Raw genomic sequence first — 144,179 nt, forward strand, 5'->3', positions numbered from 1 at the left:
ATCAGAAGGTCGGTGGTTCGAATCTGTGTGACGGGGTGAGCTCCCATTGCTAGTCCCAGCTCCTGCCAACCTAGCAGTTCGAAAACATGCCAATGTGAGTAGATTAATAGGTACCACTTCGGTGGGCAGGAAATGGCGTTCCATGTAGTCATGCTGGCCACATGACCACGAAAGTGTCTATGGACAAACGCTGGCTCTTCGGCTTTGAAACGGAGATGAGCACCGCCCCCTACAGTTGGACATGACTGGACTTAATGGCAAGGGAAACCTTTACCCTAAGTGGGGGGAACTCTATCACATGAAGAGGCTGGGTTGGAGTTTGGGCGAGACAGAATGAATATATATATATATATATATATATATATATATATATATATATATATATAAATAAATAAATAAATAAAAATAATTCCACACACTTTTTCATCTCTGTGCCACCTCAGAACAGAGACAATCTATATTGTCAGTTTTTAGCAATCATAGCTGGAAGGGATTCTGAGGGGTGGGCAAAAAGGGAAACACAGTTTCCAGTTGCATATTAGGGAAAAAATGCTAATAATAAGAGCAGTTAGATCAGTGTTTCTCTATGTTGACTATGCTGGCTGGGGAATTCTGGGAGCTGAAGTCCACACATCTGAAAGCTGCCAAAGTTGAGAAACACCGAGTTAAACATTAGAACCACTAACCCAGGAGACAGTGAACTTCACTTCACTGGATGTGTTCAAGCAGAGGCTGGGCAGCTATCTGACTGGGATTTTTAAAATTTGGATTCCAATGCTGAACAAAGGGTTACACCTGAGGACCTAAATGGCCCCTAACAACCCTAGATTATATGAATATTCCTTTAATGAATGTGCTATTGCTGTGAATTACTTGATCTGTATGGAGGATAGTAATACCTTGACCAGGCTGGTGATCTAATTCATAAGTTTCCTTATGGAATCACCAGTGGGATGGTGATTTTAATCAGGAAGAATGATCACATTGTGGAATACTTCTGACAATTTCTTTCTGCTGGAGGCAGATGTACCCCCTTAATTCACTCAATAATGGTGGTACATAAACAATAACAATCACTTCCTGTTCTTCCTGGATGTTCCCCAAACTTCTTGTTTGTTTACCGTCTCCAAACAACATATATGCTTTGAAAGAAGGCACCAAAACACATGGGAACAGAAAGCCAGCACATCTGAGGTTTTCTGCAACAGGTTCTTTATATCACCAATTCTGCGAGTAGATTGTGGTACCATGTTTTCAAGATGAGGCCAAGAGAAAATAATTTGCTTATAATGAGTCACTTGGTTAAAAAAAAAAAAGTTGAGGATGATGTGTACTTCATTTTCTAGCAAATTAACTATAGATCCATACTGCCATTTGAAAAACAGCCTATGGATATAGATCGAACAGCATCTGTGAATCAATTGAACTGGCTTTCAATTTTATCCTTAATAAAACAAGATGTTATTATGCAGTGAGTTGTCATTAAAATATCTCACAGAGGAAGAATCCAAATACAGCAATGACATTAATCAGTTACAGACATCTACTAATTTGATCTGCTAAATAAGGATGCATTTAACTAGGAAGGCATGATATCAGCTTGGTAAAAGATGGCAGTTTTATTGACTCTAAGGCAAAAAGAAGCAGCTGTGCTCTACCTTTTAACGTAAGGAAACACTGATAAATTGCCCTATTTATTGCACTTATGATGCCTGTTAATTGCATTGATAGAATTATAGGGCAAAGAGAGACTCATAATGCTTTAGTGCTGTCCAGGGAAATGATAAGTACAAACACGCTGACCTTTTATTGGCTAATGCTTTATTCTGAAGCCTTTCTTCCTCCAACAATTGCCACAGCTAGGTGACAATGAACCAACAGGATCACTGAGCAGAGCTGCTGTTGTAAAGGGCTGGGACTTTCGGCCCACCAGCTAAATGAAGCCTTCCATCTTCTCAGTCCATGTTTCTGGAGTATTCAGAGAATAGGTGTTTTCTGGTCCTGACTGTGTTCCTTCTTGGGACTCAGTCTAGGTTATCAACGTTCCTTCAGTCACCCTGACTTGCCACTAGACAGCTGATGAAGGAAAACCAGTTCAGGTTAGACAAGGATGCTGATACCATTGATTTGTTATGATATTAGAGTTACCATATTTGGGTGGAAAAATCCAGATGACCATGAGATGGCAGCCAACAGATGCAGCTTAGATATGGAAGCCCTATGTTATATAGTGAATACAGGAAAGAGTCCTGTTCTTGATTCTGCTCAAGTCTGGCTCTGGGCTCATCCACTTCAGGCTCAAATTACATTCCTGACAGGTTTCAATTAAGACAATACTGATTTTGACAGAAAAGTGGCTCCTTAACTCTGTTGTAAAATAAGCAGTTCCTTCTGATAATAGAAGGAACCTAAATGACAAACCAACTCTCTGGCTGCATTTTCATTATTTGCAAAATCATGATTTGCAGTTTGTTGAACATGTGGTTTTGAAACCACAAAGTCTGGGTTCATGTATAAAGAAATGTTTTAGCTTAGTGTGATATGAAAAACCAGTTATAGCAATCAGCCAATATAAAACAAAAAACAGAACTACATATATCCTTTACCGGGGCTGCCTATGGGTGCACAGGATTTGGTGAGAGACATAATGCAACAACAACTCTTGATTTTTTTTATTTATAGTTAAGCAAGCAGCAGTTCCAACTAGCTTGCCCATCTCCTTCTTCCAGTTGCCTGATGAACAGGGCCACCTTGCTTTTAAAACTGCCTTGCAGAGAGAACTTTCCTTCTGCACTCAAGATTACAACCTAGGTTTATTGTAATTACATGTGTTTGCAAGGTATAATGTTCATCTAACATTTATGTACACAGGGCTAGTTCTAATTACTCTAACTGCATCCTACTTTAAGGGCAAAAAAGAACTACATATATACTGGTTGGCATTCTGTCACAGACTGGCACAGACGTTCATTCTCTTGGCTGGTCTTCCATCATCTTCAATCCCTTAGGAAAGAGGCATTGATAGAAATGGTCACTGGCTTCAAAGTGGTGGGTACAACTGGGCAATTGAAGCTCTGCCCCTTTTTATCATGCATCACATGAGGGGGAGGGGGCTTCAGTCACCTGGTTTTGTCTACCATTTGAAGCCAGTGACCAACACTCCTGCCTCATTTTATTTATCTTTGTTGAATAGAAAAAGTCTCATGGCATGTCCTCCTCTTTGTCTACAGCACACTCTTCTGACCGTTCTCTCTTTCAGGTGTCTTCCACTATGACAGGAACAAAGCAAAGCTTCAGCAGTGTAACATCATCTAGCTCCACCTTAGCTGCCAGTCACTGCACTTTTTCCATCCCAGTTCTCTTTCCCAGTTTTCCTGGAAATGTAGGACTCTTCCTTGAATGCAGGGGTGTCCTCAGAGGGGTCATAAAAGTCAAAGAGGCATCCACAACCATGCATTTGACCCCTCCCCCCATGAATGCAGCTGAGTTTACAAAGCATTATTAGCCTTTCATTAACCATTTCTCCTACACCATCACCAGAAATTAATTAAGCAGAGCCGTGCTTCTTAACCTCAGCAACTTTAGGATGTGTGGACTCCAACTCTGGGGAATTCTGGGAGTTGAAGTCCACATGTCTGAAAGTCACTGAGGTTGAGAAACACTGAACCAGAGACTTAAAAAAGACTTCCTAGCAGGCCTTCAGTTTAAGATGTAGAAGTCTTTCTGGATCCTTTTAGAAATTACAATTCTCCTCATCCCAACAATAAACAACCAATCCATTGTTTCCCATCCAGCCCAGCAATATTTTTGTCTTCCCTAGGACTGAATTATAAATCATGTAGGGCATCAAGGCCATTCATTCTGAAAGCAATGATTTATAGTTCTCCTGAGTGATTTTCATGTCATTTAGACAATTTTTTATAAAATAACATTTTGCCCTCAGGAAAATAACCTCTCCTTTTCTTTAACTATCTTCACTACATCATTTCCCCCAAACTCAATACATTTTAAGGTAATAATCCTCCAAACCACTCTGACATCTCTGTTTTAGAATCATGTAATCATAGAGTTGGAAGGGACCTTAGATATTATATAGTTAACCCCTTAATTAATCCACTAGAATATCTCTGACAGATTTTAGGGATGTTCTTCCTTGTTAAAAAAAAGTCTGAAAATGAGAAGTATGTGGTTTTTTTGCAACCTTCAGTTGGACTAACATAGCAGCCTTTCAACAGTTTTTAGGAAGTTCCTGTTCCATGAAAGAGGCCACTAAGCTATAGCCATTGTTTAACCCAGTGCTTTTGTTAGAGCAACCTATTAGTTTTAATACAGTAATGTATCTGTTTTATAGCCACCTATCAGTTTTAATCCAAAGGCACAAATAAAAGCTGTAATTATCCATTTAATTGATTGATACAATTCATACTTGCAGTTGAGTTCAAAATATATTTTGCTTATCTATAAACAATTTTTTCCCAGCATTGATTTCAATGTAGCCATCTTGGCATTCACTTATACAAACTCTTCCACTGTGCTCCCCTGCCCAGAAAACATAGATGTCTGTCTTCCTGTCTTCCTTTCTTTATTCCTACATTCCTTCCTTGGATTAAGGTTGGAGACGGAAGGCTTTAAAATGCCTGCAGATTTTATGCCTATGTACAAAATGCTGTTTCTGATCCATCCCAATCAGAAAATCAGCTCCCTATGTATGTGTAATGAAATAACTGCAAGACCTAGGCACAACCAGTATTGTTAGTATGCTTCTAAACCAGATGTGTGGACTTCAGCTCCCAAAATTCCCAAGCTAGCATGCTGGCTGGGGAATTCTGGGAATTGAAGTCCACATATCCTAAAGTTGCCAAGGTTGAAAAACAGTGGTCTAGACCATGTAATCAGAGCTTAAATGCAAGCCCTCTAAAGGGGTGAGGTTTCTACCATGACACTCTAGCACCAGACACTGTCAGAAACCACCTGGCAGAATTTGACACAGACAAACATCCCTGTGGATGCCACTGGATGTAATACAATCAGTAACAATCAGCTACCCAAAGTCCTGTGCTGACTCACAGAGTGTGGAAGACATTAAGTAGGTCTTATAGATCAGCGGAAGAAAGTAGGGTGGAAAAGTAAGTAAAAGGCATCTTGCAGAGTTGCAACTTACTGAGAATCTCAAGGAACCTAGCAAAGGCTGACTATTCACGAAGTAGAAAAGGCTGGTTTAGGCTTTGATAGAATTAAGCACTATCAGGACCTTGGAGAGCATGGTACAGATTGTTGCAACCTGGTTGGCTACAACACTCTGCAGGATCATGCCTTCTGGTCCTTTTAATTCTTGACTGCTCTTTCTAGAATCAGAGTTTTATCAGAAATATGAATTGAAGATTGGCAAAGGCCTGACCCAGGCTCCCACAGGCTTCTATCAAAATGTAGCATGAACTGTGTCCTGTTATTTAGCTAGCATGCTGTTGTTGTAGAAGTGTTGGACCAGGATCAGGGAAACACACTACCTTTAGCTACAGAAATACATCTGAAGACGTGTCCTGTCCCTATTTCTCTATAGAGGACTGAAAACATGCATTAGAGCTGTGCAGCATTTTGGTTTTGAAGACAAAAATATGCTTCAGAACACATGGGAATATGTATGCAGCCCCTGTCTGCAATTTCTTACACTGCATTTTAAACTTTTTAAAAAACTTTTTTAAAAAAAAATCTTTTAAAAAGAGATTTAAAAATGGCAGATTGTAGGGCAGGTACCTGATCCTGGAAAAGGCCCAGCTGATTTGAGGAGCTGCACATGTAGTAGATGCTTCAGTTGGATCCCTGCATGCTTCAGAGCACCTGCTTCCTTTCAAATTGTAAAAGCTGCACAGACCTACTAAGTTTGTTGCCTTGAGAGTCTGCTGGAAAGGTTGCTCTGGGTTCCATCTACTAGAGACTTCCATCTGGTGGGACCCAGGAAGAGAGTTTTTCTTTTGTGGCACCTGCCCTCTGGAATATCATCACCCCTGAGATCAGACTTGCCATAACCCTGTTGGCCTTTTTCAAGGCATTAAAAACTTGGTTTTGTCATCTAGCCTGGAACCCTGGTAGTATGGGTGAGCCCATGTCATGGTCAATTTGAATGTGAGACATTGGATGTTTTTGGCAGCTATTCTATGCTATGGATATTATTATTGTTTTTTTTAATGTTGGTTGTTTTATCCTGTTTTTATTTTGTTTCTAATGGTTAGCCACCTATATATGAGATGGGCAGCCATATAAATGTACTAAATACATACATACATACATACCTGCTGAAGATGGAATATAAACCTATTGCATAACTCCAGTGAACAATAATCATAAGGGAGGTAAATGCTAACCAATAATAGTACTGAATCTACCTTCTAGGTTGTGACACAGGCCCTATGGAACAACCTTGCACCCTGCTTCCCCCTGAGAGTGGCAAGACCCTGACCCTATTGGCCTTCTGGAAGGCCATGAAGATCTGGCTCCTCTCTCAGGCATGAGGGCCAGAATATTAGTGGAGTCAAATATGTGCATTTGGTGTTGTGAATTGATTTGAGATCCATTGGTTTCTTTACTATGATCATTTTAATTGTGTTTTGTTTTCCTTTATATTGCTTTATAAAAATGTTTTCTATGTAGTGTTTGTTAGCCACCCAGAGTTATTTGTTGAAGATGGGCAACCATATAAATTTCTAAATAAATAAATATGTAGTAAGAAGAAAGTAAAATCTTGGAGATATGCAGAAAATCACATTCATGTGGAAACAACTCAGGTGTCTGTGACTGTACAGTATTTCTAAGGAAAGCATCAAAACCTTCACAAGCTGTCTTTGGACCAAATCCAGCATCTTGATATGAGTGATGTGTATAGAATGTAATTAGCCTTGTTGATGGGTCCTCACACCTTTGGACACTGCTATATTACTATTTAAAAGAGGATGACTCCTTTCAACATCCAAACAATAGGAGCTGATTGGCCATGAGCAAAGCCTTAGAGAAGCTGCAGAAGCTTGAGGAAGATTTATTGCACTACCCTGTAATTCCCAATATTAGTCTTTAATGTTTGTATTACTCTTTGAATCCCCAAAACTCTTTACAAAAGTGTATGTGGTTTAATGATCCTCAGAATATGGCAGATTTATAAGGATTCATACCTATGGGGTAAGAACATCCAAAGAAGAGTCTGATAGTTGTGTTGGTGTTTTTTCCCCTGTGGAGGAAGGCATGCTAGAGATTGATGGCTTTTTATAATATCCTTTTCTTTATTGAAATAGATGTAAAATAGAGAAGTAAAAAAAGAAAATAACAGGTAGTATGAACCCCAATCAACAGTAACATTCTTCATACCTTTAAGGCTGCTATAGCAGTGTTCCTCAACCTTGGCAACTTTAAGCTGTGTGGACTTCAACTCCCAGAATTCCCCAGCCAGCGCTTCTCCCCGGTGAGAAGTGAAAAATGCTGAGAGTTACTAGAGCGACATTTGGAAGGCAGCATATTTCTTTTTCCTGCTTTATGTTAATATACCAAATCTGTTCATGCATCATAGCAGGCTATGGCATATTTAACTATGTTTTGTGGAACAAGCCAAAAGTGGCTAGCTTAATGTAATACACTAAGAAATAAACTATGTTTAACAGACCAACATTTGTAATTTATTTACTAATTTGAAACATTTATATAGCCACCCATCTTATCCCAAACTCTGGGTGGCTCCCAACCAACAGTTAAAACAGCATCATTGTACTATATATATATACATACACACACACAGAGTATATCTATTAAAACCACAAAGAGTGAAAACCTGGCACCATAATAAACTTTAACAAGCAGTCCACCACAAAAACTCTCATTGATCTCACCCTAACCTAGCACTTGGGGGAAAAGCCAGGTCTTAAGTACTTTTCCGAAGACTAGGAGGGTAGGGGCCTGCTGAACTTCAAGGGGAAGGGTGTTCCATAGGGCAGGGGCTGCCACAGAAAAGGCATGCTTCCTGGATCCCATAAGATGGCAATGTTTAAGGGAAGGGACTAGGAGTGTGCCCACCCTGTCTAATCTGGTAGGACCAGTAGATGTCCTTAGGGAGAGGTGGTCCTGCATATAACCTGGCCCTGTGCCATGTTTGCAAGGTGGGCGGTCACCTACATTGATTAAAAGACTGAATTCACCCAGCACACTAAGTCAAAACCTATTGAAAAGCATGATATCTTATTGCAATATATGCATTCTGGTTTATGGCTTAATACAATTTGTGAACCTATTTATTTATTTAGTTTATTCAATTGGTATCACTGCCCATCTCAAACCAATGACTCTGGGTGGTGAGCAATCATAAAAACAATTAACAATAAATTCAATACAAAAAGAAATTAAATACATATAGCAGCCAAGAGATATTATAATCCATCGGTGTCAGCACAACCAGGAAACGGGGCCCTTCACACACTTGAGACCCCAGGCCTGGGCACATAGCCAGGTCTTCAAGGCCTTACAAAAGGCTAGCAAGGTCAAGGCCATCCTAATCTCAGGAGGGAGGAGGTTCCAGAGGGCAGGCACTATGGCAGAAAAGGCACATCTCCTGGTCCCTGCCAGCTGACATTCCTTGGCTCATGGGAGCCAGAGCATGCCCATCCTGCTGGGCTGGATTGGATGGGTAGAAACAACTGGGAGAAGACAGTCCCTCAAATAACTATGGTTTATGCAACAAACTATATTTAAGAAATTGTAGTTAAAGATGATGTGTGAATCTAGCCCTCTGACTGCAATGATTCCTTGGAGGCTCAAACAGAAGGAGGTCTTCCCAACACCATAAACTCATCCTACAGAATTGGCTGCTATGGTTTGATCTGTTTCCTTCTGCAAGTAAACCATATGCACCCTCAGCTTCTCCAGTTCAATTGCAAATGGCATCTAAACCTTACCAGTTATAACTCAGGATGTGCAGCAGCTGCCTTTATAAATGTAATGGATAGAATTTATTTTTCACAGATCTTTGTTACCCTAAAGAGACTTCTGCAGTATACGACAGCTTTTTCATTAGTGGACTTCAAATCTTTTCTCAAAAGACCAAATAGAAGTGATAATCCATTTTGTTTTTAATTAAGTAGTCTTTTAGTCTGCTTAATTTGGTATGTAGATGTAGGTGTAGATGCGAATCCCATGTCAGGCGTCCTTTATTAGCAGAATTAAATTCCACCTGGTTAAACCTCCCATCCAATTTCACAGGATAATAAAAGAAGGATCTCTCTGGAGGTTTGGGATTGGCTTTCCAATGATCCTACGGTTCAGAAATCAGAAATGCATAAATAATTGCAGCCTAAATGACATTCAATTGTAATTAAGGTTAATTGCAAAGAATGGCAGCGCATATCTTCTAGTAAAATCCACTAGTATTTTAATATATGAAATGTACCTGTTCTATAAAAGGTGAAGAATGTATTATTTTATAGTCTAACTTAATTAGGTTCATCAGAAGAAAAGGGGTAGGAAATTTATCTGTTAATAAAGAAACCTCTTTCCCAAAGACTTATTGTTTATTCATGCATTCATTTGATACCATGTCTTCCAACTGTTGCATACTCAAGGCAGCTAACATAAAATATAAAAAACCCAGAATATACAGAATACATAAAGTTAAAACATACTAAAGTGACTTTAATATAAATTATCTAAAGTTAATGTTAAAAGCAATTAGCAATCAAAAGCCTGGTAAAAGGTACTTTTTTACAGGTTTTCTGAGTGCTGAGTGAATGGGGGGCCAAATGCAACTCTCAGAGGAGTACCTTAGCTTGAGAACACTGGAGAAGGTTGTCTATCATGTGCCAGAAACATTGGCCTCTGATATCAAAAGCCTCTTTAGAAGAGCTTGTTCTGGAAAGCTGAATACTTAGCAGTGTTTCACAACCTTAGCAACTTTAAGATGTGTGGACTTCAACTTCAACTCCCAGAATTCCCCAGCCATCATAGCCAAGTTTGAGAAACACTGATATCTAAACAGGTTCATAATGTGAGAGGTGGTTTTAATGTTGTGATTGAAGGATATATCTCCATTTATAGTTGGATTACAGCTTCCATCATCCTTCACCACAAGCCATAGACCATTTTGACTAAATATGGTAGAAGCTAGAACCAACAACAACTGGAGAACCATAAGTTGCCCTCATTGGACTTCATTAGTGCAAAGGCACTGCTGGATCAATCAAATGACAACTATACCCATACCTGGAGTCTCACCAACCCTGGAGCCAATCCACCTCCTGCCATGTAGGAAAACCCAGCTAATGAACATTTGTTATTTATTTATTTATTTATTGAACTTCTTGACCACCCAATTCATATGCAATGATTCTGGGTGGTTTACAATAATAAAAATAACATATCATTAAAATCCATTACACAAATAAATATAAATACATATAAATGTAATATAAATATCAAAATACAAATATAAAGTATAAATACAAGATGGACCATCTAGATCTTACTGTTGGCACCATCACTGTGCCAACCACCTCCATGCATGGCTATCACCCCTCCCACCCCACGCCACGTGGCATAACCAGGTTTTAACCCCCTTCCTGAAGGTCAGGAGAGTGGGGGCCTGTCTTACGCCCAGGGGTAACTTATTCCAAAAAGCGGGCACGATGGCAGAGAAGGCTCTCCTCCTAGACCCTGCCAACCAACAATCCCTCATGGACAGGGTCCGTAGCATGCCTTCTCTACCTGACCAGACGGGTCCTCAACATCTCTCCTTCTATTGGCTCAGTTTAAAACATCTGTAGCCAACAATGTGACTTTCACAATTTGAATGTAGAAATTATTTGATCAAAGATGAAAATCATGCATGCACAACAAGATCTTGAGATGAGGAATCTCCCTGAGTTCAGCATCCCTTACAGGGGGCCAAGAGCAGCATCAGGCTTTCGAGTGGCATGCCAGGAACCCTACATTATAAAAACTAGACAAGAATCAAACAAGGGGTTTGTTGTATTTACATTTATTTAAATATAATTGATATGATTATTTCCAGCCATATTAAAAATTAATCTCTCTTCCATCACATTAAAAATTACCACTTAGACTATTTTCAGAGGTCTCAAGGACCTTACAGTTTCAGAAATTGTGACCTTCAGCTATAAAGGGAACGAGTGACTCTGGAGGCCCATCGCTCCATTAATGCTCTGCAGCTTTACATTCACATCAAACATTATCTTTCCTCTTCCCTCCACCCTTTTAAACCATTTTTCAGTTGTCTTTTATCTGCTGTCTTTTACCTATCATATTTCATCCTACTGATTTTACAGGTCTTTCCCCTGGGCTGACTTAAATGGCCTGGTTCACACATAGCACTAAGCCACATTTTGCTTACCCATGGTTTGTCAATTAAACCACAAGTGACAATATATGTTCTGTGAAGCATAGGCAAAAACAAACAAACTGCATTATGGTCTAGAGTGATATGTCTGTTTGTTTTCACTTTTAGCTACTTCAACTTGTTTTTAGTTAAAAGCAGCAGAGAAAGCCAGAAAATGGCTATACAACAGCGTCAGAACAAATAAATAACCCAAACGTTGTACATTCGGATAGAAAACCATGGAATCTGGAAATAATTCATTGGTCCCAAGATACCAGGTTTAATATTGAAATGTCAGCATGGAAATATTTATGCTAACTGGCTACAATATTTTTTTGTATATGAACATTCAGGGGAATGGTTTTAACATAAAAATGAGGTATTATGTCACATTAGTGAAGATTTATAATTTGAACAATGCTTATAGTTCAATATTTAGAAATGTAAAAAAAAAAAGATGAAGAGAAAGAGAAGGTTTCATTTTTATAGAGGGTTTGTCCATCAGCAAAAGATTTTGGAGAAAGATTTTTTTGGGGAAGGATATTGTATTAAGTCTCATCTTTGGCAACACCTGCCTAGCATTGTCTAGGTTTAAAAATTAAGCCTGGTTAGACTAAGATGGGAGTCCACCAGGAAAACTGCATGTTATGTCCATATAATCACCAGCTGGAGGGCAATTTTATCTGTTTTTACTTTATTTTATTAAATGTCATTCTTTGCTTTTTATTATATAACCATGTTTCAAAACCAAAACTGGATTAAAGCTTGCTAGTTAGAAATCTATAGATATACAGCTTTAAGGCAGTAATGAATAGTATTAGTAATGCTAAAGAATGAGTGATGAAATTATGTAATTCTGCAGTAACGGCTGCTTAACTATATCAGATACTGTTGGGTAATCCTAAAACCCAGGTCTCCAAGTGTCCTTCACTCGCTATCCCTCCATGATTACTGAAAACTGAAAGGACAATTTCCTGCCTCTTTGAATTGGGAAAGACCATCGAATTGAAAATTGCTCTGTAACCTCCAGAATAACATACAGTAGTTAAAACAAACAAGCAAACAAAAACCTTCAGAAAAATCCCAGTCACTGTGGTCCTGCCTATCTTCTTGACTGTAATGGTTGGACATAAAAACACTGACAGTATGAGAATACAAAACGTAGCAGAAAGCTTCAAACCTTCTCTCGTTAACTTGTTGTTGTTTATTCATTTAGTCGCTTCCGACTCTTCGTGACTTCATGGACCAGCCCACGCCAGAGCTTCCTGTCGGTCGTCAACACCCCCAGCTCCCCCAGGGACGAGTCCATCACCTCTAGAATATCATCCATCCACCTTGCCCTTGGTCGGCCCCTCTTCCTTTTGCCCTCCACTCTCCCTAGCATCAGCATCTTCTCCAGGCTGTCCTGTCTTCTCATTATGTGGCCAAAGTATTTCAGTTTTGCCTTTAATATAATTCCCCCAAGTGAGTAGTCTGGCTTTATTTCCTGGAGTATGGACTGGTTTGATCTTCTTGCAGTCCAAGGCACTCTCAGAATTTTCCTCCAACACCACAGTTCAAAAGCATCTATCTTCCTTCTCTCAGCCTTCCTTATGGTCCAGCTCTCGCAGCCATATGTTACTACGGGGAACACCATTGCTTTAACTATGCGGACCTTTGTTGTCAGTGTGATGTCTCTGCTCTTAACTATTTGATCGAGATTGGTCATTGCTCTTCTCCCAAGGATTAAGCGTCTTCTGATTTCCTGACTGCAGTCAGCATCTGCAGTAATCTTCGCACCTAGAAATACAAAGTCTTTCACTGCCTCTATGTTTTCTCCCTCTATTTGCCAGTTATCAATCAAGCTGGTTGCCATAATCTTGGTTTTTTTGAGGTTTAGCTGTAAGCCAGCTTTTGCACTTTCTTCTTTCACCTTCATCATAAGGCTCCTCAGTTCCTCTTCGCTTTCAGCCATCAAAGTGGTATCATCTGCATATCTGAGATTGTTAATGTTTCTTCCAGAGATTTTAACTCCAGCCTTGGATTCCTCAAGCCCAGCATGTTGCTTGATGTGTTCTGCATACAAGTTGAATAGGTAGGGTGAGAGTATACAGCCCTGCCGTACTCCTTTCCCAATCTTAAACCAGTCCGTTGTTCCGTGGTCTGTTCTTACTGTTGCTACTTGGTCGTTATACAGATTCTTCAGAAGGCAGACAAGATGACTTGGTATCCCCATACCACTAAGAACTTGCCACAATTTGTTATGGTCCACACAGTCAAAGGCTTTAGAATAGTCAATAAAACAGAAATAGATGTTTTTCTGAAACTCCCTGGCTTTTTCCATTATCCAACAGATATTGGCAATTTGGTCCCGAGTTCCTCTGCCTTTTCTAAACCCAGCTTGTGCATCTGGCAATTCACACTCCATGAACTGCTGAAGTCTACCTGGCAGGATCTTGAGCATTACCTTACTGGCATGTGAAATGAGTGCCACTGTTCGATAGTTTGAACATTCTTTAGTGTTTCCCTTTTTTGGTATGGGGATATAAGTTGATTTTTTCCAGTCTGATGGCCATTCTTGTGTTTTTTTCCAAATTTGCTGGCATATAGCATGCATTACCTTGACACCATCATCTTGCAAGATTTTGAACAGTTCAGTTGGGATGCCGTCATCTCCTGCTGCCTTGTTATTAGCAATGCTTCTTAAGGCCCATTCAACCTCACTCTTCAGGATGTCTGGCTCTAGCTCCCTGACCACACCGTCAAAGCTATCCCCGATATTGTTATCCTTCCTATACAGGTCTTCTGTATATTCTTGCCACCTTTTCTTGATCTCTTCTTCTTCTGTTAGGTCCTTGCCATCTTTGTTTTTGATCATACCCATTTTTGCCTGAAATTTACCTCCGATGGTTCTAATTTTCTGGAAGAGGTCTCTTGTCCTTCCTATTCTATTGTCTTCTTCCACTTCCACGCATTGCTTGTTTAAAAATAATTCCTTATCTCTTCTGGCTAACCTCTGGAATTTTGCATTTAATTGGGCATATCTCCCCCTATCATTGTTGCCTTTTGCTTTCCTTCTTTCTCTAGCTACTTCTAGTGTCTCAGCAGACAGCCATTTTGCCTTCTTGGTTTTCTCTTTATTTGGGATGTATTTTGTTGCCGCCTCCTGAACAATGTTGCGAACTTCTGTCCAGAGTTCTTCCGGGACCCTATCTACTAAGTCCAGTCCCTTAAATCGATTCTTCACCTCCACTGCATATTCCTTAGGAATATTAGTGAGCTGATATCTAGCTGATCTGTGGGTCTTCCCTAATCTCTTTAGTCTGATCCTAAATTGTGCAAGAAGAAGTTCGTGATCTGAACTACAGTCAGCTCCAGGTCTTGTTTTTACCGACTGTATAGATGTCTGCCACCTTTGGCTGCAAAGGATGTATTCAATCTGATTTCGGTGTTGTCCATCTGGGGAAGTCCATGTATAAAGCCGTCTCTTAGGTTGTTGGAAGAGAGTGTTTGTTATGCAGAGTGAGTTGTCTTGGCAAAATTCTATCAGCCTATGTCCTGCTTCGTTTTGTTCACCCAGGCCATGCTTACCTGTAATTCCAGGTGTCATTTGACTGCCCACCTTAGCATTCCAGTCTCCCGTGATGAAAATAACATCTCTTTTAGGCGTGTTGTCCAGTAGGTGCTGCAGATCCTCATAGAACTGCTCTACTTCAGCTTCTTCAGCATCAGTGGTTGGGGCGTATATTTGGATCACTGTGATGTTAGATGGCTTGGCCTGAATTCAAATTGAGATCATTCTATCCTTTTTTGGATTGTATCCAAGCAGTGCTTTAGCCACGTGACTATTAATTATGAAGGCTACTCCATTTCTTCTGTGGTCCTCTTGTCCACAGTAGTAGATCTGGTGGTCATCTGATGTGAAGTGGCCCATTCCAGTCCATTTCAGTTCACTGACGCCCAAAATGTCTATCTTTAATCTTGACATCTCACCAATAACCACATCCAATTTGCCCTGGCTCATAGATCTTACATTCCAGGTTCCAATGGTGTGTTGATCCTTAGATCATCGGATTCGCTGTTCACCACCAGCACCGTCGGCCACTAGCCGTCCTTTCGGCTTTGAGCTAGCTGCGTCATAATGTCTGGGGCTAGTTGAACTCATCCTCTGTTCCTCCCCAGTAGCATTTTGACCATCTTCCGACCTGGGGGTCTCATCTTCCGATGGTATACCGACATATCTCTGGTTGTACTGATCCATTGAGTTTTCATGGCAAAAATACTGGGGTGGGTTGCCATTACCTTCCCCAGGGATTGCATTTAGTCTGACCTCTCTGTCATGACCTTCCCGTTTTGGGTGGCCCTTCACGGTTTAGCTCATGGCATCATTGAGGTGCTCAAGCCCCAGCACCACGACAAGGTAACAATCCTTTGCTGAAGTCTCTCGTTAACTGGTCACCATTAAAAGTTATTTGGGGATACACTGGATTTCTATCCTTGAAGAGAGAGAAAAGAAACAGCTTCTCCATTTAGGGGGAGGATACAAGCTCAGATGGCCTGTATTGGAAAATGAGGGAGGGAGGGAACCAGGTTTAGTAACTGATCCTAAATAGAATGCAAAAATGCTCCTGACAGGGAGCAGAGAGCACCCCACAGCTCTCCTGCTACCTAGTTTCTATCCCATTGGTTGGCATGGGGGTCTGCAGGATCTTGCTCATTTCATCAAATTGATGAAAACAGTCTCACACCAGAAGTTCCATTGCTTTCATATGTACAAGTGATGTCACAACACATCATGTACAAAAGGGCGGGGCTTACAGTGCAACACTGATATGGCTTTCATCATTCAGAACCCCCTCCCAGCTGCCACCACCACCACCATCCCCTAATGCTGTTTACAAGGGGGCATACGTTATCAGGAGAAAAAGCCTGAAAGAAGGAAGGAAACAAATGCTAATTCTTTTCTTCTTTTCTGACCTGTTGGCATGAAACTAAGCAGGGCTGTGGGTACGACAGATTCTTCATCTTCATGTTTTTTTTTCATACTTCCTGTAAGATTACTAACACAATGCTGAAAGAAATGGCAGCTGTTGTTTATCAGACTGCAACATGCCTTAGCAACTGAGTTCACACATCATATTAAAACACTGGATGTTTAACCATAGTTTATTAAAGAAACCACCACCAAGTTTACACAGCATGGTAAGTCATAAATCTTTGTTTATAAACCATAATGATGGTAAGGGATAATGAGGGGAAGCCTGAAAGATTGCAGTTGGAATGCAAGAGGAGTGAATGAAAAAGCACATGAATTAATGAATGAAACAAATGAAAGAATACGTATGTTTTTTGTTTGTGAAACTAAGGCTAAGTGGAGGGATGTAAGATGGCTGGTTTCTGTGAGTTGGGGAATACATGCCTGGAAGTGAACATTTAGGTTTAGTTGTGAATGAAAGGGCTGAAATATATGTCAGAAAGGGTAATGTCATTTAGATTGTGGTTATGTATAGAATAGGAATTCATATATAGTTTGTGATCATTGTATGCTAAGCTCCAGTGAATAGTGTCAGTGGAAAAAAAATCATGTGTTCTAGGAAAATGTGCAATGTTCTGAATGTGTGTGATCCGGGGGAAAAGATATTCTACTCAGTGACATCAGTGTATGCATGGAAATGAGATATACAGCAAACATGATTGGCCTTACAGAGATCCAAGAATGAGTATGAATGATTGCTGAAGCTTAGTAAAACATCTATTAATTTTGAACAAGTGATTTAAGCATAAGCCTGTTCATGTGTATACATGACAAAGGAAGGAATCTAAATGCATCATCGACTCAACTGTTTAGTGGAGAATACAAGGGTTGATGAAGGATTATGAATGTGGATCAGATAACTTGTTCTAGGGTCAAGGAAACGGATGTGAAAGAAAAGGAAAGAAAGCAAAACAAAAGTACCATGATTGCAGGAAGAGAAAGTACACTTCTTAGGAAAAGATTAGATTAATCTGTCAACAGAATGAATGGAAAGTGGATATAGGAAAAGAGGAATGAAATGAAAAGAATGATATTACAGACTGCCACAGAAGTGGATGTAATTATACTAGTGGGAAGTATGAAGAAGGATGCCTAGTGGAATTAACATAAAAGAAGCTGTGGATGAGGGGGAAATGCATACAGGTAGTCCTTGCTTAAGAACCATTTGTTTAGTGATGGTTTGGATTTATAATGGTGTTGAAAAAAATGACTTATGACTGGTCCTCACACTTATGACCACCACAGTGTCCCTGCAGTCACGTGATCACAATTTGGGTGCTTGGCGACTGGTCTGCATTTATAACCATTGCAGTGCTCTGTGGTCACGTGTTTCCCATTTTTAAACTTCCTGGCCAGCTTCTGGCAAGCAAAATCAGTGGGGAACTGTGTGATTTGCTTAACAACTACATGGTTTGCTTAATGCCTGTGGTGATTCGCTTAACGACCACCGCAAAAAAGATTGTAAAATTAGGTCAGGTTCGCTTAATGACCTCTTTGCTTAGCAACCAAAATTCCAGTCCCAATTGGGTTGTTAAGTGAGGACTACCTGTATAAGAGAACATTGGCTGCAAAAAAAAAAAGAAAAGCTGTGAGAAATATAATAGATACATACTATAAATAGATAGATGCAAGGAATATAGTAACAGAAAGTAAACAATAGTTAAGATGAAAAGAGGCAGAGAAAATTCAAAGTCATTTTGATGGAAATGAAAATAAAAATTGCTCTGGAAATGTGTGAAAATGATTAAACAAGGAAGCTTCCCCAGAGTGAACGAAATTATGAATAAAAGTTACGAAATTATTGGGAGAGATGTGAAGTGAGGGAGGCTGAGATCCCAAATGATTTGCAGCAAATGCTAACTAGATTACATTGAGGTGTAAAAAGTAAAGTATCAAAGACCATAGTAGTTATATTTGACAGGGAAAATGGAGCGAATTCTTGGAAGTTATATATAAATAGCAGAGAAGCTAGGACAAGTAGGCAGATGTATTATTTAGACTTATATCTCCCCTTTTGTACAGAAGGACATGTTTTTAGGAGTCATCTATAACATACACTGTAAGGACTGCAACTATAATAAGCAGGGGTTAACACCAGCCAAACAATCAAGCAGAAAACAATGCCCTAATCAAGGAATTGCCAAGGAGAAAACCACACGCCCACCAACACTGGCGGGGCAAGCTACTGTATCTAAACAGGGAGCAAACCCCACACTCACTAGCACTGATGATGTTACCTAGTTGGGTAATGAAACCTCTGCAAGCAAACAACCCAGCTCAGAGAGCACCAAGGACTTCATGGATAAATCCTGTGTTGACTCTCTGATCAATCAATCTGGATCAAATCTTTTTGCCTTTGAATCTCACATTCAGTTGAAAACCTGCCATGTTTGCCTTTCAGCTAAACCTGATCTAGATTGAATCCTGCAACCCTAAAATGCAGGACCACTTCATATTGCAATGCTATGCTATGGGAATATCTTGCAGTATGTAATAGGCCTGTGCAGACTGCAAGCAAGCCATCCTGGTGGGATGCCTTGGCTGGCTGAGACATGTCATTCTTCCTTGATAGGATGAAGCATGAGTCAGTCACTCTTGAGGAAGCAACCCGCTAGAGCTGTTCTGGTCCAGCTGGCGGTTTCATTTTGGGTGAAATGTTTCTCCACATGCGCTAAACAAGAACTATGTTAGCCAAGTGAAGGGAGGCACTGTGGCCATTCTGCTGGAGGGAAGCTGGGTCCGGTAGCCCTTCACTTAGTTCACCTCCCTTGAATCCCTGATGAAGTAAAGGGAACCTGCGAAGATTTGTGAGCCCTGCTCTATGATGCAAAGTATTGACATACTTCAGCCAAGGATCAATATTTTGAAAAACATGGATCATGTCTTTGCTGCAGTGGAACTAATTCATACAATAGCATTTTTAAAACGTTTTGATTAAAACACATTTTAGAACTGGAGCAGTGCCACACAGAGAAAAGTCGGGAGCCTGTATATATTGCATTGGCCCAACAGAACTGGTTTCCAACCCTGACAGTTCATGAACATAATGGAAGGATCTAGAGGTCTGTCTCACTGAAGCCATTAAACTAATTGGGTTGCCTCCAAAGAGCTTCCAATCAAAATAATTTCATTTTGGTGATAATCTTGGTGGGGAGATCTCTTTTGTTAAGCTACTGCTGGGTGGTCCACTTTAAAAAGAAGGGTGAGAAGGCTGAAAGAAAGCACTGGCTGAGGGCATATCATAAAGTGGGAGCATCAATTCATTCTTAGAGATAGCTGTTATTCCCTTGAGATGCTCCTAATTTCCCTCTTCTTTCTAAATACATCCACTCTTTTCCAAGTGACCAGCTGCATAGAGGAAGAGGGAGCTCTTAACAGAGGTTTGAACTGATGTCTTATGTACCATTTTGACGTTGGCTGAAGGGCTTCATGTGGCTCTAGAAAATTACAGTACAAGTACAGTAAATCTCTATCCTCTGTGTAACTTCTCCAATAAGAAGCCTGAGCGAATGGCAGCATCTGGCTGGTCTCAGAAGCTAAGCAGGCTTGACCTTGGTTAATACATGGATGGGGGACTTCAAGTGAGTTTGAGGGCTATTCAATAGACTGAGAAGCTGAAAAAAATTCCAGGAAGAAGGCAATCGCAAGCCATATCTGTAATACTGCCAAGAAGACTTCATGGATGCAATCACTGAGAAATACTGTAAACTATATACTATTGGAGAGCCAGTTTGGTCTAGTGGTTAAGACACCAGGCTAGAAACTGGCAGACCATTAGTTCTAGTCCTGCTTTAGGCACAAAGCCAGCTGGGTGACCTTGGGCCAGTCACTCTCTCTCAGCCCTAGGAAGGAGGCAATGGCAACACACTTCCAAAAAACCTTGCCAAGAAAACTGCAGGGACCTGTCCAGGCAGTCTCCAAGAATCAGACATGACTGAATGGATTAAAAAAAAATACTGTTGAAGTATACTACTAGAAAATGGATTGTTTTTATAAGTAAGCAGGCTTAAGGCCATGATATAAATTAACGTAGAGAGTGTGTGTAATCATGTTGCCATCTTTTAATTTAATGTTATTTTTTCAGTAATAGTAGCCATTAATTATTGCCAATTCTGGATATTTTGCTACTTTTTTAAAAAATGCCATTTTTTCCCATCCAAGACAGCCTGAGGAGGAAAACATTTTCATTGATGAGAAAGGGTGAACCTCACTTCCACAAGGGCTATGATCTCAATCCCCTCTGCCTTTTTTTTTTTTACACCCAAAAGATGTCATGTCTTGTTTTGTCTAATTCCCCTCATTTGCATAAAGCTGAACCATCTTGAACTTTACTCCAAGCAAGTGAATTGTCCAGGATGGGCTATTTAAAAAATTGCTTTGGTTGCCACCCACTTCTTTCTTCACAGCTTTATTAGTATCAGAGTTAAATACGAAACAGAGGGGAAAAACCCAATGTGTTCCATCCCACGCCCTCGCCCAGAACCTACTGTATGTGTTTATAACACCTTCATATACTAGAGGACACTTCAGAGTTAAAAATACATCGTTAGCAACAGGGCTAAAATAGTATGCTGGGAGAAAGAATCCAGCCCATTGCTTAGTAATCTCAAAACAAGAATTTACTTGCCCAAACCACAAGAAAGAACAGTTGCTTCTCCAGATTAAATTGTAGCAGGGGTACTGAAGCCCTGTTTGTTTTGTGGTTTATTCATTCAATTGCTTTCGACTCTTCGTGACTTCATGGACCTGTTTACACATTACCAAAACCAAGTTGTTCAACCCCCAAGTACTCTAGTTATAGTCAAAGCCTGTTGGTATCTTGGACAGAGAAAACCACTGCAATATCACTATATGCACAAAGTCTGTAGAATCCATTAGAATATTGTTGATGGGTGTGGTATCTGGAGCCCTCACCTGTTGGATCATTAACACCTGAATGGAGTTAGATCTTCTTCATTGGTGGACATAATGGTCTTTAATATGAGGACCTGCCCATTAAGACTCCCACCCAATTTAGCAAGCATGGTTGATCATAACAGATGCCTAGAATTTAGTTAACAGTATTTGGAGAAATACAACGTTTCTGTCCCTGGTCTACAGATATTATAAAAATAAAAAAGAGTGCAAGTGCACTCTTTCCTCTTTCCTTCCAGCCCAAGGATGGGAGAAAAGCTTGTCTCAAAATATTGTACATTTGTTTTTATTGTGTCAAAGTTCAGTGTTTTTCAGATAATTCCTTTGGGTTTCCTTCAAACCCAAGAAAATATAAAACAAATAAACAATGTACATATTATATATATATATATTTAATAAAAATATTTTTCCTTCATAAAGGGATTTTCTGAAATGAGGATCTGTATAATATTTCTTTTGAATTAATTTTATCATAGAGATTGTTGAAAAGCTAATAATTTAGACCTTTTTTCTCACAAGCGTTGAATTCCCACTGGAATACTCTGTTACAGGCAAGGGCATCTGTGAGGGAGGTCAAGATAGTCAAGATGGTGGCTGTGAGCCCACAGTTGAAGTCCTGGCTTTTTTATGTGTGTTACATGCCATAAGCAAAATAGCATCCATGGAGTGTGTGTGTGTATGTCAAAATTGGCAAGATGGCAGGCAGAGCATTGTGAAGCAAACATTACTCCTTTTCCCTGTGCATCAATGTTGCATGCATGTTCCAAAGGCTTGCACCCTAATGCTTTGTCTGCCATCTTGCTGATTTTGGCCACTACCCCTTGCTGACTCTGCTTGCAGACTGCTGGGAAGAAGCACAGCAGATTAATTTTGCTAAAGGCCTGAATACATTACTTGCAAAAATACCATAGATGAGTCTTTCCCAACATGCCGTCTAGGAATTATGTAATCCCAAAACCTCTGGAGAGCACCAGATATAAGTTGAGTTCAGCTTGATTTCTGGCAGATACTTTGGACATATCCCTGTAGCTTTCTTGGGAGGGAGGGGATCTGAGATTGCCTTCTTCTAGGATTTTTTTTTTTTTTTAGTTTCCCAATCCAGTTTACAACCCTGGTGTTCTCTGGTGGTTTCCCATTCACACACTAACCAGGCCTAATCTTGTTTAGATTCTGGCCTGCTACCTGTTGAGAACTTCGTTTAATTTTCAACTCATGTTCCTGGGTCTGCCCCCTACCCCAAATATTCTTTTGGGTCAACATTTTTTTCCCCAAAACATCATTAAAAGCAACCAAACTTTCCTGAAAGATGTTTTATTCATAATTATGGGGACGCAGGACATTTTCAGGAGGCTGATCCCGGTTCTGACAGCGTAACAGCCATGGACAACATTTTATCCCAAAGCAGCCACCACTGTAGGATTAGCTGTGAAAGTACAAAGGCAACAGTAGATTTGGTTATTGACTGACTGTTGAATCAGATATGGAGATACAGGAGAGGAACACATTTTCCAACTGTTTTCTTCTTAGAAATGTTGGGGCAGCATGGCAAAGCTGGTTTCAGAGCAAGGCTGATGTGAGCAAAACAGGGTGGATAAATGTTGCCCTCTATTGATTAAATGTGGAAGTGTTGACCATGGATTAAATCTCAGTCTAAATAAAGGGCTGCAAAATGGATTGGGAAACATGCTTATTAAATGACTTTCATAATCCTATTTTGCTTGGGCTAAAACTTCTTTGAAGATTTTCCTTCTTTTCTGCTTTTGTCTTACAAAGACAGAGAGGCATACTGTATAGAGAATGGAAACACCGTGTTCTGCAAATCCTACCACACCGATTCAGAATAGCCGTGATTCGGCAGAAGGAGAACCCAAAGTGGTTTTAGATATTTTGGCTGGGATTCAGTAGGATTCAGGAGAAACTGCTTGGGCTGCAAAAATATGGACAACCATTAGGTGATGGTAAAGAGAAACAGAAAACTCTGTCTCTTCGTGCAATCTGTGTTTGTTAGGACGTTGGTAAGCCAGATCTGTTCTATGTTCTAATGGTTGTGTTTCTGAAGTGTAACGTGGCACACCAGTGTGAAGATGGCATACTAACTGGACATGCATCAACAAGAACCAATTGCATGCTCAAACTGTACACACACACAGATAGAACTAGCATAGATTCTTTACACAATTACAATATATTTTGAGGTCTCCATAAATCAGAAGGTACAAGTAAATGCATTGCCTGGAGCAAAAGGATAAATGGATACCTAACTCAAAAATTTTGAAAGAGCCAGCCAAATGAAACCAAGGAAGCCATTATCACACAACTTGTGACAGTTTGCTAAGTTTAGGTGTGCTTGTGCACTCTGGCATGCTTTTTTGACCTATTGACTGTGGAACTTCCAAAGTGCCTTTGAAGATTAAAGGGCACCCTCAATTTCAACATCAACAGGGACCAAGAACACGTACTATGTGACAACATACGATGCATACACAGATCCTAAGCAATAGACCAACCAAAGCAATATGTACCAGTGCTTTGCTTGTACATCACCGATGTCTGAACTTGAGCATATTACTGCATGTGCATGCACAAACACAGCCAATCCATGTGATGTCTAGCTTCCCCATGGGAATCTTTACAGAAAAATTGTCTTCCAAGCCAACATTTCTCAATCTCTGCAACTTTAAGGTGTGTGGACTTCAACTCCCAGAATTCCCTACCTAGCATGCTGGCTGGGGAATTCTGGGAGTTGAAGTCCACACATCTGAAAGCTGCCAAGTTTGAGAATCACTGTGCCAAGCAATCAGGCAACAGCATGATGATTGGGAAATAACAGGACATCATTTCCATGCTGCACATGGTGGTGCTATGACTGCATGTTGTCTCAGAGCCATTGCACCCTGTTATGACCCGGATGGATCAGGGTTTAGGCCCAGCATTATCATCACCAGTCATCCTTGAACATGGGTAGGCCATAGCAGTGATGGGAAAAAGCCATGGGAGGGATGGTAGTTGGATTCTGTTATAACTCAGACAGTGTAAGAATCAGATAAATCTACATGGAGTCTCTTCCACTGTGAACCTCACTCAGTGGTATTGTTCAGGGAACTAAAGAAAAGCCAGAAGTTGAGTAACATGGACTCTCCTCCAACATAAACCTCACTCAGTGGTTGCTCAGGGACCAAAGGGACAGCCAGGTGTGCCATGTGGATTTTTCCTGAGTCTACCTCTTTTAGGTAATGTGAGCCAGATACTCTTGCCTTATGACTTGCTCCACTGAGCAAGTGACTGGTTCAGAGTGAGAGCCAGGAGAATTCATATCCTAAGAAAAAAACACACCCCTTCCCAATGGCCATATCTCAGTAGTGGAGGGCAGGCTGGCAGTCTTCTGCCAGTGGCCTGGAGAGTCAGGTGACAGGCTAGCCTTCAGTCCTTCCTCCCTCAATCACACATTTGGGAAGTTCAGCTCCTCATCTTGCCAACTTCTTGTGACCAAAGCATAGCTGAGACTTTCTTTGGCAAGCTATGATGCACAACAGCAAACCTTTGCAAAAGCATTTTGTCTGTGCCCTGTAGGAGAAAATGAATCGGTTGGGCACATTTTTTTCCACTACCCTTTTTACTTACCTTGGCAAAATGATTTAATGATACTGCTTTTATCTACATATTTCATAAACTTACAAAGCAATGATTCTGTTCTCTTCCTGCTCAGAGAAAAGTCAATAATGACTTTTAGGAATGTCGCAGAACAATTTGAACAATTGCCATTGCTGTCTGTCGCAAGATTGTTTCCACTAGCACAGTGTATCATTGTATTTAGATTTTATGCCTATTTGATGAAATAGCCAGTATTATGTTATTGGTTATTAACTTTAAAGTGTAATGTATACTGCTGGGTTTTATAGCTTTCTGATTGTACTGCTACAGTGGAAGACTTTATCTCATAATGTGAATAACAGAGAATAAAATTTTTCAGATTTTACATAAGGGGAAAAATAGCTCCTAGAGTCTTGAGGCTTGGTCCCTCACCTGCATATTATAGACCATCATTTTATCCACTTAGACAATCAGGCACCACTGAGTCTATGAAGAATCAGAAGTGCACTACTGTAACAATACTCAGACTGTTATATGGGTGCTCCGCTGTTACTCCATGTAAAGTAGTTAGATCATCCATGGTAATACTAAACCATGATAAGCCAGGGTACTGTAGCTGGACTGGTGGGAACAGGGAAACAGAGATTCAAGTTCAAGTTCAGCCATGGAATCTCATTGGATGACCAGGTCACCAGCCTGGTTCATATATAATGCTAAGCTGCTCTGTGATATGTTTGGTTTGACTTAGGAATAGGCAGAACTGCCCATTATGGCCTAATGGAAATAGCCATTATGACTTCTTTAACAATCCATGGTTAAAAAATCCTAACCTAGTAGTATCTATGAATACAGACAGCATTTCTCAGCCTAGCCTATATCACAGAGTTGTTGAACGCATACAATTGGAGGAGAGTGTCATGCTGCCATGAGCTCCTGGGAGAAAGATGAGATACGAACCAAACGCATAAATGAATGGCTTTGTATTATTTGCACAATCAGAAATTAGCATATATGGAGCCTGGGTTTCATGTGTTTCCCATCGCCTGCCCTCTCTCTGAACAATTGGAAAAAGAATAACCAGCATTCAGCCCCAACTGAGAAGATTCCTTGCTTATTCTACCCAAGAACTAGGTATTATTTTAAAAATAATATCTAATCAATCACTAAACAAACCCACGCTAACCCCGAGTTGTTTTGTTGTCTAACATTTATTAAATAGATCTTGCTCTGCACAAGAGTTTGCATCCTAGGGTGCTTAATTCCAGGTGGTGCAGTGGTGGAATTGGGGAAATGACCACAAGTGTGATGACATCATTACATCTGTGCCATCATCTGGTTGTCACTGCGATTTGTTATGATACTGCTAGTTAGGAGACACCTTTGCGCAGAGAAAAGAATGTGTGTAGAGAGAAGTATAAAAGTTAGGAGTGCTGCTTCTAGGAGAAAGCATTCTTGAGGCTGGTGTTTGCATGAAAGAAAATGAAGCTTTGTTTAGGAAGCAACAGTGATAAGAAAACCTGAATTACTTTAGTGTATTTACACCTAAGAGCCTGTAGTGTCTTCTCTTTTATGGAGAACGATGGAATCAGTTGAGAACCTGAATAGAAATAGGTCAGAGACAGAAGAAAAAGAGAATTAAACTGATAGGGGAAGAAAATTCCCACAGCCATAAGAGTATCAGTCAAACTAATAAGAGGCATGTTACTTAGAGACAGACAAAATAAGTGTTTTAGTCAAGGAAAGGAGATAAAAATGTGAATCACCTTCTTGCAGAGGGCTAATAAGCAGGCCACTGCTTCCTGTCAGTCAGTTTTTCTTACTACATGCTCTTGTTAAGTTCCTGTCTCTCTGAATTGTGGAGTAGGAAGGACGGATGTGCAAACAACTAGATCAGCCTTCCAAATGGATTGGGGCTGCAATGCCCACTTGCAGTCTTGACCCACCTGGAAGATTCCAGGCTGTGAAAAAGTTAGTAGGCAAGCAATCAGAGATAGCAGTATCACTTTCCCACTCTGCTGTCTGGGGAAAGCAGGAACCATTGCATGAAGGCGATGGTGGCTCTTTCTCCATCCTTTTCTTTTGCTGTTATTATGGACAGTTCCTCTAAGCAGAATCAGATGAGCAAGGGAGTTTGAGGGCTATTTCTGCCTTGCCAGCTGAGCATGCTGCAGAGAAGGCTGGCAAGCAGGTCGGGACAGCTCTTCTTTCTCTCCAGAGCACCACCCATTCGGCCCATTTCCCAGGAAGGGTGAGCAAGAAGAAGTTGGAAGAGCACTCCTTTTTCATTTGCGTTCTTGCCTTCAGAAAGAGAAAAAGAGAGGAAGCCAATGGCTCCAATCTTCTCTGAAGGCAAATATCGGTTGTCATGTCCTCTGCTCTGCTCATCTGCCCCTCCTCCTGAAAGAACACTCCATTTCCAGCATGTTCACAGACACTTATCTTAGCACCTGGGAGACTCCACCTGCTTTCATTTTTAAAACTTGTTTTTAATTAAAACAGAAAACAAAAGGAAAGGAACAGAAGTGGGAGACCAGCGTGTTGCAGATCAAAGCACCAGCCTGTAACGTAATCTTTATTCTCATGGATACTTCTGGCTCCCAAATACACCCCAGAGAATCCTTGGAAAATGAAATGGCACAAGACCGCAGTCTAGGGCTTTGTTTGGAAGTGATCCCCTTTGCCTACAAAAAAAGACAAAAGGGAGCTGAACTGGCAAAGAGCAATCTGGGAAAACTAAAGGTGGTAAGGATGAACAGCCTCATCCCTTTGCCTTCTACTAGAGTTGTGCAAAATTTTGATCCAGTCCAGAGTGGAGACATCACTGTACTTGTCTTTAAGGAGTTACTGACAGGTACAGCCAATCTGGTGTCGTGGTTAAGGCACCAGGCTAGAGACCAGGAGACTGTGAGTTCTAATCCCACCTTGGGCATGAAAGCCAGCTGGGTGACCTTGGGCCAGTCACTCTCTCTCTCAGCCCCAGGAAGGAGGCAATGGCAAACCCCTTCTGAAAAACCTTGCCAAGAAAACTTCAGGGACTAGTGTAGGCAGATGCCAGGAATCAACATTGACTGAAGGTACAAAGAAAAAAAAAACTGGGTATAAAACGTACTGTAACAGCATCCAGTCTGGAGAAGCCATAGCATGACAGTGGGGCAAGAAACATTTGGTACAAATCTGCAATCTGTCAAGGGATGCATCCACACAGCATAAACCTAATACCAACAAACCCCTTGATCGATACAGCGGGCTTGAGTGGGGGTCGGGGGAAAGGAGGCGACTGGGATGGCAACGCTCCTCTTTTGCGTCTAAGCATAACATCCTAGGCCCGATCCTCCTGGCCAAGGCGCCAAGATGATGGCGCAAGACAAAGGAGGCAGGAGCGACTGTTGTTTCCTCTAGATTGCGCACGTCTTCAGTCCCCGAGAAAACTGCCCCCTTTTTTCCCTGTGGCACAACAGGGGAGAAGAGACCGCTCTTGCTTCTCGGCTGGCCTGATCCTCCCCAGGAGGCGCCGTAGGAGCCTCTCAAGGCCTCTCGTTGCGCCCCAAGCGCGCGTTCAGCCTTCTGCGGAGTTTAGCAAGGCGGAAGATTTCGCCCGCAAATGCAAGGGGAGGGGCGGCGGGGGGAGGCAGCTGCGCTCCCCGGACCGGCACTTTCGCAGCCGAGCCCCTTCGGTGGCAGCCTGGAGGGTTTGGCAGAAGGAGGCGACTCCGCACGTGCCTGCGCCATCCGCCCGTGGGCGTGGCGCAGCGTGGCGCGTAAACTCTCTCCAGCAAAGCGAGGGCTGGAGACGAGCAAAGCGGCTGGGCTTCCAGGAGCCGGCAGAAGGAGGGGGGGGCTGCCGCGGCTGCTCCTACCGGCTGAGGCGAGCGAGTCAGCGAACTAACGAACGGGCGAACGAGCGAGCGAGCGAACGAACGAGCAGCTTCCGCGCCAGGCACCAAGTATGGCTTCGTCGCAAGGCAAGACTGAGTTGAAATTCGCCGACTGGATGGCAACTTTGCCCGAAAGCATCCAAAGCGTGCCGCTGGCAAACCTGGCCATCCCAGGTAGGAGCCGTGGTCGTTGGGGCGGGCGGGGAGGGGGCGGTATTTTTTGCTGGATGTTTGCTTTGTTTCGTTTGTGGTAAGCTGCGAGAAGCCGAGGCTTGAGTCCTGATTGCCTCTGAACACCTCCTTTGCCTTCTCGGAAAGGTGACATTGGACATTCTCTCCATGCAGCGCCTTCTAGCTGATGGGGATTGATGAACGGGCGTGATGGCGGACGGGGGATCATGACATACCGCCCCGTTTTATAACGATCGTCTGTCTGCCTGTCTAATGTCTGTTCCTCTGCACGGTATATCCCGTTCTTCGGTTTGTGCTTAGGTGGCCGCGAGATCCGAATGGGAGTCATATTGCTATCCATGGTGCTTAATATTCTCCTTCGATCTCCGAGATCGAGCTTGTATTCCGAGAAGAGAAGAAAGTTACGGCTCCTGCAACCATCTATTTATACCCCGTCTTTTCTGGACCTTTAGGACTACATAATCCATGTCTCCATAAGACCCTGGAAGGGGTCCCACACAGTGATCCGTGTGGTGAACTCTCTTTGGCTTGTTCACACATGTATGTTCTCTTGATTCATTAGGCTTGGCTACTATTCTTTGAGGACAGCTCCTCTAACTCAGATTAGACACCCCAAACCTCAGGTTTTTTTTTTTCCTGAATTGGACGCATAAGTAGGCACACACCTCCCATCCTACCCCATTCCTCTTGGTACCACACTGGGAAAGTTCTATATTTAAACCTGCAGACAGTTACCGTTATGCCCCTGACATGGGAAGTTAAGGTGAAAATCTAACTGTTCTGCCTACAAAGTTGGTGTGTTCACACATTTGCTTGATGCTGCAGTGATTGAGTAATGGATGTGCATGTTAAAAAGGTGGATGTATATGTATGTAGGGGGTGGGGTGGGGTGAGGTGGGGAGACAAGCAGTTCAACTCGATGGATACCAGATGCTAAAGTGGAAATGACTGGCAAAAGCTTTTGGGATTGGTACTCCTGACATAGCATAAAACATGGGAAATCTGCTAGTATTCAAAATAGCTAGGAACCACTGCCATTTCAAAATTATTTACTTCCACAATGCCTTGTAACAGATAACTATGCTGGGACAGGGAGATTTGAATAGCAAAATCCTATTTCACCTTTGAAGGTCTTGGGGGAAGTTTTTTTTTTTCTTCTTCTCATTTTTGTCTTACCTGGCAGGATGGCTGTGGAGATAGATTTCTATACGTTCCCCATGTTCTTGGAGAATGGGGTAGAATACAGATGTTGCCTGATTATGGTATGAGCAGTTTTTCTGCACAAAAAAGCCAGCTTCCAAAATAGTGAATTTTCTTAACACACACAGATACGCACACACAGAGGGATTCCTTGGGGTTATTCATCTGAATGATTGACGCTTTGCTTTAAAAAAAAAAGGAGTTAGTTTCATTGTTCTTCTTTCTTGCTCATCAATACCATCTTCATTCTCTTGGTTTATATCACCTTGAGCTTTTTCTGTGAGTACTCTGGATCCTGACCATTTCAGCTTTAGATCTGTATAAGTAACAAATAATTTTCATACACCTTTTAAGCAGCCTTTATGGAAAACCCTACATGTCAGGTGCATTTTAGATCCAAATGCCCAATGCACCACAGTGGTAGTAATACAGGAGGAGGAAGAGGGTATTTAGAGTGGCTTGTGTGTGAGGGGGGCTTAAGTAAGGTTCGGCCTTATGTTCTACAGTATATGATCTGGAAAAAGGATGTGCTTTTAAAAATTTACTGTGGAGTAAATGATGATAAAATGATAAAATTCAGTGTTTACTTATTTGGTGTAATTGATCAAATAAAACAGAAGAGCTAGAAGGAGATGATACATAATCATGAAAACAGATTATACTTTAAATATTTCTCTGAATTTTAGCTACTTGTATTTAATGAGGGCAAAAAGAAGACAAAACAGAAGTAAAATCAAATGGCTCCTATGAGGGGGGGGGATATATTCTAATATGTTCTCTTAATAATTACCTGATTTGAAAGGAATTTGTCTGCAAAAAGCATTTTGAGAGAAAGGGAAAAAAAAGAAAAACCCTTTGTATTCTGCAGTACAAAGGAATTCTCTGTTAATTGCTAATTGAAATCTAATATATGCTAATTGAAATCCAGTGCATGCAAATAGGTTAATTGCTCTGACATAGGAAGTGGATAGCTTGCTGATTGGAGATGTGTTTATTTGGCTAGTTAAATTTAAAAAACAAAAACACTATTATTGCTCTCTCTTTTGTGCCCTCTTTCCCATCACAATAAGTTAAAAAAAAAAAGCTTAAGCACTATAGTTGGATAACCTTTCTTGATTATTGAGCAATTCAGGTGCCAGGACTATAGTGAGGACTAAGTTTACAGTACAGCATGAACGGCATTTAACAATAAGAGATGAGGCTATCTGTGGGTGGGTGGCATTTAATCTTGCTGTTGAACAGATTCCAAACATGCCATAGCTCAGTTGTAATGTACCTGCTTTGCATGCTAAATATCTCAGTTTTGTTCCTTGATGTCTCTAGGTATAGCTGAGAAAGGCTCTAGTTTGAGACCCTGGGAAGAAATCGACAGCTGAATCTATGCTGAGGAACATGAATTGGTGGCCTCTGACTCAGGATGAGTTGCTTCCTGTCTTCCTAAAGGACCACACTAGCTTGATCCACCTTCAGAAAAAAAGCGATTCCCAGCTGAATTGGGAGCCATTTCAGAGTAGATTGGGTGGGCTCTGGACAAGAAACAAGGGGAAAGAATACATGAGATTACTCCGAATTCTTAATGGTAACCACAAAAATGTAGCTTAGTTCTGAGAAAGACTCATATCTTTTCCTTTGATGGATCTACTAGGCTTTGGGCTCCTAAGTGTAAGGGGTATATGTGTGGGAAGTATCATAACTGGAAGAGATTGGATATACTAACGGATATTTTTCTAACTCTCCTTCTGACCTTTTTGGGGTTCTCTGTGCAGGGTGAGAATTATTAGTTTGAAAATCCCCCCCAGTGCTGATTATGCCATTGTCTGGAACTGTTTGCATGTATGTATTTCCTTCTTTCCTTCAGCGTTCCCTGACCTCATCCTCTGAACATGTTGGACTATAGTACACTTCTCCTCAGAGAGGCTCTCAGACAGTGGAAGTGATCTGAAAGTGGGGTTGAGAAAAGCTTCTTTATTCCAAAGCCTCCCTTGGGATTCCATTCATAAACACTCATCTGAATTGACCTTGACAATATTGATTACACCTTTTGGTTCTCTTTCACTGAAGGTTGCAAAAGATAATTCCCTTTTTGTTATAGCACTTGTAAGCATTCTGAGGTCCCCAAGGGGTCAAACTGAGGTTATTAAAAGCAGGAGGAGACAAGAGAAAGAGGACTTAATGCATCAATACATTATATCTGTACTTATCTGGGAGTAAGTCCTTATCAGTATGATTGGATAACTGCCAAGTAAACATTTATGGGACTATACCAAAAGCGTCTTCTTCTGCCATACCAAGGGAAACACAAAATACATCATTCTGATTTCAGTTTGGGGTTGAATTTAAATTCTGAATTTAAACATGACAACTACACTTGGCACAATGATTGCATAGTTAATTATTAAAAAGCTTATTCTATCTGTGAATTTTGGGAATTATATTTGAAGGGCACCAGGAAGGCATCTTTTTAAAAGCTGTGTTATTGATATTTAGGTTTGTCTATTAAAGCACTATCCCAGGGATTTTCCAACTGCTTTGCAGAACTCTACTTTTATTTACTTTTGCCAGCAACAACCACCCTGTGAAAGAGGTTCAGCTGAAAGAGTGATTGGCCCAAAGTCACCAAGTGAACTTCCATGTTTGAGGGTGGATTAGATTCTGGATCTCAACCATTCTGACTCCAACCTGGCTCCTTCTGCTTTAGCTGGAGTTTCTACTGTGGTTAAATTGTGATGTTCATTTAGGGGGAGGGAAAGATTGTTTTCATTAAGTATCTCTCCAACTTTCCCCTGTGTTTAATTAGTCAATTAATATACTGATCACCTTAAACTTTAAATCTAGAGAGGATAGTCCCTGCAACAAGGTATATCAAATGATGCTGAAATTGGTTACTTTTTCCCAGTTTTGCTTTCATGAATGATTTTGGAAGAGAATCAGTGAATCAATGGATGTAACCATAAAGTTCATATAATGCTGAGCCTAATGTTAAGCCCAGCTTTAGTCCCATATTGTTTCTCCATGACTGAGATACTCTGTCCTTTAAGATAACTGGTATGTCCTCTAACAAAATATTTTTTTTTCATGCAAGAAAATATTCAGCAATGTGCAAATCAGCCTTTCCATCCTGTTTCCTTCTGGATGTGTTGCCCTGTAACTTCCAGAATTCCCAATCTTTGGCCACACTGGAAATTCTTGGAGTTATTATCCCATAATATCTGGAAAGCATCAAGTTAGGGAAGACAGGTATATTCTATAATGACTGGAAAATTGCTTACATTACACTCCTTTACTTCTTGTTGCAGACCAAGGGTACAAATCTATATGAACCTAAAACCTGACATATATTCAGTCTGATATTTGTGTGTGTATGTGTATCTTTGAGTCGATGTTGACTCCTGGCAACTCCTGGACAAGTCCCTGCAGTTTTCTTGGCAAGATTTTCAGAAGTGGTTTGCCCTTGCCTGCTTCCTAGAGCTGGGAGAGAAGGACTGGCCCAAGGTCACCCAGCTGGCTTTGTGCCCAAGGTGGGACTAGAACTCATAGTCTCCCAGTTTCTATCCCAGTGGCATAACCACTACACCAAACTGGCAGCAGTAAATCAGTGTACAACCTGGGACATCTACCCTATTCATCATCTGGGTCAGTTTCTTTCTGCATAATCTACTACACAGGATTGTTGTGAGAGCTATGCTTTGGCATCTTGCAGGAACGAAATGATTTTATTTTATTTTAAATTATATCTTCTATATTTTTATTTAAGTAGGAGATAACTGCAGTAAATGTATCTTTGCAAGTCCAATTACATAGATACAAAAAAGATGTTTGTCAGTTTAGGAACTTCCAAATATGTTGCTTTATATTTCTCCTCATATCTGCTCAGCATGGTCAATACACCAGTCTCCCTGCTCATTGTCACATAGGTTTAGAGGCCTGCCTTGGCTGGAGGTGATGGGAATTGTAGTCTACTCACATTTGTGAGGAAACTGGGAACCCCTGCGATCCATTGTCCTATCTAATCTTGCTAATGCTTTCTTACTATACCTTTTTCTCTTAACACATTTAATATAGTGATCATTCACAGAATGTAGAGAGCAAAGAGGATGGCCTTGAGGGAGAGAGGGAAGATCTGTTGCCATGGCAACAAGGAGGAAAACATCGCTTAAGCCCAAACAATGAAGGTATGTGTAAACTGTTGGCAGATGCTGGGAAAGCCTTTAGCCCAGGAGAGGTCAAAAAAGTCACACACCAAGCATTTCTATAAAAATAATTTATTTACAGAAAACAGAACAAAAGCAAAACATATTTAAAGGACTTAGCTCCCTTTGGAGCAAGCCTTGCTTGCCTACATTGCCGGCAGATAAAAAAAAAAAGAGGAAGTAAGAACAAGTCCGGGCAGGTTTCCTTCCCCCCCCAGGTGGTTTGCATGAAGCACGTGAGAGGAGACAATCACTTGCAACCTTTTCACCTGGCCAAAATGACTAGGCACAATAGCAGCTTAATCTGTTAGTAGGAAAACCTCAACATAAACATCTCAGACACCCCCCTAATTCACATGAGTATAAGAGAGGGAAGAGGTGAAACATAATCAGGCTTGCAAGATTCTATTACTACAGCCAATCTGAATAAAAGTAGTTTTAATCTTAACATGGAATTGATTTCTTGGTCTGATCTACATCTTGGGGCTGGCAAAGGGCATGAGTGTAGTCCAGTCATAGTGGAAACCCAGCAGAATTAAATATTTTTAGACAGCCTTCTCTGCCTAGGATGTGGCTGCATATACACCATTTTTTATTTTATTTATCTATGGTTTAGCAGCATAGACTTCTATGCTGCTCCAGGATAATGGCTTTAATGATAAACCTGGCATGAATAGATTAAGAGGGCAATCTATATACGCTAGACCAGTTCTCCACTCTCATGGATAAATTCTTTTATAGCTTGTTCTTATTCATCCTCATCAAAGCCAATATATTCCTGTGTCAGATGTTAAATTTACTGTTACAGTGGGAAGTATGTTGATATCAAGTTTTACATAGCAAGAATTGAGTTCTAACCTTGAACATTATCTGCATCTGTTGTTACAAGAGGAGAAATGTACATAGGACAAGCTTTACAGCCCTAATGGATTTGTCTTGACTGATTCAATATTTAAGATGTTTCAGGGTAATAAAATACACTTGGTTCCTGATAATTCACTGCAGTTATGTATACTGCTTGTTCTTTGGCCTTGGAATTAAAAAGAGGGGCATGATTAACAGTATACCAAAGCATATATTTATATAATCCACACTCCAAAGGTAGATTGTTCATAGCAAGGGGTAGTCTGGATGTCTCAAAATTGTAATATATTTATTACTAAAAAATAAGATGTATTGTGAATGAATTTCTTTCTTTTTCACCCCCCCCCCAATAATAATGAGATTTACAGCATCTGTTTTATGAAATGCATCTTTTTTGCTGAATATACAAAGGGATTCTTTGAGATGATGTCCTGATTGAACAATGGTGGAAAAATTAGAGAGGGAAATGAAATGCTGAAGGCACAGACAATGATTATTATCTACCAATAATGTACAGATACAAAACAGTTGTTGTGTATGATGGTATCATTCCTGCACTCAAAGTAAGCTGATGAACACATATATATTACATTAAAAACCCACTGTCTCTGTTCAAGCCCCAAGAGAAAGAACTGAAACATTATGACAAATTGATCTAAGAGTAGCCAGATCCTGATAGGGGATCCTGGAAGACTGAAATGTTATCCAACTGGTTTTTGAATATTGCTGGTTTTGATGTCAGATAAGTGACCCTTTGTTTCAACCTGCCAGATGTGAAGATTTCAAGTTGAAGAATTCTCAGCAATGGCTGTGCTGGCTGGAGAATTCTGGGAATCAAGGTTTACACATTGGGAACAGCCAATTTTTCACAAGAACTGGCTTGATCATCTTACTAAAAATGCAGGGGTGCATTTCTATGCCTATGTAAATGACACACTTTGACTAAGTAGCCAAAATTGGGCTTCTCCTACAGGAGGTGATGGCACCCCTTTGCTTGCAGGTGCCACCCCTGAAGAATGGGAGAGGTGGCCTCTGAGAAGAAAGCACTTCACCTCCAGCCCAAATCTTTCAAAAATGGCTTCAAATTTCTAGGTGGTGATGGGAGGGGGGCTTTTTTGGCATGTTGGGTGGTGGGGCTAAGTGTGGAAATGTGATTAGGAATCTTCCTTCTGCTCTGATACTCACCCTTAAAACAATCAAATAAACAAACAAACAAACAAACAAATAAAGGGACAAAACAAAAATCAACCCTGTCCCTTCCAGTAACATAACCAGAATTACCCACCTCTCTCCTAAATGCCCAGAAATTGCTATCTCTAAATCTCTCCATGTTGGGAAACAAAATACACAAGACAGTAGCCAAACAGAATGCACAGTCCTGCAGTGTTAGTATTCTTCAAAAGTTTGTTCTAAGAATATGTGGTGAGTGTAGGGGATTGTTTGCAGGATGTCCAGTTGAACATCCAGTGCAGTGTAGGAGGTTTAGGTGTCAGGCTGCAATGACGAGACCAAAATTCAAGTTTTGGCTGGATCATGAAGCTCTTGGGTTGGAGCAGTAACTCCCTCTCACTCCTGTTTACCTCAAAAAGTTGTTTCTGTGGAAACAAAATGAAAGGAGATCCAGTCCATGAGCCCCAGAGGAAAAGCAGGCTATAAATGAAATAAATAAGTTATATGATCTGTTGCCATCTGTATTCATTCTTAGAAGGGATGGAGCTGAATGGGAAAGAAATACCTGGCTGAACATGCTACATTCCCCAGTCCTGCAGTTAATGTGTGTTGGTTAAATTTTTAACATGATTTAAAACCTTGGAATATAACAGGCTTTCCTGATTGGTATTCAGCTGGGCTTATAAATCAGATCCAATTCAAAGTTTTAACAGGATTAGTTCAGAATACTAGATGCAATTCTGCCTAATGCTTGGCAATCAGCTGATCAAATTCAAGAGTCCTTCATTACAAAGGAGATAAATCTCATCAAGTTTAGGGGTACCTATTTCTAGAGAAGCTGTTGCCACTCAAGAAGAAAGGTGCTTTTCCAGCTGATTCTTTGCTGTCCTTAGTATCTAGCTGCAGAGACTTTTAAAAGCCTTCAGAAATATGATCCATTTTCATAATATGAAAACATTTAGTTCAGTCTGCTTCCTTAGAACATTGCCATCCTGTTAGTGGCTCATATAGTTGGATGCGTAAGTCAAAATTTACATCCAGATAAACAGGCTTTGAACTTCTAGATTGAAATGTTATGCTCACTTATTTAGGAATAAACACCTTAACCCAATTTATACCTGAAGTAAAACCCATGCATATTTGTTTGGAATGAAATGTTATACATTTCTTTCCAAGTAAATTTGCATAGGCTTCACTCCACATTAGATATGGATTTGGGGAAATGAAATATTAAGAGGATGAAGAATGACTGCCAAGGAATTACACATACCATCTTCCATAAGGGTTCAGTGTAAGACTTTGCAGCAGATTGTGCAAGACCCATGTACTATCTTGTTTTTATTCCCACTTTCCTTCAGGAAGCAAAAATTACTGAAATGGTTGCTTTGCTCTAGCCCTAATCAGTCATCACAATTACTCTGTGAAGTGGGATAGGGAAGAGAATATAACTAGTCCAAAATGAGTGATATGGTTGAGGGGGGACACGTACCCCCCTAATCCAACCTGCTGCCTTCTAGGAATTATGGCTCAAAATTACTATGGATGTAACTTAACACATCCAGAGGTCTCCAACTTGGATAAGCTGGCACAACTATTATACAATACCCCACTGGTTTTGAGTTAAACCTTTACAAAAAGGCATTAAGTACTCACACATTTATGGGGTTACCTTGGTGTTCCCAGTAAGAAATAAACTGCATCCCTTTCTCACCAAAGGCGATTGATGCCCCCCAACACATCTTTTCCTTCTGCTTCCACTGTTTGCTCATTGATTCATTTCTATGATGTCCAGTCCCTTAATTATCTGCTCCACTGATGCATATTTCAAGGACTTAGCAAGAACAGAGTAGCTTTGTTGCTCATAAAGAGTTTTTGCGGTAACAATAATCTGGTTGGCCCTTGTTAATCATCTGCTGGAGATTTCAGTATTAAAATGAATAAACCCAACATCAGCCTGACCCTAGTCCTTTGAATAATAACCTTCTTTCATCTGGAACTAATAAGATCAGCAATGATAACATTCACACTGAATGTTAACCCAATACAAGGACCAGTTGCTCCCAAGGTCAGAGCTGAGCTTTCCATTCTACAGCCTGGAAGAGGCTGGATAAAGATAAATGGCAAGGAGAGACAGGTGGCAGGATGTGAAAAAGTCAGCACAATAAAGAGGAGGGAGTCAGATGAATAAAGCAGTTGCTAGCTGTTGCCCAGAAAGAAAGAAAAATTACTGTAGCAGGTTGAGCAACCTGCAGCTGTATGATTGCGAGCAGCCTCTGACTAACTTCATGTAGGCCCTGGCTTCTCACCTTGTACTAAGCTGTAACTGAGTTTGTTTGCTTTGGGCTTAGCACAATGCATCAGCCCAGGTATTGTGTTTTGGCAATTATGGTTTTCAGAGGTGCACAACCTGGGGTCGCAAGACCCAGAGACCACCCAGAGATCACAAAAGCCGAGGTGTCCACAAGGGGCATCAAGTTAAGTCAAGATGGTGGCCATGACTTAATGGCACTAATACAAAAGGAGTTGGACTTAGATGGCACAGTTGAGGTTGCCATCTTAACTTTTTTGAACCCCTGTCAGTGTCTCTGCACTAAAGGTCATTACCAAATTGGAATGTTTAATGTGGCAGGGGGAGAACACTGTTAAATGTGTGGCTGCAGAATAATCATTCACTCCATTTAATTTTAATGAAGTGTAAGTGAAATTATTTTTCATCCTGACCTCACTCACTACTTTTTCAACAGTGGCCCTCAACACAACACTGGAAGCTCTAATGCAGCCCTTGGCCCAGGAAAAGGTGTGTGCCTTTTCCAGATGTGGCTTATTCAACAAACCATGACTAAGCAAGGTATGCCATAGCAGGATATAGGAATCCAGCAAAAAGTGTGGAAAAGAGGATGAAACTGGAGAATATCAGAAAGACAGAGTGGGTGGTCCCTTGCAGATCTTTTGAGATTACCCCAAAGTGGTTGCCTTCTGGTCCATGTGGATTACTATAGGAGACCCTGCTACGGGTGGAAGAGTTGAAAATACAGAATAAAACTTTGATAATGATGTGATGCCTTCTTTTCAGTAGGAACAATTCCATGTTTTCAAGCTGGTATACACACAATCAAAAATGGGTTAACTGGGAACAGTAAATTTGGTTTTAAATTCATGTGATGAATTGGTTGCTCATGAGAGAACATACTGCATTTTCAACAATTCCTGTTCATACGTTAGATATTGTGTTTGCCAAAGAAAAATGGTCATGGAGTTACTCACATTTTGGAGTGTTATTGCAAAAGATAGATAAAATGTGCTACACAGCATCGGAAGCTGATCATTTAAATATATCTTACCATGCCAAAAACTGTAATTGAAATAAGTGCAAATATTCCATGAATTCCCTTTTCATCTCCAAAAGAGTAGTCCAGATTTCACGTGAAAAAGATTTCAGAAACATGAATCATGTTTGGCAGTTAGTACAAATTGCCAGTATTGTTTATGCAATATTAACAACTTCTTGGAACACCTTCCTTATGTTAATTTCTACTGTAATTCCCAAATCAATTTTCAGATGGACTTGAATATTCAGACCAACTTCTCGTATGTGTCTGGGACATGCTGGGCATGATATCAGAACCTTGTATTAATAGGAATGTTAAACAAATAGGAATTATTTATTCTGAAACAATTCCAAGCTTTTTTTCTGCCTGAAGCTTGTTCCTACTACATCAGTGTGGCACTATCTTTCTCCTTCTTCCCAAATCAACATCTACATCTTCACAAAGCTTTAAGCACACAACTGTAGTTTTTGACTGCAATCATAATTTAAACCATTGAGTCTAATCCATTTTACTTAATCTAGTCAGTTCACAGCATCCTGAAGAAGGGGCTTTCCAGTCTGTGTTTAAATACTTGGAATACCACTGCCTGTCTGGATACTGAACTGTTCTTACTGTTAAGTTTCCCTTAACATTCAGTTGGTATCTGCCTTCCTATAACTTAATTTCATGATTTCATGTCCTACTTTCTGGAATAATGGAGAACAGATCTTGATCTTCTGTGTGACACTCCTTCAGATATGGTACTTGAAAAAATTCCTCAGTCATGTTATCTCAAAGTTAGATACACCCAGTTCTCAAAAATTCTTGATAAGATTTGGTGTGCAGACTCCTGAATGGTCTTCTTTACATTCATTCCACTTTGCTTGAATCCATCCCAAAGTGTTTTGCTGAGAACTAGGCACAGTACAGGTAGTCCTTGACTTATGGCCATTTGTTTAACGACTGTTCGAAGTTACGATGGTGCTGAAAAAAGTGATTTGTGATCAGTCCTTGCACTTACGACCGTTGCAACATCTCCAGAGTCATTTGATCAAAATTCAGACGCTTGGCAACTGGCATGTATTTATAATGGTTGCAGCATCCTGGGGTCACATGATCACCATTTGCAACCTTCCCAGCCGGCTCCCAACAAGCAAAATCAATGGAGAACCTTGTGATTCACTTAACAACTGCAGCAAAAAAGGTTGTAAAGCTGGGTGTGACGCACTTAACAATCGTGTCGCTTAGTGATGGAGGTTCCAGTCCCAACTGTGGTCGTAAGTCAGGGACTACCTGTATTCCAAATGATATTAGACCAATGAAGAACAGAGTGGAGATAATCTTCCACTGAGATTATTTTGTAAATCATAATGTATACAATCTTTTCTCAATCTAACACCTTCCAATATTAGAAGTGGCATCCTTCTGTGTTATGTTAATGTGAGAGGATTCCAGTAAGCATATTGTTGAGCTTTTCATATATGTCCAATAGGCAACTCTGGGAATAAAGTGGTGTAGAAGATGGTGTTGGAATGGCCTGCAAGGCTCTTCTTGTGTGTGTGTGTGTGTGTGTGTTTTCTGTTCTCCAAATGAAGATGGCAACCGTTTGATGAAATCCCACATTTAGTGATTTCAATGTGGATGTTTTTAAGAATAAAGTACCATAGTTTTTTTTTAGATGTTGTGAGCCACCAAAAGTCCTATTGGATTGACATGGGAAATAAGTGGAAAAAATAAATAAATGAGAAATAAATTTACCCAGGTATACCCAAGTATTACCTTCAGTTTTACAAAGAAAAAGAACCCTATTCTTAGTCACACCTAGAAGAGCCCTACTGAAAATAAACGGTGTTTAAGTTCCTCGTAAAGAACCAACTGCCACTGATTTCAGTAAATCTACACTTAGAATGACTAAGTCTGCATCTAGCTTGTTACTTTTAATTGGAGTGACTCCTAGGTAAGTGAGCATAAAATATGTAATCTTAAACTCAGTAATCAAGCTTGATCACTGTTATCATCATTTGCTTATAAGGAGATCATCCGCTTACCCAGGAGTAAGTCCCACTGAGTTCAGTGAAGCATACTTCTCTGCAGGCATTCAGTAGGATTGTATTGGAAATACTGTAAATGTTCTATATTTTGACTTCTGTTATTTATTGGCTCATTCTTCTGTAGATTTATTTACAACGGATTCTTTTTTCTTCTTATAAACCACAGTGGGAGTGTTCTTGTTTGTTCTCTCTCTTTGTCTTTAATTACACTTAAATTCTAGCTCTTTTTGGCATCTTCAGATTTCTGATGTATACTACCTCTTAGCCTGACATTTTATCAGCTTATATTTGGCCAAGATAATTTTTTTCTGGGGAAGTTTCAAGAACATCTGCTTAGCCATTTGGGGGCCATTGAAGCATGTAGAAATTATACCATTCAGCTGTTTAAATATTGCTGAAATGGTGCTTCCTATTTTAGTGTGGGCATGGAGGAAAAAACTGTTCAATTGCAGTAACTGAAAACTTCAAAATTGGTTTGCACATGGATTTTCCTCTGGGATTTTAATTTTGTTTTGTTGTTTATTCATTCAGTCACTTCCGACTCTTTGTGACTTCATGGACCAGCCCACGCCAGAGCTTCCTGTCGGTCGTCAACACCCCCAGCTCCCCCAGGGACGAGTCCGTCACCTCTAGAATGTCATCCATCCACCTTGCCCTTGGTCGGCCCCTCTTCCTTTTGCCCTCCACTCTCCCTAGCATCAGCATCTTCTCCAGGGTGTCCTGTCTTCTCATGATGTGGCCACAGTATTTCAGTTTTGCCTTTAGTATCATTCCCTCAAGTGAGCAGTCTGGCTTGATTTCCTGGAGGATGGACTGGTTTGATCTTCTTGCAGTCCAAGGCACTCTCAGAATCTTCCTCCCACACCACAGTTCCAAAGCATCCATCTTCCTTCGCTCAGGTTCCTTATGGTCCAGCTCTCGCAGCCATATGTTACTACTGGGAATACCATTGCAGGATTTTAATATGATATTAAAATTGAAGATAAAAACTAATACAAACTAAAAAATAAAAGAGTAAAAAGAAAAATGGAAAGTACAGAAAAGAAAAAAGAATAGAAAGAAATATAGTAAATAAACAAATAAATAAAAGAAAGGAAAGGAAAGGAAAGGAAAGGAAAGGAATTCCTCCTTCATCAAAAGTATAAACAATTTTAGTAACTTATAACCTCTTCAAATTCAACAAATGATCTCTTCATCCCGTATCTCATCTCTTATCTATACACAAAACCTGAAAGCCTCATTGTTCAGTCCTGGTCAGCAAAAGTCCAGCAAAACTTGATTTCTTTTAATTTTTTCTTTGCCCCTTCTCACAAAATCCTTCAAAACTTTAACATATCTCTTTTGTAATTCCAATATAGAAAAATTATCCAAATCACTCTTCTGGTTTGTTATTTGTATGTCCCTTTTAATTATTAAGACACCAGCTGGTTTCATTTGTATATCCAGTGTAGCATCTTTTTCCGTATCATTCTTGTAGCCCGACATTTTTAAATCCACATTCAGATCAGTTTCAGACTTGTCTGGTAGAACTTGTTCTGCTTCCATAAGATCATTTACACACAGTCTATCTATAAGAGCAGACATTCTTAAAAATAACTTCTGAGTCCATTGTTCACAAATATCGTTCAATAGGTCCAATGTTAAAGTATTTTGCTCCATTCTGTGTTACCGAGTTGAGTTTAAATGTTCTTCTCCTTTAATTGTAATCTTTAATTCCTTCTAGTTCCCTCTAGTGTCCAACCTTCAAAGACCCATAGTATCATGTTTTTTTTAAGAATTCCAAACAACAGCAGTTTCTCACAGGAAGGGTTCTTATGGTTATTTTCAAAATCTTATTTCAAATCCATCTGGACCCTTAATCTGTTATAACTTTCCAAAATTAACACTCAAATCACCTTTTTGCTGTTTATTCCCAAAAATAATTTTTTTCTAAGTCCTTAAACTCACACTTAAAACTTCTTTTGCTAACGATTAAAGGAAACTCACCCAGTAAATGCCATAAAACTTGCCATTCCAAAGGGTCTTAATATTTGAAAAGCAGTAAAAAAAGTAATTCCAAAAGTGATTAAGAAATGAGGCTGAGCCGAACTTTTTGTCCATACAGGCTACGTTATGACTGTGAGCTTAGTTGGAATTCCTTGACCCCGAGCCACTTGACTGACAAGCCGACTGCATAAACTTGAGGAGCAGCTGTCTGGAGTACATGTGGGTCTCTTCTTTCTCTGGAGAGATTTTGCCGGCCATGATCCAGCACCCGGCCACCAGTCTCCACCATAACATCTTCCCTGCTCCTTCAGGGACATTTAGTTCGCCATGTCTTCACTGGAAGTCTCCAGATTCTGTTCTTTTTTTAGCTCATCCTAAGCATAGAATATTCTATTATCTTTTCTGTAGCTGCTATAGTTAAAATGAACAGACGTTGGATTAAGAAGATCTGGGCTGAAATTCCTAATTAGACATGAAGTTTGCTGCTGCGTGATGTTGGCCAAGACAATATTGCTTGGTTTGGAAGTGATTGTAATTAATGATTTACTATTACATTAATTACTCTTAGGTTTATATATTCCCCCACAGTTATTTAGTGCAGTCATCCAATTAACCACAGTTTAGCATTTAACCCATCTCTTACATTTTAATTTGATTATTCTTAATGATGGTTAGGAATAGTTAAAAATAACTTTATTCTGATTATTCTTAACAGTGGCTTATTGAAACAAGTCAGTTTCACAAACGTGGTTTGCTTTGGTAAATTATTGCTAATGGTGACTACACAGTTTGTCCAGGTTCAGGCAGAACATTGAAGTGGAACTAGTTGAAAATGGAAAGAAAATCTTCCAAATTTCAGCCTCCCTGGCACAGGAGACAGGAAGTGGGATGCATGTATTTCCATGGTTTGTACTCATAATGCGAATGCACAGTTTATTATTATGGCTGAAATAAACATTTATCTATTTCTGTCAGCCTAGGATAACCTACAAGAAAATAAAACACTCCCCATGGAAATACATAGTATGAATCTGGTAAAAATATAGAGGTCTACACTAAAGGGCAATTTTCCACTTTTTCCAGATTATGTTCCAAGGAACATTATCGGTAGTGTAGAATTCATCTTGTAACAGCACATATACTTCATATGTATGGTCCAGTTGAGCTCTGATCTGATTAGACAGTGCTGTTTTTCTGACTCTGATAGTCCTGATAAACAACATATTCAATTCTGTTTTTCAGTTTCCAGAAAGTTTGGCATCCCTGAGAAAGAAGTCTCTGTTGTTTAAATGTGCTTTAGCATTTCTTTTAAATTTCTTTCAGTGATATGTTTGTTTGTTTTTTTGCTGCACATCTTTCCGTCAGTCTGCAGTCTTCCTGGCTGTCCTGTGGGAAGAATATCTTCATGATGTCTTATCACAGTATCATAACTCAATTGAAGCCAAGAAGGCTACTGATCACCGGCAAGACAATGACATAATGAAAGGCAGGGCCCTCTCCCATCTCACAGCTATGAGAAAGCCAAAAGACATTTCATGGAAACTTCCTTTGCTTTTGGAAAAAGAAAAATGAAAACTAGGTTTTCCATCAAATTGAACAAGAATACTTTTAAAATGTTGGGCATAGCATTTGTCCTGACAACTTTATCATAATCCTAAAAATGATGAAAAGGCTTTGTAACAGTACAGACTGCAATGAATAAGTGTGTAATCATGTTTGTAAGATCCTAGCTAGTCTGACGTTTGGCTATTGGCACCACCACTTTTTCTGATACCCTCCACCTGTCATTCTGGCAGGTCCCATACCTTGATCTACCAAACTTCATAAGAACTTTGCTTTCATTCCATTTCAGGAGTAAACCTCAGAGACCTATGGGCTTTGGACCACATTGTCTAAATGTGGTATAAATGTGTCTTTTCTGTCACAGCACTGACCTTTGCAACAGCAACCCCCCAGAGATTCATATGATTTTCCACCTTGTTTGCCTTTAAGCAGTCTTTAAAAACTTGTAGTTCTCCCCACCAGGCCTTGGGCTAGGTGGCCAGCAGACCCCCTTTGATTTGAAAGTGATGGATTTGGAGATTCTCTTTTCTCTCAGATGATGGATGTTATTTCAAATAATGCTTCTTTTAACTTGTGAAGCTGCCCAGAAATGCTTTGGAGTTGGGCAACTGAGAAATTCAACAAACAAACAAGCAAATAAAATGGTCTCCCTTCCCCCACATGTATCCTAGAAATTCTGGCTCACTGAAATACCAAGCATCCTATATTCATGACATCTGGTCTCCACAGAGAAATATATTTCCCAAGGTTAAAAAAAAAAAAAAGAAGAGTGATGAACTATTTAAATAAGATCATGTCATTTTTTTTCCTCAGCTAACACTGGAAACCTTTTTTTTTCCTAATGTGCTCAGGAAATAACTGGGGTCAATATAAAGATTACAGTTGAGGCAAACTTTTTCTCTCATAATATTAGAGCCCATGGTCATCCAGTATGAGATCTGGGAAAAATAAAATAAGTACATCCTCGTAGAGCAGAAAATGCACAGATTGTGCTGGTAATGTAGCAATGGCCATGAATTTGGACAGTTCGTGCAAATCCTCAGTAGAAGAAGTTATGCCTTGATCTCTGTACAATATCTCCAATATCCTACTCTCAGTATCAGTTGATGTGGACCACATAGATGAAGGTACTGCCACAGCTTTGTTGTGGCCTTTCTAAAACATTCGGTCTCCCTCTGATGAACAGAATGCCAGATTAAATAGAGCTTGGTCTGGACCAATGTGGCTCTTCTTATATTCAGCTATAAAAGAGGAACAATGAGGTGAAAATCTAGGTGAAAAAATACCCTTAGGTAGAAATTCTGAATACATTTTTCTGCTTTTCCCAAAATAAGCCCTGGGATTCCAGGAAAGTGAGCTGTTGTGGCACTTAGTACCTTGAAGTCTCTGTTGTTTAAATGTGCTTTAGCATTTCTTTTAAATTTCTTTCAGTGGTATGTTTGTTTGTTTTGCTGCACATCTTTCCATCAGTCTGCAGTCTTCCTGGCTGTCCCATGGGAAGCATATCTTCATGATGTCTTATCACAGTATCATAACTCAACTGAAGTGTGAGAAGCCAAGAAGGCTACTGATCACCGGCAAGACAACGACATAATGAAAGGCAGGGCCCTCTCCCATCTCACAGCTATGAGAAAGCCAAAAGACATTTCATGGAAACTTCCTTTGCTTTTGGAAAAAGAAAAATGAAAACTAGGTTTTCCATCAAATTGAACAAGAATACTTTTAAAACGTTGGGCATAGCGTTTGTCCTGACAACTTTATCATAATCCTAAAAACGATAAATAGAATTACATTAATCAAGGGAGGTGCCTGAAGTGAGAAAAGTGGGCAGAGGGACCTCTTGGTCAACAAGAGTTGGCTGGACTCAGGCTAGGACTGTTCAGGACCTTGGAGAAACACTGGTTGCATTCTTCTGGGTTGGCAGTGGCTTCAGTCAGATCCCTAGCCTTTCTGAGAGATTCCAGTGAATGAAAGCTTTGGGAATCAATCTGGAACCTTAAAGATCACAGCTTTGTTCATTAGCCCACATTATGAGTAGGTGATGTGAGATTGCTCCTTTATTTATTTATTTATTTATTTTTAAAAACAGGGTTTCTGGTTTGTTGTGATCTGATAAAAGAAAGAGGAATGGTCAAGGCCACTGAATACATAATCTCAGCAGGTGTGTGCTGGTGGTGTTGGATGAGTTCTGGTTATAAATTTCTATGTTAATATTCCTTTCCTGACCATTCAGAAAAAAATGGATTTGCCAAGACATTTTTTTCAGTACTTTTTTTCCTTCAGCCCCCACCCCCCACTTGACAAATTGCCTTATAAGAAGAAATCAACAGGGAACAAACCAGTCTGTCAAATGTTAGAATCATAGGCTATCAGGAATGCAAGAAGTCTCTTTAATAAGTCGTAGTCAGTGAGTTGGACTGGGGCAGCGTACAGCTATTGGGAAATAAATCTTGTGGTATTAGTCTTACAACCCAATTCCAAATGGATCTTCCATCAGGAGTTTTCCATTCTCAGTTTAATGGAGGTAGTCATTACTTCAGCACTGATGTTACACGATAAAATGTGTTGCTACTGTATGGGTATACAGTACACTGGATTGTCTTCAATCTATTGTCTCAGGACTTTGGAGGTTCAATAACCAGCAAAAGCTGTTGGGTGATTCACTGAGCAAAGGAAATATTACTGTGCAGTGCAGTTAATTAATTCAGTTTGATTCTAAGTAAATGCAAATGAAAAATAAGCTAAATCAAATACAGCTTTAACCTAGCCCTGACAACATTCTTCAAGGCAGTGCCCAGCGTGCCATTCAAAGGCCAAGTGGCCTCAAAAAAGTTGCATGCACCTGCTCAGATCTTGGGTAATTCTGTCTCTGACTTACCAGTTTCAGCATTCTTAAAAGCTATTGTCCGCTTCCAGTCTTGGTCAAAATATCTCTCTGTTTTCAAGCAAGCAGATCCCAACTGCAATGGCTGCTTGATTTTAGTAATTTTAACCTTGACATCTTAACCTTGGAATGGCAATGATTCTTCTCACATTAACAATGCAGCCTGCCAACACCTCTGCCAGTTGGCTGTATAAACTTTATTTATAGTCTTTCCTCCAAATCGACATCCTGCAACCTTATCTGAGTTTCTTGATGGTGCTATAAATCCTGATTTTTTTCTGTTAACAAGAAGTTAGTGGTATGGCCATCCGTTCTGCTCTACCACTTTTTAAAATTCATTGGATAGTTCATTTTAGGCATATGTATGCTTCAGTTTTCATAGAGATGCTTGAGGAATTCAAGCCTGGATAGCCATCCATCAGATCTCATGCTGCTTCAAATCTTGCAACACAGTTCCCAATTCAGAGCAGCTTAAAACACAAGGATAGAGGAAGTACTTTTAATGCTGGGGTGCTAGAAGAATTAGAAATTAGAATTTTTTTGGAGGGAGGGAGGCATGTTTTTCCTTCTTTGTTTTATTCCTATCAGGAGAAAAAAGTTTAATCTCTTCCCCTAAATGAAATGCCACTGTTACTGACAGTTTTGCTGGAAAATAAAACACTTTTGCCATCTGAAATGGTCATTTCTTTTTTCCCCATTTAATATATATTTCTGGCTGGCAAACTTTGTTGTTGTTGTTGTTTATTCGTTTAGTCGCTTCCGACTCTTCGTGACTTCATGGACCAGCCCACGCCAGAGCTTCCTGTCAGTCGTTGCAAATTTTTCTGAATACACAAATCCTGTACTTTGGTTATGAACAAGCAGGAGCTGTTATTCTTTATTGCCAGAAAGGCCCTAAAATTTAAAGATTAATCAGTGTTCCAGTTCCTTATACTCTGCATATGAGAGATCAGGTTTCTTCAGAACCCTAGCAAATATGGATTTCTTAAGGCTTTCATATTATGCTTGAGATCAATTTTTAAAAAGTCCCTTTCCTCCAGTCCCTTTCCTTTACTCTGGAGAGAAATCCAGAATTGAATTTTCACATAAGTTGTTCAGGTAGTAAAATGTATGCACTGATTATTTTCATGCAGTTCACTGAAGCTGAAAGCTTGCTCTTGAGTTTGTATATAATCACAGCTTCCCATTGGTGCAAAACTGGCATCAGATTTAGCTTCAGGAGACTCATCCTTTAAGCTATGTTCAAGACTGTTACCCTGATATGCTTTTTTCCAAGTTGTCCATCTGGTTTTTTAAAGACTGTTTTATCTAACCTAATGTCTTTTGCTAATGAGGGGCACTTGGGAAAGAGTAAAATGCTTTCCACTATGTCAATTTCAAACTAAGATGTCCTGAATATGTGGCAGTTTTAAGCCAGTTCCTCTGTAGATTAGCTGAGATGTATGACACAGACTGCTGTTGCTAGGGAGGCAAAAGCTTTTGAAGAGGTTGATTGGATTACAAAATCTGCTCTTAAAAATGAGATAGAGAGGAAGTGGAGCTATTCTGCCATTGGAATAATTCATGTAATATGATTTTCCGAAACAACGTACAGCTAGAATAAGAAATGGGACATCATGATTGAGAATTACTGGGTTGCCATTAACCGCTCTTGGAAACTTGATGGGAATCAAGGGCTGATTTTGTTTCTTTGGCAGTATATAAATCCAGTGCTCATTTCTTAAAAATGAACAAGAGATCTGAAGCATTTAATGGTATTATACTTTTAAATGCAAGCACAAAAATGGGCAGTAAAACAAATTAATGAGTGGTACTTGCTGGAATCTGAGCAGATGTAAGACATAGGCTAGTATGCAAAGAGCTTCTTTATTGTCTGAGTAGTATTTTCCTACCAAAAGTTAAGACAGTTAGTAAATCACCACCGAACTTAATGCATAAATAAAATGACATTAAAATTATACTTGACTAAGTTATGCTTTTGACATTTCTCAGTCAATATTATTGCTGAGAAAGACAAATGGAAAGAAAATCAGTTATGGGAGAACAAGGAGATTGTTTGCAACATGCTGAAAGGTGGACATGCATTTTATTAAATCTTTCTTTAAAACGTGCTAGTTTTTTTTATAAGGCGCTATGATGTCTAATAACCTGGTCTGTTCAGATGAAATAGTATGGAAACCAGCTTTGATGCTATTCATATGTTATCCTATAATCCAAAAAGCAGTCAAAAGTGGAACACATATATGGGAATGAGTCTAGTGCCCTCTAAACCCCACCACTACAATTATAAATTATGGGAGCCAAGCTTGATTATTTTAATTATTTACTATCATCATAATAATAGAGTCCAGAGTCATTGTTGAGATGGGCGGTGGAAAAATGTGATAAATAAATAAATAAAATAAATGTTATTTTAGTATGCATTGTTATAGATCATTACAATAATAGAATTAGTAAATTAGTGTGACTTTCTATTACTCCATGATTAAGCAGAAAAGACTTTTCTCTGGTGCATGGCTATCCATTGTAGAGTTTGTTCAGACATATCAAGGGCTTTGATGCACCCTCAGAGGTATATCAAAACCCCAGAGGGATTTTATTTTGAAAATTTTTTTTTTGAAAATTCGAACACCTCCTTTTCACAAGTGATTTGTCTTGTTTTGTTGTTTATTCGTTTAGTCGCTTCCGACTCTTCGTGACTTCATGGACCAGCCCACGCCAGAGCTTCCTGTCGGTCGTCAACATCCCCAGCTCCCCCAGGGACGAGTCCGTCACCTCTAGAATATCATCCATCCATCTTGCCCTTGGTCGGCCCCTCTTCCTTTTGCCTTCCACTCTCCCTAGCATCAGCATCTTCTCCAGGGTGTCCTGTCTTCTCATTATGTGGCCAAAGTATTTCAGTTTTGTCTTTAATATCATTCCCTCAAGTGAGCAGTCTGGCTTTATTTCCTGGAGGATGGACTGGTTTGATCTTCTTGCAGTCCAAGGCACTCTCAGAATTTTCCTCCAACACCACAGTTCAAAAGCATCGATCTTCCTTCGCTCAGCCTTCCTTATGGTCCAGCTCTCGCAGCCATATGTTACTACAGGGAACACCATTGCTTTAACTATGCGGGCCTTTGTTGTCAGTGTGATGTCTCTGCTCTTAACTATTTTATCGAGATTTGTCATTGCTCTTCTCCCAAGGATTAAGCGTCTTCTGATTTCCTGACTGCAGTCAGCATCTGCAGTAATCTTTGCACCTAGGAATACAAAGTCTTTCACTGCTTCTACATTTTCTCCCTCTCTTTGCCAGTTATCAATCAAGCTGGTTGCCATAATCTTGGTTTTTTTGAGGTTTAGCTGCAAGCCAGCTTTTGCACTTTCTTCTTTCACCTTCATCATAAGGCTCCTCAGTTCCTCTTCACTTTCAGCCATCAAAGTGGTATCATCTGCATATCTGAGATTGTTAATGTTTCTTCCAGAGATTTTAACTCCAGCCTTGGATTCCTCAAGACCAGCTTGTCGCATGATGTGTTCTGCATACAAGTTGAATAGGTAGGGTGAGAGTATACAGCCCTGCCGTATTCCTTTCCCAAACTTAAACCAGTCCGTTGTTCCGTGGTCTGTTCTTACTGTTGCTACTTGGTTGTTATACAGATTCTTCAGGAGGCATACAAGATGACTTGGTATCCCCATACCACTAAGAACTTGCCACAATTTGTTATGGTCCACACAGTCAAAGGCTTTAGAATAGTCAATAAAACAGAAATAGATGTTTTTCTGAAACTCCCTGGCTTTTTCCATTATCCAGCGGATATTGGCAATTTGGTCTCTAGTTCCTCTGCCTTTTCTAAACCCAGCCTGTACATCTGGCAATTCTCGCTCCATGAACTGCTGAAGTCTACCTTGCAGGATCTTGAGCATTACCTTACTGGCATGTGAAATGAGTGCCACTGTTCGATAGTTTGAACATTCTTTAGTGTTTCCCTTTTTTGGTATGGGGATATAAGTTGATTTTTTCCAATCTGATGGCCATTCTTGTGTTTTCCAAATTTGCTGGCATATAGCATGCATTACCTTGACAGCATCATCTTGCAAGATTTTGAACAGTTCAGCTGGGATGCCGTCATCTCCTGCTGCCTTGTTATTAGCAATGCTTCTTAAGGCCCACTCAACCTCACTCTTCAGGATGTCTGGCTCTAGCTCACTGACCACACCGTCAAAGCTATCCCCGATATTGTTATCCTTCCTATACAGGTCTTCTGTATATTCTTGCCACCTTTTCTTGATCTCTTCTTCTTCTGTTAGGTCCTTGCCATCTTTGTTTTTGATCATACCCATTTTTGCCTGGAATTTACCTCCAATGTTTCTAATTTTCTGGAAGAGGTCTCTTGTCCTTCCTATTTGTCTTGTGAGAAATGAAAATTTTCATTTTTGAAAAGAAAAAGGTTCCAAACTGGCATCCCTATACAAGCCAAAACACAGCTATCTTTTCTTTGTTCTTGTCTGAATTTGTGATGGATCTGCCAATAAAAAAAGTTCACATAATAGCAAATTGCATAAATTAGAAAAAAATCAATAGTATATTGTTGTGTACATTATTTTATATATATAATAATGTGTGCCCCTAGAAAAGCACATATTACATCTCTGCTTCACGAGCTGCATTGGATGCTAGTTTGCTTTGGGGTCCAATTCAAAGTGCTGGTTTTGACCTTTAAAGCCCTGCATGGCATAGGGCTGGGCTATCTGAGGGACAGCCGCTCCCCGATTACATCAGCCCATCCCATTAGATCAAGCAGGGAAGGCATGTAATGGGTTCCATCTGCCAGGGACTTGCATTTAGTGGGTCCCAGGAGGCGGGCTTTCTCTGCTGTGGCTCCCCCCTTGTGTAACATTCTCTCCCGTGAAATTCAGCTAGTTCCTTCCCTGCTATCATTTAGGTAGTCCCTCAAGACCTGGTTATATTGTCAGGCCTGGGGGTCTTTGGGAATGGGAGACATCGTTAGATGGCTCCACTATGACTGACATTCTCACTCTCTCTGTGGGGCTGGTATATTTTATAGTGATTTTATAATTTTGTGATAATATTCTTTTAATAATCATTTTATCTTTTTATAATGTTTTTATTTATTCACTGTTTTTACCTCATTGTTGTATGCTGTCCAGAGTCACCTTGTGTGAGATGGGCAGCCATATAAATGTGAGCAATAAATAAATAAAATAACAGAATGCTTATAGAAGAGAAACCTGTTTGCCAAAGTAATGAATACTGGGGGAAAATGAGTACAAAAATGTATCCACTAGGGAAAAAAATATTTCTTTATTTTCATTCCATGTTTAAGAGAGTCCATTAAACATTTCTTCATGACACTGAATGAAAAGAATAAAATTCAATTGTGGGAGATTTTGTCAACCTGTGAAGATTTTGCATTTCCATTATCGTTCCCTTCTGCTGGACAACTGTAATCTGAAATGGCTGACAAAAAAATCAAAATCAATAAATAGCAAAATTAAAATTCTTTTGTAGACTGGCTGTGATGATAAATTAGTTGTCAGCACCTGATCATTCGAGCATTCACACAATCACAGTCAGGATGCTGGGATTCCTTTAACTTTTTTTAATGAAGCGTAATGAACAGTACAGAAGGCAAGCTGCGAATAATGAGTTCCTGCTCAAACCTAACTTAAAATCTACATTCCCTTAGTTAGTCACCTTTCCCATGAAACCATGTCACCCCCCCTCCCATCCAGATGGTATTCCTGGCATATCTCAACCCCGTGTCCTTGATGTCTTCCATAGCCATAATAAACCCCTTCACACTCCAACTTCACACCCCCTCCCATCTGGCGACATGGATTCCATTCCTTGGAGAAGGAAATGATGGTAGATGCTCCGATAAGGGTTTCTGTAAAACCTTTGATCGGAGGGATCTGACATTAGTGTTCTGTGAGGAGAGATCAGTGATGAAGAATGTCCACTTCTCAAGAACTGCAGCAGAAGCAGATCTTGAATTAGTTACAAATTCAAGTAGTTGGTGCTAGAAGAAAACTAAAAAGAATTATCACAATTGGGTCTCTAGCGTCAATATATTAATATAGAACATTGCTTACCCTGCATAAATCAATGTTAGCATCTCAAGCAGCTGTAACTATCAAACTAGTGAAAGGTCCCCTGTGTAAGCACCGAGTCATGTCTGACCCTTTGGGGGGACGCCGCTTTCACAACATTTTCTCGGCAGACAACAGAGCGGGGTGGTTTGCCATTGCCTTCCCCAGTCGTCACCTTCCCCAGCAAGCTGGGTGCTCATTTTACTGACCTCGGAAGGATGGAAGGCTGAGTCGACCTGAGCCGGCTACCCGAGAATCCGGCTTCCACTGGGACTGAACCTGGGTCGTGGGGAGAATTTCGGTTGCAATACTGCTGCCTACCACTCTGCGCCACACAAGGCTACAAAATGGATGAAACTAGAAAGAAATAATATGGGAGCTGTGTATGGACTATGCTGTTAATGTCAAGATGACATCTGGAATTCTTAAAGCTCCCTAAATGTAAAATTGGAAAGTATATTCAGATCACTTTGATGCTGTTTTCTCTTTTTCTTCTGTGGGAGAAACACTGTAGAGCAGGGCTCCTCAACCTTGGCAACTCTAAGCTGTGCGGACTTCAACTCCCAGAATTCCCCAGCCAGCAAAGCTCCCCAGAATTCTGGGAGTTGAAGTCCGCACAGCTTAGAGTTGCCAAGGTTGAGGAGCCCTGCATAGAGAATAGGCATACAGGAAGTTGTTTAATCCCACTTGGAAGCATTGTCTTGAGTGACCCTGTTGGAGAAATGTGCTGGCAGACTGTGTAGAAAAGGAGGCTGTCCATAAAACTCTGCCCCCAGTGTCCATGTGAGATAGTCTGGTGCAGAATTAACATGCAATTCCCTGAGCTATTAAAAAAACAAATCTTCTGTCTTTGCTATCAAATCAAAGCTTTATAATGGTCTAAGGCCAGCAGTCAGAAACAGCAAAAACAAATATTACACACAGAGACAGACAGACAGACAGATGGGGGGAGGGAGGCTGAATAAAATAATACAATTTTTCAAAACAAAGAGATGGATGAGGCACATGCAGGCACAAAATTGAGCAACCCAGGAAAATATACCTGAGCAATGGTTGAACAGGAGAAGTATTTTGTAGAAGTCACGGTCTCTTGCTAGGAGAATTCTTCAGGATAGGATGGATAAAAATCTCCAGGGATTCTCTATAGAGAGAACAATAAAGGAGCGTATGGCTCAAGAACTCTCTCTGTAGCATCCTATAGCGTCAACCTGGCACAGAATATAACTCCATACAGAATATAACTGTATCTGTCCTAAAGGCACCTCTGGATTCTCCCAAAGCCATAATTCTGGGGCTGTCATGATGAGCTTACCTGCTTTAAAATTAATTATTTTTTATCAGTTGTAGACTGTCCCAATTAACAGGACTCTGGGTGGTAGACGACAAAGCAAAACAATAGTAATATATTACAGAAATGATCACAGTAAAATTGAATGGTGGTACTTTCAGGTGGCCATCCAGACCTAAACACTCTGAGCCAAAGGCTCACTGCAATAAAATGATTTTAAAGGCCTTCTGAAGAGCATGGACAGTTGGGGGCATAACACACCTCCAGGGACAACGTGTTCTGAATGTGGAGGCTGTTCCCAAAAAGATCTGCTTTAACTTTAGGCGTTTGGTGCACTTTTTTCCAGTTTTGCTTAGCGTACAGAGTGCTTGCAAATTGCTTTCTGTAATATAATGCATTTCTCCACAACACTAGGCCTGCACGTTTGTAATATCTTTTCCTTAATATGCATGTTTTAAGCTGTTAGTAAATTGCACCACAAAGCTGCGAGAGCAGGGAATTTCGAACTGTGGCTAATTTTTTTTCCTTCCACCTCCTAGTCATATCGAGTCGAGTTCTCGAGTTCCCTGCTGACAGACAATTTCAAGGGAGGATCTCAGGCTGAATCCAGCCTCTTCTATATGCAAAGCATGTACCTGAGTACTGAGCTTCAGCTCTCCCATTGTCTGATCCGATGCGAGGCAGCTCTGAAAATCCAGGCCCTGCGTTGCAGCTGACAATTTTGTTAGTGCTGAATAAAATTCTGGGGGAAGGAAGAAGTGGGGGTGGGGAGACCATCTTTAAAGAAACTATTCTTTGGGGACTGCTTTTTTCAAAACCCTCCCAAAGCAGGAATTCTCCGTGTGTAATTTTCTTTTTAGTTAGAGACTATTGTTTAGCTCTGAGCGACAACACAAATGCATTGTGCTATAATGTAGAAAACAGAGGTTGGGTGGGATGCCGCTCTCGTTTAAATACCAATTAATGAGATAATTCCTCCATTGCATTTTTAAACCTGATTTCAAAGATTCTTGTATTAAATATGCTACTGTGTAGCAGGGTGTCATTATTTTATTGGACTGCTTTACCTCCTTCCTCTGCTTTTGGCAGTTCCATATGGTAATTTCAGCCTTTGTGGGGAGTGAAAAAGCCCCACCCCAGCCACGAATGCCATACCTGGTTTCTTTTGTCAGGCTGCCTACCTGGACATACCTGAATCTCTGCTATCCTCCTCAATTCCTTGCTAATTTAAAACATATTATGCATTTCAGTGGGAACTTGACATTTATGAGTGCAAGGATGGAATTCTCTGATTTCTGTTATCTGGCACTCTATAAATAATCTTCACAGCTTCATAAGATCTTCATGAAGTTTAGTGAAACTGCAACAAATACACCGAGATTGTACCAGGATAGGACTCAGTTTATGGATGTAGACATCTACTGAGGCGAGATGATTGAGCTGGCCATTCTGTGGTCTGCTTTGACTTCTTCTGAAATGCATGTGATTTACTTTAATTTATCAGTACCATCCTTTTTCCAGGGCATTTTCAGGAAGTTGAAATACTATGATGTGCTGAGAACTTATTTTGGTAAAACTTGACAGGGATGGGTGGAGCTACACAAGGTCACAGAAGTTTTGGATTGTCTTTGGCTGATGCAAAGATTATAGAAAGAGCTACTGCCAAGGACATTAGCTCAGAAGGATATAGAAAAAGAGCAAGCTGGAGACTAAGTGCTAGATCCAAGAAAGTATCCACATAGGAAGTAGCTTTAATTAAGTCCCCATGCTAATTATTGATTGATTGATTTTAGGAGCCACCCTCCTCCATTATGAGTCTGGACAGTGCACAATACAACTTCATGACAATATAACACAAACAATATAAAAATAGTATCAAAGTAAAATAAAAAAAGCATACATATGGAAAAATAATGCTCTTTCAAGTAAACAAGTCATCCCCATAGGGGTGCTGCCACCTGCTATAGCCCAAGGCCTGGGAAAGAGCCAGGTTATAAAAGCTTGCTTAAATAAGGGCAGGTTGGAGGCGATATGAATTTTTGGCAGGTGCTACAACAGAGAAGGCCCACTTCCTGGGTCAGTCAGATGGCCCTATTTAATTGTTGTGACTTGGAGTGTGCCAGGTCGACTGGATTATATAGAATGGACAAAAACCATGGGAGACAGATGGTCTCTCAGCTAATCAGGCCCTATGCCATGAAGGACTTTATAGGTGATCGTCAGCCCCTTGAATTACACCTGGAAGCCTATTGGTAACCAGTACAGATCACACAGCAAAGATGTTACATAGGCATATCATGGCATGCTGACCACTGCCCATGCTACTGCATTGTAGATCAGCTGCAGCTTCTGAGTGGCCTTCAAAGGTAGGACCATGTAAAAGGTATAACAGTTTTCCAGATATGAAGTGACAAAAGCATGAATGACTCTCTTAAAGGTCTCCTGGTCTAGATATGGGCACAGTTGGCATACCAGATGAATTTGGGTGAAGATCTTCCTGGACACAGCTGCTACCTGCTTCTCAAACAAGAGCTGTGAGTCCAAGAAGAGTCCCAAACTGTGCACCAGTTCTGAAGAGGGAAGTGGATCCCAATTCAGGACTAGGGATGGAACATCTCCAGATCTGGTTGGTCCAAAAACACAACCACTTGGTTATGTCAGGGATGAACTTAAGCCTGTGGCTCCCCATCCAAAGCCTCCAGGCACTGGGAGAAGACTTTGACAGCTGGTTGGTCTCAGGTATGATGTATAACTGGATATCTTTAGTGTACTGATGATACCTGACCATAAACCGTTGATACCTGACCACTGGTACCTCACCCAGTGGCCACATGTAGGTGTTAAACAAAAGGGGTGAGAATGTTGAGCCCTTAGGCACCCCACATGTCAGGGATCTTTGGCTTGATCTCTTCCCAATCCCCACCAAAACTGGCTGAATCCAACCACAGAGAAGAAAGGAGAACCATTGGAACTCTGTGCCTCTCACTTCTAATCCCCATCGTTGGTCCTGGTGGATCCCATGTCAGTGATATGGACAGCCACTGAGTGATCATATGTTTTACATATGGAAACTTTACACAACTGAATCAGCCACAGAATGTGACTGTGACAATCTGGCATGTATGTTTCCTCTTTGTGTAATCCCGGACAAGGAGGGAAAGCAATTCACGGACATATTTTCCTTCCAGAAGCCCTCTTTCACACTCTCCCTCTCTCTGTATTTATAAGTGGAACTAATGGAGAAAATGAAAAAAAAAATCACCTCTTGGTGCTAATCAAGCTGAAACTAATGTGTGAGCATACACTTTTAATCCCATTTCTATTCATACTAATGCAAGACACGCTCAGAAAGGAAACAAGCATCCCTGAACTGTCCCGCAGGCATCCATTAAATTAGTTGGGTAGCAGTTTCCAAGCAATGAATTTTATTAGGATTTGGCTCGCCACCTTTCTTTTTCTGTGATTCTTCTTTTTCCCTTAGAAAGCGATGCATGTCTAGAGACTTCAGATGATGTGAATAAACCTGGCAAGTTTATTCAGGTGACTCGTACCAAAAGCAAGGATTTGTAGATATTAGTCATTTGTTGTGGACTCTTTTGGGCCCAAAACATGAAGTGGGCATCCTGCTTTTGTTGGGAAGGCAGTGATACAGCTGTGGCCTCTGTCCTCATACCTCCAGATGTTAGAATCCCTTATCTACCAGGTTACCCATCCTGTGGCCCAGGGACTGCATGTGCTTTTTAAGGATTTGGCTCCCAGGTCCTCTTCTTAGCTGCCACTGATTTTCAATAAATAGGTTAATTTATTAATTAGATAATGTAGCAGAAGGTCAATGGGCAGATCAAAACCAAAAACTATTGGTTTTTTTAAAGAAAGGATAGGGTGGCACTTAGCATCTGAGGGTAGGACAAGAAGCAATAGGTGGAAGCTCACCAGAGGGAGATCCAACCTTGAAATAATTTCCTGACAGTGAGAACTATTAAGCAGTGGAACAGTTTGTCTCTCGGAGTTGTGAGTGCTCCATCGCTGGAGGTTTTCAAGAAAAGATTGGACAACCATTTGTCTGGGATGTTATGAGGATTCCTGCCTTGGGCAGGGGCCCCTTCCAACCCTATGATTCTATGACTTACTGGCCCTAGAGGTACTCTTCTCCTGCACTTTTGAAACATTTTTTTATTGTCTGCCCTCTTTCTTCCTTCTCCCTAATGAGCTGCTTACAAAGGCTGCCCTCACCCTCCCTTATGTTCCAAGCACTTCTCCAAATTGAATTTAAAGCACTGCATATCACTTTTGTACGTATGCATACAACTGCAATGTGCACCACCTGGGATCCTACACTCAGTCTTTTTTTTTTTAAGTGATGGAAGAGGAATTTTTTAAAAATACAAACATAGACTTTTGTTACAGCCCTGCTTAGTTTTTAGATTGCAGCTTTCAGCCTACTGCCTCCAAGGCCATTCATAGGTCTTTGAGTGGCAAGCATGGGGCCATGCTCTAAAAAACAATGGGGGGACCCACAATAACACTAAATTTAATTTAATTTACATGTAATTGAAATTAAATATGGCCAATAACATTGCTCTCTGGTTGTGTATTTAATAATCCCCACCCTCTTTTCACATTAAAATTTACAGTTTGGTTACAAGACTGGGAGACTTCTGTATGCCTCTGCAGCTTGGAGCCCCCCAGAGCTGTTCATCCTTGGTTTACACTTGGGACTTAATAATTCTTCTGCTAGCATACCTTGATTTGATGCTAAGGTTAAATTAATCAATTTATTTCAACATGTGATAAACAAGCCCTGTGATCTGGGGTGGGGAGGACTTTATGGAGTGAAGCCCTCAAATCCTGCCTTGATGTAACAGTTTTCATGTGAACATAGACAGGTCCCCTGCGTGTATGCATTAACTCAACCAGGATATGTTCTCTGAGGATGTCCACCCTTAGGGACACTTCTTTATCCTCCATTCACTGTAATGGATGATATCCAGGACTTAAAATAAATTGTCTCCTTTGCTTGCAAAGAAAGAAAAGGAGGGAGAGAGGAATAAGCAGCCAATTTTCCTGCAGTGAAATCTTTAAAATCCAAAAGTTAAGAAGGGGTTGAGAATCCAGGATAGTTCTTTTCACATGACTTCCAAAAACCTGTAATGAGCAGCAAAGGTGTCCCACTGGGATTAAGCCAACTTTTAAAAAATGATCTAGAAATAGAAACCTTTGTACTTATTTTTAGCATCTGTCTGAAACAGTTACCTTAATATTATTCATTTTCTTTCTTTTTAAAAACTGGAGGATATACACCCATACACATTGTTCCTGAGAATGGTGATGTTTCTAAAATACTTATGGGAATGTACAATAATAATTTATAGGTTTAAAGTTCAAATACTACTGATTTTATGGAATAACTTTAGTATCCCTTGTAGTTATTTCATATTAATCCTGCACATTTCTCCCAACCAGAGCATCTCCTTATAGCTGTTAATTTTTGGCGATTGAAGAGTAAATTGTCTTGTGCTGTTTCAACTTCCATTCCAGTATGTTATTTATTTATTTATTTATTTGTCAAATTTTTATCACTGCCCATCTACCCCCTGAGGGTTTGTGCATGTGATAATTTAAAGGTCTTGTTCAGTAGGCATTGGGATCAGGTAGAAACACTGAGAGAAATAGAAATGTTGCATGACCAATGCACTGGGGGATTTCCAGAATCACAATATTTTAAACGCTCCTAAGGGCTATGTTTTCAATGCCAGAGGAAGCTGTTCTTCTGAACAGGGAGAACTTTAATATCTTTGAGGAGCAGCTATTTTTATGTTCCGTTTCCTGTGCTAATTATTATTGAAGTTTATTGCATTAAAAAAACCCTCTGGATTTTATTGTGTTTATCCCTTTTATGTAATCTCAACCAAAATTTGTTCTTGAGCAGATTAAAAAGTAATTAGACTAGTCATGTATCAGCTATAAAAAGAACTCCTTTCACTCATGGAAGATAGCCTTGAAAAACTTTTATGAAATTCTGTGAATTCACAGAATTTTGTGATTTTCTGCCCATTTTCTTTTTCTCCTTCATCTTCTTTGGGGTCCAGGGAGAGGCAGTAGGCAGAGAATCCCTGGAAGTCCATTTCTTCCAGTCCATTCATAGGAACTGAAAAGAACTTTGTTCATGGATCTTGGGATGTAGCTCAGTGTTGATGTTGATGTTGATGCACCAGTGAAGACAAGATGATGCTAAGTGTTGCATTTTAGTTGTATCACCTGGAGACTTTGCACTGAAGAATAAAGTCTAAAATGGATTTAATAGGAACTTAAATGGGGAATGTCTGCTTACTTCAGATACCAACTTTTATATTTGATGCATATAGTGCACAGCGGGATTTCTATGGCAGAAAAATATATGAGATGTTCTCATCACAAGAACATTTGGGTTGGCTGTTCAACAAGACATAGTTATTAAGTCGCTATGATATTCTGGTCTACAAGGTAAAATGGGCCAAAGCAAGTAGCTCCTGTTCCTATGCAGTTTTTGCAAACAGCAGATGTTTATTCCACAGTAAAAGTAGTTCACTTCTGTTTTGATTGCACATCCAGCAGCAGCTTTGCCTCTTAATTTATTCAGAGCACAGCAGGCAGGGAAACTGAGTTTTGTCTCCCTGTTTTAATTAGTTGAGTGTCTCTTTCCTGACCCCCATCCACCCCCAAAGTTTTAGTTTTTTGCTCTCTTTTATTTATCAACCTCAGGAATGACAGAAACAGAACACTCTGCAGGTGTCTGCTGAAAATCTGTATTTGCTTATAACTGGTATGCTAATTTGTGGGGTTTTTTTAATGGGGAGCCAAGAAGTGAAGCAATTAGAGTCCTTTTATTTCTACCAGGTACTTCTGCAAACTTTATTATTTTTTCCCTATAGAGAGGTGTCACATCCGAAGCCTTGTCTTATGTGACACTTTGGTGAGGTGGTTCTCTTCACACATCCTTTCCCAGTATTTTGTGCTGATTCAGTAAAGTTCTAGGCAAGGAAGATTCTTCATACCGTGCAATGATTCAAAGATAAAAGATGCATACTAATTCATAACCCACAAACTAATTTGTTTATTTCACAGTCTGCCAAACTTTGCTGATTTTTGCATTAGAATGCCAATGCTCTTGGGTAATCTTGGAATACAGAATAGATGTCATCAAATGGTATGTTTGAGAATTAATGAATCAGAAGATTTTGAGAGAAAGCAGACCCAAACATTCTGAAAGTAATCCTAATGTTTTTAGTACAGAAAGAAGAGGTAGAGTGGGTTTTGTGTTTTTGGGGAATTGGAAAGGTTTAAAGGACCAGCCTTAGAGATGGTTTAAATCAATGCTTTACCTCTTAAAATAGGCATTTCCTCAAGCCCACCGAAGTTGTATGTCCTTGTCTTAGCAGAACTAGAATGGATTTGGTGAGGGAAAGAAAAATAAGGGGGTGTATTTAATGGAGAACAAGTTTATTCATTCATTGAGGATGATTTATTGGAACATGAGCTTTGATAGGCAATCACTTATTTTATTGATTACTTGAAGTAGCATGATAATAGCAATGTGTTCATGTGGGTGTGTGCTAGAGAAATGATTGATGGTAAACAACTTCAAGTGGGGACTCATTGATTTTCCCATACTCATTAAAAAAAAAGCCTGGCAAAATTTAAGTTGGCTCAGTGTCTTTCAAGCTGATCTAATCTGAAATTAGGATCACATCTTGTCACTGGTGTAGCCAAAGTGAAGGAAGTTTTTTCTTCTTTTTGCAACTGGCTAGAGAAGAAAGGGCACCCAGATAGCTCCACCATTTTGTCCCACAAGAAGATCAGAAAAAGAAGATCACTCTGGTCCAGAACTATATAAACGGCTGTCAGTTGATTGACTTAGAACATTATACCTACTTTGAATGTATTATGAATACTTTGTAGGTATATACAGTATCCTAGAGAATGGCAGTGTACCAAATTTGTAGAATTTTGGTCTAGTGGTTATGGCGGCAGGCTAGAAACCAGGAGACTGTGAGTTCTAGTCCTGCCTTAGGCATGAAAGCCAGCTGGGTGACCTTGGGCCAGTCACTCTCTCTCAGCCCAAATCACCTCACAGGGTTGTTATTGTGGGGAAAAGAGGAGGAGGAAGGCATATTAGCTATGTTCTCCACCTTGAGTTATTTATAAAAATAATAATAAAGGGATAGAAAATAATATTAAATAAATAAATAAATAGTCCCATTGCAGGTTTGCCTGGGAAAAGTACAGCTGCAAGTTTTGATAGCAATCCTGCTTTGCCTCCATGAGACTGATTAACTTTAGAAAAATTTGCAATCCCTTCTCTAAGTTGCTTGCAACCTACCAAGTTGCCTAACCTATGGTCCGCAGTGGGCTTGTCATGGCAAAGTGGGGAGCAAAGTCTGAGGTGATCTTTGAGAGATGGCTAAATTGTTAAGGTGGTATCGTGATTTAGTGGATTGTTTTCCACTAGCTGTTGACTTCTGGCATGGCATGCAGTAATCTGTCTATAGTGTTTGAAATGTCTGTAGAAGTATATGTGTTAAAGAAGTTCAATATTTTTATCAGTTATTTTAAATTTCTAGCCTTTCAAAATAGAAACGGTTTTGTTGGGTAGTATGAAAAAAGATAAAAATAACCAATGTACTCTTACTGCTGATAAAAGTGAGCCCAAGTCAAGAAAGTGATGTTGAAAGCTACTTATCTTTTAGTAGATGGTATATGTATTTCTTGCTGAACCATCATCCAAGACAATCATTAGCCTTATTCACAAGAGGGGATTGTACAGATTTATTTCTTATTTTAGGAGGTTGTGATACTGCAAAGTTTGAGAAACCTCTACCATTGCACGCGCTTGACAACCTATAAGTTGTGGTTGCCACAACTTTTCAAACTAATTGGCTTGGCTTCTGCTCCAGAGGAAAGAGAGACCACATTTTATTGTATTTATTTATTTATTTATCTATTTTATATAGCTGCCCATCTCACAAAGCAAATGACTCTGGGTGGCATACAACAAAGCAAAAACAGTTAATAAATACATGAAACCCACATCATTATTAACTATTAAAATATCAAAAAACTATAAAAACTGAGCTGAAACAATAAATAATGGACAAAGGGATGTTAAGAATAACGGAGCCACCTCACTAGTCCACCCATCCTCTGGGGTCCCCAGGCCTGCTGGCATAACCAGGTCTTGAGGGACCTTTGGAAGCTCAGAAGTGATGAGGCCAACCTCACCTCAGCGGGGAGAAGATTCTGCAGCACAGGTGCCACTTCAGAAAAGGCCCACCACCCAGGGCCCACCAAATGTAGTTCCCTAGACAACGGAACCCATAACATGCCCTCTCTGCAATATTGCAATATTTTTTCTGTATTTGTTCTGCTGGTGCAAAAGGAACTTTCTGTTGATGTCATCCCACTTCTGTAATTCTTTCTTCCAGTTGTCAAGCTATGATGGTACCTTGGCTTGTTTCCTTGCCCTCCATCCTTTCCTGCCATAAAGGCCTTTTCTCTTCCCTGGCTGGCTTGACTTCTTCTCTTTTTCCCTGGCCCTGAAAGCCTAAGATGACAAGGTGCAGTAGGACAAGCTGAAGGTTGCCCCCAGTTTTTTTTTGTCCTGTGGCAATGGCTGGTTGGAGGAAGCCTGGGTCAGTACAAGGAGGGGACAGATGCCTGGCACCACAAAGCAGTGTGAAATGGATTAGGGTGAGGAGGGTAAACCTGGCAGCCGTGTGAAATGAACATACAGTTTTCTCCTGAAAAAGAGAAGGTCAACCTCCCTGGAAGTCCTTCGGTCCAAGATAGTTGATTTTGTGCCCAAAGTCTTTTCAAATGAACTGCTTATTCTAATTTCTGGCTTGAGGCCAAGAAGCATAAATTTTAGTACAATTGCTAAGCCACTTTAATGAGGCAAACTTTGGGAATGGATATAAATAAATCTATGTGTTTGAAAATAGATTCTGTCCCAAAAATGTATGCTGTGTTATGCAACACCCTTCCCCCAGCCTGCCAAAGGCATGAGTTATAATGGGCTTTCTTTGAACTTCACGATGCGAAGTCAGTTTTAGCAACAGAAGCAGAGAGGTGAGCTGTATTCTGAAAGTGTGCACAGCACTGTGGATTTATAGTGCACCCTTGTGCGTGCCTATGCAGAAGTGCACCCTCTTGAGTTCTGAAAGATTTACTTTCATGTAAGTGTACAGTATATAGGGTTTCAGGTGCACTTCCACTACAGATATAAATTGGTTTAATAGTTATTCTAGGAAGCCCTGAGAATAACAGGTCTGTGGGGAAAGAAGTGCGTAGGAGTAGCTACCATAGATTTCTCATTAAATGGCATATTCCAGAATTTGTGTATTATACGGAGGGGAGAGAGGAAAAGAACCATGTCAACTAAAAATTGGGAATCATTTGGAATACAGTTGAAAATGAAACCACTGACATGTAATGCAACTGTACTATTCACGAATAGATGACTTGTCTCATTCTCTTCTTATCTTTTAAAGCATACATGGGGATCCAGGTTTCTATCAAGGCTGTGATACTGGGGGTGCAAAGTGTTACTCACTCTCCTTCCCCCAAAATCTATGTGCCTGATATAACAATAGTAGTTACAGGGAGAATTTTTGCTAGGTAAAGAAAGGATGGATTGAGGCCTTAGTCTCAAGCTGTGTCAGCCATCCCTGGCTTTTTACAAAATCTTCAGGGCCAGCCCTATCATGAAACGTGGTTAGGCAATCCTTCAGATGGCATATACCAGAGTAGGACACCAAAACCAGCCTTCCTGGACTCAGTCTTTTTTTGCTGTTGGGAGGGCCAAACAGCATATGTGATAAGATTTCTCTCCCAATAGAGGAAGCCATTCTGACAGCTGCCAGATCAACCAGTTTCTATACCTGGGGTATATAGGCGTCTTCTCCTTTGCTTCAGACATCCAGGTATATGGGCTGAACTTTGAGAGGGTATTATTAATGCTTCAGTTACTATTTTATGGTAGACCCTCATACTTTGTAGGGCTGGTTGGTCAGTAAAATTAAGGCTGATTCCTCTGGTCTTTTTGCTTAGCCATTGGGTCAACAGACCATGGTTTAGTGCCATGTGTGAACTCAACCGAAATGTGGAAAGAATTAAGAACAAAATGCTAAATGCACTGGGACCGGAAAAGCAAAAGCACCTCCCTAGGATTTGTCATCCAATCATGAAAAACAACAGGAGGGAAATGGCAACTTCCACTAGACAATCACTAGGGACCATAAAGGCCAAATTTATGCTCACGGCTGATGTCCTTGTACTTGAGATCCACAGGAGGAATAGACTGCAAATCATGGAGATGAGCCAGTTGAAAGCTCTTGCAGGGCAAAAGGCATCACAGATGTTTTGATGGAAAGAAGATTAAAAAATGCCAGCCCTGGGATGCCGCTTCACTGTTTTTAACCAATTAGTATGGAAACTGACCGCTCCCCTGTCTGGATCTAGCTCCTCAGCATTTTACATGGCTAGGTGAGAGTGATTTGATTAGGGCATTGTTTTCCTCTAATCTGCCTGGCTGTGCTCAGCTACCAAGTAATTTACCCTACAAGTGATTCTTGCTTCCATTCTTCATCTGCAAGCTGAATGTGATTATTCTTTCCACTCGTCCTAATTTGTCCAGGCTGCTTGCTCACAGTTCTAAGATTCAAATCTCTAAGATAGAAGGTGAAACCACAGAGGAATGGATTCTGGGTGAATCAAGTTAGAGGGGAAGGGAAGGGAACAAAATACCCACCTCCTGTACATTTCACTGTGTTCTGGTGGAATTGATTCTGTCTATTTCAGCTGTGGGTTTCTGTGCTGACTTTCAGTTGGTAGCTCGTTTTTGGAGACCTGTGAAGCTTCCACATGTCAGGGTTGAGGCAAAGAAACAACACTGAGCCAGGAATTAAGCTCTAGTTCTTTATTGTTTCTACCATACACAGAATCTTGCCAAACTGAGTAAAGCCAAACGGTGCTAGGGAAAAGTACTCCAGGCAATCTAAGGCAGGCCCTGTCTCAGCTTCTCGGCCAGCTGCCCAAGGTCCTCCAAACTATAAGATCTTTTCTTCCCCTGGAGCACCCCCTCCTTGCTCTCCCGCAACCTCCACTGCACCACCTCCCTCCTCAGAGACACATTCCATCACACCATACTTGTATTGGACTTGTATGAAACGTTAAACTCTGCTTCAGTTTGGAATGAGTGGGATAGTGGTGAAACTTCCTAGAAATCCAGACTGGATAGATGAATGGATCAGAATTGTAGAGTGGGAGCTTCAAGCTGTGAAATAAATAACGGTAAGGTATGGGTATGTGGTCGAGATTACTGGAGCACATATCCTGATTGCTAATAATAGGTGCTCCTATCAGCACATAAGGCTGGCAAGTTGTAACGAAGAGGTACTCCTTGAAATGCTCTGTAAATTAGCCAAAGCACACTGCTCTTTTTTAATGGCAAATCAAAAATTCTTGAGAACGGGACTAACTAGTGCTCCGGGAAAGCCTATTTACAATGGGAAGAATGGTAGTGTACATTTTTCAACCAGTTTTATATCCCTGTGGATGAAATGTCCAGTCTTGTGTAGACTGTGAAAACAGCACATCTTTCTGGCTTTTTGATACACTGCCATCTGTAATGAGAAATCTGTCCCCTTTTGCTTCCAAAGCAGTGAATTTGAACACCTGTCTAATGTTCTATTTTGTACTACCAGGCCACGTTCTGCAAGAACCCTTGTATCTTCTGATTCATTTTCAAGCAGAAGGAGAGACACCACTTTATCCAGCCAAATCTGCTAGTACTTTGATTCAGTGGACAGAGATTGCTAAGTCAACAATACCTTCCAGCCAACACATCAATCAATGCGTCATGTTCTTGGTGCAGCGTTCAATCTAGCAGCATATCAACATCCCTTGTATGGGCATTGTTTTGATGGTCATTTTTATGATGGACAGCAAAGCAATTTAAACACTGTGTTGAGTACACTCACGGTCCTTAGATGGATAGGAGTTAAAGCTCCTATATAGGAAGAGTCAGCGTTTAATTCCAGAATCTTGGCTTTTCCTCTTTTTCCTTGAAAAGAGACTAGACATGGGCAGAGGCTATACATGCACATACTAAGACATTCATATCTACATAAAAATATACATAGAACCTGCAAATGTCACAATATGGACTGAAACTGTTCACAATCCATTCCTCCTTCCCTCCATTCTCTCTCAATGGTATGTCGGCATTCCATGGCTTCTGAACTTGTATTCTTACTAGCCCATCCTGAGATATTTCCTGCTTCGGTTTTGTTTCATTTTCTACTTTTGCAAGCTCTTGGGTTCTTCCGACCTGTTGATACATTTGTCTTCTGAGTAAGGAAGACACCTTCTGGAAGTAGCAGAAGGCCACAGTGGTGTGGCAGTGAACCAATGATGCAATGAACCAATGATGCAAATAGATGAGGCCTTAATTTATGTTTATGTCTCTTTAGGAATTCTAACTTTTTTGCTTCCTTCGGTTTTTGTTTTGTTTCCTTCTTTTGTTTGGTGGTTTGTAACCCCCAATTTTAATGGTATGATCATGATTAATGCTATCTTCAGAAGCTGAAAGATGCCTGGGGAAAACTTCCTTGACACAGGACTCATTACTGGGAACCTGGAGACAAAGGATTTGTTGCAGATAAACGTATTTCACATAGCACAAATGTAGACTGCATTATGCAAATGTTCACCCATCTTTCCTAATAAATGTAAAGAGCATATGCAAACTGAGTTAGATAAAACACTGCAGTTAGATAATTATAGCACAGTAATCTTACCCACTATGGAAGTCAGTCACAGCCTAACAGAATTATGATTATTTATCAGCAAATCAAATTCTGCATGCAGAGTGAATGAAATTACTCAAGACAATGTATATACTTTCTGAGAAAATAATCATTATTATTGTCATACTTAGCTCTGAATTCCTTTTACACTGAAGCATGATGCTCTGTTTCACTTCTTCAGGCTTTTGCTGATGATTAAGTTGGACACAGTGGGATAAAACCTCTGCCTGCTCTTTGCCTTTGTAGACTCCGTGCTATCAGATGTTTACAAACTTCCTGAATTTTATCATTTTAGATCATGGGGGATCATGGGGAATGTTGTCCACTTCCCTCTCCTCCTCTGAAAGTAAATTTGTAGGCATGTAGAAAGCCAGGATATTAGGATAAGGGATACATGCAAGCCTTCTGCTTGTCTTTCTTCTGTGTGCAGGAAAGTAATGTATGTGTAGATATGCACACATGCTGGCTGGGGAATTCTGGGAGTTGAAGTCCACACGTCTTAAAGTTGCCAGGGTTGAGAAACACTAGCCTAGAGTTTGGGAAAAGCTTCCATACTTGCTTTTTCATTTGTTTTTTTAATGTAAAAAAATAGGATTTTTAATATGTAAATAGGATTTTGGGTATTCAGAGGCAACTCAGACAGCTGCTTGTATGAGTTTTTGTGCATAGAAGTTCCTCTGAGAACTCAGTGTGACAACTTGAGAGCCCCAGATCTAAACACAGTTGCTTACTTTGACAGATACAATGGGTGTGTAAAATTCTATCCATCTCAAGACAATGTATTTGTATTTAGTTGGAAATACTGAAAAGTAAATATTCAACTTTCCTCTTTTGAAGCTTCAAAAGCTTTTGTTCAAAATGAATATGAAGGGATATAAACAACAGCAACAAAAACCAAAGTGGTTCTTGTTTTTTGCATTATTTCAACTGTAAAATGAGATTTGATAGGGGAGGGTGAGTGGGAAGACTCTCAGTGCAGCCGTAAGAAATGAAAATCTGCCGTCTTTTTCTTTCTTCCCCCTTCTCTCTTGGCAAGGACCCATTTTGGGCATTGTGTTACTGGCATGCTTTAATTACCCGTAATTCAAACTTTACAATAACTGCTGAGCAAAATTCTGATGCACTTGTTGTGACAGAAATTTATGGTTTTATCACCGTATGCATATGGGAGAAGGGAGAAGCTGCTAATGTATCAGTGGATAGTCTGAACATGCAAAGGTAAACAACTGAGATCCTCAATTTAGCCTCCATTATATAATTCCTGAACAGATACAGTCCTGCCAGGCACCATGAAGAGATGAACAGATGAAGAAAGGAACTGGTTTTCTTAGTGGTACAGCAAGATTTCATCTGCTAGCAGTGGGATGGAATTTTTGCTCTACTTGAACAAGCTTAGTACTGATTTTTCGGGCTAAACTCTTCCCTCCTATCCCAATTATTCTCACTTTGGCAACATTCTGTCATGTAAGATTAAACCCAAGCCAAGAGCCCTATCATTTTTTCCTCCTATATAATAGAATAATCGAAATTAGAGATATGCATCCACAGGGTAAGGGTGAGAAGAAACCACAGATTTTTTTCTGAACTTAGAGCAAAGTAGCACTGCTAGGGCATTCTGTCAGATTATTTTAAGTGGGTTGTGTTCCAAAGAGAAAAACTCAAACCTCTTCAAATATTCTACCACTGTAAACAGTAAGAACTTGCTCCCTTTTTTTTTTTTTTTTTTTGGTGCTAGGAACACAGATATAGGGGAGAAGATAATGAATTCTATCTACCATCTAACCTATGTAAAACTGACCAAGGAGATGATTTTTAGTTTTTAAAAAAGGACTTAAAATTCCCATATGAAAAAAAAAAGCAATCACACATGTTTTTTGCAATCAGGCTAAAGGTAAAAATTTCTCCTGAGCCACACTTCTCATGTTTCATGGATATCTAGATACTACTAAACTCTTGAGTCTGTCTGTTTGTAACCTTCAGTTGGATGAAATGGCATATCATAGGGCAACTATTTTTCAACCAAGGTACCTCAAATGGGCTAATTTACAGAATGCATTTACAGAATGCATCCAAAATGCCATCCTCAAATTTGGCAGCTTCAGTGCCGCCACACTGCTGCCGCTTCAGGACTGAGGGAGGGTGCACAGGCGAGGAAGGAAGAAGGAGGGAGGAAGGAAGAGGGGGGAGGGAGGGAGGAACAGGAAGGAACAGAAAGGAAGGAAGGGAGGGAGGGAAGAAGGAGGGAAGGAAGGAAGGAGAGAAAGAGGGAGGGAAGGGAAGAAGGAAGGAACAGGGAAAGAAGGAAGGAAGGAAGGAAGGAAGGAAGGAAGGAAGGAAGGAAGGAAGGAAGGAAGGAAGGAAGGAAGGAAGGAAGGAAAGGTTTATGACACTCCCTGCCTCCCACAAGGAAAGTCAGCAGGGAAGCCATCAGGAAATCAGAAGTTGCTTCCGTTCCCATTGCTTTTTTGCCCACCCATGGTCATTCTGTTTTTCTGTTTAGGTAAGGAAATATGGCTATTGTTTTTAACTTGTTAGCTTTCTTGTAAACCAACCAGAGTCCCTCTTCTGGGGGGAGATGGGAGGTGGCAAAATTTGAAAAATAAATAAATAAATATCTCTGAAACAATGACCCAACAGGTCATGGTTTTTCTAGCATCCATATATTGTTCTTGGCAACAGTATGGAAGTGGTTTTCCATTGCCTCCTTCTGGAATATTTTTTCAACTTCCCAGTCTAGTTTACAATCTGGGAATTTCCTGGTGGGTTCTCATCCAAGTACCAATCAAATTTAGTCCTGCTTGGCTTTTGAAGATCAGCCCAGTTGGTGAGGTGCTACACCGTGTCCAAAATTTTCTTTAGCTTGCAATGTTTTGCTCATTTCTCATAGAAGTGTTGCAGAGCTCTCATGTTATTGCTAATTTAATCTGCTTTGTCTAAGACAAGGGTTGGCAACCTGTAACCTTAGGGTCCAAGGCACCTCACCCTAAATATATGCATCCTCCATACTAAGTTGGAAAGATAAGAATTATTCATAATTTCTCTGAAAGGCTAGGGAGAGAGAAAGAAGAGAAAGGGTAGAGGGAGGGCGAGGAAAGGAGAAAGGTAATGAAAAAGCAAGAAGAGAGAAAGGAAGGGGAAATACTCAAGGAGAGAACTAAGAACTGATAGAGATTGGGCAGTAGGGAAAAAAAAAGAGTGTTCTTCCTTCTTGTCCCCTATCAGCAAACCATCTCTAATATCTCACCCCCAAGAGAATATAGTGTTCAAGTGAAAGTTCTCATTTCCAGTTCTAAATGCTGAGGTTATTATATCAACATTTACGAGCATCCTTGTTTCCCTGGTGGGTCTTTGTCTTCATGACTTTGGAGGGATACATTTTTGTGTGCTATCCCAGAACAATTGTCATTCTTCTTCAGCATTTACCTTGTTTGGGAGGCTTTAGGTGAGAATATAAATCTCAGGGCAGGGCATCAATGCATCTTGTCTCCCTTGCACTGATGCATGTTATAATTGCGCATGCATGAACGTTAAGGCATCCTGCAGGAGACCACTTGACCTACTGAAGCTATAGAGGGGGCTACTGAAGTGTTGGGAATGTCCTATAAGGCAGTTATGTTTTTCAAAGATGCCTTTAGGCCAAAAAAGAATGCACCCTGTGGTTGGTTTTTAGATCTGGAGGTGGGGCACAGACTGTTGCAGAGTTAGTAAATACAGCATTTGGTAGGCAAACGAAAGAGCCTTTGGCAATTGGGAACAATCAGGAAGGGGGCTTAGCCAGTGATCTTTGGTGTCAGAATTTGATTGTTTCAGTATATTGTGTGGTGTGTGGGTGTAGTGATTGCCTCCTCTAATAGACTCAGACTCACAAGCAGGAACTTAATGATATCTGATTTATTAAAGAATAGTATGCAAATACAGAGAAAGCTGAGAATGAGCAAAAGCGCGCCAAATACAAACTAAAAACCCTCGGTGCAAACGTAATCCCTCCCCTCTCCCAACCATTTCAAATTCCCCACCGCAGGTGCTGTTAACAATTTCTGCTGATGTCCTGGGAAGAAAACCTTGAACACACGAAATAACCCAAACACATTCCAATCCAGCTGAATACAGATAACAAACGCAGGAGAAGAAACCTCCTCCCCTCCCAACCGAAACACACATCAGCAAGTTGACATGCGAAACGTTACAATGTACCACGCACATTGCAACGGGGAACATGACAGCGGGTATCGAGGATGACTTTCCAACTCATTGAAGCAAGGTTTTCATTGTCCATTTATCCAGGTGTAAGAATAGGCCAAATTTCAGGAAAGTAAACTCTGGAATGTAAATGATTAGGATTAGTAATCTCTCAAACCCATTCTCAGCCATGTGATCCATTCTACAATAGCCCTGCCCTGTCGCTTATAGTAGGAAGAGTGAGGTTATGGAAGATATCTGGCAGCCTTGGCTAACCTGGTGCTCTACAGATGGCCATGCTGGGAAGTCTCACAGCTGTAGTCCTAGCACATCTGGAGGGCCCCAATTCACTCTCAGTCTCCACCAGTTCACATTCTGAAATTCCCAGGAGTCTTTGTTCAATTATTTGCCTTCTTTATTTCTTATTGCTTGTTTCAAGCCCTGATTTGTTTCCATAATGAAAAGAAACTGCTCAGAAGTTAAAGAATGTAAAAATGAGTCCCTAGATCCTTATGGAATGCTTACTTTCTCTATTGTTCCAGGTTCATATTGGGGGTCATTACAAAAAATGTGATGCTTATTTTCTTGGGGAACTTTGAGGTAAAGCCAAGCAGAATTTGTATAAGACAAGGTGTCAGGGCAGCCACGCTCAGAATAAGACTCAGACTCACTTAGAAGGTCTAAGGATTTCTGGTTTTATTTGAACGGTGTGCGTGCAAAGAGAAAGACGGGAATCCTTATGTGGTGACAGGGTGCCCTGTTTATACTTTGCTAGTGGACGCTGTGCTTCTCCACCCTCGGGCCAGGACCGGATGGGTGCTTGAGACTGTGATGCATCAGCTGATGGGCGATCCTGGCAATCTCCTTTGTCTCCCTGTCTTCGTCCGGACCGGGTGCGTCCCCTGAAGGTGTTTCCCCGATCTTCTGATAGGCGTTAACTCCTGTCTGATGGGTGCTCCCATTATGTTGGATATCCCTCTGTGGACATGTGTGCCTGAGGGAGGTGTGAATGCATCCCCGGGGGGAATGGGAAGGCGTTCCCCTTACCTCTTTATGGGTGCTAAGTTTGGTCTGAAGGGCTTATCTATTGTGTTAGGGGGTTCCCTTCTGGATATGGGTGCTTTAGGGATTATGCTTTCCCTTCCTCTTACCTAATGTGCATGTTCCCCGTTGTGATGCACATATGCCTTGCAACGGGGAACATGACACAAGGTTCCCCATGCAACCCATTTCTGTAATATGAATGCCTGTAGGGAGAAAAGAAGATGACTTTGACGGAGATATGGAGGAATCTCTGCCTAGGCTGAAGCATTTTATAAGTCCAGAACAAGATATCATTCGGAAGTAGCTCAGGCAGATGCCTTCCTAATTCACTGAACTGTAAGAAGAGGGAGGAGGTACAGCACAATCAGATTCTGTTATTATAGCCAATCTCAAAAAAGGTAGTTTTAGCCTTTCTGTGGAGTTGATTTCCTGGTCTGGTCTACCTAGTGGGGCTGACATCAATCTTGCATGTTGCAACTCCTCCTCCTTATAGTTCATTGCTACCTACCTTTGCCTAGGTAATGGTTCTTACGTATCTCCATCAAGGACATCTTCCTTACTTTCCATAATGCTTCCCCTCCCTCCACATTCGCAAGGCAGCTAATAGGAATGCCAGAAGAAAGACCGAATCTGGCAATAACATCTTGAGATATTGTTATAACAAAACAAATGACAAACTCTTTTCATAGTGGTGGATCTGTTGGCAAGCTTAAGACAGAGGATCTCAGGAAGGGGGGTTAGGTTTCTCAATTTAGAACATCCGTACAGACTATGGAATGTTTTCCAATTTTAACAGAACCTATCACATACGAATCAGAGGAAAGTGACATACAAATTCTGCAGACAATTTTACAGACAGTCTAAAAATATACATCCAAATCTGCCTTGTTTTGGGGAAGAGCGGTACAGATTGTACTGAAGAAAATAGGAGAAGGGAAAAGAAACCAGCAAACCAGAAGGCCCCCTTTGATGATGAGCTCCAGTAATTGTCATGAAGGCTATTTTTTAGTTAGTTGTGTAACCATGAGCACTATACTGTGTAACTACACTTTTCCTCCCATCATCACTGCCAAAATCTATTAAATATAATTATATTTGCAGATAAATAAGTGATACCTCATAAATTTTTTGTTTTCAGCTTTTTAAATTAGAAAATGTTACATTCATTAACTTAATGAAGTCCTATTAAGATTTTGGTAGGACTATATAGAATTTTCATTTTTTTGTTAAAGAGGCTACTTTGTCAACGAAAGGCTTAATATTATTGCAAAAAAAAAAAAAGTTGCTAACAGCAAGTTGCAGGTTACTCAAGTTTTGTTAAGCTCTCTTGGCCCAGTAGTGTCTGCAGGGTGGGGGTTTAAATTTTTTAAAAAGGTGCCGGGCTTCTATCACACATGGCTGCTATCTAGATTTTTTTTTAAAACCCCTTCCAGGGAACAACTGTCTAGGGCTAAGCTGAAAAAAAAAGGCAGATTAATCAACAAAAGATTTATGTACAGTAAAAGGTAAATCCAAAGCGGCCACTAAAGCACACATGTGTGTGTGTGTGTGTGTGTGCACACACACACATACACAAACAGATGAAGTAAGTAGCACTGACCAACCCATGCTGAAATTCAAGAAGACTAAGTTTGAGAAGTTACATCTGAAGTTAGTAATTCAATCTTTGGCAGGCCAGACTGAGAGAAGAGCCTATAATTTTATTCAGATAGGATTCTCTCCAGTAAATATCCTCAAACCAAGGATCAAACTTTCAGCTGTTTTTTTAAAAACACCTGAAAGAGCTGGGTTGGTCCTTTAAGTTAGTGGGTCAAACCATTGCCAAGGTAATTGGTCCTTTGAAGAACAAAGTTCAAGGTTCAAGGCTTAGGGCAGCTAAAAGCATACAATGAATTATGGATGATCTAAAGTAGTTCTTTCTTTAGTTGTGCGCACAACCTGCCTTTTCCCAAATCTTCGGTATAGTCCTAGAGTCTCTCTCAAAGCTGTCTCCAGACTTTATATTTTAATATTGTACAAGAAGGGAAATATTAGATAGATGGGAAGTAATCTGATTAATTAATTAATTACATTTGAATGCAATGTTTTTATTTTGCCTTGGGTATTTCTTTAACTTGGCCCTGCCCACCTTTTGAAGTGTAGCGTCTCTAGCACACCACTTAGAGGTTAAAACTGCACACCTTTGCTCTGCTTATTTTGAGTCTCCTGCCACTTCATGTCATTGGATGATATGGATTTCCAGTGTTAAAAGACAAAAAAATCTTCCCTCTATCCATTAACATCCATGTCTATCTATGCTCATGAAGCTCAGTCTCTTAACACACATGAACATAGTTCAATTACTTTTGTACATCATTCTACATTTTAAAAAAGGAAGAGTGGTTTATTGGAGAAACTTAAAAATCATTAGTAGTACAATTTATTCCATGCATTTTGCAGTTACTTTTAATGTACCGCAAGTAAAAATGTATGACAGTCATTTGACCAGCTACGCATATATACCCAAACGTGTGTGTGCGCGCGCGCGCATATACAGTCAGGTTTTTGTATTAAGAACTAATATATCTAGCCATACCCTTTAGCATTTCATAGAATCTTCCATCAGCAGTCAAAGTATGGAGCAGAAGTTAGCTACTCTGCTGGAAATCCTCAAATATTGATCTAGTAGAAGATACAATACATGCATTTCAGTCTTTCTCCCTGGATTAATTTGTAGAATAGGTGGTACAAACAAAGCATAAAAATTCCTCTAAAAGGGGCAGTGGGGTAGAACATGGTTGAACAAATATGTGAGTAAAGAACATTTTGATGTTTGTCTCACAACAATAGTTGAAGGCAAAGCATTGAATTGGGCTGACATAAAAGCATGTGGTGTTTCAGTATTATAATGTTAGAGCAATTAATGGTCATGGAAAAGTTATTTCAAAGGACCAGATTCATAACTCTTCAGAAATCCACTTCCCAGATTCATTCCTTAATAACTTTTATAGCTGGGTTCTTGATGCTTTCTGAGCTTGGTTGTTTTCTTGTAGACGTTTCATTACCAGGCCAGGTAATCATAATGAAACATCTGAGAGCACCAAGAACCCAATGGTTCAAACCTGAACTACATCGAGTCTCTTCTATTGAAACACTTACAGCATTTTCAAAGCTGAATTAAACAACGAGTTCCAGGGAAAGGCTTCAAATCTCTTTGGAGCTCTGGGTTTGGATATGCTTTTTAAACAGAGGGATAAAGTTTATACTTACCTACTAACTCTAGTAAAGTACTTCAAATCCAGATGAGAAACCTGTGTTTGTGCATTACGTCAATCTTGGCCAAAACAAGGTTGGCTCCTTTGAGTTTCAGCATGTTGTGGGAACTTAGCCATTGTCATGTTCACATTCTAATGTCTGGTTAACATTGTAACATTTCACATGTCATTCTCTGTTCCGTATCTCTTCACCCGGGGTTTTTCCATTCTGTTGCCCTCCCTTGTTTTGAGGGCTTGGAATGCATGTTTGGGTTTGCGCTCCTGTTCAAGGTTACTTTCCCAGGCGCATCTAACGGCATTCAGCACCTGGGAGGGGGAGCGTCCTGACGGGCGACCGGGCGGGACCTGCCCACAAGCAAGGCTTTTAAGTTTGTATTTGGCGCGCTTTTGCTCATTCTCAGCTTTCTCTGTATTTGCATACTATTCCTTTAATAAATCAGTTATCTTTAAGCCCGAGCTTGTGAGACTGAGTATTTGGGTTTAGGCAATCATTACATAAAGCTGAGAATCATTTTTTCCATTTTCCGCTGGCCCCATCCAATCCTTGGATAAGAGGGAACGCTAGCGATGACAGAACCTCAACTTCGTGTAAGTGAGGGAGGCGAAGAAGAGCGGGAGGTGGTCAAAAGCCGGCCAGCGCTAACCTCGAGAGCGCAAAGAGCAGCACGTCGGGAGTTGCGAGATACCCAATTGGACGAGCTGTTGACATCCATACAGGAGAGTCTCCGGAGTGAACAGAGATCTGTTATGGAAAGAACCACGGGGAGGGGGTCTCCCCAATTGGCCTGGGAGCACGAAGTCCCTCTGTCACCGAAGGTGGTGATAACCAACCAACCCCCGGAGGAGCCGGTCACTCCGGCCCGTATGAGGGCATTGGAAGATAAAATGGATTTAATAGTGACGATCCTCAAGGATCTACCCAGAGAGGATCAGCCCAGAGAGGCAGAGCCCACCCCGGAGGATTGGGAGGAAGAGCCGTCACAGTACCCCAGGCACAGCACCCTGTCCACCCGGGGGAGAAGTAAGACTCGATCAGCCCATCAAAGGGGAGAGCGAGAGGCAAGACCTCCTAGGGATCGACCACTTGTGGGGGCTCGGCGCACGCTGTCATTCGCGGCACCGCCACAGCCAGCTGAGCCGGCAAGAACCTTCCCACCATTTGGAGTGAAGTTTGATGGGGATCCCGCAACGCTCTCCTTCTTTATTACGAATGCCAAGCATTATATGGAAGATTGGGGTCGGAACTTTCGGTCTGAACACGGCAAGGTCAATTTCATTGCCAACAAGCTGAGAGGAAGGGCAGCGGATTGGTATGTGCAACTATGCCAAGCTGAGGCAACCGAGTTAGAGGACTTCGATGAATTTTTGTGGGCACTTAAAGAGCATTTCGAAGACCCCCTAGCTCAAGAAACGGCTAAAAATGACCTGCGGAAACTTTACCAAGGGTCCCTCTCAGTTGCCAAATATGCGTTGGAGTTTAAAGCTTTGGCAGGAAAAGTGGAAGACTGGTCTGAGCCAACAATCATCGAATTGTTCAAGCAGGGGCTTGAACCCGAAATCCTTCGATGGGCTCTGGGCAGAGATGATCCCAAAACGCTATATGGGTGGATCCAGTTGGCGGGAAGCGCAGAAAATGCCCTACGAACCTATGCCCATACCAAAGAGCTTAGACAAACACGTCTCGCTAGAGGAGCGCGCGCATCTGGACTTGCCAGCCGCCCCAAACCGAAAACCTGGGAAGAAGAGAGGGAGCAACGGTTCTCCAAGGGTCAGTGCCTCCGATGTGGGAAAGAAGGGCATCGAGCCACGTCGTGCCCGAGACGCCGTCCAGAGGAACGACAGACGAAACCCGCGATAAAGACGCCTGCTCCTGCTCCACCGCGAAAACTGAAGGCAGCCCTCGCGGAACTGGACCCCCCCAACCTACCCTTCGGAGAAGAGGAGGAAGAGTTGCAATTCGAGCAGCCGGCGGGAAAAGCCTACCACCTGCCCTGAAGGGCGCCCTAGGGCAGGTGGAAGAAACCGGGCGTAACCATGATTCGGTGAGTGGAAACTTTCCCACACTGACTGTTAAACTTAAGCTGGGCTCACAAACCAAAACCGTGGAAGTGTGGGCCATGCTAGACTCGGGTTGCTCCCGTTCTCTAATGCACCCTGATGTCGTAGCGGCTCTAGAACTGCCCACGTTCCCTTTGCCAAGACCCATGATTTTCACCCAGTTGGATGGAACTATGGCGGGAGGGAAAGCAGTTAATCTTTCCACGGGACTGGTCGCCTTGCAGATGGGCTCCCATCAGGAAAAGCTGCCATTTGTGGTAGCTCCAGTGGGAGGTCCTCTGGTGATTTTGGGGATGCCTTGGTTTGTGCAACAAAACCCTTTCATCAACTGGCTGCATAGAACTGTGACGTTTGCGGATGGATTTTACAAAGTACCCGAAAAGGACCTATTGGAGGACATGGAGGGTGGAGGGGTAGCGTATACCACTGTACAAACGCTTCAACCTCTTGAGGGGCTACCCAATCAGTACCAAGATTTTGCTGAAGTATTTGGGGAAAAGGAAGCAGATCGCTTGCCACCCCACCGAAAAACGGACTGTGCCATTGAGTTTTTACCAAATGTAAAATTGCCTCACCCAAAAATATACCCCATGTCTCCCAAAGAGCTTACCACGCTAAGGGAGTTCATTGACAAAAATCTGGCTAGGGGTTTCATTGAGCCTGCTAATTCCCCGGTAGGAGCGCCTGTCCTATTCAGGCCAAAAAAGGATGGGTCATTAAGGCTTTGTACCGATTTCCGCGGGCTCAATGCGGTCTCAATATTAAATAAATATCCTTTGCCCCTGATCAAAGATATGTTATCACATCTGGCCAGAGGTAAAATCTTCTCAAAACTGGATTTGAGAGAAGCTTACTTTCGCATTCGCATAAGAGAGGGGGATGAGTGGAAAACAGCGTTCAACTGTCCTCTTGGGGCTTTCCAATATAAAGTTTTACCATTCGGTTTATCTGGGGCACCCGGGGTTTTTATGCAGTTAATCAATGAGGTCTTGCATGACCACCTATTTAAGGGGGTACTAGTCTATTTGGATGATGTATTGATTTATACAGAAACCATGTCAGAACATATCCACTTGGTGCGTCAGGTACTGGCTAAATTGGAAAAAGCAGAGTTGTACGCAAAACTGTCAAAATGTGCGTTTCATCAGTCACAAATTGATTACCTAGGCTACCGAATTTCAGCTCAGGGCATTGAAATGGACCCTGCAAAAGTAGAAGCTATTGTAGCATGGGAGCCTCCGCGTACCAGGAGACAATTACAAAGTTTCCTTGGATTCTCTAATTTCTATCGGGCGTTCGCCCAAAATTTTGCAGAAATCGCCCTCCCCCTTACTGAACTGTTAAAAACCAAAGGACAGGGGGATACGCGACGTTCAAAGAACCCAGGCGCGCTCCTTAAATGGACTCCAGCCTGTCAGCAAGCGTTCCAAACGCTCAAACAACTTTTTACCACAGAACCAATTTTACAGCATCCAAACCCCTCTCAACCCTTCGTTGTACAAGTCGATGCTTCTGATTTTTCCATAGGCGCAATTTTGTTACAATCTGACCAATCTGGCGCTTTAAAACCCTGTGCCTACCTCTCTCGCAAATTCACTGAAACAGAGAGACGTTGGCACGTTTGGGAAAAGGAGGCTTTTGCTGTAAAAACAGCTTTAGAGACGTGGCGACACCTATTGGAAGGTACTTCCAACCCTTTTGAAGTCTGGACTGACCATAAAAACCTGGAAGCTCTAAGCACCAGCCGAAAGCTCAGTCCAAAACAGCTGCGCTGGGCTGAGTTCTTCAGCCGCTTTGACTTCACGCTTAAATTTATACCAGGCAAGAAAAACTTTTTGGCTGATGCACTCTCGCGCAGACCCCAGGATGATGGCCCAGGGCCAACGGTCCAAGGCACCGTCTGGACCGACAAACAATTAAGTCTGGCAGCAGTGACTCGCAGCCAGACTCGAGCACACTCGACTCCGCCTCCGGCCGCTCCGCCTTCCATCAGCTCACCTCCCTTGTCAATTCCCTCCGATTTGCAACAACAGTTGCTCTCCCACCTAAAAACGGATACTTGGTTGCAAGCCAACAGACACATGTTAACTTTCACCGATAATCTTGCCTGGCGCAACGATCGTCTCTATGTACCCGCAGCTATGCGAAAAACCATACTCCAGCGCTGCCACGATGACAAGCTAGCTGGGCATTTCGGCTACGTGAAAACTTTGCACCTCGTTCGCCGGCAATTCTGGTGGCCAACTTTACTCAAAGACTTAAAAGAATATGTCACTGCGTGCCCTGTATGTGCAGCGATAAAGCGCAAACCGGGCAAACCCCAGGGTCTCCTTCAACCCGTAGCCACTCCGTCGGTCCCTTGGCAGGATATCTCCATGGATTTTATCGTTGATCTACCCCCTAGTCAACGCAAAACTGTCATTTGGGTCGTCAAAGACTTTTTCTCCAAACAAGCCCACTTTATCCCATGCGCTTCTATCCCTACCGCGCAACAGCTGGCACGCCTCTTCCTCATCCACGTGTACCGTCTCCACGGTATCCCCGCCCGTTTGGTGAGTGACAGAGGCACACAATTTACGTCACAATTTTGGCGCGCATTTTTGAAACTTCTGGGTACGAAACAATCACTTTCTACTGCTTGGCATCCAGAAACGGACGGATCTACAGAGGCTGTTAATTCTACCTTAGAGCAATACCTCAGAGCTTTTGTTAACTACCAGCAAGACAACTGGGTCGATCTACTCCCATTTGCTGAAGTCGCTTACAACAATTCCATTCATCAAACCACTGGTCAAGTTCCTTTTAAAACAGTTTTTGGACGCGAATTTGTTCCCATTCCTGAACTTCCTCATCCTCAACCGCTCCCAGCCACCCTCGCTGGCTGGGCGGACTCTCTCAAAGACTCATGGTCTAATATTCTACTTGCCCTCCAACATGCCCAAGCTGCCTATAAACGCCATGCTGATGCAAAGCGTTCCCCAGAACCATCCTTTGCAGTCGGGGATAAAGTCTACTTATCAACTAAGTTTATCAAGTCCCCACAACCCTCTAAGAAACTTGGTCCTAAATTTGTCGGTCCTTTTTCAATTATTGCTCAGCTCAACCCTGTTACGTTTAAACTCGATTTACCTCACAACCTTAAACGTTTACATCCTGTTTTCCATTGCAGCTTACTCAAACCCTGCCTGTCATCGGACCGTTGGCACCCACAACCCACTCCTCCACCTCCCCTCATGATCGACAACCAGCAACACTTCGAGGTGGCATCTATTCTCGATTCCAGACGCCAGCGCTCTACTCTACAATACCTCGTCCGCTGGAAACATTTCCCTCATCCTGAATGGGTTGCTGCTCCAGACGTGCATTCTCCTCGTCTCGTCGCCCAATTTCACTCTGCCTATCCTGCCAAACCGGCTCCCTAATTTCTTTTGGAGGGGCAATATGTCATGTTCACATTCTAATGTCTGGTTAACATTGTAACATTTCACATGTCATTCTCTGTTCCGTATCTCTTCACCCGGGGTTTTTCCATTCTGTTGCCCTCCCTTGTTTTGAGGGCTTGGAATGCATGTTTGGGTTTGCGCTCCTGTTCAAGGTTACTTTCCCAGGCGCATCTAACGGCATTCAGCACCTGGGAGGGGGAGCGTCCTGACGGGCGACCGGGCGGGACCTGCCCACAAGCAAGGCTTTTAAGTTTGTATTTGGCGCGCTTTTGCTCATTCTCAGCTTTCTCTGTATTTGCATACTATTCCTTTAATAAATCAGTTATCTTTAAGCCCGAGCTTGTGAGACTGAGTATTTGGGTTTAGGCAATCATTACAGCCATGATCTTACCCTATGGAAAACAATGTGTTTTGCTAATCCAGATTTAGCATAGTTGTATGAGCTGGCCAGCTGGCCAATTTTAATTATGACATTCTGCACCTGCTGAAGACCCTATACCATCTTTGCCCATATAGAATGCACAGGACTAGTTTAGATGGAAGACATAGATAAACGTGATTGCTTGGAAAATAAGTTGGAGTAGCCACTCATAGCTATTGCAGGATTCCACTGAGAAAGATGGATCAAGGGATACAACAAATCTGGATTTTGCCCAAGTGAAATGAAATTCTAGGTTAGTCTTCCTTCTAACACATAGGAGAATGGATTAAAGGGTGAGTTTTTGAGCTGATTTTTTTTTTCCAACTCAGAGACATAACTTGGAATTATTTTTATCATTGTCTGGGAATTCACTCCTAGTCTGCTTCTGTGCTTTTTGGATTATAAAATTATCTCTAATCTTTCCCTGGAATTTTCAAATTAATCTGTCCTGGAAGGGCGACTTCTATCAAAGTTATTTTTTAAAGAAGATCTTCCATTCTTAATTTGAAGGATGAGTTTTTAAAACCCCCAACAGTTCAACATTGGCAGCTCCAAACAGATTAACTGCTTAGCTGTAGATCACTGTTCTTTCTTATATGTGATTTGGGAGAAATAATGAGCTTTTAACCACTGATTTATTTTTGTTTTGACGATACGACGCAAACATTTTATGCTGAGCAAATAGACCCATCCAAATAAATGCTTCCATTTGACTGATAGCTGATTCAATTTAGATGCTATTTGTACCACAAAAAAGTCTTGCCTTGAATATATCCTTATGAATCACTTAACAGAGGAGGAAGCAACAGAAAGGAATAAAAATGAGGTGAGTGTAAATGGGATTGGTCCCCTACCTGTTTTGTTAATGAATTTATTGTAAAGGTACTGTACTTTTGGTTCTACTTGTCAGACTTGAACTTCATCTGGATCGGTGCGACCAAGGAGTTCTATGTGACAGGGTTCCACATTTATCACTTTTCTTCAAGAGAGGCCAGAATACTTGGATTTGTGTAACACAGTCATTATTGTTCACAAAAGCATGATTACAGACAATGGTTGCTTCTCCCTGTTATCTTCTCCTTCCCTTAGTACATGCTTAGAAGAATCAGCTGAGCATTCATTTAGAGCAGTGTTTTTCAAACCTGGTGACTTCATGATGGTGGACTTCTACTCCCAGAATTCACCAGCCAGTATGCTGGCTGGGGAATTCGTTGAGTTGAAATCCACACATCTTAGTGTTGCCAGGTTTGAAAAAAACTGATTTAGAGAAATCCTACCCCAAGTTGTTTAGGAGAGGAAAAAAAATAGTTTCTTTGGTCTGTTCTACTTCTGATACTCTACATCTGGGTATTCCCAGATAGGGACTGTTTCCAGCCTAGCCTCTGTCTTGCCACTCTGATTCCTCTAATAACCTTCAGAGATTTGTAGTCTTGTGCCTTCCCTTCTCTACTTCCTTGACCTTGCATTTCTATCTTGCTGTTGTGCCTCCATTTCTACCTCTTTCTTTTCCTTCTCATCCTCCGCAACCACTTTCCCCTTGTGCTCAGTGGCATATATCCCAGATTCTTTAGGGAATTTTAAAACTAGCTGTTGCTGAACTATACCTCCAAGCATCCATAAGGATTATGGGAAGTGCTGAGGGATGCTGGGAGTTGTAATGCAACATTTGAAGGGCTACAAATTGCTTACTCCTGCTCTAGAAATGAAGCTCTGCTTCCTAGTCCCAACCACTTTGCTCCTTAATCTCTTGGTTTCTGGTTTCTTCTTATCTTTAAGAGGCCTTTTACTTTCTTTATGGGGTCCATTGTCCCGTGGCATCCAGTTATCTATCCAGTCGCTGGTCAGGTAGCAGTTCTCTATTCTGAATGGACTAGACCTTGCTTCATTATCTATAGAGATATTTGTGTTAATCTACTCACACATTCTGGAGAATGTGTGATTAACTGGATCCCCGATGGTGCAAAGAGTTCTTGTTTTTGAGTGAAAGTAGAATTCCCATCCAGACCTCCCCCATGTGGGAAGATCTGGGAATGAAGATCTTGTGGGCTGCCCAGCAGACACACTTTGAGACCTCAGGTATTTTCCAAATGCTTGAACAGGGCTGTTCAGGCTGTGAATTGTTTTGAATGCTTTTTCTCATTTAATCTAAGACCTGGAAGATATAGCTGGTGCAAAATGTGGAGCACTCCACCAATCTAGAATAGCACTAATCCTGAAGGCAGTGTGTTGGGTCCTAGCAGGTTTACAGGTCCAATTCAATGTGCTAGTCTTTGCCTTTAATGCCCTACACCAGTGTTTCTCAAACATTTTTCCATCTAGTCAATCCTCTCTATTAATATTAATTAATATTATGCAAATTCTTCATATAGAGCAAAGTAATCTCTCCCAATGACCATGCTGGCTGGGGAATTCTGGAAGTTGAAGTCCACATAAAGTTGACAAGATTGAGAAACACTACCCTACACAGTCCAGCATTGGGATACATCAGGCAATGCCTTGCCAGATTTGAATCTGCTTGTCCAGTCATCAAAGATCTGCTGTGTGGCCCTCTTATGTGGTACAGGGATGTGGATGAGGCAACAAGCCTTCTCAGTGGTGGCTTCCATTCTGTGGAATACCCTTCATAGGGTTAAAGCACTATTATTCCAATATGCTTTCAGCCCCTGCTTGATTTGGCCATCTATGATTGTAGGGCTTTTAACTGCTGCTGTTCTGTGTTTTTACATTTACATTTTGCTTGGCTGTTCCAACCCAGAGTCTGTTAGGAATGGGGTGGCCTATAAATATTGTCAATACCCTATCATTTGAATGCTTGTTCCTGTGGCGTAAGATAGAAATAGTATCTCTTCAGGTTGAATGGGTTGCATGTAACTTGATAAAATGAAGTGCAGAAATGGTTGGAAAGAGATGGCCATTCTATTTTGTTGTTGTTGTTATCCTTCTGTCCATGTGCAGAGCTGATCTAGGATCTCAGCAAAGCCAGACCTATTATGCTGCTCAGATGTAGCAGTGAACAGCTACCTGTTGCTCCAGACATTTAGAACTAATTCCTTTCCCATAATATTTGAACAGGTGTTGGATTTATACACTTTGGTTAGTCATTAGTTTTCCTGGTTAACACTGACGAAGGTCAGCCCCTTATGCTTCCTGTACAACTAATGGATCAGACAAGGGCTATTCAAGCTCATCTAGGATTTATGGATGGAAACCAAACAACTGTCAGTGCTGAGTCATATTCCATGCCAGAAACAGGACCCAGTAGAGTTTCTGCACAGGCAGAACATCATATCTGAGAACATCCAGAGGTAGCTAAAAAATCAATTCAAACGTTTTTCCATCTAGTCAATCCTCTGTATTAATACTATTCTTTGCTCTGCGAATTCTTCATATAGAGCAAAGTATTCTCTCTCAATGACTTGCTTATTCCTTACTTCATTGTATGCATGTCTAAGAGCTCAAGATGGTATACACGGTATTTCCCTTCCCAATCTTATCTTCACAACAATCCTGTACAAGCAGGCTAGCCTGAGAGAGAGAGTTTGGCTCAATATGACCCAGACAGTTTTATGGCTGAAAGGAGTTTTGAATCTAGATCTGTCAGGTCAGAGCATAACAACCTAAATCACTACATTACACTGTCCTACTAGCATCTGAACGAATAAACAACACTAGCATCTTATATGGATTTTATCCATATGGGATCTTCTATGGATATTACACATCTACTCATGTTTGATATACTGTAATCAAAGAAAATACCCTTATGTGCATTAAAAGTGCCTTCTAAAATATTCATATTTACCTTCCTTTAACCACAAATACTGTTTTTATTTCTTTTATTAATTGTATGAGTGATACACTTTCCTGCCAAGCTAATTGAATATAAATAGTAGTAAGTTAAGTGAATTGTACTGTTATTTGAACTTCAGCATATTTTCACGGAATACTTAGGCAATCTTTATAAGTACATGATAACACTTTGGGTGTTCAAATCTTGCACTGATTTTGTTTCAAACTATTCTTTTATATTATCTTTAGGGTCTCATGATTCATTTAGCTTCTATATTGATGAGGCCTCTCCAGTGGGACCCGAGCAGCCAGAAACGGTCCAGAATTTTGTCTCGGTGTTTGGAACTGTGGCTAAAAAGCTGATGAGGAAATGGCTTGCAACACAGACAATGAATTTTACAAGCCAGCTGGGAGCAGGGATACGATATTTCGACTTTCGGATCTCCACAAAGCCCAGAGACCCTGATAACGAACTCTACTTTGCTCATGGTTTATTCAGTGCCAAAGTCAATGAGGGCCTGGAGGAGATCAGTGCCTTTCTCACTGACCATCGTAGGGAAGTGGTCTTGTTGGACTTCAACCACTTCTACGGGATGCAGAAATGCCACCATGAAAAACTGGTTCAAATGCTCAAAGACACTTTTGGGAGTAAAATGTGCCCGGCCATCTTTGCCCATGAAGTCTGTCTCCAGTACCTGTGGGAGAAGGATTATCAAGTTTTGGTGTTTTATCACAGTCCAGTGGCTTTAGAGGTCCCATTTCTATGGCCGGGACAGATGATGCCAGCTCCGTGGGCAAACACAACAGATCCAGAAAAATTGATCCAGTTTCTCCAGACATCAATCATTGAGCGGAGGAAGAAGGGCTCTTTTTTTATATCTCAGGTGGTGTTGACTCCAAAGGCTAGCACTGTGGTCAAGGGGGTCACTAGTGGTCTCAGAGAAACAATCACAGAGAGGTGAGTACCTGCCAAAAGACTGAGATATACTCAGATTGATGGCAGTTTCTCTGTTTACTTCTGTAAGCTTCTATTAGTTAAGGCAGACAGCCCTTTCATATGACCTGTCCCCCATTACAACTATTATCAGTGATGGCCAAAATACTAAAATATGCACACACAAATCCTGCACCCATCTTAACAAAAGAACAATACTTAAGCGCATTCAAACATTAAATCCATTACCAAGTTCATAACATTTCCATGTTATATTTCAAAGGAAGTATTATGACCACGCCATATGCAAGGTGCCACCAACCTAATTTTGGCATGACATGTCTGTGTCACCATGATGCTATGGGCTTGGGAAGTTGAACCAGCTAACTAATGACTCAGTGTCTCCTCCAGAGGAAACATTGCAAAGAGACTTTGAACTCTGGAGACTCTGGAAATGTATGGAGGATTGTTTTCCATTGGTACAAATTTCCACCTCCCGGCTCCCTGGATTTCCCTCTTCTTTCTTTCCCATCCACTTCATTTGTTCCAAGGATGGCTTTAATGGTCCCACTAAACAGTTGCTTATTGGCTCCCCCTTCTTTTTCCTTGCCAGAAAAATAAATTTGGAAAGGGAAGATGAGGGAAGGATCCTCTATCTTCATCCAAGTTCTGTGATCCTTCAGAGAAAATGAGAGAAGGGAATTGGACATTAGACAACTAACAACATCCACACTTGCATATCCCCAGATCACACTGAGTGTGTATGAATATTGGATATGTTTGCCATTATGAGCTGCCAGAATATTAATTATGATCATTTGCATTTAAACTTTCTATCATCTGCCATAAGTAGAAAATATCAGATTTTAGCAAGCTGAGTAAAACATAGATATTAGGAAAAGCCCTAAAATTGTGATTAGTGTGACTCATTGGAAGAGATTGGGTAGAAGATTTCTGTTTCTCGGAGGCTGAGGAAGATTACTCTATGTGCAGGAGTATTAGGAAGACCAATTGCAAAAGGAGGAGAGTTCATAACACCTCAGCAATGGATTCTTTGTACATGAGATAATATGGAATCCTGAAAACTTTAGAATGGTGAAGATGCTGAGACCTTTCTGTTAGTACCCTGGTCTGTAAGATAGAACTGTAGCTTTCAGAATTCCTTGAGGAGAAGAATGACTGTTATACTCATTTTAATATAGACAGGATGGCTAAGGCATTTTGTGATGCACAACAGGATGCCTTTTCCCAGTCATTCTGCATATGGAAGATATGAACAATGATTGTACATGAATCATCAGAAAACCTTTGATCCGTTCAGTAGTAATTGTTATATGAAGTTTCTGTCTTCTTAGTAAATGTGAATTTACCAAATATAATTAATAATATTGCTCAGTCCTCACTGCCATCCTGTACTTTAATTTTTAACACTTATTTTTTTTTAATGGTGCTAAGTTTTTGTGGAATTCAGATCAGATGGTTAAGAGGAATGGTGCATGACAGGAACGTTTTATGATGAACTGTGAACGCCATGACTGTTGCTGATTTAGTGCATAATGCTAAGCCTGGATTTGTTTCTTCATGGTTTGTTGAATAAGCCATAATGGTCAGGTTCACATATTTATTTATTTATTTGATTTCTATAGCTGCCCATCTCAACAAGTGACTCTGGGTGGCTTACAACAATAAAACCATAAAACAATTAAAACAATTATAATTAAAACAGTTAAAATATAAAATAAATACAAAATGAATATATATGGCTGCCAAGTGAGCAATGCATACATACAGCCAAGAGATGGGACCATCCACACGCTCGAGGCCTCAGGCCCGGGCACAAAGCCAGGTCTTTACGGCCTTACGAAAGGCCAACAGGATCGGGGACTTAATGCTAAGTCATAATATAGGAGTTCATAAGCATTAAACCATATATGGCTTAGCATTATATATGAACTGGCTCCATAGGTAGACTAACACTCTCAGTTTTAAAACACAGCCACTGAAATCAGTGAGACTTCAAGTCACACAGACTTCAATGGGTCTGTTCTTTGGAAAGATCTAGGTGTCTTGCCTAATATTCTTCACTGACCAGAGACTTAACCTGGAAACTGGAATTTGCTACTCAAAGCCAGCATGGAATGGAGTGGCATAGAAATCTTAGTAATAAAACAAACTGATCAATTGACCAGTGATGAATTGATTTCTTTCACTAAATAACAGTCTGCTGAAGGTGTCACTATGTAAGTTGGGAAAGGCAGATTGCTTATATATCTACACTCCCATACATTAAAATTGTTTCTAAAATATGTGAATTAGAAAAAAATCTGCTCACCCCAGGCAATCTTGAAATATGAAATCCCCATCTGATTAACAGAGGATTTCTCTAGAAACCTTCCCTTGAATGAGATTTAGAATCAGATGTCTCTGCAGTCCAGAGCTCAGTGCAATTTTAGATGGGCTTGGACTTGACTCTGGTAGTTACAGCTACTCTCTAGCTTCTTCCTATGAAGCCTTCAGATGCAGAAAAATGTTAGGATGAAGGATAGTCACAGGAGTGGAACAGAGTCACCATCTTCGCACGTTCTTTGCTACACATACTCTTCCCTGAGCTTGGTTGTCTTCTTGCAGATGTTTCGTTACCCAACTAGGTAAGATCTTCAGTGCTAGAAGGGAGTGGGGTTTGCTCTTTGTTTATATACCATAGCTTGCCCTGTTAGTGTTGATGGGGGTGTTGTTCTCTTCTTGGTAGTTCCTTGATTAGGCTGTTGTTCACTGTTTGATTGTTGCTTGCTAATCAAGGAACTACCAAGGAGGAAACCACACCCTACCAACACAGACAGGGCAAGGTACTGTATATAAACAGAGAACAAACCCCACTCCCTGTTAGCACTGATGATGTTACCTAGTCGGGTAATGAAATGTCTGCAAGCAAACAGCCAAGCTCAGAGAACACCAAGGACCCCACAGTTCAACCCTGAGCTACAGATATTCTCTTCTCTTGGTACACACTTTTCTTTTCCATTCTTTTCTTGCTATCTTTGTTTACTGCTTCAGCTTACCAAAGAACACATCTCTTCTGATATGACAGCTGCTACACATGTTTTATAAAATGTCATATACCACACATAAATGGTATGCCCTGCCCGTTCTAAAACGACACTCCTATGCATATGCAAGTGTGTACTCAAAAGAAAATTACATTAAGTTTGCATTGTATTGCATTGTACATCTCACACTGCATTGTTTATGTATATTTAATTATTATGGGTTTTTTGGATAGAGATAGGTTACTGCTTTTATTTTTCTGTTGGTATGTTTTTATGTATTTGTTAGACACCCACAGTTACTATTTTGAGATGGGTAGCCATATAATCAATTAAATAAATAAATATAATCACTGGAGATACTTGCAGTTAAAGGAGCACAGGAGTGCAGCCTTAATCCAGGAAATCATTGAATACCACCAATCAGATAAATACACACCCATTTCTTTAAGTGGGCAATTTTTCTAATAGGGATTGTATTTGTCTTGAGTAGTTTCCATTGTCCAGAAATGCATTAATATCGCATTAGTTTGAATTAGGCAGGTGCTTTGTACTGGCACGCAGAAACACAGCAGTCAGTCTTGAGCTCTTTACAGATAGCTTTCTCCATAGTGAGATGGCATAAGCCCATAACAAAGCATCTTGCACTGATGCTGGGTGTTGACGCACAAGCACAGTCCCACCTGCCAGAATGCTGTTTCTCTAATGCAGATGGAATTAGGAGGGCACAGTTCATCTTTTCTCCCTGGAAGAGAAGTGGATTTGCACTTCTCCCACCTCAAACCTTTGAGCATCACCGCAAATGTACAATACAGGAACATCACTGTAATCAAGATAAAAGGAAGTAAATCTCCAGGCCACCCCTCTATAATTCAGCTGAATAGCCAATATACCGTATTTGTTTTAGACTGATAATGTTTGCCTCAGGGTTCTGCTGTTGGTACCCATCTCAGGGGTCTACTAATTTGAAGGAAGAGTGATATCGAAATATCAGCTGTCATGCAAGAACAGGAGGAGAAAATTCCTCAGAGCTCTTTCTCCAAATCCCCAAAGGTACACTGGCATAATATGGTATACCTGGCAATTGGCAAAAAATGACTCACAGGACTGAGCCAAATACCTGTGTTTTATTTTCCCTTTCTTAATTTCCTTAACAAATCTGGAGAAATCACAGCCTTAACTGTATTGGTAATGCAGTATTCTGAGGTGCTGTGTCACTTCTGATACCATCACTCCAAATGGTGAACCCAGGACTCAGAAATAAGAATACCATTTTTTTTTTAAAAAATACCCCAAATCTCATAAATGTATAGAATTTTGCAAGACCTCCGTATTCTTGTTCAAAATCTTATGAAATGTCAGCATGAACATAAACAACGGACGAAATTTCAGGCAAGGATGCTGAAATCTCATGAGATTTCAGGTATTTCTAAAATGATTGGGGGAGGGCGGAAGGATCTGACACATGTAGATTTTCAACACTTGATCCAATTATGAATTGTATTGTGTTAAATGAAAGGATAGTTCAGAATTAGTTCAAGAAATAATATACATGGAGTAGGACAAAAAAATAACCAACCCTAAGAAAGGCTTTTGATAATTGTTTGAAATAAATTAAATTTTATTGACTCTGCCTTTCAGCTTATGAAGCTATCAAGGTGGCCTATGACAATGCAAAACATAAAACACAACAGTAAAATCAATACAAGATAAATCAGAATTAAACTAAGTATAATTAAAATCAATTAACAGTTAAAGTTTGACAAATTGGAGAGGGGTGAAGGGTTTTTTTTTTTTTTTTGCTGTTTTCGTAATTACTGAGAGTGGTAGCCAAACACACCTTCCTGGGCAAGGCATTTCATGGCCTGAAAGCCACCCAGGAAAAGACTCTTTCCCACATACCAAATAGCCAAGCTTCTGGCTGGATGGGCATTTTCAAAATGCCTCTCCTGCTGATCTGCCATCACCAGACAGGATGACAATGGGAGACACATTATTTTAGATAGTCAGGCCCTAAGCCATTTTGGGTTTTAAAGAACAACACTTAACATCTTCAGTTGTGTCTGGTAAGTTGCTAGCCAGTGCAAATGTTTCAGTAGAGGCATCATGTGATCCCCATCATACTTTGAATTGTTTTGCAGTCTGACTGCCGCAGTTTGCATGAATTGCAATTTCTGAACATTTTTCAAGGACAGTCCCATATAGAGTGTGTTGCAATAGTCAGGATAGGTTATATCCAAGGGATGGATAACTGTCACCAAGTGATCATCTTAGGAAGCATACTAGTTGGTATACTAGATGTAGTTGTGCCAAGGAATGCATATCCACAATTGGCCACATACAAATCCAGTGAAAGCTGGTGAATCAAGGAACTCTTTCAGACTGCAAACCTGCACCCCAAATAGGCTTTGCTCATTTCCCAAATCCAGTTTTCTGCTTACCATCTGCTTATATCTCCTATCTTGTCTGGATTTAATTCAGCTTTTCTCTCTCATACAACCCATTGTAAAGATTAAGCAATGTTCAGGATGACTGATGGTTCTCTTGGAGTAAGAGGTCAGGAGCACTAGAGCTGGATGTCATAAGAATGCATGTTAAACAGCATAGTGGCAAGACAGAAGAATCCTGTGAGATACCATAGGTCAACCTCCAAGATGTTGAATAGTATTGCCCCACTACCAACATCTAGACATGTTCCAACAGAAAAGACCAGAACCACTGCAAAATAGTGCTCCAAGGCCCAAACACATAAGACTGCTTAGAAGAATACCATGGCTGATGATACTGAAAGGGTCACACTTTCTCCATTTAGTTTCTGAGATACGTTATCTACCAAGTTGATCAAAGCACTCTCAGTACCAAATAAACTGGACAAAACTTTGATTGAAATGAGTCCAGACAGTCAGTTTCATCCAAGTGCATCTGGAGTTGTAAGGCAATGTCATTCTTGATGGTCTTACCCAAAGATGGAATACTTGAGAATTGCCTATATAAAAACTTTAATCTAAAGTGTTAGAAATTACTGTATTGAAATAATACATTAAACTATGGCTTGCTTAACCATAATTTGTTGCATAGGATGCAATTGGCTGAATTCATACAATATAAGTTGTAAAGAATGGTTTAAGAGTACACAACACACTATCCTAAGCTACAACAAACACACAACATTCTGGCTTAGCATAGTATGTGAATCTAGTCATTGTCTTGCTGGCTTATGTACAGTGTCTATTACAGAACTGGGGATTCTGTGGCACTGTACATTGCTGTAAAAGGATGACAAAATCCACATTTCCATGAGACTGGTAAGTAGACGTATGGAATTCAAAACAATACTGTGATATGTAGCCAGGTGGTGCTGTAACTCATTGCCCATTTATGAGGGTGGAGACTTCAAGTTTGAACAAGGCTTCTTGTCAAGGCCATATATTGGCTAATTTAAAGGTATCTCATGAGTTGCTTGACTAAAATTATATCATAGTCAAGAAGCTATTTGCATATATTTAGGGCATCTTAGCTTTGCATACTGCTTTAATAACAGCAAAGGATAGGCAAGCCAATTAATGTCAATTCTTATAAAGCCAGAGAGCTAGCATAGTAGGCAACTGTTTGCCTTAAGCCTCTTATCCATGCAGACTTTCCATTAAACACACACACCATTAGATAAGATGCTTCTACAGATATCCAACCACAAATATACTCAGGCCATCATATCTGAGCCTATGAGTAACACCTCCCATTGTAATGTCAGCCATAATGTCAGCAGGCACGTTATTAAAATAATCTTTCAGCTTTGCTTCATTGCATTTGTGTCTCACATACAGAGTAGCTGATAAAGTATCTCCAGAGCTGGCTTTTCTTGTCTTATTTTTCTTCCTCTGAAAAGTGAATGATAGGGCCTCATTGAGGTTTTGAGAGGCTAAACCCATTCAAGTGAAACCAAAGCACTGTTTAATTTTTTTTCCCCATGGAAGGAAACAGCTGTAAACTTTTTATTTCAAACAGCAGCATAAAGTACAATACTTTCATTATTATTCTGATTGGTTTTTTGTTGTTTCTTTAAGAGCTGTTAATTCTGTTTTACTGGACTTTTTTGGACATGGGCTTTTGAGAGGGTTCATCTTTGCCAATACAGACAGACAGGCAGATATCTTGATGCTTGGGCTGAAATATATACACCAGCTGTTGTAACATGCTTTTCTCCAGTCTTCTTGATTGAACTGGTAGACTAATGAACATGTATACCAATGGATGGCTTTATAATTATCGAAGGATCATTCAATAGACTTTGACCCTTCGTGAGATTTTAAAATTGTGGAGTTGTTGAAACAGGAGTTCTGGTAGCTAAGCAACCGTCATATAGAATATATTACTGCTTGATAAAGTGGCTTTAAGGAGTGAAGCAAAACTGATTGGGATGAGCAATTCAGAGCCTTGGAGATCTGCCAGGCCAATTATTTTGTTTATCGAGCCTTAGAGCCTGATCCAAGATGAGCGCCTTGCGTCCCAAGCCTTAAAGCAATTACAGTAAAGTATAGTGTGAAGCATTAACTACCCAAAGCAACATAAGCTAGAAACCACCAACATGAATTCACAGTGGCACCTTAATATGGGATTTCCTGTGCTGGTAGTGGTGGGAGTTGCCCTTAGTTTCAGCAATTGACTCTTGCTTTTGAAAAAGCTAACTCTTATTTCGATACAAGGAGAATATTTTAAAGACAGACTTTCTGAGGATCCATGTCTAGAATTTCAAGTATCTTTAGATTACATATTAGACGTGCTTTTCTCCTTTTCTTGCCATGATTGAACCTACAGATTAGTAATCAGTATCAGCACTTTAAGAACTATTCTGCCTAGGATGACCATATCTGAGCTGCAAAAATCAGAATGACCACTAGATAGTAGCAAAGGTCAAGCTAGTTTTTGCTGCCATCTAAAGTCATTTGGTGTTTTGCAGCCCTGAGCAGTTACATTAGCTGTATCTGCAGAGGGTTCATAGCTTAGTTGCAGAGTTCCTGTGCAAAGGAGTCCTAAATCTGTTTTAATTCCCAGTATTGTCAAGCAAGAGAGATTTCAAGCAGGTCATTTTTGCCACTCAGAAAAGATAATACAAGTTAAAATGGCCGCAGTGAAGCTATGTAATTTTAGAGCTTAGACTTAATGGTTTTATGGAATGCTTCCCCTTGGATGACCCTATGTATTATTTGGGAAGACAGATTATTTTACCAAATAAAATATACAAATTTAACCATTTCACTAAATAAAAATGTTCTCCCCCCCTCCATATATTAAAATAAGGATAATGAAATAAGCATCTATTAACTGTAAGGTCTATTTAAAAATAATAAAAAGGATGTTGCAGAATTCCATGAGGGTCTCAGCATATCCATGTCAGCCTAGGAGTTCAACAAGTGGTTGTTGCTACCCTCATTACTTGCCACTTGTCCATGGTCTATTTGAGTGGGAGTCCCCAGATTTTAGGTGAGAAGTCAGGTTGTAGCTGCACCACTGCTAGCTTTTACTTAATATGTGATGGGTGATGGAAACAGCCTCTACTTTGAAACCTGAAGAGGAAAATTGCTCCCTTTGGGAATCTCATTTTTTCATAGTTTTGTGGAAAATATGCAAGCCCTGCTCTCTTGTCTTATTGAAAATCAAAGGCAGGATTTTTTTTAAAAAGGCCACACAGTGTTTTTGTCACGGAGCAGAAGTAAATTAAAGAGATGAGTTTTCTTGTGGTTCCTGTTTTAGTCCTTGTATGCTACCCAGACTCACAGTCATGAAATGGGCAGCCATATAAATCATGTAAATAAATAAATAAATAAATATTGCTAATGGCAACAAGCAGGAATTTCTGGGAAATTCCTATAGTTTTCATTTCTAAGCTGGAACTATCTTAGATAAGAAGTCCAAGGCCCAGTCCTAAGAACTAAGAAATACATCCATGTCCAGCTAATTAGTCATCAAGCCAAATACATCTTTCATACTTGCTTTGAACAGCATAAAATGCTGTATTTCTCTTTTTGCAGTTTTATCACTGCTTAGGGTGGATGTATCTTCAAAATAAGTGAGCAAGCATTAGAGAAAAGAGCACTCCTTAATTAAATAGAATCATAGAGTTGTTTGGGACTTTGGAGGTCAAACTAACTCCTGGTTCTGTGCAGGAGCTGCAATGGAGACTGCAGCTATAGAATTCCTGAGATATATTGTCCAGTTGTGCTTAAATACTTCCAATCAAAGAGAGAACACTTCCTTTTCAGATATTCTGTGTCCTGTTGTACAATCATCCAGTTGAATCTCTAACGTTCCATCAGAGTTTTCATCCATTGGTACTTGTCCTGCCCCCTGAAGTAATGGATAATAAGTCTACTACTCTTTCTGTATAACAGACACCTTGGTATTTGCAGATCTCTCCACATCTTCTCCCCACACCTGTTTTCTATAGGCTAAACATACCAATCTTTTCAGCCTTTCCTCATACGATTTCATTTCCAGACTCATCAACCTGCTCATCTTTTTCTGGACAGTTAGCTTGGAACAGGGAGGGATCTGGAAACTAATAATCTCTGGGATCTTCCTATTTTCCTTCTCTCCATAAATATAATACAAACCATTTTGTTGATTTATAGGAAAGAGAGTATCACTGGGCATGGGTAGAGTGTGTGTTTTTCTCACCAGTAATTTAGCTGCACACAGTTCTATCAGAGATTTTAGGAAAGGATATACAGAAGAAAACATGTCTTATTTTTAAAAATGCTTATTAATTTTTTTAAAAAAAAATCTGTTTGGGGTGGTTTTTATGAGGCCAATATCTATGGGCTCATCTAGTGACAACCAAGGTATATTAAAGTTGGTGACTTGGAACATAAGAGAGTAAATGTAAAGAGCATGAATTAATGAATGAAAGGGAAGAAGTCTGCTTCTGAACTATGAGAAAAGAGAAGAATGTAACAGGGCTGAATGAAGGTGGTCTAATCTTGTTGAGTGGAATTGATAAATGCATGAATACATGCGCTTTGCCTATCATTGCTTACCCCCAAAGGGGTGTGTGTGTGTGTGTGTGTGTGTGTGTGTGTATTATGAGGCCAAGTTAAATCTTAAAGACTGAATGAGTCTTTGAGATTTCTAGAATTATTCAGTTGACAAGGTTTATAAAATGCAGGTGAGACCAGGCAGAAGAAAACCCCAAAGGCTGACTGGATGCTAAACTCATGAAGTCATATCTGCTTTTGGGAACATTGCCTTGTGAAGAGATCTCAAAAGCTCATTCTGTCTCATTTTTTGTGATTTTTGAGCTTGCCTCATGAATATATTACTGATATATGCATTTTGGAATTATGTTTCATTATTACTGTTACCTTAAATATGCCATTATTATATAAAGCAAATATATTTGAGCCAGGGACACTATGATTGCTGAATACAATCAAGTTTTCTAGATGGTTGGTCATCTAGCACTATATTTTCTCCTCTTTTGGAGTGACACTCCAGGATTTTAAGCAGCTTTTTTTCCTCCTTTCCTCTTACTTGAGATACATTTAAATGGCAACACTGTAGACAGCCCAGGGCATTCTCTAGCACTGAACCTTTGGACTCTTTTAAAACTAATAATACATGATCATTGGCGATAAGTATGAACTGCTGCAGTTTTGCATTGCTGATCCTCTCAGTAACATTTCTGCAATATACTGTATGGCAGTAGAATAGAAGATTCAGCAGTCACACTAGATACATGAGAGAACAGCTTGCACTGTGGCAAGTGAAATATCTGAATGTGTCTAGTACAAATAGCAGGGGACTCTGCTTATTGTGAGATTGCATGCATATAAGAGAGCAAAAGGGGCAATTGAAATCAATGTGATGGTCTCATCAAGCAGGAGACCCACCACCTCTTTGGTTGGACATTGGAATTTTCAGAGAATATTGCAATTAAGTCAGTTTTCTAATTCGATGTGACTTAGTTGCATGGAAGAGCCAGTCTGATGTAGTGGTCAAGGCATCAGGCTAGAAATTGGAAGGCCATGAGTTCTAGTCCTGCCTTAGGCACAAAGCCAGCTGGGTGACCTTGGGCCAGTTACTTTCTCTCAGCCCTAAGAATGAGGCAATGGCAAACCACTTCAGAAAAACTTTGCCAAGATAACTGCAGGGACTTGTCCAGGCAGTCTCCGAGAAATGGACACGACTGAACGGATTAAAAATAAAGTTGCATGGAGTCAGTCAGAAGCATATCATGCTAATCTGTCCATTTCCAGGAACTACGGTATATGAATAAAGAGCACATGTGATTTGATATGTAAGATTACTCATATTTTAATGAAAAATTCATATAATGGGAATGTATTAAATGGAAACTGTTATGAATGGAGGGTGTCTGTAAAGGTAATTTTCATGAAAGAGCAGTGACATAAGAAATCACGGGTCACAGTAAGCTCTGAGTTGTGACATAGTAAAGGTAAAGGTTTCCCTTGACGTAAAGTCCAGTCGTGTCCGACTCTAGGGGGCGGTGCTCATCTCCGTTTCTAAGCCTTGGAGCCGGCGTTGTCCATAGGACACTTCCGGGTCATGTGGCCAGCATGACTCACGGAACGCCGTTACCTTCCCGCCGAAGCGGTACCTATTGATCTACTCACATTTGCATGTTTTCGAACTGCTTGGTGTGCAGAAGCTGGGATTAACAACGGGAGCTCACCCCGCCGCGCGGTTTCGAACCGCCGACCTTCCGATCGACAGTTCAGCGGTTTAACCCGCAGCGCCACCGCGTCCCCTCCAAGTTGTGACATAGATTAAGTAAAAAATACCTCAAGGCCTTAAAGACCTGAAATTGAGGTCTTTCTGAATTTAGCCAGGCCAGTGAAACTAGGAACATGCATGATCCTACAGTGGTCACAAGGACTCAGCTGAACTGTTTTCTGTTTTGCCCTATTAATATGGTTGAAACATTGGCCTGTCCATTGGTAGCTCTATAACAAGAATAAGTGGATTCATTTTTCGTCCCAGAAGTATACTGGACACCAGTAACCATAATCCCCATGTAGACTCAAGAGAGAGAGAGTGACAGACAGACAATACATACACATAGTATGTATATAGCATAGTATGTATACATATAGTATGTATACACACATACATATAGGAGTAGCAACAGATCCAAGTATACTTAAGAATCAGTCACTGCAGCAGGGACATCTTGCTGGGGCTATCATTGTGCAAAATGCTGTTGTTCATCTTCCCGTTCAAGTCACTTATCTTGCCATTTCTCCTCTACTGCTCCTTTATGAATCTTTCCATTGCTCAGTGACACATATGCATTGGTCCCTGAACTATCTAGTTTTGGTTTCCTGAATTTCCATACCAGCACTCTGTTTCACTGCTGCATGGTTAACCCTATTACTTTAGCTCCTGGGCTCAGTTATTCATTGAATATTCCATCAGGTAGAATGCATCCAACCACACAGGGATATCTCAATGCATTACTGGTTCTCACAGTACAGGAAATACTCTGCTTGTGTTATGGCTTTATGTAAAGAATAACGTATGCTAGGTACAGAAAGGGTGATCAGAGCCGAATTACCTCCAGCCATGACCTTGTTTAAGATCATAAGTTAAAATTGTTTGAGTCTAGCCGGTACCTTATGGTGCAACTACGACAGGATTCAGTGATGGGAATTTAGACTCAAGAAACTGCATGGAAGGAGTTCACTCATAAAGTCTACTTTTTTTGGTTTTAATGGAAGCAGGGGAACTAGGGAATATTGGCCAATGAAGAATGATTCATCCATGCATGCTCCTGGACCACCTTGCCACTGAATTAGCACAAGAACACCCTACAACATTCATGAGAATTTGTCCAAAATTCTCTTTGCCTTTGAAATAATTTAATTCATCAAATTAAAAAAGAACTGAACTTATAGGAAAAAATGCAAAAAAAATTCTCAGACAGCATTGATTAATACCGTAGATCGATATTTTGCCTTACACTGTCTTCTCCAGCCTGAAACTGAGAAACTTGCAATCACCATCTAATTCAAAAGTCTTTTCCAAGTCACCAGTTCAAGTCCAGTAACAGTTTCCAGTCTTCCTTCCTTCCTTCCTTCCTTCCTTCCTTCCTTCCTTCCTTCCTTCCTTCCTTCCTTCCTTCCTTCCTTCCCCACAACCTGTTTGGGAGAGAAGGCAGAAGGTGTTAAAAAGAGAAAGAAAAATGGGTGGCCACATTTGATAAAAATGGAATGGGTGGCCACATTTCACATGGAGCCTTAATGAATACCCTGAGGTAATAAGAGTTCTCACAGCATATGTTCAACAACTATGCTTCCTGAGGATTATAGTTCAAGAAACCAGGAGGACATCAACTTGGAAAGGCAGTATTGCTAATATTACCATTAGTTGTCTCCATATGCAACTGTAGAGAACCCAGCACAGATTAGATGAACCAATGGAATATGCCATTGCAAACACAATCCTGTTCCAAGGGTCTGATTACCATCTATGATACCGATCTAGGTCAAAATGAATACAAGAAACAGAATCCTTGCATCTTGTTACTGTACCAACAGTAATTATCTAAGAGCAAACTCTTTTTTTTAAAAAAAAATGCTGTTTAATAAGTCTGGCTAGCAAGGTTGGAAACAATTTCTGGTGCTGCAGATCTCGCTCATTCATGCAGCCAATAAGGCTAGGTGTGGATCAAAAATAATTTGAAAAAAATGTCTCAGATCTAGAATGAGCACAACTCTTCCTTGCTGTTCATTAAAGCAGCCCATCTTTTTTCAAGTCTCTACTCAAGCTCAAAGAAAAAACAGAGGGCAGCTGCTTTAAACACGTGCAATAACTCTAATAACTTAGCACCTTAAAGCAACTGCTCCTGTTTTCAGAAATGGCTGCTGTGCTGCCTCTTGTGTAAGGTCCAAAGAGCTTTTTCCAAATCATTTTCCAACCCTGACGAGCCCTAGTAGCAAATGATCCCAACTGGTCCTCATAAAATCCTCGCCGCTTATGATGTTGAATACAATCCGCCAGCAAAGAGGCTTTTGCTGTGGCATTTCTCCTGGAGCAGAGACTGATTCGAACAAGCCAATTAAAGCAAAGGAGTCCATACTGTGAACTCCTCTCTGATAAATGTAATTGCCTGGTGGCCGTGGCACTGATAAGAGCTATCGGGTTTTTCACACTTGGCATGCAAATTCAGAATCTTCCTCCAAGGGTTTTTGGTGCTTTACTTCCCTGTCCATGGAAGGTGGAAAAGAGGATTTTTCTTGTCGGCTAAGAAGGTTACGAATCTCAAAGACAGGCAAAGGTTTCAGAAAGCTCAACCTTACTAGATCTCTTTTGAGGCTGCCTGACAGCAGCATAAGGAAGGCCTTTGCAACCAGCTATCCAGGAAATACAACAGCTCTTGGGGACTAGGCAGTTTTCATATTTCATTCAACTTTTGGTACATTTCAGGCTTCATGAAGAAGCTAATGTTTTATCTATGCTAATGTGTACCACAGGATATTGTAGGATCTGTAATCAGAAGGGGGAAGATCTACAGCTCAGACTCCCTCAAACACTTTTCTTTTGTGAACATTTAGCTTTCATCCATACCCAAGTCCATCTACCCCTTTTACTTAACAGAGAAATAAAACAGGTGATTGGCATCACCTCTTCATCTGGAAGAAATAAACTCGCTGTTTCCCTCCAGTTCTGCAGATGGTGAATATAGTCTGCAGAACTGGAAGGTAGTCAAAGTGGGTATTTTATTGACTTCAAAGAAGATTTAAATAGGAGAACACTCCTCCTTGTATTACACTTGGATTGACGACTACTCAGGATTAAATCCTAATACAGTTTAACATTAAGTCTGAACGTGAAATGTTTATCTCTATAATTTTTCCTTTGTTTGGCAAAGCATTCTGTTACCACTATTCCCATTGTCATTCATAAGAAAGTAATTAAAGAGTCCCATTCCAAATTGTTGGCATAGGGAACAATTTGTCTACCACTCAGCAATGACCCATTTTGCCATTTGATAGATGGTGGAATATTCCCCTTCCTCAGATATCAAGAAGTTTTTTTTTTATTTAAGTACCTCCATGCATCCTTGCACAATTCAATTCAATTCAAAATAATCCGAGATTACCTACAGGGGTAGAGATGGAACCAAGTCCATCTGGAGCTCCAGATGTGAAAGTGCAGTGCCCATATAGCAGTGAAAAGCCCCACATCCCCATGCTTAAGTCCTGTTGGGAGAAAGAAGCCCAGCAGACATTTCAGGGAGATATGGGTCTACAGGGCCATCAGTAAAACTGCTTAATTGGTTATAATTGTCTCTAGTACAATACCTGTTCAGTGCCTGGAGATGCCATAGTTGGAAAGCTTTCTTGCTCTCATAGAAAGTTCAATCCCCAGCCCACTGACCAACTAAATGGTAAGATGGAGAATTTAAATCAGACAGAAGTTGGTGTATGAATTAGGCACAGATAATAAAATGTCAAGGATCAAGACTGTGTTAGCGCTGTTAAAGGCCAAGTGTTATGCTGTAACCTTTCAAAACACTGACATTTGCAGTGTCTCAACATCCTTGGGGAACCTTTTCAAAACAATAAATGTGAGCAATTTCAGGTTCAAAGACTCTAGAGAATCCAGTGCCATTCAGTTCTTGGGACTAAAGTAATGAGCATACTAATCACATTAACCTAAAAAAAAAAGAGAAGCCAAAGCAAAACAAATAATGAGTATTCCTTTCTGGGCTGTTGAAGCAGCAGGAAAAGTTTTGTGTTTGAGTCATCCTGGTCTGACAGGGTGACAGAATGTTAATCATGGCAATGTCAAAAGCAAGCACTGTCTCTAGATGAAAACTTCAGATATTCATCATCACACCTTCCAGGGGAGGCAGAAAGCCAATACTGTACCATAAATGCAGAATAACTTTCCTCAATAGAGTGCTCAACTCCAGTCCCCATCATCACCAAGCAGCATTGCCATGATTTTGTGGATTTGGAATGCTAGGTATTGTACTGATTTGTATTCTAGATCATCTGCAGGCTGGAGCTCATTAGTGGAGGACACTAATTTGTGGAAATGTGATCTACACCATTAAATGAGAACTTAACTAAGCAGACCAGATGCTGTATGCAACTTTTAGAAAATGTAACTTTTAAAAAAGATGCAACTCAATGATTTTTTTTCCCCACACAGACTTTTTTTTCAAGGAAGGCCTGAACTTTCTGAACTCCTGAATATTTTTATTTCATTACAAATGTTTCTGTGCCACTTGTGCAACTTGAAGGGATGTGCAGCAAAACACTGATTGATGATTGAGTGCCATCAAGTTGTTGTTGACTCGTAGCAACCACATAGACAGATTTTACATTACAATAATTTTGATCTAAATTATCAAAAACATTGCAAAGCAATTATAATAATTAATGCTATCAACATAAATTTAACATGATCATAATATTAAAGATCATAACATCTTATGATATCTTATGGCATATGAGTTTTGTGGCCAGGCTGGCTGCTGTTGTGCTGTTGTGTGTCAGCAGAAGGAGAGAAAAGAAAATGGGGAGAGGATGCTCAGGTTTGGCCTTGAGTGCAGCTGTGCTGTCATGGGGGAGATGGGCTGCCCTGGCAGCTAGCCAGGACTCTTGTGGGGTAGATGGAGGCAGCATTCTCATTGGCCAAGCCTAGTATGTAAGTGCTGGGGTCTAAAGGCCTGGAGGGGGGAATCTACCTTCTCAGTTGTTGGGGAAAATGCTGCCAATTTGAGAGAGAAAGAGAGGAACACATTGCCACATTTGAACCTGTGCTGTTTTGGGGCATCAAGACAGATGGAGAGCTTTATGGGAAGTTGGTGGCTGAAGAGAGACATCGCTGGGAGTGTTCAGGGCCACTGGACTGGGTGGTTGCCATTTCCTGGCCCCAGAGGGAGAAGAGTGTGAAGATGTCCACTGGAGACTTCTCTGGGAGAAGAGAAGAGAAGACAAGACAAGACAAGACTCAGGCAGAGGGATGTACTTCACCCCAAACCCCAAAACAGATGAGGACAGAAGGAGGTAGCTGCCTGCAGAGGGACACCTGGAGACCTCAGACAAGCCCCAGACTGGAAAGGGTTGGGCAGAAGACCCAGGAAGAAGACCCAGATCCATGCAGTGTCAATGTAGAGGGATGGCTGGCAAGGTCTGAACTCTCATGATGAAAGGTTTTAAGCAGACTCCAAAGTTACTCAGCCAATTCCCTTCCTATCTTTCTCTCTCAGTGAAACACTGAGGGGGAGGGAGGAAGAGAAAGTGGGGAGCTGGTAACTTAGCAATGGAGCAGGTAGTTGTTAGTGAATAGTCCTGGGAGAGAGGTAGAAAAAGTTAGAAACTGGAAAGTTTGGAAACTGCTGTAAACAGCTTTGGGTTTTTTCACTCATTCCTGTAAATATATCTGTACATAGTAAAAGAAGCAAAAAAGCCTCCACTCTCTCTGTCTCTATGAAACAATTGTCCTCCTTAAAGACAGACCCCCCCACCCAGCTATTAAAGAACCTTCAGTCACACTGTGAGAAATACTCAACAGTCGGATCTGAATTCAGGGACATCTCCCATTCTTACTTCATTCCCCAAATGCACATTGAAAAAAACATGTTTTTAAAAGTTTCCTGAATACAGGTGGTCCTTGTTTAATGACCACTCATTCAGTGACCATTCAAACTTACGATGGCAGTGAATGAGTGGTAGTTACAAAAGTCTTCCGAGTTCTAGACGTCACAGAGTCCCTGCAGTCACCTGATTGCGATTCCGATGTTCCCTGCCAGCTTCTCACAAGCAAAGTCAATGGGGAAGCCAGCAGGAAGTCAGAAGTCGCAGTCACATGAGGTCCTCACTTAAAGACAGCAACCGGGACTGCCAGAACTGCTGTTGCTAAGTTGCACGGTCACGTGATACTGCGCTTTACGACTGTGTTGCTTAGCAGTGGCAATTCCAGTCCCAATTGCCCTTGTTAACTGAGGACTACCTGTACTAGGATTGAGGGTGCAGAACTTAGGTCTGGTTGAAAGGCTTTGAAAGGCAATCACTGTGGCTTGTGCTGAGCAAGATGGAGCAGTTGTCTGAGTAGTACAAGGCAGCTTCCTACAAGCTTTTGTTAAGAAAAGCTAAAAATGATCTGACAGTGAATGTAATTGCCAAGTCTCTATCTGGAGGGCTGAAATAAAAGTAGGTGGGATTTTTTTGCATATATTGTTGCACTGATGACATAGTAAGAAAAAAAGCACAGCAGGTATAACTCGTTGTATAGGAGACAACATTAAACTTTTGATGAAATTCCAATCTTGTGGGCATAATTCTGTGAAACCTGCAAGAGCAGATGTTAGGTATAATGAAGACTTAGTAATTTATTAGTAGAACAGGAAATTTAAAATACATACTTTTTATAAACCTTGCCTTGTGTTTTCATTAAAAGCCACCCAAAGTATTTGCCTATCTTTTGGGGGAGGAGGAGGAGGAGGGTAGTATCTTTCTTCTTAATTTTGCTAGATGTCTGATTAGCTGTACACAGAGAGCTAATATAAAAGTTAGAGAAGCAGTGAGGTGTAGTAATTAATTTATTTCTACCAATTTATATCAGTGTTTCTGAACCCCAGCAACTTTAAAATGTGTGGAATTCTGAGGGTTGAAGCCCATGCATCTCAAAGTTGTTGGGGTTCAGAAACACTGATTTATATGACTGCCCATCTCACAACAGCAACTCTGGCTAACAGAAAATTAAATCTCAATTTAAAAAACTAGCAACAACAATAAAAATAAATATACATATAGTGCTCGTCAAGGAGAACAGTTATTACAAATAACATCCTTCTCATGGGCCCCATTAACCTCCCAACCCCAGGAAAACAACTGTGTTTTTAAGGCTTTCTAAGAAGCCAGCTGTCATGAGTGCCGTTGAGCTGAAGACATCAGCGCAATGGCACACATGACAATAACAAGGAAACAGGGGAAGGGGCTCAAGATAAGTAGCCATCAACTTACAAAGACTGAAGGACAAGAGACAATGGCTAAATGGATCGCGAGGCACACCCAAGCTGTTAACGCTAACGCAACGGAGATCGCCCAGCTGACAGCAATCACCGGAGGAATAGGGAAACCGATGATGGGCGATCCCGGAACGCCAGCGGGGCCTCGCAACCCCTCACCTACTGGCAGGACAACGTGTTGGACAAAGGGGGGTGACGTAACCGCGAGGGAGGGGGCGCTGACCGGCGCGGGGTATTTAAACCCCGCACCGGCGCGCTCCTGTCACTCTCAGCTTTTTTCCTATACTGCATCTACACTGCGAATAAACCAGAGCCTGTTCCACGGAATCAGTGTCTGTGTATTACTCGAAGGTAGGCAGCGCATGACATAAAGCTGAGAGTGTTAAACTCAGCCTCGCCGAGCCCCACCGGACGACAACGAGCCACGGGAGGAGTAGACGGTGAGAAGACCAGGAAGATGAGGCCGGCGCGACGCGGGCAAGGAGGGCGAGCCGCACGGCAAGAAGCAGAGGAGGACCGATCGAGGCCAGAGGCACCGCGGACTCCCGGAGCCATGGACGCCCACCCGACCCAACCCGAGCCTCAGCTCCAACCCCAAGGGGAGATGGCGACGGAGGCAACCCGACCACGGGAGGGAGCAACATACCTCCCGAGACCAGCGGAGAACCCCGCGCCCCATATCGCACCCCAGCAACGGACGGGGAGCGGCAGCCCAACGGCGGCAAACACGGGGGAGGACGATGAAGCGACCCAGCAGATGGCGGAGGAAGCGGACCAATGCCCGGGAGAGACTGAACCCCACCGGCAACCCACCCCCACCGACGCACCGACGGAACCGGCCCCAGCGGCAGCACGGATCGCGGACGAGGACGCACAAGCTAGACTCGCGGCCATGGAGACCCAACTGAAGGAACTCCGGACCATGCTTCAGTCGCTCATGCCCCCCGCGCCGCCCAACGACGTCCCCGCACAGGTCCACATCCCGAGCAAAGCGCCGAACCCCCACGGGCCAAATGAAGGTCAACAGACGGCCCAGGCGGACGACACCACAGGCCGGGAAGCAAGAGGAAGGGGCGCACAAAACGCCCGGGCCCCAAAAGACTTCCCCATCTTCTTTGATGGGAACCCCGCGAAACTGTCGTTCTTTATCACGAACGCCAGGGAGTTCATGGGGAGGCACGGACACTCCTACGACTCCGAAGCGGACAAGATCACTGCCGTGGCGATCAAACTACAAGACCGGGCGGCGGACTGGTACGTCCAACTGTACGAGTCCAGGTCCCCCGCCCTCGCCAACTTCCCCGCCTTCATCAATGAGATGAAAAGCTACTTCGAGGACCCACTAGCCAAAGTGAGGGCGAAAAGCGCACTCCAAAGACTTAAACAGGGCACACGCACTGTCCCAGACTACGCCCTCGAGTTCAAAGCCCTCGCGGGGAAGGTCAACAACTGGTCTGAGACCACCCTGCTGGAAATGTTCAAAAGGGGGCTCAACCGCGACGTACTTCAATGGGCCCTCTACCGCGACGACCCAGAAACTCTACACGGGTGGATCCACCTTGCGGGGAAAGCAGAACACGCGCACCGCACCTTCCTCATGACAACGACGGAAGACACGAACTACACCTGCAAAAAGGTACCCGCATCACACGTGGGGACGGCCGGCCCCACATACCCAACGAAGAAATTTAATCGGGGGCCCTGCGGGAGGTGTGGCAAACTAGGGCACAAGACGGCAGATTGCTTCGCCAACCAACCGCCGACCAGTGTGCCTAAACCCACCCCGAAAACTAGCCCCAAACCACCTAACCCGCCGCCGCCCCCTCACCGCCGAATGACCGGAGCCACAGCAACACCAGAGGAAGGCTGGGACGCCTACCGGGGGAAAGAGGATGACGTAGACCCAGACCAGCCGGCGGGAAACGCTCCCCGCCTGCCCTGAAACGCGTTGCGAGGCAGGCGGTGGGACAGCAGCGCGGACCACCTCGACAGAACGGCGAAAGCTCCGTGATAATGGCGGCAATCAAACTCTCTGCCGGCAACGGAGCCACTACGGCTGCGGCACTAGTGGACTCGGGTTGCTCAAAAAACCTCATCCACCCCGACTTAGTCGCCAAACTCGACCTCCGCTGCTTCCCCCTCCCCACGCCGTTGGCATTTCACCAGCTGGACGGCTCTACAGCGGGAGGGAAACCAGCCACGATGCAAACCGAGCCGGTCACCCTGCAAATGGGCACTCACACCGAACGCACATCGTTCGTTGTCACCCACATCGGACGGCCCATTGCAGTCCTGGGAATGCCATGGCTCGCGACAAACAACCCGCGCATCAACTGGGTGACCCGCACCTTCACATTTGGCGACGGCGAGTATCGGGCACCAGTGCCGGCGGGCAGAACCAACCCCACTGTGGGACGAGCAGAGGCGACTACACAGGACAACGCCACTACCACAGCAGACCTACCGGAACAATACGCCGACTTCTCCGAGGTCTTCGGAGAGGCGGAAGCTGACCAACTACCCCCCCACCGCAAGACGGACTGCCGGATCGACCTACTGCCCGACGTCCCCTTACCTAGACCGAAGATCTACTCGATGACCCCGAAGGAGATGGCAACCCTCCGGGAATTCATCGATAAAAACCTAGAGAGGGGATTCATAGAGCCAGCATGCTCACCGGTCGGAGCCCCCGTCTTATTCCGGGAGAAGAAAGACGGCACCCTACGGCTCTGCACCGACTACCGGGGCCTAAACGCGTCTTCCCTGTCCAACAAATACCCTTTACCCCTGGTGAAAGACATGCTCGCCCACCTGTCCACGGGCAAAGTCTTCTCCAAACTGGACCTTCGCGAGGCGTACTACCGCATCCGAATCAGGGAGGGGGACGAATGGAAGACTGCGTTCAACTGCCCCCTAGGCGCCTTCCAGTACAAAGTGCTGCCGTTCGGACTCGCGGGGGCCCCCGGGGTGTTTATGCAGCTCATCAATGAGGTCCTGCATGAACACCTGTTCAAAGGGGTCCTTGTCTACATAGACGACGTCCTTATCTACACTAAAACGCACAAGGAACATGTGACCCTAGTCAGGCAAATCCTCGACAAACTCAGAAGGGCGCAGCTCTATGCCAAACCCACAAAGTGCGAATTCCATAAAGCGCGCCTAGACTACCTGGGGTACCGAATCTCCGGAGATGGCATAGAAATGGACCCCGCAAAAGTCGAGGCGGTGCTGAACTGGGAACGCCCCCGCAACAGACGCCAACTCCAGAGCTTCCTCGGCTTCGCGAACTTTTACAGGTCATTCGCCCGGGGGTTCGCAGAGATAGCCCTCCCCCTAACGGACCTCCTCAAAACCAAGGGGGTGGGGGACACCCGACGCGCCAAGAACCCGGGCACAGTATTGAATTGGACTCCCGCATGCCAGACCGCATTCAACAAGCTGAAAGCGCTGTTCACCACGGAGCCAATCCTCGCGCACCCGGACCCAGAACGGCCGTTCATGGTCCAAGCCGACGCCTCAGACTTCTCCCTAGGGGCCATCCTACTCCAAAAGGACCCCACAGGACTCCTGAAACCATGCGCCTACCTGTCGAGGAAATTTTCCGAGACAGAAAGGCGATGGCATGTCTGGGAGAAAGAAGCCTTCGCGGTAAAATCGGCGCTGGAAACATGGAGACACCTACTCGAAGGAGCCGCCCAACCATTCGAGGTCTGGACCGACCACCGGAACCTCGAGGCCCTCCGAACGCCCAGACGCCTCAGCCCAAAACAGGTCCGATGGGCCCAATTCTTCAGCCGCTTCAACTTCCAGCTGAAGTTCATGCCGGGTAAAAAGAACTTCCTGGCCGACGCCCTTTCCCGACTGCCCCAAGACGAAGAGCCCGCCCCAGACACCATTGGGACGGTCCTATCCGCCTCGCAACTGGGGATGGCCGTGACCACCCGAAGCGGTGCTCGGAGGCAGCTCGACTCTACGGTGCAACCGACGGCGGGACAACCTGTGACCAGACGACGCCAACCGCAACTACCAGGGGGGATACGCACGGACCTCGCAGCCGCCCTCAAAACCGACCCCTGGTTCCTGGCAAACCCCGACAAGGTAACGATGGCACAGGACCTGGCATGGGGGGAAGGCAGAATCTATGTCCCGGACTCGCAACGCCAAGCGATCTTGCATAGATCACACGACGCCAAGCAAGCGGGACACTTTGGGTTCCTCAAGACCCTACACCTAACAAGGCGTCAATTCTGGTGGCCCGCGCTAAGACGAGACGTGAAAGCATACGTAGCGTCCTGCCCAACGTGCGCTAGGGCCAAACGGGCACCAGGCAAACCCGCGGGGCTTTTACAACAGGTGGCAGAACCCTCCCGTCCATGGGAGGAAATCTCTATGGATTTTATAGTGGACCTCCCACCCAGCCAGAAGAAAACGGCCATTTGGGTGGTGAAGGATTATTTCTCAAAACAGGCCCACTTCATCCCCTGCACGTCGGTCCCGTCCGCACAACAACTAGCCAAACTCTTCCTCATCCACGTGTACAGGTTACACGGATGACCCGCACGTGTGGTGACCAACAGGGGCACACAGTTCACTTCCAAATTCTGGCGGGCCTTCCTAAAGCTGACGGGGACCCAACAGGCCCTATCCACTGCCTGGCACCCCCAGACGGACGGAGCCACAGAGGTCCTCAATGCCACCCTAGAGCAATTCATACGCTCATATACCAACTATCATCAAGACGACTGGGCCGAACTGCTCCCGTTCGCCGAAGTCGCATACAACAACGCCGTCCACATGAGCACGGGGAAAACTCCGTTCGAGGTAGTCTCGGGACGCGACTTCGTCCCCATACCGGAGCTACCACAACCCCCGGAACCCCAGGTGGATGCTAGCGACTGGGGACGGAAGATTGCGGAATCGTGGCCAATAATCACGGCAGCGCTGAAGGATGCACAGGCGGCCTACAAAGAGCAGGCCGACAAGCACTGGCGCCAACAACCGACGTTCCAGGCGGGGGATATGGTCTACCTATCCACCAAATTCCTAAAGTCACCCCAACCCTCGAAAAAACTGGGGCCTAAGTACATCGGGCCGTTCCGAGTCATGCAGATAGTAAACCCGGTGGCAATACGCTTGGACCTGCCACACAACCTACGGAGACTCCACCCGGTGTTCCACACCAGCCTCCTGAAACCGGCAACCACCTCTCGATGGCACCCAAGCACGCCACAGCCCTCACCGGTGATGATCGACGGGCAACATCACTTTGACGTAAGGGACATACTCGACTCTCGCAGGCAACGGGGAACTTTACACTATTTGGTCAGGTGGAAACACTTCCCCCACCCAGAATGGGTGGCGGCGCACAACGTTAACGCGCCTGACCTGACCCGGGCTTTTCACCGGGCATACCCCGACAAGCCAAAACCAAGGCTAGCAAGCCGTCACCTGCATAACCCCTCCCCCGCGGGCCCCCCGCCTACCGTGCCCCAAGGGAAAGGGCCCCCCCAAGCCCGCGACTTGGGTGGACCTCCCCCCCCCGGGACTCACCCCCCCCGCCCCGGGCCCACGAGGCAGTAACAAGCGGTCGCCAGCACCCTCCCCCCGCCCCGGGCCCACGGGGGAGTGGCAATCAAGTCAACAGTGCATCCTGGGGGCAACGCCCAGGAGCACACATAACAAAGGCGACGCACTTCGAATAAAAAAGAAGGGCCCTACCTGGAGCTGATAAGCACCCGACCAGCCACGCCTCTCTCCTCGTCGAACTGAGCCAAACAAACAGGGTGTGGCCGGAGCATGCGCACGCCCAGGGTGTGACCTGGGCATGCGCACTGAGAACACACCCTAGAAAGGCACGTGGTAGAGGGCGGAACAAAGGGAGGGGCGAAAAATACTCCGGCGGGAAATTCAAAAAAAAAAAAAAAAACCATTTTGACAGCTCTCCTGGTAAAAAACCAGAAAACCGGGGGGGGGGCACTATTCGGACAGGGGGCAGTATGTCATGAGTGCCGTTGAGCTGAAGACATCAGCGCAATGGCACACATGACAATAACAAGGAAACAGGGGAAGGGGCTCAAGATAAGTAGCCATCAACTTACAAAGACTGAAGGACAAGAGACAATGGCTAAACGGATCGCGAGGCACACCCAAGCTGTTAACGCTAACGCAACGGAGATCGCCCAGCTGACAGCAATCACCGGAGGAATAGGGAAACCGATGATGGGCGATCCCGGAACGCCAGCGGGGCCTCGCAACCCCTCACCTACCGGCAGGACAACGTGTTGGACAAAGGGGGGTGACGTAACCGCGAGGGAGGGGGCGCTGACCGGCGCGGGGTATTTAAACCCCGCACCGGCGCGCTCCTGTCACTCTCAGCTTTTTTCCTATACTGCATCTACACTGCGAATAAACCAGAGCCTGTTCCACGGAATCAGTGTCTGTGTATTACTCGAAGGTAGGCAGCGCATGACACCAGCAGAGTTGGTGCCAGACGGATCTCAGGGGCATGGTGTTCCAGAGGGCAGGTCAAGGTCAGACAGATCTCAGGGGCATGGTGCTCCAGAGGCCAGGTGCTGCAACAGAAAACACCCACTTCCCAAGTCCCGCCAGATGACCTAGGAAACTTATGTGGTGACTTTGGTCAAAGAGAGAGTGACTGGCCCAGTCTACTCCCAGTGCTATTGTTATGGGGATATAAAAAAACAAACTGAGCTCCCCATTTAAGCTGTCTTAAGCTTGTGGAGAATGGGCATGATATAAATCCAATAAATATCAACTTCTTAATGCATTTTTATCTCAGTCTTTTGTCTAACTAGGTGGCAACACTTAAATGACCTGGCTAATCTCAAAAATTTAAGCAAGCTCAGATCTTTTGAGGATGGAAGACTGCCAAGCCAAGAAAACCCAGGTCTGTAAACTAGACTGGGAAGTCAAAAAGACACCCCTGAAGAAAGTTGTGATGAACCATTTCTGTTGCCAGAAAGGTATCTGGACATGTCCATGAGACCGCTGGGCATTAAGTTGTATTGAGGGAACTGGACCTCACTCCACTTCTCAATCCAGAGGTGTTCCAGAGTAGCTTTCATACAATCATTAAAACTAGGCAGTCCCTGTCTGCCAGCTTCCAGTTTAAAGGTAGAACTCATAAGGAAAATGGATGAAGAGGGAAGGGAAGGGAAGGGAAGGGAAGGGAAGGGAAGGGAAGGGAAGGGAAGGGAAGGGAAGGGAAGGGAAGGGCTGTTTCAGGCATTAGTTCTTCATCCTGAACAATAGTTCTCACCAGGACCAACTGGAATGGAAACTATTTAATGAAGCACAGAGCCTGAGAAGCTGTCCTTCTGCTAGTGCAGCTAGGATGACTCTCTGTCCCTATTCACTTTTCTGTAGCCTGCATGGGTGTCTTCAGAGGGGGAGGAGGTTAAAAAGTCCACAGCATGGTAAGTGCTGGGTCACAATAAAAAAACCCTACCTCTTGTACACATGGACACTGCATGCATAAAAGGGGCAGAACTTCACTCACAATGCCATACTTGCCATCTTGCAGATTTTGCCTTCCCCCAGCAGACCCTACCAGTAGCCTGATATATTAGTTGCAGTCAGGGAGGTGTAGCTTCTTGGTCACAAAATCCTGTTTTTACATGTGGTGGCATGAAAAAAATATTTTAGGAGCAACATACATAATTGGAAATAAACAAATGGATGGACTTGTTGCCAAATCCACTTTTCCCAAATTAGCATCCTGCAACTGGGAGATTCATTGTCCAGAAGTGCTTATCTATAATTCAACAGTCTACAATTGCTGGATAAAATTTGGAAGCACATTCAATCAGATGGTGCAATTTAATTTTTTGAGACCGAATAAATGTAATTACAGCTATATGCTGTAGCCTCTCTAAAAGTGACAAAAAAAATTTCCTGCCTCCCCTCTTGTTTCTCATCCTATTTTTTGCCATTTGAAGTCCAATGCATCTGGGGTCACCTGTCAGGACAAGTGTAACAACTAAACGGAGAGCGGATCAGAGTTGAGTTACAGGGGTATTCAGCTCACTGAGAGTTAATAATGAGGGATGGTCCAAAGATTGGTCCCAAAGAAATGAGAAGGTGATTGAAAAGTCCAGTCAGCAAACTAGAAGTCCACTACAGGATTAAGCACAGAGAAGGCTAAGATTAGGAACTGGGAGTTAGGACTTGGGCAATTGCATCCCTGATACAGAAGCTCTTTCAGTTCTTAACTGTTGATCATGATCTGGTCTCTGTGTTCAGAAAAACATGATTAGCCAGGTAAATCAATTACTCCCCCACTATCACTTTCTTCCCCTCTTTATTTAATTTGTATCTGGCAGCCAGAAGATATTTGTGAATGTTCGGGTTTAAAATATAGCTGTTCTAAGTTTCCGAGAGCATTCAACCATGTGGGTAGCTGCTACACAGTGTGCTCTCTGTTTTCCTTGACTGAAATACTTAATGAGGGCCATTACAAGGATTGAGGCATGCAGAGACTGGAAATTATAAGGAAGGATAAACAAGTGTTATTTTACCACCAGAAAGACACCTTCTCCCACAGGGAAAATACCGAATCTGGCTTCTTCCCATCACTGAGATCATTACAAGGAATATTTCCATATGATCTGTTGAACAAGAAAGATATTATAACTCTTTCTGTGAACTTTCCGTTGAGGGCAATGTTAAATGAAGAAGGTATTAGGCATGTAGTGAAAGATGGATTTTCTGCTTTAACTTTTCCACTACTGTATATCTGTTGACTCAATTACTACTGTAGTTATTATTTTGTTTTTGGCCAGCTATGAGAAGTTTGCATTTAAATGGGCTTGTTGAGTGTGACAAGGAAACAAAGCGGCTTGTATATTTGTGGCAAGATTTGTGCCAAGATTCAGAGTTCTCTGCAAAGTATTCTTTGGAGCTCCAGTATGGTTTTGCCTCCTTCATCCTTCTCCAGCACAACTGAAGGCTGGAACCTTTTGCCTCTGTTTTAGATTACCTGCAACTTGCTAAGTCATCCAGCCCAAAGGATGGTTTATCTGATTCATGACTAGTGAACAACAGGCCAAGACATTCTTCATCCATTCTTGTTTTCTTTGCCTATAAGATTAAACAAAACTCAGTTCCTCATATTTCTAATATTAATCTTTGTCCCTATTTCAATATCAATTTGCAGTTATTTTTAAATACAAGCCTATAAAAATTCTGATTTTTTTTACACATTTTTCTGAATGTGTTTTGTATTTAATTTTGTCTAGCATACACATGTTTGAAAGCAATTGTCCTGAACATAATTGTTCCTTATATACTATTTTCACTAGTATGGACATTTGTATGGCATTGTATTTCCCTAATGTACACATGTCAAAATATAGATCCCTTGTGCTGAAAATTAAATTCATTTCACTTGGATATTAATGAAGGTTGGGGTTAGCTGCAGTGGGAACCCTTCATGGTATAGCAGAATCAAAAGATAGAGGTGGGAGGGGGAAATAGTTAGCAACTGATTTTTTTGTTCGTGTATTTTAGGATCCAGGAGTTTGCTTTGACTGATAGCAATGATTACCCTTTTTCTTTCCAGAGCTCTCCCTGCCATGATGCAATGGGTCCGGGCTCAGACACCAGGTGAAAGTGGTATCAACATTGTCACCGCAGACTTTGTAGAACTTGGCGACTTTATCAGCACAGTCATAAAACTCAACTACATCTTGGATGAAGGTGAAGCTGATACAACCTGATAGTACTGTAATGTGTCCAACATGCTCCACAGTTGAACTTTTTTTCCAGTTGTGTTAGGTTAGGTTGTAATCTTGTAACCACAGATTTTGCAAGCACATGCTGAACATTATCATTTTCTTTTGAAAGTGTCGAGGAATTGGAAAGGATAGGCAAAAAGGGGACATTTTTGTAAGTTCTAATAATTTCCTGACATTGACGCAATTGTGTTTCTTGAAACCTAGTCAGGTTTTATTATTCAAGTTATCATAATTGAGAAAGCCATTAATAAATATTCTGCCAGCAACCAATGTGTTTTTGGCCATAAGGATTATCATTGCTATGCTTAATTCATAACTGGCAGCCATCTACTGTCCTTTATGCAATAAATTCCTATTGTTCTTAGGAATTTTGCTAATGGACGAGAACAGTGTATTATCCTACCAAGGTGTACCAGCTACCAGTGTACTGCATTCATTAATGCTTAATTAATTGGTGGCATCAGCTTGGTTCTACTCAGGTGGGAGGGATATGCCATCAACATTAAAGACAAACCCCAAATTAGAAAGTTGTTTTAGTTCCACTGTCTAATAGTTCTAGATTTTCTGGAAATTTAGAGCACTTTGAATATTTTTTCATTTTTTTAAAATGAAATGTTTAAAAAAGGAACATTACACTGTTAGTCTAATTTTGTCCTCTTGCAACTGGTAGACAGTCTGCCATTGATTTCTGGATAGAAAACATTAGAAAGCATTGGATAGTGGCATCAGGGTAGCACTATAGAATGGAATTACCATTATTAGAGAACGGTCCTGTTTTTCCCTTTTAAACTGCATCTTTAACCTTTTGAATTATATTTAAATATAATATATTTAGTTTAGTTATGAAATTAAATTATTATTAGTTACTATGGTTTAGCCTTCAATAGAGACATTGAGATAAACCATATTTACACACCATTCAAAAGAGACAGCAAAAAAGCTAAGAAGGAAACAAAAGGACCAGAACACATCCTCTCCAGCAGCCAACACCCAGATAAGCAGGGATTAATACCAGACAAACATCAAGCAGAAAACAGTACCGATCAAGAAATTACCAAGAGGAAAATCACACCCTCTCCAGCACTGGCAGGGCAAGCTATTATATATAAACAGGGAGCAAACCTCACACTCACTTGCACTGATGACGTTGCCTAGTTGGGTAATGAAACATCTGCAAGCAAAGAACCAAGCTCAGAGAGCACCAAGGATTCCACAGTTCAACCCTAAGCAGCATATATTCTATTAGTAAGACTGCCAGGATATAGAGAATGATATAAGGTTGGATCTATATTTAGCCATGCTTACAGAGATTCACTGAAATCATGACTGATGCGTCCCATTGATTTCACTGGATCACCTCTCAGCATGAGTAAGTCCAAATCTACTCCACTATTTTTTTCCTTAGGAATCAGTATTTACACCCAAGTATGGATTTTTGATAACACAAAAAAGTAGCATACATTTCTATTTAAGACAGCTGTAAACACAGATAATAATACTGTCCCAGCTTGTTCTAAGCAAAAAATAGAAAAGTGTATCTATTCAAAAGCATAAGCAGAATAGTTCAGTGAGCATTAATAATACAAAGCTAATCTTTCATTGTCTGAATGAAAGAATACCTAATGAAAAATCTATCTCAAAAACTACCTGTAGTGTATTACAATAGAAGATTCTCCCACTCACTTGCCTCATAAGGGAATATCTAAATGCTAAGAGATGATATAGTGGAGGATGTTAATTAGGGGTGGATAACCTGCAGCCCCTTTACCTTTTATAGAAATAATAGTTCCCCCAAACACAAGCTTGGTTGGCATAATTGGAGAAGACTCCAAAATGACATGGAGCAGTGTTTATCAATCTCAGCAACTTTAAGATGTGTGAACTTCAACTCCCAGAATTCCCCAGCCAGCCATCCAGGCTGGGGAATTCTGGGAGTTGAAGTTCACACATCTTAAAGTTGCTGAGGTTAAAGAAACACTGATACAGAGGACCTTACAATTTGATGTTAAAAGAATAGGCATGAAATACTTGTGGGATATCCAGTTTTCTTCCAGCTTATTTGATTCACAAGCTTCTCAGTGGCCTTTACAAATCATGGTTACAAAAGTAAAAACTCCCTCGAGTCAAGCTTGACTCCTGATGATTCTCTGGATGCTTTCTGCTATTGCATTCTTCCAGTTTTTTTCCTCCCTAGACTTGTCTATAGATCTGGAATATCCTGATGGTCTTCCATCCAAATGCTAACTAGGTCTGACCCACTCAGCTTATCTTGAGGTTGGGCAAGGTGCTGCTACCTGCTGTTTCAAATCATCAATATCAAATCCCCCTCCAGCCACTACCACCATAATACCCAGATCCACATTCCTTTCTCTGTTATAACTTTCTGCTCTCAAGTTTATTATGATCAAAACATTTCCAAGTCATTTCACCTCTTGATTTTTTCTTCTCTTTCTCCTCAAGCAATTGATCATTCTACTTATTGTAGCTTTCCCTAATTTGGGGCTTTCCAGATTATGATTCCCACCCAGCCGGGATGATGGTGATGATGGTGTTGATAATGACAATGATGATTAAATTGCTAATAGTAATTGTTAGTGTACTATTAGCCCTTTTTGCCCAGGAACCAGATACGCCCCTTTCTTTCCTCTTTATTCTGATTTAAATCTTGATGCAGGTTAAGAATTCTTTGAAGCCAGCTTCAATCTGCTCACAAAATAGCTACTATTTGTCTCAGGAGTGAGAGAAAGTATTTATAAATATGGGAAATACTCATCTCAGTAAATCCTTGTAATCATCTGGGTGGCTAAAATACATCATTCAGTCTCCCTTGAGCCAATGTATCCTATTTAAAGAGAACCAGTGAGTGAAGGATGTTAATTTTGACACTGGTCCTTGGATAATGTAAGAACTCTGCAATGCAGAGAGTTCTTGGAGAAGACTTTTCCCCCCTAGTTTGTCATTGTTCTTTTAAAATGTCCTTATCTGAACTAAATAATACGTTTTATTTTAAGGGGCAAATAAATTTTAGACCAAATATTACACTAAGACCAAGGGGGAAAGGGTCTCTGAAACTTAGCTTTAAATGCTCCAGGAATATCTGACTAGTTTGTTCAGAAAGAGTCATTCGACAACTTGGATCTTTGGTCCAATCTGGCAGAGCTACTCTTGTGAATGTATGCACACAGTTGAGAGTAAATCACAGTCAGCTTCCTTGAATTCACATCGATGCTTCTCTTTGAAGAATAAAATCTGAATGCCTTTGGTTACATGTAATTATATTATGTTACCTTTAGAGGATCCATGACAAGGGAAGATGGGAGTTCACATCTGAAGGACACTAGTTGGGGGAACCTTATACTACACTACAAGATTGTCTGTGTTCCCTATCTGACAACATCATTTCCTTCCTGACATTAAAGTTAATGCACTGTATAATAATCTAAAGTGCAAAGGTCTGTGAGTTCAATTCCCAGTAGAGAGTTTGAACCCCAGAATAACATCTGGCTACCTGCATCTCAAGAGTCTCAATAAAGACTAAACCAATCACATGCTGTCTCCTGGTAGTCAATCTACCTGACATTATGAAACATTAGATGCCAGTGTCAATATTTGCACAGTGTTCCTTCTCAACTGTCCTCTTCCAGATATGAGGCAGATTTGGGGGAGGGGTGCTCAAATTGTCAGTGTGGCAGCTGACTTCACTCTAGTACCTTCACACATGCTTTCACAGATGTATGGGTGTGAGTGAATTCCGCTACTTACAACTCCAGAATAAAGCCTACAGTCAAGGCCACTGTAAGGAGTTAATTTCAAATAGTCATTAAAGAAGAATATATATTAAAATGTATTATGTATAAATAAACATAGCTATAGTGTATCTTAAATTTACTGGAATCATTCAAATGTCTGATTAGCATCCCTTGTATTTGTTGATTCAAGATTCAAGAACAAAGAAAAGTTTCTGCAGATATAACCAAATAGGTTTCCTCAGCAACCTTGTTTTGCCAGTGTGTTACTGAACTACGGGAAGAAAAAGAGAGAGGCACTTGATTTGTATATATTTTCATGTAACTAATAATTACTTTCCTATTAGAGAAATCCAAAATACTATGGAAATGAAAATAGATGGATATTGGTCTTACTCAAAAAGAGTTAAGATCCATTTTGTCCATTGGTGGGTATAATCAGCGATAGACAAAACATCTGGTGGAACACAGTGAGACAAAGCAGGTCTACAAAATTTTTGCAGGGAATTTTTGCAATAACAGTTTAAAAGTTCTGCAGTTCCAACTCAACTGATTTGGCATTCCAGTCTTTCCACAGCAGGAAACTCATGTAATGTAAGTGCACTTCGTGTGCAGCTTTTCCAGGGGAGAGGAAGGCTGCCTCCTATAAAACTGGTGGAAGGCCTAGGACAAAAACTAAAGGTGATTTTTATTAAAATGTAAATTAAATTAACAGAAAAAGCACACACTCTGTTCATGGGTTAAACCTGTTTCCCTTGGGTCACATTAAAAATTACTAATTTTGTAAAAGCCATCAGAGATCTGAGGGCTCCCCACAAGGCTTTCAGAAACTTCATGGGGCCCTGGGTCTTTAGGTTATAAAATTTTCTGCTCCAGCATACAACAATTTCATGCATATTTGTCCTGACAAGCAGGAACCACACTGAGATGAGGAATAAGTCTCTAGTGTTTTATTACTGCTACAGTAGACAGAAAATCCTACCAAACTGAAGAAGCGTGAGAAAACCCATACAGATAACCCCCTAAAGTCAAGGCGGGTCTGTTCTGTGCCTCTTTGAATGACAGCTCAAATTCCCTCTACTACGCATGCGTTTTCCCCCCTGGATAGGGGCCCCCTCCTGCTCACCATCAGTGCTCATGACAATATTGCTTCAAATTGCCCCATTGCCTTTGGGGAATCACTATTCTTCATTCCACCTTGCTTGTTCTGAGGCAAAATCCTATGTGATGTATTCAAGAAATGTGAAGTATAAATGTGGCTATTTACTTATCTGAATTTTTTTTTTTTAATTCCAAAATTCGTCATAAGAACAATGGTGTCTCTTCATTCTCCATGAACAGAAATCTTACCCTGGGTCAGGAGTGGGCAACCAGGCTCTTTCCCAAAACTTCTGTTTTATTTCTTACCAATGAAATAAGTAAGCTTTCTTAAGGATGGTGGGTGCAATATTTGGAATAATACAAGTTGCCTTCCCTGTCCAAGGGCACGATTAGAACTTCCCATGGACTTGCAGTGCAAAAATCAAGGGTGTTGGACAAGAGGCCACAGAAAATTGTTCACTCTTTCCACATCCAGAAGAATGTCTGATAAGCTTCCAATGAATCTCAAGGTTTCTACAAACCTTTACTTTAAGTCAGCTCTGGTGGCCAGAAGAGACAATTATATGCAAGTATGAAGGGATAATTCAGCTTATTGGGCTAGTGTGACTAATCATCCAGTATTATCTACCCTGTTATTCTACACCAGTGTTTCTCAACCTTGGCAACTTTAAGATGTGTGGACTTCAACTCCCAGAATTCCCCAGCCAGCCATGCTGGGTTGAATTGAAGTCCATACATCTTAAAGTTGCCAAGGTTGAGGAACACTGTTCTGCACCAAGGTTGAGGAATTTGAGATGAGAATGTTTCCCTGCAATCCCTGAACATTTGGAGGCAGAAAGGCACAACTCTAAAATAAATTGAAAGGCTATTTCAGAAAGATTGAGTAGCTATTCCCCAAATGAAAACACATTTTAAAAAGTCCAGTCTGCCCATGTGTGTGCTGCAATCCTGCCCAATTGGCATCTCCCCTGCAAATTGCCATCCTGGCCACAGAACAGTTTCCACCAATGTTGACTACTTTTTTTTTTTAATGATGATGGCATCATTGCACAACCTTTTGCGATGGTCCAGTCACTCTCCCCCATCACTCCCCAGTCACTGTGCTCTCACAAAATTTCAGCAAGATCATGTGAGGTTGCTGAATTCTTATGAAATTTGATACAAGACTCTTATGAGATTTTAGGAAGATCTTATGAGATGAAAGTCCAGCAGGTGTCTTGGCATCATGGGAACTGTATTGCAGTTCTGTGTTCTGTACCAGTATTTTATGTGAAGAAGAAGGGAGTCAGCTAATTTCTAGCTCCTGGGGACAAGGAGTTCCGTAGTCATTTTTATGCTCCAGCTAAAGAATGATGCAAATGTAAACAGCTGTCCATTCTTTGTGGTTGGTAGAGATGTGCACACCATGTCAAATTGACTAGAGACCTCCTTCAGTGTGAACAAGGACTCTGCGCCTGCATGTAGAATTGTTATTAATATTACTAGTTGCCTCCACAGCTGGAATTTGGCCAACATGGAAAGAGAAATCTCATGCACAAGTATAGGATGAGGATACATGGCTTAAAGTAGGACTTGTGAAAAAGATTCTGATTATAAATATGAGTATGAATTCAGCAGCACAATGTACTTGAAAAAGGGCAAATTCAATTTTAGGACAATAAGGATGATAAAAGGACCAAAACCTAATTCCTGTGATGTGAAAGAACTTGGAATGTGTAGCCCGGAGAAGAGAAGGGAGAGATGATAGTGTTCTTCAGTTACTTGAAAGGCTATCACATAAGGCCAAGAGCTGTTCTTTGTCACCCCAGAGTGCAGAACACAGAATAATGGATTTCAATAATAGGAAGGCAGGTTCCTATTGAAAGTTAAGGGGGAAAGATGCTCACAGTGGAGCAGGCTATCCAGAGAAGTGGTGGGGTCCCCTTCACTGAATGTGTTCAAGCAGATGCTTTCATTTGTACTCCTGCACTGAGCAGAAGGATTGGGCCTGATGGCCTTCCAAGTCTGTTACTCCATGGTTTAGGATGGATATTTTTCTGTTCGTCTTTGTGTTTCTGTTTTCGCACCTATTTAAATCCAGTGTGATTTTAACTGGTTCAAAGCACTGTCTCCCTTACTGGAATGTAATAAAGCAAAAACCAGCTGCCTCGTTGGGAAGCTTTAGGCTGAATGTTTCCGAAGGTGACCTGTTCTTCACAGGGTGTTTAATTTCAAAGAGGGCACCTGGAGACACAAGCACAGCCTTCTGAAAAGTGTGCTTGGTGGAATCGTTAAGAGCTCAGCTGATAACTTTCTTAGATGTTTCTTTCTTTACAGTGAAGCAAAAGCTAATAGTGTATTATACAATCTGTGTGGTATAATTCTTCAGTAACCTCTGTGTTTACACTGTTCTGAACTGTATCTGTTGACTTGACCACAAGTTTTTTTAAAATGCCGTATACAGTGTGAAATGTATTGATGACATATTTGTTGAGATTTTGGTGATTCCCCTCTCCATACTTTTGAAACTGTGTCAGTGTTCTTGTAAGTTTCCATGTGTATGTTTGTCTGTATGTGTGCAGGGGTGTGGGTTGTGCACATTATACAATTTATGAGAATTAGCAACTTAATCCTAAATGGAAAAGGTGGTTGTGTTTCTTAAAAGCTGCATCTGTTTAAGATTTTGTGAAATCTTGAAGTTTCATGTATGGTTGAGAATTAATGTACTTAGGCCAAGATCTAGTGAGCTCCTATAAAAATACAAATGAAACCCTTCATTTGGTTCTCTGGATCACAGCCGCAAGGTTTGATTGTTGTCCTTAGTATGCAATTTTTTAAAATGATAAACATTAAAATGAACGTGGTTCTTCGAAAGGAAATAAATGCAGAACAATAACCACATATCTCACAACTAAAAATTGTGAAATAATTGATTTATAAGTTTCTTGGGAGGTGAAATTACATGTTTATCACCCAGTTTGAAATTCATCATCTGTCTGTGTTCCAGTGTGAAGATTGAGTTCAGGCCCCAGAAGGAAGATGGACAAATTCTGTAGTGTTTAAAATCCAAGTCTATTAACATAACTACCAGTAAATCTTAGCCTTATTACTCCCCAAACCTGGATTTTGTATTTATAGGGAAAGGTGGAATATAAATTGTAGAAGTTGTTTTTTTAAAAAACCCAAACCAAAACATTATTTGTTACAGTGGTTTGGGAGATTTTCTTTAATGTTCAGAATCAATACCCACTGAGCCAATGAAAATTAACATCAGAATTAAAATACAACTTCAATACACAGGTTTTAAAAAGCCCAGAGTCGCCTTGTGTGAGATGGGCGGCCATATAAATCTGAGCAGTCAATAAATAAAAATAAATAATACTGATCAGCCACTTTTCACAAATGGGGAGAGAAATTTGTCCCTAGCTTCAGTCTTGGGTGACTGCACATCTGGAATGGAGTCAGCTGGTTTAGGTACACTTTCCCCACCTTTAGCAATGATCAAGTGAAGTACTCCATAAAACTGTTTTCCCTTGCATTCAGTATATACCAATGCCTTTTCAGCAAGTTCCAGTGTTTTACTGACAGATTAAGGTTGCAATCCTTCACTCTGTTCCCTGGAACTAAGCCCCTCTGTACACCATGGGACTCAAGTAAGCTTCCATTGGATCATGCCCTAAAACCATATACACATACAAAGAATTGTCCAGCACTTTTTTAACAAAGCAGTTAGGCATGTAAGTATGAGCACAGACATAATGTCAAGCATCAGCAAAAGCTAGACACCTAGAAATGTAACATTTTCTTGGTTAACCATTTATTTTATGCCTTTTCTATCTGGTCTTTCTGCTCCCAAACCACTCAAGGTGGTTAATGATGATTTAAAGGCTAGTTCTCAGGAAAAACGGTAAAAATCACTGCTTACATTGTAAAGGCCTGGTTAAAAAGGAAGGTATTGACTCCCTTCCTAAAGGCAGAGTGGGAATCCAAGGGATTCTGTTCCATAGCTGGGAGCAGCACATGGATAAATCATACAGTATGCAGTGAGATGCCCTGTGCACTGTATAAGCTAGCAAATCTGGGCTGCAATATTCTAGACCCCCCCAGATGGGGCTATAGAGATTCAGAAAATGCTAATTCTTTGCTGCTATTCACTGGTCATCCAGTTTTGTAGCCCAAATAGCCAAAGCACATGGGGTAAGTGGTTACCTTCTTCCCAACTGTCACAAGTATGGCTTGTATTGGCATAACAAAATATACCATGACCATGACTTACCCCATTTAATGTAGACTTGGTAGAATTTAATAAGCTCCAGGAAAATACAGAAAAATGTGCTTAGCATTCTGTATCCTAGGTCTGCTCACCACAACCATTATCCACCCAAGAAATGTCAAGCACAGCCCCGGGCTTCCCAAAGGTTGCCCATCTCTGCTCTAAATGGAACCGCAGTACCATTTGTGGTGTGGCTTAATGTACAGTACCTTTCTTTCAATTTGCCATCACTATCCTCGTAGCTTAAACCAGACTATTTCCCATTCTGGATACAAGTACTTTGTAAGTAAATTCCATCAAGACTTGGTCTCCATAATGAATGTATAGTATCAGGCTACATGCTCCATTGAAAGCAATGGAACAAAGAAGTTGAATGTCTTATGACTAATGATTTCAGTGGGACTTAATCCCAGTTAACTGGAGCTGGAGTACAGCTGTCATAAGAATAGCAGATCACAAAAATGATGGATTATTTTAGAGGCCAGGATTCATTCTTACATTGCCCTAGTACCAGTTGTGAGTTTTGATGTCCCCCTTGTTTCTTCAGGAAAATAGAAAACTTTCTTTAACAACTCCCTCCTTTTGCTAATGTATTACAGTGAGTTAATTTTATTTGGATGGAAATTGTGAATATGTTAACTTGGCTAAAATTGCAATGTGTACCAAAGGTTCACTAGGCTGCACTTTTTTTCTTTTGAAATGTAGGTATTTTAATAAATATTGCATAAAGAAAATAAACAAACCGCCTACAGTTCTGTATAGCAAATGTGAATTTTTATTACAAGAATATGTATGTAATGTAAAAAAAAAAAAAAAAGCAAGACCAAATGTTTCTTTGTATTCAGTGAAATGTCAAATAAAGCCCTGGTAACCATATTTTTGGTTTGACTGTTTGGTTAATATGTTGATACAGCATGGTTCGAAAATAAAATGTCTTCAAATGCAGTTCATGTATTTTACTTTGTTGATACCTCTTTATGGCCTTTGCTCGACTGGAATAGGTAGTTGGAAGACCATAAGAAAACAAATGAAACTAAGCAAGGCTTCTTCGCTGAAATGGAGTAAATCAGGTTATCAGTTTCATTAAAATGGCATAGGCTGTTTTAAGAGATGCAAATATAGAAGTAATGGTTCTAATTCAAATAAAAATGTATTCTGCTTCACCATGCTGGGGAAGCCTGTGATCAGAAGTCCTGTGGTGTGCCTAGAAGGTAATTAGAACTATGCAAAGCTTTCTGAGGTGCTTTGCTGCAATGAATATTTCAGCACAGCCCAGCCCTGCTCAGAGCAAGGAAGCCCCCTTCCTTCTAACAGTCAAGGAGCTACATTGCTTTGCTTTGCTTTGCTTTGCTTTGCTTTGCTTTGCTCTTCTCTCTCAGGAGCATCTCCAGTTCTTCAAGCAGAAGTCTATTCAGATCTTCTGAGCTACACTTACAAAAGCCTCTTCCCCTGAAGAGGTCTTTTCTTCAAGATCTCGGCCCTATTTTCCAGTAGCTCCTTATCTGATCTAGACAGCCCTTCAAATAGAAGTTTATCAAACTGAGCCCCATTCAATTTTATATCAATTTAATATAAGAGCATAAAATACTTTCAGGTTCCAGTTACACTTCAAGAAAATAGTATCTATTCTTATAGTCTGTGACACATAAATTGTGAAGTTTTTGCTCAACCTCATACGGCTGCAAGTTGATGTCCAGGCAGCCACAATTTGCCCTGATTTTTCAGGCCAAACTTGGTCCAAGGAAGGATAGACACCCAGCAGATATTCAGCAGATGCATTTCCTCAATCATCTGACAGATCTCCATGGTGAAGTTTATACTGGATGCATCTCTAGGGCTTTCCTTTCCTGTAGTAATTGTTCAGGCATAAATTCTGAAATCTCTGTTAATGCTCTGATAATCCTTCAAATGAGGAGTTTCTCTGTAAAGTAGGCTCACTTAAAAAATGTCTTTTCATGACTTTGGAAAAACTTCTCTACATTTTTTCCTAACATGGATTTCAAAATGAGTGGTTTGAGGGGGGGGGGAGTTCAGGAAGGGAGAAAATGATAGAAGAAAGTGTTCTTCGTTGGGCTATTGGTTTGCAGGAATTAGGGAACTGGGGGTGCTTGGACTGACTGAAAAAGTTGCAGAATGGAATGGCGAATGAGAAGGACAAGAGGAACAGAGAAGTGAGTGGACAGACAACAAATGGAGACACAAAGCTGACAAGAAGGGCCAAGATTGCCTGGGACAACCATGAAAGCTGTATGCTAGGAGAAGATGGAAGCCAGTGGCAGACTTGGCCCAGAAGACCTGGAGGGAAGTGATGGATGTGACTTCATGGAGAGCTTCCCCTTGGAGTGAGGGTTTTAGGGGCTCACACCCACAGACTTCAGTGAGAGCAGGGGAGTGGAGGGGTAGACCAGAGCAGGTGTCCAAGTAGACCAGACAGGAAACACGACCAGGTGAGCTACTTCTACTTTACTGTTAGGCGACATTAACAGAATCTTGCAAGTCCGAAAGTACAAATCTCCCACCATCTCCTTTACAGCCTGAGAAGTTAGGGAGGGCTCCTCCCCCTTTTATCTGATCGTTCCCTAGGCAGCATCTCTTCCCTCGTCTTCCAAGGTCATTCTCACATTTCATTACAGGAATAGATTGGATAAGTTAAGGAAATAAACTGGTGTAGGTAGATGAGATGTGGTGTGGGTGGATGTGTAAGGTGGATGCTGAGTGACTTGGTCAAGAGCTGCCATAGGAACAGTGGGATGTGTATGGAGTATGTTGGAGTGGGTATGGAGACCTGGAGTTGACCTGAGACATGCTTGATCTGTTTTTTTGCCACGGTCAGATCCCTCTCTCATTTTAATGGAGTTAATTAGTGCCATGGATCACCAAAGGCAGGAGAAGCCCACTTGCTCACTTCACCTTAGGCATGTAATGTATCCTCTTATTTTCCAGAGGGTGATTGTTGATTTTCCCAAAAGCCTGGTGGGCAATTGTGCTGCACACTTGGTTGACTGCTAGAACATAGTGCAAGCCAAGGTACTGAACAGATTTGCCCCTAAGCAGCCTCTCCCTGTCAGCTTATCCAAGAGATTTATTTTGTTTATTGAGGAGTTCTGGAAAATGAAGCAGCAAAAGAAATGCCTAGAATACGACTAGGGAAAAATAAAGAGTGGATACAGTCTAACACGGGTATGAAATCAGATTCAAACTACAGCGGTGTAAGAACAGCAAAGCCTTAGCTGTACCTCTTTGTACTTAGCATATCTGTGGATAGTTCCCCAACAGATTTGTTCAGACACTATTGGAGAATGCTGAGCCAGAAAACAGGCCATTGGGATGAGTTTGAAGAGTAACTAGGGAACAAAATCACTTTGTAGTATTGGCTCTGCAGATCCAGCTGAGATAACAGGGGCAACTCCTTGCAAGGTAATCTGGGATTGGTTTGAGACTGTTTATCCTGAGAAACTGGACAGAGTTTGGTGCCTATTTATCTCTGCCACCTGTAGATTGGATCGTGGGCCTTCTTTGTTGCTGAAGGCTACTAAAAAGGTGTTGGGGGATAAATCAGAGCAGGGATTAATGTATGCTTGGGAGGGGGGTGATGCCACCTGCCCTAAAGGATGCAGCCTGTCCTCAAGAAGCTGACCATCAACCCAGCTATTCTGGATAATTATTGACCTGCCTCCATCTTCCATTCTTTAAGGGGTGCTTGTTAAGAAGGTAGCGGGGCTACAGTTGCAGAAAGCTCTGGTCAAAGACAATTTTCTGGATATTTTCACTTGGGATTCATGCCTGGATATGGGATGCAAGCCACCATTGTTCACTCTTGTGGATAACACGTAGTGAAGTCACCCTTCGAGGCAGTCCGGACAGGAAACCAAAACCATGAGTACTAATACTACTTTTATTATAAGGTTACAGTAACAGAATCTTGCAAGTCTGAAAGCCCTTCCCTCTTCCTCTGCCTTTACTTTCCGGAGAACTAGAGAACTGCCGCCCCCTGGATATAAAGACTGCCTCCCCTGCCCATTTAGCTTATCAAAAACCTGAATCGATGGAAGATTGAACTATTCACCCCTAAGGTATAGCACGTTACTGTCACCAAGTCAGAGCAAGTAATGTTTCACTGGTGGTTGTTTTTTGCTTTGTTTTTGCTTTTTTATTGCATTGTTTTAACTCTACTAATTTGACTGCAATTTCCTTGAATGGCTTCCTAGACTACAGGTTGTCAAAGTGATACTTTGTGAGCTGGCTCTACAGCAGTAGCTACCACCTCATGTGATAACACTCTAAGGCAGTGTTTCTCAACCTTGGGAACTTGAAGATGTGTGGACTTCAACTCCCAGAATTCCCCACCAGCATGATGGCTGGGGAATTCTGGGAGTTGAAGTCCACACATCTTCAAGTTCCCAAGGTTGAGAAACACTGCTCTAAGGACTCTCTCAGAGAGTTATCTAAAGAATGCCCAGCCTAGATGGCAGTCTTCCAGTCATTAGGGAACAAATGCTGGTAGGAACCAGTGTGGACAGGAATTGAGAATATCTAATCTTTCTCCTGTCTCCAGACATGGATCTTCTTGGCCTACCTCTGCATTGTAGCTCCTTTGAATCAAGAAACAATGGCCAATGGAGATAACTATTAAGGAGCAGCCTTGATATTATTGGCACACTTTACGTGCCATCAACCTCAGACCCCTTTTCATTATTTAGGACAGAGCATTGAAAAGTTTGCAGATATGAGACAAAGATACTTGTAACGATTTTACAAAATAGCCTTCCTTGTAAATAACAATGAATGGCCTCTCTGGAGTCAGGATATTCTTCCAGAGGACAATTTGCATTTTCTCTTGCTAAATGAAGAGTTGATTCCATAGTAGTCCATAAAACATGACTCTCCTACTGCATTAGATTAAAGATGTTGGAAAATGTAAAATTTTAGCAGACAGTAAAGTACATTCTGTGATATCAGGAAAAAGATTGCTTTAAATATTCAATATTTAAAACAGTAATTTGGAGCATTTATGAAACTGAAAACTGCTTCCTGCAAGGTCTGAGAACAGACTTAATAAATATGATTGTCAGGAATAAAGGCTATGTTCTGCCAACTTTACATGGTATGGTAAGGGCTTATTATAAAATCTATTATAGTCAATAAGACAATCTTCCCCAGCCTGAGAGTTGTACACTCAACATATCTGAAAGGTGCTGGCTGAGGAAAACTGGCTACAAGGTATTTTTATTATTCATAATCTATTTCTTGACTGCATTTCTATGCTGCTTTTTGCCAAGGCATTTGAGGTGCTTTATCACCAAAAGCACTAAAGCTACAAAGGACATTTAAAAAGTAGGTGGCCCAAGACCATGGATGTTCTCTTCAGGAGCTGAGGATGCTTCTTCCTGGTCTGAGCTTCTTCCTTGTTCTCAGAGTACACAGGACTTTTGTGTTCATTTATGAGCACACATCATGGTGTTCATGTTCATTGTCAATCTTACTGTCCTCCATAACTTAAGAACCATAATACTTATAGAAGTATTTCATAATACATATTATTTTTTGTTCATAGATGTCATTGGGCAGTACAGTACAAATGTCAATCATCTCTACAAATACGCATAGCCTTTTATGCCTATATACATGCACAAATTAATGGCAGGCACCATAGAATTCACATAGCCTTATTGGTGGAACTGAAAGATTGAAATTGAAGCTGCAATCATTAAACAAAAATATTTGGAAGCAAGATTAAAAAAAAACACCTCCAACCAATTTGAGAGTGTTGTCGTACACATACTGTACATTACCCACCTTCTGAAACACACATAGAAGTATATTGAATTTTATAGGTTATTGTGGAAAATGTAATTGAATTGTTCCCATTATTTGCTTTTGTCAAAGGAATGGGTCTTACTCCCTCAGTTGTGTTCCTGAATTTATCATTTCAGACTATGCTTTTAAAAAATGGCTCCTCTATAAGTTACAAAATGTGACAATTTAGTTATGGCATGGATTCAAGCAATCTCAATGCAAATTAGCCTGGGTGACAAGAGGTGATGGCAAAGGAATAAAACGACACAGCTACCTCCCTTTCTTATCACAGGAAGGTTGATGGTGCTGCATATCAATGTGCCCTCTAAAATGTTGGAAACAGTATTCAGCTGTGGCTAAATTAATTAAAATCTGGTTTTCTAGCTCTGGGGATTAGGGGAGAAATTGATCATTGTTGCACTTCATCCATGCCCAGCTCAGTGGGGACTGAAATGATATTTAAGCCCATAATTCTCAGTCCCGGTGTTTTGCTATTTATATCAGGAGCAAGTAGAAAGAGCAAATTCAGATGTCAGACAGGAAGCTGCCTTATCATACGCCAAACCATTGCTCTGAGTACACTGTTGCCTCCTGGAACTGATAAAACATTTTTTTCCTCATTCTATCTGGTGATGCTGTGGATGAATCCAGGAATCTTCTGTACACAGAGAATGCCCTCTGCCACTGAACTATGGCTGTTTGGAAAACAGGCTGAGGGGTGGCGCAACAGGGTGATTAAGATGGGCATACAACAGTCTGTAGGTTCCCTGGACCTTGAGTGGCTTGTAGGAAGACCATGCTCCAAATATAGTAGGTGAGGCCAGGAATATATATTAATTTTATTTAATTTCATTTACATACAATTAAAATTAAATATGGTAATAGGTAAGTCTCCAGACATATATGGAATAAATTTCCCCTACTGTCACTTTGTCCTAGCAAGTGGCTGCCCTTAGACCCTGGCTGATCGCAAACCTCTAGGCCTTTTTGGCTGGGAAATTCTGGGAGTTGAAGTCCACACATCTTAAAGTTGCTGAGGTTGTGAAACACTGCTCTAAGCAAAGAGAGGTATGGTTAACCATCAGCAAATCATGAGGAATTGGGGGCGGGGGATTCAAAATCCTGGAAGAAGGCGATGTCAGACAGGGAGGAGGGATGATGTCACAGAGAAGGAATTAACTTTGAATGCTTTGGCGCTAAAACGTTATTCAGAGCTTTGCAACTGTCCTGTGTATAATCGGATTTTAATAAATGGATTCTTTAAGCTTCTAATGAACTGTCTGGAGAATTCCTTAAGTTAAGATTCTGGCACTGGGACTGTCACATGAACCTGGCTAGTCAGAAATTAAAAAAAAAATCCTGGAAGAAAGCAACAGCAAACCACTTCCTTATTATTGACCAGAAATATCCCAACATGGCAAGATTTGTTTATTCATGAAACTACAGGTAATCTTCGCTTAACAACCACTCGTTTAGTGACAGTTCAGACTTATGACATTGTTGAAAAAACTGACTTATGACCATTATAATCATTGCAGCATCCCTGGAGTCACGTGATCACAATTTGGGTGCTTGGCAACCAGTTTGCATTTATGACCATCACAACATCACGTGGTAACGTGATTGCCATTTTCAACCTTCCTGGCTGGCTTCTGGCAAGCAAAATCAATGGGGAACCTTGTGATTCGCTTAATGACCACATGGTTTGCTGAACACCTGTGATGATTCGCTTAATGACTGCTGCAAAAAGGTCATAAAATTGGGTCAGATTCGCTTAATGACCACTTAGCTTAGCAACTGAAATTCCAGTCCCAATTGTGATCGTTAAGCAAAGACTACCTGTATTCCACAGTTTGCACATCACCTTGGTGAAGAAATTGCACACTATAATCAGCTTGCTTAAAGTAGCTTCAAGTATTGCTGAAAACTTGTGAGTGTATCTGTTTTAAGCAGCCCAGAAAATTAGGAGCATCCAGTGAAGCTCGTCCATCTTTTGTATTGGGCTAGGAATGTCTGTCTGTCTGTCTGTCTGTCTGTCTGTCTGTCTGTCTGTCTGTCTATCTATCTATCTATCTATCTATCTATCAGATTTTATCACCGCCCATCTGCCCCCCAAAGGAGGGACTCTGGGCAGTTAATATAAGTACAATGATGAAATTAGAATATTTTTTTGAAGTTCCACGTACTGAAACATTATCATTTCCTGTGGCTTGCTTCTCACCATAAAACTGATCATGCCCACAAGAGGCCATTTATTCTTTTGCCATCATAACTGAGCAAAATGTCACAGGAGAGAAGCAAGAAATGCCAACAATTTTTTTCTCATTCTGAGACTCAAGGATGTGATTGGTAAATAATCGAGGCAGCCTTGAAAGAACTGCCAGCCATAATAGCCTAAGAGTTTTTCTGTGTGGTGATCTTGACAAGGGACAGGACTCTCTGGCAACAATGATAGAGGAAGAAAACTAAAGATCTGAGGCATTGTAATGGAACATACAGACAGGGTTCCAAATTCATCCTGCTTAGCAATTTTGTAGCAGGAATCTCCTCTGCCTTCTTCTGCTAATGTTAAGATATGATCTGAATTGTATTGTTCCCCAGTTCAGTAACAGAAGCCTTCCTTCCATAAGTCTCTGAAATGGAAATTTTAGGACCATGGTGAAAGCTGGTGACAGGGGAGATTGTGATCTATCATGGCCAGATCTTAATTTAACTGTCTATAATTTCCAAATCTCATTTTATCAATTCTGGATCTGTGACACTGAACAAGCAGCAGCAAGCCAGATTTATAAAGCTGAGGCTTTACATGGAATCGTAACATTGTTCCATGTAGCTTAGCACCATCTACATCAGATTATTTTATTCTGGTGCCCTCTGAATGCATTAAGCTCCTACTCTCAAAATTCCTAATCAATAATTTAGCAGTAATTAGTAATTCTGGAGGTTGGAATCCAAAATACCTGGAATACCCCAAGTTGGGTCTACATGCTGACCAGTGGTGGCCTTCCAGATTGATGGCCATCAGATCCCACTGAGATTCAGAATCTGGGCGTTGCTTGAGGCTAAAAATTATGAGAAAAGCTGTCATATTGCATTCTATTTTTTTTTCAAAACTTCTTTGAATTTTTGCACATGCATATTACAAAAATAAAAGCAGTATGCTCACCGGCACACTGTATACTCTGTACCTGATGGTTTTGGGAACTAAAGGATTGCACAAAGCAACACTGGCACTTGAGCGAAGATACCACAGGTTGCTTAATCATGCAACTGTGCAGTTGTAATAACTCTTAAATACATTTAGCTTTTTAATTGTGGAAATGTTGCCATTTTGGCAGACCAAATTATACATGTGGCAATTATGAACAATTAGATTCAACTAATTATCTGGGGGCATCTGGTAGAAGCTATAACATCACATGCATCATAAAACCATGGCACCAATGACACAAATAATGTCACTTGCATCAGTAGTATGATGTGACTGATATATATTAAATAATTAATGTTCTTTGTCTGATGCCATCATAATGGGTGTGACATTATTTATCCCCCCAACCCAGAAGCAAATGCTAATTACATATATCCAAATGATCCCTGGGATTATAAGGTTTGAGAGTGATATCTTTTCAAATTCTATCTGCCTGGATTTGGATCTTCTGCATTCATAGTATCTGCTGTGGGACTGAGCTATGCTGTATTCCACAAAGAACTCATATGCAGTTGTCCATACAGCTAGTTTTTATACCAAACACAGCCTAATTAGAGATTTCAAGTTTTCACCATTCTGCGCCTTAAGGCTGAACATGAATAGTATTATTCTACAAGGTCTAAGCCTTACTTCCAGATCAGCCCCTAACCGGAATATAAAAAGTATTCTTTAGTATAAGAAAGTAAACAAGGCACCTTTTTAGGGGGAAAAGTATCAATGGAAATAAAATGCCTAAGAATATTTGGTGTCCCAAAGAACTTCAGTTGGGAATTTGGTGTTTCCAGGAAAATGCTGATGTTATGAAACTGGATTAAATTACAGGAGCATTTCCTATATTCAACCCTTCCAAATCCTTACACCTTATCAAAACTATCTCCATTTTTTCAAGTATTACAGCTTAGGACCAAAATACATGATGTGCAAAATAGCTCGCTTGTGTTTTATTGTGTGTCCGTGTCTGTGTGCAGAGGCCCAATCCAGACTGGGTACTCTGCACATAGTTGTAAGGATTGCCTATTCTAAAACACCATCAGACTCATGAACAGGATCATAAAGATATCTGATTTATTAAAGAATAGTATGCAGGATCACAGAGAAAGCTGAGAATGGTAAAAGCGCGCCAAATGCAAACTAAAAAACCCTCGGTGCAAATGAGATCCCTCCCCCCATAGAATCCTCCCAGGCTCACAATCCCAGGTGCTCCTAATGGCTTCTGATGGTCAGCGGGAAAAGTCCTTGAGCAGAGCACATAACCCAAACACATTCCATTGAAATGAACATAGATACAGAGCTTGGCACAAGGTCTCCCAGCAGCTCCCTCCCAACAGAAACGCGCGTCAGCACCATGGCATGTGAAACTTTACGATGTACAGTGCACATTGAAACAGTGAACATGACAATAGTATAGGGGAAAACTGATTTTTCTCCTCAACCCCTTTGAAAAAATAATCTTCCATACAGAATTTGTTTTCTTTTAAACAACTCCCTTGGCACCAACATGTTTTTTTAAAGCCTCCTTTTATAGGTGTGTGCGTGTGTAGAAAGAGAATGAGAATTTTAATAAACAAAGACTGGGGGAAAGAATTCACCTTCTTTCTCTCCTATGTACAGTGGTCTTCATCCAGATCTGGGGAGCATGAATGCACATTGAAGTAAATAAAAACCAGAAATGGAGTTACATATTAGAAATATCTTTGGCCCTTAAGATATGCAATTTTTTTGCCCTTTCTGATCACACAAAATACAGGCTGCACTGAGAGTGGTATGATTACAGCCTCATCCTTATTTGGGAAGGCAGAGGGGGAAAAATGGGTTTGTAAGAAGGAGAAGTTTTGGTATCTATACACAAACACACTCAGCTGGTGGCAACATCTCACCAGAGGTATCCACTTTCATCAAAATGATGAAGGCAGTATTGCACAGCATCACCTCTTTTTTACCCTTGTACAAAAGGGTGGGGTTTGCTTTGCAATAGCATGATGCTGCTTTCATCATTTACTCCCCCTCCTCCTCCCGCAGACTCACCCTGCAGATGACCCTCTATCTCATCAAGTCAAAAACTAAGAGGGTCAGACCTGATTAAGACTTGGATGGGAATGCTCAGAAAATTTCAATGGCTGCAGTGGCAAGCCTCTATACCAGTGTTTCTCAACCCTGATCACTTTAAGATGTGTGAACTTCAACTCCTAGAATTCCCCAGCCAGCATGGTTGGCTGGGGAATTCTGGGAGTTGAAGTCCACACAGCTTAAAGTGGCCAAGGTTGAGAAACACTGCTCTACACCCTTGCCAAGAAAACTATGAGACTTTATTTTTACATGTACAGTATATACTCATATGAGAGCCAGTTTGGTGTAGTGGTTAAGGCACCAGGCAAAGAACTGAGAGACTGAATTCTAGTCCTGCCCTAGGGATGAAGCCACCTGGGTGACCATGGGCCAGCCATTCTCTCTAAGTCCTAGGAAGAAGGCAAGGGCAAACCACTTCCAAAAATGTTGCCAAGAAAACTACAGGGACTTGTCCAGATTGTCTCCAGAAGTCAAGAGTGACTCAAAGGCTGTGTGTGTGTGTGTGTGTATGCCCACACACGCACACGCACACAATAAGTGCAGTTGATTAATGTGGGGTGTGTCTTATAGAAACTCCAAGTTCCACCATAGGCCTTGATCAAGCTTCTCTCTCCTCAATTTTATTTTTAATTTATTTATTAAGGTTCTATATAGCTGCAATTAAAAAACTCTTGGTGGTAAGAAAATGCATCAACAGCTCACAACATTTCCTGGGCCCATTAAGTAAGACTTATCATATTATAATGTGGTTTATGTGCTTGTTGAAGTTGCTTCCCCCTTTCAAACCTTTGATAATGCCTACCTTCAAAGCAGCATGTGTGGGTCTCTGAAAGCAATTATATGCAATTAATGTAATTACATGGGGCTATGTTGCCTTCAGTGCTCCAGAAGCTATCGTGGCTTGATGCTTCCTGATCCTGTTAACCGCATACTGCTTCTTTTATGCAGCTTTGAAAGGCCTGTTCAGATTATCAAAGAGAGGAAGCCACCTTACACACCTCCATTGTTGCTTGGAACACCTTAGACACGGTCATGCTTTCTCTTTCTTAAAGGAAAAGGTTAAAAGGCTGTTGAATATCTGAACATCAAAAGTGTAGATGAATCTGACTGGGCAGTAAATTCGTTGGCATAAGAAACAGAGGCCGGGTTGTCACAGCCTCCAAGTGTTTGTTCAATAAACAGCAATTGTCTGGGTTCATATGGAACATTCAGATACAAACTGTGGCTTACAAATAGCTAGGTAGGCAAGCTAAATTAAGCCAAAGTCAAATAAAACAGAATAGCCCAGTAAAAGCATTCTGTTCAAAGAACCATTACGTTTTCCAGTAAGATGTAGTTATTTCTGACTGAATTGTGTGTGTGTTTTAATATATCTATAAACTGCACAGGGTGAGGTGTGGGAACTGTTATATTTATCCCTTTGTTAGATTTATGTCCCATTTTTCATACAGGAGCTCAAGGCACGGTGTATAGGACTCCCTGCTGCCTTTTTTTCCTCACAGCAGCAGCCCTGTGAGGTAGATGGGGCTGAAAGAAAGCGACTAGCCATAGTCACCCAGTGAATTTTTGTGGCAGAAAGTGGGTCTTCCTGGTCTCAGTCCAGCACTCAGTCCAGCATTCTGGTTAGAATGCTACGCTGGCTGTACCTTTGGAAAGTTGATCTAAACATACGTTAAAATAAAAAAGTTGATTCGAGAATACAACTTCAGCTGAGGAGATTCGGGGGCAATCTCTGCTCAGTTTTGCTATTCATGGGGGCATCGGAGGTGATGGTGGCCAAAAAGCCACAGCAGTGGGCACAATTGCATGGTCGAAGCCCCAGCCCTTCGGATGTGCATCGACATTGCATGCACTACGATGGGAGGGGCTTCTATCATGAGATCATCTGCCATCTTGGTGTTTTGGAGCCCCCCATGTTGACCAAGAGACCCATGACTCGGTGCGAGTTGTCACCCAGTAAACCACACCGAGGCGGGAAGGACCTTTGTTCTCTTTTATTTCTGTACACAGCAGCAAGAGAGGTCTCCTGCTTAAATGCAAGAGCCCTGAACCGCACACTCAGCTTTCCTTCTGTACATCTTCCAGCAAGGAGATAAAGGCAATAAATCTCTTTATTGGCTGATTCTTTTAGCACTTGCGCAGTAACTCTACATGCTATATGCTATCCCATAATATCCCTTAGCATGTTGTATGTTTTCTAAAAACCCCACCTTAGGGGTGTGCATTTTACTATGTTAATTAGCCCTTAGGTCACACCTAGGTCAGCTAGTGATCCCATCTTCCCCTTTTTCCTGGTTCAACAGTTCAGCAGTGTGGGAGAGCAGGCTGCCTGAGAAATCACAGGCCCCTGTGCCACCTCCCTCCCTTCTACTTCAAACCTCCTCCCAGTGTCAGGATGGCAGAGCTGCTGAAAGAATGCCTCAGCTTTGTAACAGCTGGGGAGAGAGGAGGGAGGGAGGAAACAGGAGGCGATACAAAAAAAGAACACGTGACAAGCAGGCCTTGTTGTCTGCTGAGTTCAGCAGGCTTTGTTAGCAAGTAAGCATTAAACAAAATTTTCCTTAAGGATACCTGGGCCCTCACCCACTCGTAGACTCTCCTGGCCATTCACACCTGAATTGTGAGGTTTCAGCCAGCTTCTGACTTAGAAAGCAAAACTCATTCTGAGTCAGAAGGGGAAACAGAAACTTACCAGGCAGAAAGCGGGAAAGCAAAACCCTGACTCAGCAGTGTGGGAGAAGTTACAGACACTGATTGGCCAGTCATCGGAGCAAGATTTGAATCCTCCAATCAGCATGCAGGAAAGACGTGCAGAAAAGTGCACAAAGGAGAAGGCAGCCTGATTGGCTGCAGATGGAAATAGGGGTGTGAAGGATTGGCATGAAAGGCAGATGTGTGAAGAGCAAGCTGCCAGAGACAACCGATCCTTCGCACTTGCAGCCCCAGCAGAAGAGTCCCTACCTGCGTTGGAAACCTTGTCTGTAGCCAGAGGAGAATCAGAGCCTGTGTTTCCTATTGTTGAGGACCTACCCACTGTGCAAGCTACCATAGAGGATCTTCTTCCTGCTGATTCTTGCAATCTCAGCCTCGCATCCAGTTCCGGACCTCGCCGTCGCTATTCAGCACATTCCAAGAGCGTTCCCACTCTTGTTCCTAGCTCCCAGCCTTGCCCAGTATCTCCAGTCCAGTTTCATCATGCTCCTAGCTTCCAGCCTTGCCCAGGATCTCCAGTCCAGTTTCGTGTTCCAAGCTTCCAGCCTTGCCCAGGATCTCCAGTCCAGTCTAGTCATGCACCAAGCATCTAGCCTTGTCCAGTAACTCCAGTCCAGTCCTGCTCCTAGTTCTCCATCTTGTTTGGAATCTCTAGACCAGACAATTCTGGTTTCAAGTTCCCAGTCTTGCCTTGAGTCTCCAGTCCAGCCCAGCCTAGCCTCCAGAGCTTGCCCAGTGGTTCCAGTTTGGTCTTGCCTAACCTCCATGTGCCAGCCCAGTTCGGTCGGTGTTCCAGATTGTGGACCCTCACCTTCAGTTCCAGTCTTGCCACGCTTCCTAGAATCATCCAGTTCCACAGCTCTGGTCAGCGATTCCTGCCCAGCGGTTCTGCCACAGTGTGATCCTGCAGCCTTGCCTGTTCTTCTGTTGTTGCCTGGGTGGTCTTGATTGGAAAACAGTCTTATCTCACTTATCACATGGACTTATTGTTGTAAATAATTGTTTCAATAAAGAGTAGTTTTGATAAGAATCCTGTCTGGCCGCCTCATCGTCTGAACAGGACATGAATGTGAATTTAGCTATGTTCACCCTCTGAGCTCTTTCAAGAGGAGAAATGGCATATAAATGTGATTGCTACAGCCACAAAAATGTCTCTGCACATCTGAAATAACCCTTGCTCTGTGAACATCTTTTTTTCTGACATATCCCTAGTTTTTGGAATGATGCTGCTCTAAAATATCTTCCTTTTTGTTGCTAGCCAGTATTGTTATTTCCCCTCAGAGTATTTGCAGACTTGTGGTTGTGACTTCTCCCCATGCCATGACATGTTTTATGAAGCTTTCTTCATCTAGGTCCTCCAATTATGTTGGACTTCAAATGCAAACTTCTAAGACAGCACTTCTGGTGTTTTGGGCCTATGGAAGTAGGAGTCAACATATTTGGAGGCAATTGAATCAGGAAAGGTTAAACTATTCTAGTACTTTTTCCTCAGCCCAATGCAAAGGCCTCTTGCATTACTTGCTGCACTGAACCACCAGCTGGATGCAGTGATCCAGCTTAGCCTTAGTTTGTTTCAGGCCACGGTGCCCAAATTGATAATCACAATAATCCCTAAATCATAGTTTGGAATCTACGGGCAGGGTCACACATTATACCAGGCCAAAATCAGCCATGTTAAGTCTTAGTATGATATGTTAGCATAACCACTGCATTTACTCAATATACCATATTAAAAGCAAACAGTGCCACAGAAGAGTTGGAGGTACATTAAAAGGCCATATCGTCCAACCAGCTGCATGCTTGGCTGGGCTATAAATGTAAAAAAACTGAATCTGGGGACTTTCAGCTGCCTCATCTTCTACCCCTGAGCTAAAATCCCTTCCCTGACCTGGCTGTGCCATTTCGAAAATGTCCACAGAGCTATTTAATGTTTTTTAAAATCCCCACTGCTGTATTCTAAGACAAGCATCTTGGTGTTGTTGTTTTGTTCCCTGGTTCTGTTCTTGTGTCTTTAATAGTGGCCTGGCACAGAAAGGTAGCAGTTTATGATTTTATCTCCAAGTCAGTTCCATGCCAGGCGCAGATACACTTGCTGCAGTTCCAGGTGTCCATCTGCAGATGAAGGCACCACAGGAAACAGGAACAGCTGACTTTATTCTCCTCCCTGCCCAGCAAATATGTAAATATATAAACAGGCCTATTTCGTGGATTGCAATCATAAAAGCACACATCAAATCATGCCATAGTTTGTTTACAGCTTTTGCTTCCTTGGCTCTGTCAGACTTGAGCTGTAGAAATCCAGTCAACAAGAGAGGGCAGCAAGTAATTAAGAGCGTTCCTTGTGCCTTTGCTCCCATCCAGGGCTGTCTAGACCTTTATAGCGCAAATCTGTTCATTCTAATTGTCATACTTTATTTCACAGTTACCTTCACTACATTTCTTTATGTGCCATAAAGGTGACGAGTCTTCCCACTAACGAGATTTTGTAAATGGCAACTGGGAAGCATCTCTTCCTGCAAATGGGGAATGCCTGACAGAGCTCAAATTGGCTGTAATTTTCTAGAGTTCTTTTCTCCCATGTCCACAGCGACCATCAAATGTTCTGCAGTTCAGGAAAGGCTAATAGAGCCATCAACAAAGATGCCACATGGCTTTCTTTATTTTGTCCCATTAAAGAAATTATCCTTCGGATCTTGGTGCGGCAGAGCTGGGGGTTTCTTGAAGTGCCTGTCAAAAATCATAGGGATAAATTTATACGTTCTTCTCAAAAGGCAAAGCTCAGGGACTGTTGTTCTGGGCTGCACTGCTGGCACAGGATAGATTTCTATGTCTAGCATCTGCCTTTGCCTATTTTCAAGAATTGCTCTAGTGAGCCCCCCATAGTGGAGTGGTAAAGTTACTGAGCTAGGACAGGTTCAAATCCTCTTTCAACTTGGGGGCTTTCAGAATGTCTGTAGCTTGTGATTCTCTGTCAGACCAATCTATCTCACAGGATTCACATTTTGGGAAGAAAATGAAGACACTGTGTATGCTTAACTCCCCAAGACAAGTCCAATTATCAATGTTTTATCATAATGAAATAATAACTGCTGCAGAGAGCCAGTTTGGTCTAGTGGTTAAGGCTAGAAACCAGGAGTCTGTGAGTTCTAGTCCCACCTGAGGCATGAAAGCCGGCTGGGTGACCTTGGGCCAGTCACTTTCTCTCAGCCCAACTCGGTGCAATGTAGACTACCCTCCTTGTGGTGCACCCCAGGCAACGTGACTTGTCATGGCTAAATAGTCTACACATCTGGCTGCTGGACCTCACAAGGATTTCCCAGCAAGAAAAAAAGCAGCATGAACACCAAACTGCTATGCCATATGATTAAAAAAAAAAAAAACTGCTGCAAAAGTTCCGACAATTATTAGGAGGCAGAATAGAAACTGAGCTGCACAAGGAATGTGGTACTTGGAGAGAAACATTGTTGGGATTATCAAGAATAAATGAGTGAGCCAAAGTCAATATGGGGATGTTGATGAAGAAATAGGGAACAGGGAAAACACATTGCTTTGCACACTGCCTGCTGCCACTGATCTTCAAACCAGCTGGCTGACTCAGGATTCAGAAATACTCATCATGCTGCTTTTGTATTAATTACACGTAATGCAAAACTCAATCAATACAATTAAATACAATAATTTAATTAATACAATTAAAATTACCACAAAACTCCATTTTACTATTGTTTATTATTTAATAAAATATTTTGCTAATTTTATGAATAAAAACAAAATCAATATTTTGTTAATCTAATAGAAAGGTCATTGAGGTGCCTGCCTGATGCCATCCTGAAGCTGAAGCTACAGTTAGATACAGTTCAACTTTTTCCTTCTCTCTTTGGGCAGGAAAAAAAAGCCTTTCTGAATAATTAGTATGCTGGCGCTCCCTAGTGGTAAAGCTTTCTTTATAAATAACGAATATAAATTTGGCACACAAGTGATACA

At 41.5% G+C, this 144,179-nt stretch overlaps 1 protein-coding gene across 1 annotated transcript; it reads left to right on the forward strand.

Moving 5' to 3' along the window:
* Positions 1-28,827: 28,827 nt before the first annotated feature.
* On the forward strand, positions 28,828-117,560 carry PLCXD3 (phosphatidylinositol specific phospholipase C X domain containing 3). The gene is made up of 3 exons (XM_063291126.1): positions 28,828-28,930; positions 87,827-88,535; positions 117,136-117,560. The coding sequence occupies exons 1-3, from the start codon at positions 28,828-28,830 to the stop codon at positions 117,290-117,292; spliced, it is 969 nt and encodes a 322-aa protein (XP_063147196.1). The 3' UTR covers positions 117,293-117,560.
* The last annotated feature ends 26,619 nt before the right edge of the window (positions 117,561-144,179 follow it).

This window comes from Candoia aspera, chromosome 2, assembly GCF_035149785.1.
Source record: "Candoia aspera isolate rCanAsp1 chromosome 2, rCanAsp1.hap2, whole genome shotgun sequence".
In the NCBI taxonomy this organism is placed as follows: domain Eukaryota; kingdom Metazoa; phylum Chordata; class Lepidosauria; order Squamata; family Boidae; genus Candoia; species Candoia aspera.

Coding starts and splice junctions, on each gene's coding strand:
- PLCXD3 (XM_063291126.1), top strand. CDS start 28,828: ATGGCTTCGTCGCAAGGCAAGACTGAGTTGAAATTCGCCGACTGGATG. Junction 28,931..87,826: donor GGCAAACCTGGCCATCCCAG/GTAGGAGCCGTG, acceptor TATTATCTTTAG/GGTCTCATGATTCATTTAGC. Junction 88,536..117,135: donor AGAGAAACAATCACAGAGAG/GTGAGTACCTGC, acceptor TTTTCTTTCCAG/AGCTCTCCCTGCCATGATGC.